At 39.3% G+C, this 113,893-nt stretch overlaps 1 long non-coding RNA gene across 2 annotated transcripts; it reads left to right on the top strand.

Annotated features, from left to right (window-relative positions):
- The first annotated feature begins 5,725 nt into the window (after positions 1 to 5,725).
- Positions 5,726 to 89,290, top strand: LOC113240954 (uncharacterized). 2 transcript variants are annotated; one of them, XR_008958166.1, is made up of 5 exons: positions 5,726 to 6,274; positions 20,752 to 20,836; positions 68,102 to 68,289; positions 69,734 to 69,789; positions 87,992 to 89,290. It is a non-coding gene; the product is annotated as an uncharacterized LOC113240954 (long non-coding RNA). The 2 variants fall into 2 exon arrangements; XR_003311370.3 differs by lacking the exons at positions 68,102 to 68,289; positions 69,734 to 69,789; positions 87,992 to 89,290 and adding exons at positions 29,608 to 29,692; positions 39,296 to 39,412.
- The last annotated feature ends 24,603 nt before the right edge of the window (positions 89,291 to 113,893 follow it).

A 113,893-nucleotide genomic window follows, 5' to 3' on the forward strand; every position in this document is an offset into this window, starting at 1 on the left:
TCATTCTTTTTTATCGTTGGATAATATTCCATTATATATATATAATATGTATAATATTATGTATATTATATGTACATAATATGTATATTATATTATGTATATATATATATATATATATATGCCACATTTTCTTCATCTATTCATCTATCGATGGACACTTGGCTATTTCCATAATTTGGCTATTGTAAATAATCTTGCTATAAACATAGGGGTGCATGTATCCCTTCAAATTAGTGTTTTTGTATTTTTGGGTAAATACCTAGTAGTGCTGTTTTTAAGTTTTTGAGAAATCTCCATATTGTCTTCCATGGTGGCTGCACCAGTTTGCATTCCCACCAATAGTGCAAGAGGGTTGCTTTTTCTCCACATCCTCAGCAACACTTGTTGTTTCTTGTGTTGTTGATATTAGCCTTTCTGACAGATGTGAGGCGATATCTCATTGTACTTTTGATTTACATTTCCCTGATGATGAGTGACGTTGAGCATCTTTTTATGTGTCTGTTGGCCATCTGTATGTCTGGAAAAATGGGTGTTCAGATCTCCTGTCTCTTTTTTAGTCAGACTGTTTCTTTCTTTTTTTCTTTTTCTTTTTTTTTTTTTGCTATTGAATTATATGAGTTCTTTATATATTTTGGATACTAGCTCCTTATCAGATACATGATTTGGAAATATTTTCTCTCACTCAATAGGATGCCTTTTTATTTTGTTGATTTATTTGGGATCTTGAAGCTAGGAAACCAAAGCCAATAAATTCCACCAGATTTTACTTTGAATATGCATAAATTTGGGTAAATTCCTCTTTTTTTTTTTATGTCTCCCAAATAGCCTAAGTCTCTTGGCCTTATTTATGCCTTGTGAAAATTAATCAGAGCAGCATTCCTTTAATTTAAGAGAATTCATTATCCACTTTATTAATACCCTTCAGAGATAGAAAAACATTGTACATTCACAGAGAGAGGTAAAGCCTTTCCAAATTACAGACATATAGACATACAAATTGCTTAAAACTCCAATCCTATAATTTCAGCCACAGTTCAAGAATTGATAGAGAAACACCAAAACATTATGGTCTAGATAGCAAAGAGTTGTTTTCCTTCACAGTGAGCATGAGAACAGAATAAACAAACAAACAAAACAAACAAACAGAAACAACCAAATTCTCTGTCTTCTCTCACTTGATGAAAAAAAATGATCACCAATGTTGGAGATCACCAAATGATCATACATTCAAATGAAATTATCAGTTTTTGCTGACACTAAGAGGAAATAATTTCTCAGCCACAAATGCAATACACACACACATACATGCAGTTAGTAGAACGAAAAAAAGCTAACTAGAGAAATGGAGAGTCAATAAAGTTCAACTTTTATTGTTGCTTGGCATTCACCTCTGGGAGCAAAGAGAATACGTTCCTAGGCTTAAGCCACTTACTGGGTACGCTTCCCAGTAATACAGTTTACTTGGCTCTGTCAGGTAAATTCATTGGGCATCTTGGTGGAAGACCTCCAGAAAGATAATTTTTAAAAAGGTAAAATCATGACTCCAATACAAATGTAAAATGAACATATGTCAAGATTTTATTAAACCCATTTATTAATGAGGGAACCAGTAAGCTATTACAACCAGTTCCTTCTTCCCAGTAATGAACAAAAAACCCCCCAAAATTCAGACTGGGTCTCATTGGTCTGCCTGAAGTCATTTATGCCCGTATTTGAACTGATCAGCATAGCTAGGAAAATGGAATGCTTTGATTGTTCATAAGTTGGCTTTATGTCCACACATGTACGGAGAATGGGGGAGGGGTGGTTCCCCAACAAAAAATGGGGCATTGTTATTGACAGTAAGGAAGGAAGATGGATGCTGGGCACACAGAAACAACAATTGTCTGCTCTGTCAGTATTTGGCTGGGTAAGAGAAGTAGAAAAGCTAGAGATTGGGAACCTAATTTGTCTACTATCATATCCTAGGCCATCTAAAAATGGAGAGTCTGTTAAGAGAGATATTATAGATGTAGACTTGACCAAACTTGGCAAAAGGACTAATATCGAGGAAAAGGTATCAACATCTTCTAGCCTGTGGGTCTGGGACGATTATGGGAGTCATAATAAAAATGCAGAACACAAAGGAAAAGCAGATGTGGGGAATAAGATAAGTGCAGTCTGAACACTTTAAAGTGTGTTGGGACATTGGTGTCTTTCCAGGCTTGGTCAAAGAAGTTAACAGAGCAGAAAAAAGTGAGATAAATAAGAAATTGTTGGAGGGGTGCCTGGGTGGCTCAGTTGGTTAAGTGCCTGGCTCTTGATTTTCACTTGGGTCATGATCTCAGGGTCGTGAGATCGAGCCCCGCATCAGCTCTGTGCTCAGTGCAGAGTCTGTTTGGGATTCCCTCTCTCCCTCTTTCTCCGTTCCTTTCCCAGCCAGTGCTTGCGTTCTTTCACTTTCTCTCTCTCTCTCTCTCAAAAAAAAAAAAAAAAAAAAAAAAAAAGTAAATAAATAAAATCTTAAAAAAATTTGTTGGAGCAAGAGGTCAGCAGAGATGGAATTAAATGGAAGAGTTGGTGTTGCAAATGGCTTGATATGATATTCCTTTAGAAGCAAAAGGGAAAGGTTAGAGGATAGCTAAAGATCTGGAAACATTTTGAAATAGGAGGTGAGAAATTGAAGAAGTTTATGTAGGATGACTCCAAATTCCTTAGAGGAGTGGAAAGAGAGAGAGGTGGATTTACCATGAACCTAATGATGCCTAAAGCTGTGGAACTCTTATTTTCATGGGCCTCTCCCTTTTCTAGCAATGTGTTCATATGTTTTTATAAAATTTGCAGAACTAAGATATTTAAACTGCAGTTGGTTTAGATTGCTGTTTCTCTCCACTTCAGCTTCTTCTTTTTTTTAATAGTAATATTTTTTATTATATTATGTTAGTCACCATACAGTACATCCCTGGTTTCTGATGTAAAGTTTGATGATTCATTAGTTGCGTATAACACCCAGTGCACCATGCAATACGTGCCCTCCTTACTACCCATCACCAGCCTATCCCATTCCCCCACCCCGCTCCCCTCTGAAGCCCTCAGTTTGTTTCTCAGAGTCCATAGTCATCTTCTTCTTTATCATACCTTGCCCTCATCTGGATTGGCGCTGGAGTGGCAAAGGCATTTTTGGGATCTGGCTAATGGGAATTGAGTTGGGGATATGTTTAATTTGGGTTTAGTGGGATATATTTGTTTTGTTCTCAGTTATTTCTGTGTATAGTTAAGCCATTTCCAGCAATCCTGGTATAGGAATGGCTTCTGGAATACTCTATTGGCCATTGAACTGACTTAATCTGGCATCATAACGTAAAGGTACAGGACAAAAGGTCATAGGCCAATATGAATATTTTCTACAGTGCTTGCCATCAGAAGTATGTGGATGGTGGAAGAGAAACAAACTTTGAAAAATATGGAGTCAGAAGCTAATCTGTAGGAATTTCTTCCATATCTTATAGGTTTTATATGAAAGAAAATTAACAGTTTTTTCCTAAATTTGACAATAATCCTAAAAATTTATGTGACATCATCAATAACAGAATTAGGAAACTGAAAGAAACTTTCAAAAATATTAATTAAAACCTCCCAGAAATTTTGATCAACGAAGCTAAGGGAAAGACTGAATTATCTTTCTGTTCTCTCTGGAGAAAATAATATTATAAAGACATTATCATATGAAGAGATGATCAAAGAGTATGCAGGCAAAAAAATTGCAAGAAAAAATATTATAGAGGTGTGTCAGGCAGTTAAATACTAAAAACATTGTGTAATGTTTCTGTATATTATGACATTCTGGTATTTTCTGCTTTGAAACTTTTGTGCTTTGTGTTATTTCTTATGAACACAAAATATTGTGTTCACAGTTTTGTATTATTTTCCTTAAAGAATTCCTCTCTCCAGGTTGTGTGAGCTTTAGGTCATGTGTGCATTTGAAGGTGGGGGTGTGGGAGAATGTGGTGCAAATTTCTATTTGAGGGCTTAAAGAGAGGGGAAAATGTCTGGAGTGAAGACTGTATAGCTGGGCTGGAGAGTCAACAGAGGAAGAGAATGAAGGGGCAGGAGAGCTGCTTAGTTGTGGCTGAATAGAGTTATCTTTATTTGTGATATGGAGAACAATGGATTATAGATTTTGAGTGGGCAGTGTAGATCAATGTCAGATTAAGAATTAAAAAATGGGGGCGCCTGGGTGGCTCAGTCATTAAGCGTCTGCCTTTGGCTCAGGGCGTGGTCCCAGGGTTCTGGGATGGAGCCCCACATCGGGCTCCATGCTCTGCTGGGAGCCTGCTTCTTCCTCTCCCACTCCCCCTGCTTGTGTTCCCTCTCTCACTGGCTGTCTCTCTCTCTCTGTCAAATAAATAAATAAAATCTTAAAAAAAAAAAAGATTTAAAAAATGGATCTGACAGCTGATAGTAGGACTACAGCTTGCTCCTCTGGCAGAATTTCAGGAATCCTTTGATGACTCATTAACATGTCATCCTGAGGTGATCTCACTTTTCACTGGGCTTTTGCCTTGTCCATCACTGCTTTATCTTTTCTTGACACACCTGCACTTACAATGTTGGGATTCACAGTTTATGAGTCATCTGCTGTTGTTCCACTAATGTACATCTATGTGCAGCCTCCTCCATGGGGATAGGTCTCTTTTCTCTCTTGGGGTGATCTGAAGGCAGACATGTTATCTGATCTCAATTAGTGTTCTTAAAGCATTTTTTTTTAATGTTCAGTTAGCCAACACATAGTACATCATTAGTTTTTGATGTAGTAGTGTTCAACAATTCATTAGTTGTGTATAACACCCAGTGCTCATCACAACACATGCCCTCCTTAATACCCATCACCTGGCTACCCCATCCCCCCAACCCCCTCCTTCTGTAACCTTCAGTTTGTTTCCCCCAGAGTCCGGAGCCTCTCAGCTGGGGCGGCTTCTTTCTGCTGGGGCAGTGTCTCGGCAAAGTTTTGGGACCAGCCCTGCTAGTGAGTAGAGAGAAAACACCCTGTTTGCCTCTTGGCAGTCCTTTGCCTCTAGGCAGTCTAGGAAACCAACCCAGTGGGTGGCACAGTGGGTAAGTCTTTGAAATACAAAGGGCAGCTATTGCTTCAACAATACACTGAATGGAGACTGATGACTGAACTCATAGTCCATCTGGATTACTAAACTAGCTCTTGATAAGGTTGCTGGAAAGATTCTACAAATGTTGCTTCATTTGATTGGGCTCCCATTCTGAATCTGTTTATAATATTTTATTGTTTTCTTTACCAGAGAGTTCAGAGCATAAGCTTCACTCCACAGTAACACAGCTCATGAAAAACTGACAGAAGAGGAGAGTGGAGAAAGTGGATTAGATAGATATGGGATGAAGTAGTAAAAATATAGTAAGATTTGTTCAGTGGTTAATGCGTGCCAGACATTGATAGCTTGCATACACAATACCTATCTATCTACTCTTATCTATCCATCTATATCTGGCTATATTTATCTGTCTATCTTCATCTCCACTTAGTTTTCACAGGAGCATATGAGACAGATACTCTTTTTTTGTTTTGTTAAGATTTTATTCATTTGTCAGAGAGAGAGTGTGAGCACAAGCAGGGGTTGCAGCAGGCAGAGGGGGAAGCGGGCTCCCCGCCAAGCAAGTAGCCTGATGCAGGACTCGATCTCAGGACCTTGGGATCATGACCTGAGCCAAAAGCAAACGCTTAACCCACTTAGCCACCTGAGTGTCCAGAGACAGATACTCTTACCATCTCCCTTTTACATATGAGATAACTGTGTGCCAAGGTCACACGGTAAGAAAGTGTCTGAGCCAAGATGCAGAACCAAGTATGTCTCACTCCAGATCCCATGCTCTTTACCCCCATGAGATGCTGAGAGGTTGGTAGATGAAAATGAGCTTGGGTGGGTGTAGATAGGACACCATGGTAGGTATGAAAGAGAATAAGATGGGACAACAACCCTGATATCAACTTCTGGTGACAGTTTGAAACTATATTGCAAATAATTTGTGCTACTAATAATTTGTTATTACTAATAATGCAATGTTTGTGAATGACTTACATGAAAATAAATTGGAGCTGATTTTACTATCATTCTTAATATTACTCTTACCTGGATTCTGCTATGTTCCCTTTAAGTTAGAAAGAAAGGACTGGAGTTACAGATGGGTGTTCCTTTGAAGGACTGGAGTTCCAGATGAAGTGATCCCAGGTGTACATCGGCCATCATGGAATTGAAGTGGAAACCGGGTAAGAACCACCAGAGTGAAAATGCTATATGCAGAAGGATGTTGCAACTCTTGTGCATATGCTCTCAAATCTCCTTTCCTTTGGGTTCCAGACTCTTTTAACAGAGGTGGGATATGTTTATATCTGGGAGCAAAACTCTATGCAGAAGGTAGTTTGGCCCATGTACAGGGCAGGAACCAAAGTAGACACAGAGGTCAGAACCAGGTTGAAGCTGCTACCCATTAAGCTGTATGCTCCGAGTCACTTAGTTTTCCCCAGCTTTAGTTCCCTTATTTTAGTGGGAGTAATGGGTGATATACTTGCTTCACAGGCTTGTTGGGAGAACCAAAGGAGATTTTGATGTCACTTGTGATTGCTCTTTGAAAATCTGGTAGCAAGCAAGACCTTTAGTGGCAGTGGGCTAAGGTCCCTGGAAAATGGCATCCTGACAACATGTTGGAATCCCCTTAACTCACAAGTCCTTTCCTCCTTCCCTCCCACACACTGACACACACACTCTCAGGAACCCCTCCACCCAAACCTCTGCTTCCCAAAATGCTTGAACACATTACTTTCCAAACAAAAACTATCAGGAAAATTTTAGAGGAGTTGAAGTCCCTGATAGGGCTGGGCCCCAGTTTTGGTAACATGTTGATAGGATGTTTGAGAATTAGTTCTGAAAGTCATTACTTTCCCCCTAAATGGAATTTTTCCTGGGAGGCCATAAAAATGGAAGGGATTACAATTTTTTACTAGGGTGATCAGGTTACACACATCCCATCCTCTGGCCTGATACATCACAAACAAGAAAATAATAAAAGGCATTTAAACAGAGGCTTTTTGCCAGGGGTCTTCTCAACACATCGTAAAACATTAGGACATGACAAGTAAGAGATTGGAATCAGCCGTGCGGGTAACCTAGCACTCATTCACAGCCTGTGCATTCAGGGTGGGAGAAAACTTGAAGGGCATGAGGGGTTGCATAATCAGGCCTTGTGAGCCAGCAAGAGTGTACTCCGGGCTGGGCTTCTGCCCTGAGCCTATTTGGCTGTTCTAGTGCCCTCTACGAAGGAAAATTGGAGCCTAGTTTGCTCATGGCTGCTCTGACCAGCTGCTTCAAGCCCCATCTATTCCTGATACTGAGGACATCCAAAATGCTGGGCATGACATGTTACCCAGTGCCTACAGCCCTTAGTTCAGTCTGTGAGAAGACAAGGCTGAAAGAATAATGTCATCAATAAAAGTGGAGATTTTCTTTGGAGGAAGTTGAAAAGTTTGGACTGTGATAATATTTCATACGTCATTCAGGTTACATTTGTTGGCCCTTATTCGCAGTCCATCCCACGTGACTGGATGGGAGCTAGGAAAGAAAGGGATGCTGTCTCTCACCCCCCCCCCCCAACACTGCTTTGCCCATATTTTCCCACAGCATTTACCATTGACTTGTCTTTCCACCTAGACTATAAATCTATTGAGTGCTTGATATGTTGGGCTTCAATAAATGTTTGCCTTTATATTCTCCACCTGACCAGGCTGATTAATTCCTCTGGATTTAAAAACCATCTTCTTATTGATAAAATTTCATCCCAAATTATATGGTCTCTCGTTGGCAGTTATCTACTTGATACATTCATGAATTTCTCATAGAAATTTCAAAGTCAAATGTAAAAACTGCCAATGGAAGTTTATTCCCCACCATCTGCCCTTCGTGACACCCACCCTTAAGTTTTCTCTTATCTCAGTGAGTGACACCACATCTACTCACTTACTCAAACTGGAAATGAGAAGTCACCTGTGGCTCTTTCCTTTCCCTGATTCAGACATTCAGTTCACCATCAAGGCATGTCCCAGATGTGTCTCAAATTCTTTCCACTTTGTTTCATTATTTTAGTCTGAGTCACCACCACCTCTCATCTGGATACAAGAGGCTCCTGAATGGTCTTCTTGTCTGTATTCTAATTCCCAACCCATCATCTCATTTTCTACATGATATTCTTTTTTTTTTCTTCACACCCCTATCTACTTCTCATCTTCCTTTGTTAGTTTTAAGCAAATCTCAGACACCTTAATTTTCATCCATAACCATTATAGATCTGTGTACATATATGCGTATGTGTCTATAGTGTAATATATATATATATGCACACATATTCCTTTTTGGTAAACTTAACCACAATAGTATTATTTACTTAAAATGTAATAATACTTAAAAATACCATCAGTCACTTTTGAGACACTATTCACATTTTCAATTATATCATAAGTTTCATAGTTTTAACAGTTTTTAAAATATCAGAATCCCAATAAGATCTAAGCATTGTGATTCTTTGATATGTCTCACAAATCTATTTTAATCTGTAGGTTCACCAATCCTCTTTTTTCCCCCTGTAATTTATTTGGTAAAGACATCAAGTTGTTTCTCATGACTGTCTCACAGTTTGGATTTTTCTTATTGCATCTTTATGATATATTTAAACCTGTTGCTTTGTCTTTAGTATTTCTTATAGATTGGTAGATAGATCTAGAGGCTTGACCAGATTGAGGTTTGAGTTTTTAGAGATGGCTACTTCATAGTGGCATTGTGATTTTCCACTAGGGGACTTGTGATGTCTAGTTGTCTCTCTTTTTGTCATATTAGCAGACATTAATTCAATACTCAGATTCATTACTTCACTAGGAGTTATAAAATAATGATATTCAAATTTGTTATTTCTTTTTTATTAATTAGATGGGCTACATCTATAAAAAGAAATATCCTCTAATCTGCTTTTTGGAGAGCAGTGTTACCAGAATGAAAAGGAATCTTCTAACTTTGGTAATAATCTTCCCTCTGAAGACAACTAAAAAAGCTGGACAGAAAAAGAATAGTCTTAAAAGTAACAATGAGGAAAAACAGTAATGATAATTATGAGGTTGTAATTAGTTTGAGAAAAACAGTTCAGAGAGATGAACCTCAGCTGCTTCTGCCCTTGAGGTGTTCAATGCTTGGGACAGAGGTACATTTTTGGCAGTTTAGTGTGGGAAGGAGACAAGGGTTAGAGTCTGGAGGTTGAGATCCTGAAGAGTTGCACTGTTCAAAAATGTTTTTGCCCTGGGAGCATGTGCCCATTCCAGGGAAAAGGATGAAAGACAGAGATAAGGATTGGAGTCTAGCACTCTCCAAAGGGGAAAAAACTTGAAACATTCCCTACTCAGGCCTGAGAACTCAACAGGATGTGCCTTGGGAATGGGGTTATGACTTAACCTTGGGAAGTCATCTTGGTGACTCAGAAAACCTTGGTTCCCAAAAGCTAGGGCCCTCGGGTACCTGTTAGAAGGAGAAAAAACAAAAATACCTCTCGGAAGGAGATAAGACCATCTAAGGTCATCTAAGGTCTCAAATTATTTCTGTAGGTAATTGGAAAAAAAAAAAGAAGGTCAGAAAACTATCAGAAACAATGAGCTACACCAATGGATAAACGATGTAAGCCAGAACCAGCAAAAAAAACAGACCCCAGAGACACCAGTTTTGAAATTATCAGATATGGACTACAGAACTACTATGCTTACTAAATTCATGGAGATTAATTTGAAATGTAAACATTCCAGCAGGGAGCTAGATACTATAAAGAGTGAAACTCAATGTTTCCCTCCCAACATCATGAACAAGAAAAGGAAATTTGCTCTTGTCACTTCTATTTATCGTTGTACCAGAGGTTCTAGCAAGTGCCATTAGGATAAATAAGTAAGTAAGTAAATAAATAGCATCTGTATTGGAAAGGAAGAAGTAAAACTATCTCTATTCATAGATGCAGTGATCTTGTGTATAGAAAATCCTAAGGAACCCACTAAAAAACTATTAGGACTAAACAAATTCAGCAAGGCTGCAGAATATAAGATCAATACATAAAAATCAATTGCATTTCATGCACCAACAATGAGCATTCTCTGAAAATAAAATTGAGAAAACAATTCAATTTACAATGGCATCAAAAAGATAAAATAGATACAAATTTAACAAAGGAAGTGCAAAATTCATACACTGAAAACTACAAAAACTTTGGCTAAAGAAATGAAATAAAATCTAAATGAATGGAAAAATATTCCATGTTCATGGGTTGGAATACTTAATGTTGTTAAGATGTCAATATTCCTTAATTTTATCTACAAATTCAACACAATCCGTATCCAAATCCTAGCTGACTTTTTTCCAGAAATGGACAAGTTGATCTTAAAATTCATATGGGAATGATTAAGAGTACGCTTATCTTGATGAGCACTGAATAATATATGGAATTGTTGAACTACTATATTGTACACTTGAAACAAATATCACACTGTATGTTAACTACACTTGAATTTTAAAAAAACATGATAAATCAATTCATCTGGCAAAGCAAGGGACTCATAATAGCCAAAACAATCCTGAATAAGAACAAAGTTATAGGACTTATACTTTCTGATTTAAAACATTACTATAAAGCTGAATAATGAGGATAGACATATAGATCAATGGAACCAAATATAGATATAATACCCTACATTCTGGTAAATTGATTTTTGACAAAAGTGTCAAAATAATCTAATGGTAAAAGGATAATCTTTTCAAAACATGTTACTGGGACAATTGGAAATCCACATGCAAAGGAATGAATTTATACTCTCACCTCACACCATACATAAAAATTAACTCCACGCGGATTATAAAAATTAAATGTTAGAGCTAAAACTACAGAACTCTTAGAAATAATAGAAGTAAATCTTCATGGTCTTGGATTAGGCAATAATTTATAAAATATGACACAAAATGCACAAGTAAAAACACAGATAAATTGGACCTCACCAAATTTTTAAAAAAGATTTTATTTGTTTATTTCACAGAGAGAAAGAGAGCACAAGAAGGGGAAGTAGGAGGGGGAGAAGTAGGCGCCCGATGAGCAGGTAGCGTGGGCTCCATCCCAGGATCCTGGGATCTTGACCTGAGCCAAAGGCAGATGCTTGACCTACTGAGCCACCCAGGTGCCCCTGGACCTCGCCAAAATTTAAAACTCTTGTGCTAAAAACAGTCTCATTACAAAAGTGAAAAGACAAGCTACAGAATAGGAGAACATATTTGTTCTTTATATATTCTGGATACCAGTCCCTTATCAGATTGGCACTTTATATATTCTGGATAGCAAACTGAGAAGGGATTGGTATCCAGAGTATATAAAGAACTCTTACAACTCAATAATAAAGAGAGAAACAATCCAATTTAAGAGTAGGCATTTCTCTAAAGAAGATATATCAATTACTAATAAACACATGAAAACATGCTCCTCATCATTACTCATTAGAGAATGAAAATCAAAAGCACAATGAGATTCCACTTTATACCCACTAGGATGGTTATAATAAAAAAGATGGATATTAAATAGTGTTGGAAAGGACGTAGAGAAATTGGAACCCTCATAAACTGCAGATGGAAATGTACAAGTATTTCCAACAGACCCACAGCTGAAGAAAAATTTAAAGAATATTGTTCAGTAAGAAGGAAAATGATGCCATATGGAAGCTCTGTGATGTAGCAGGAAAGGAAAGCAAAGAAGAAGGTAAATATGTAGGTGAATCTAAATGACCACTAACTATATAAAGCAATAATAATAATATCTTGTGGGGTTTTGAAACTATATGCAATCGAAATACATGACTATGTCACAAATAACTTGGGGAAGAGGAGGTAGTTAAAAGTCTAAGGTCCAAGGTACTCCAGGGTCCTTGCATTTTTCAAGGGGAAGTTAAAGGAAAGATTAACATCAGACTTTGATATGTCAAGCATGCACTAGGATAAACATTAAGAGCGTGGAAAAAGTGTGTGTAACTTGCACACTGATAGATGGAAAACCATGATAAAAAAATAATCAATTCAAAGGAATGGATGAAAGGAGAGCATAAGGAACAAAGAACAGGTGGCTTAAATAGAAGGATAGAAGAAGATGATAGGCTTAAATCCAGCTAGGCTAAGGCTAGGACCTAAAGGGACCAAGTGTTCCAGTTAAAAGATGAAGGTTTTTTAGATAGAATTTAAGAAATATCACTATAGGCTGTTTATAAGAGAAAGATTGAAAACATAAGGTTTTAAAACGGTTGCAAATAAATGAATGAACAAAGATACCATGGGAAAAACTGCAAGAACACTGGTGTAGCTCCTTTCAGGCAAGTAGACTTCAACATAGAGAGCATCAGAGGTGCCTGCGTGGCTCAGTTGGTTTAGCATCAGCTCTCAGCTCAGGTTACGATCCCAGGGTCCCGGGATTGAGCCCCGCATCAGGCTCCTCTGGCTCCTTTCAATTGCTTGAATGCATCAAGTCTTGGGGCCTTTGCATATGGCTGGACTAAGGTCTCCTCATCCTGCAGGTCTCAGCTCAGGTGACACCTACTCAGAGTACCTTCTCTGGCTACTCTGATTCTCCACATAGATTATAAACCCCCATTATTTTTCATCTCAGCCCTTTTTTGAAGGGATAACCTGCCTTCAGTTACAGAATATAAGCCCTATGAGGTCAGTAACCATATCTTGCTTACCATTGTATTTCCAGGATTTATAAAAATGTTGAAGGAATGAATGGGGAGGAGTGAACGAAGAAGAAAGGAGAAAGGGAGGTCGTGGAGCTAGCATGTACCTGCTCAGGGTGGTCTAAGTAGGCGTGATGAAATCTGGGGCCAGAGTAAAAGGCTTAGACTTAGGTAAGAGGTGACTCCAGGCAGGGTACGCAGGAAACCATGGAGGTTCAGGGGAAGAAGACGATCCCATGCCCAGGGCAGATCCTGAGCAGCACAGAGGGAGAAGGAGAAGCAGGGTGAGCCCCACCCAGGGGCCAGATGTGATTCTGCCTAGGCCTGGCGCTGTTCTCCATCCCTGGGTGTTTCCATTCCTGGCCTTTAATGTGATGAGAGAGCCCTGTTCTAAGAACTCTGACTAAAAGCAAAGTCCTCCTGTTTTCTCCAGCACCACATTTTGCCTGGAGTCATCAACTGTAAAACTGACTACTTGGACAAGATAATCTGTAAGGAATTCTCCAGATGTAACAGTTTATTTTTCCCTGTCTTCTCCTCCTCCTCCTCCTCCTCCTCCTCCTCCTCCTCCTCCTCCTCCTCCTCCTCCTCCTCCTTCTTCTTCTTCCTCTTCTTCCTCTTCTTCTTCTTTTTCTTTTTCCCCCTCAGATCTTAATCCTTCCAGTCATGTAAGCTGGAAACCTTTAAATCATTTTTGATATTTCTCTGTTTCACCTCATCCTTACCAAGTTTTAATGACAATTCAGTGTCTTTCCTCTTTCTGGTTTTCTTTGTAGCCTCCCTGGTCTAGACCTCATTATTTCCCACTTTCTGACTAGTCAGTCTGATTCCAGTGCAGTCCGCTCACCTTCCTGGTTCATCTTTCAAAATTACCATCTTGTTCAAATCAACTCAATATTAAAGCATTTTAAGAGAATCTCAGTGTCTCAGGATAGAGTCTGAATTCTCTGATCTTTAAGGGGCCCCAGATTTGACCCCAACCTACCCTTCCAGCCTTATCTCCCACTATTTCCCTTAAAGAAACTTCTGTCCCCTCCATACTTAGTTATCGTTTTCCTCAACACACCATGTTTTTTTCTGATTGCCACACTTTGGCTGATTCCCTTCTTCCTTCATGGGATGCCTTACTCATGCTCTTCCATCAAAATCTGGTTAAGTACTGCCTTCTCAGATAATGCTTGGCCTCTTCCATGCTGACATGACACCAGTTATTTATATGGTCCTCCACACAAGTTATCCTCTTGCATTTCCACCTATCTAACTCTAAGGCCCTTTTCTATGAAATAAGGTGATGACTTATTTCTATGACATAAGGGAAGATGACTTGTAAGTTTCCTTCCCACAGTAATAGTCTGTAGTTGGCTGATTTCTTTGTCTCTGTGTCTTTTTCTTCATATGGATCGCAGTGCCTTTCAGTTTGCCAGATATTCTTGCGACTCTGCCATGTGTCCAGATTTGTGTTAGGCCCTGTGAGGTGGGCAGAGGTGAATAACAGAGAGCCCTGGATTCTTAAGGACCCATAATCATGTGTGGGGTGTGTATGTGGGAGTGACGGGAGATGGACAGAGAGAAACAGAGACAGATCTACTCATGAGAAACTATGACATAAGGCCAAGTAAGAAAGGTGCTATTGAAGAATTATGAAGTGGGACTGGAAAGGGGAGGAGGGAGTAATTTTGACTAGGATCATCTGGAGAGGCCCCAGAGCACAGAGGTCATGTTGCTAGACTTTGGCTGATGAATGACTGTAAGAGCAGACATGGAGTTTTGAGGAGGGAGGGTGAAAAAAAACATAATAATAAGGGCATGAAGATAGGGGTGGGAGACACAGGGAGAATCCCGGAAATTGTATGGACTTCAGTGTGGCCAACACATGGGGGACGTGGAACATTCTTCTCTGAGATAAGGTTGGAGAGGCTCTGCATCAGTGAGAGAGGCTGACTCCTCTCCTCCCACAGCCCTCTCTCTTCCCTGGCTTCACATTGGTTGCAACTCTCCACACTCACCGACCAAGTTCCTGCTTTGTTTATGTTGACAGTTTTGCCCCAGTGCCCTCCCAGGCCTCTTGCTGGCTCCTTCTTCCACCCTGGCTGCCATCGTTCCCAATGACACTCAGGCTTCAGTTCCTCCAGGAGTCCAGGCTGGGTTTGGCAGCTATGTCTGGGCTACCTTAGCATCCCTCTTGTAGCACTCACTGCTTTAATGTGATCTCCTCATGTCGTTTTCTCTACCAGTCTATGAGTGCTTCTTATTTTAGAGAAATGCCCACATTGCCAATGTGTCTTGAAGGCACAGTGTGTTGTAGTAGAAGAAAGCACTGATCTAAGAGTCAGAAACTTTGAGTCCTAATCTCAAGTACCAGTTGGGAAGCATTGTCTCTGGGCAGCATTCTGGATGACTTCTGGGGTTGTTGTGGTAATACATGGAAAATCCTTAATGAGCAAGGTACTAAACAGATAGATAACCACTAGTTACTTCCTAAGTCTCACATTTAATAGCTTTTCTTTATTTCTCATCATATAGAACCTTTCTGCATTTGACAGGCTTATAATCACTGTGGCCTCTGCCTTTTATATGTTCTTATTATGTTCCAGTCCTTGGATCATTTTTCTCAATTCTCTGGTTCTTGTTTTTCCACCCACATCCTAAGTGCTCTTTCATTAGCATTATTTCTTCCTGTTTCCAGGTTTAACTGGAAGCTTCTATGGCTTCTATTTCCAGTTATAGGCTGATGAATCCTTGGTCTTTATCATCCAGGCTGACCTCTCTCCTAAGCTTCACATCCTTCTTTCCAACCGTATGCTCACTATCTCCACCTGTGATTTGTCCCTTAGGCACTTTGGAACTAAGATGTCTCAAAAATAACTTCTCATATTAAATCTGGACTTTCTCTTCCGTGTTTCTATGAATGGCACTCTCCACTCTATGAGTCAAGCTAGAAACTTCAGACACATCTTTAGCTTTTTGTCTTCTTCAACAGCGGCAATGTGATGGAAAAGAAGGGGAAAAATAGAGATGGGAGTTTGGGAGGCAAATCCTTCAGTAGGACAAAGAATACAAAGGGAAACAGGGAGAGGCTGAGTGGTGAAGGAAGGTAGGCAGAGGCTAGATCTCAAAGGGCCACATAAGTCATGGTAAGGAATTTGGACTTGATCCTGAGGCAGCAGGGATCCATCCATTGGACGGCTTTAAGGAGGGGGCATACATGCTGAGCTTGAGGCTGTGGAAGGCTTAATCTGATTGCAGCATGAAGAATGGATTATAGGGCTCCCATGTGAGAAAGGAAGAATGTTAGGACCTGGATGCAGGAGAGGAGATGATGAAATGATGAGAAGATGAGGTCCCAAACAAAGGCAAGGTGTGGGGCAGCAAGATAAAGTTGGATTGTTAGGTGAAAAAGAATCCTTGGAGGATGGCCACTTGGAGAACTACTCCTCCCTCATCTAGGGAGACACTGAATGGAAAGGAAAGGAGAAGGCTGTGTGGGGGTGAGAACACCTGGCAGCAAATGAACTAGCCCATGAGAGGGAGGGCAGGTCTGGGTTCTGACCGCATTTCCCCTCCTCATGGTTGAAGTTTATCTTGCCTGCTGAGCATATGAGAGAAATAACCAGGACATGATGAATAAAAATAATTTTGGAATAAATCACAAAGAACAAACTTATTAAAAATCAGTGCACAATGATTGAAATAGGAACTGAAGGAAAGCGAGGCTTCTTTCCTTACAAACTATAGTTGTTGATTATTCACAAGTCCTTAATGTCTTTTTTGAGAAAGTGATTTCATTTTCCAGCTGTTCATTACACTGGAGAGTGGTTACAAGGGAAAGTAAAGAAAACAGCAGGTTGTTTGATATTGCTCAAAAGCCTGTCTATGAACCATTCACTAAAGATAACCGATTCTTCCAAAGGAGTAATGTTTATAAATTTGCAGTTCTTCTCTGCTTATAAAAAGTGAGAGGAGAAACTAAAAAGTCAGGAAAGAGGAATTACTCAGATATAGTGCCCCTGCTAATAGAGACTTGGAATTGTAACAGCCAGGACACATTTGTGGGTTTTTTTGGGAATAATTGGAATAAGGGAGGAGAGAAAAGTCAGTTTCTTTTTCATTGTAACCTTGGGACTGATAAAGGGAAGTGTGATGTGGCTGAGGGTGCAAAGGATCAGGTCAGTTTCCATTAGGCTCGTTTATGTTCTGGAAGAAGTTACTATGGGTGAAACTTAACTACTGGTGAAATGATTGGAGAATCCACCCCCTTCCCATGAGTAAAGTGGAGGCTTTCCCATTAGGTTGTTTAAGTGATTTAATAAGCCTTTCCTTAAAAATAAATGATTTGATGGGGCACATGTACCCCAATGTTTATAGCAGCAATGTCCACCATAGCCAAACTATGCAAAGAGCCCAGATGTCCATTAACAGCTGAATGGATAAAGGAGATGTGGCATGCATATATATATATATAACTTAGCCATCAAAAAGAACGAAATCTTGCCATTTGCAACAACATGGATGGATCTAGAAGGTATAATGCTAAGTGAAATAAGTCAGAGAAAGACAAATACTATATGACCTCACTCATACGTGGAATTTAAGAAACAAAACAGATGAACGAGAGTGAGAGAAGGAAAAATAAAATGAGATAGAAATTGAGAGGGAGGCAAACCATCAGAGTCGCTGAACAAACTGAGGGTTGCTGGAGGGGAGGTGTTTGGGGGAAAGGATAATTGGGTGATGGGCATTAAGGAGGGCACTTGATGTAATGAGCACTGAGTGTTAAATGCAACTGATGGATCACTAACTTCTACCCCTGAAACTAATAATACACTATATGTTAACTAAATTGAATTTAAATTAAAAATTTTAAAAAGAGGTCAATATAAAACTTAGAAACTTTTCTTCCTTATAAGAAGCATTCGATGAAGATTAAACTTCATTGACAAACTCTTCAAATTGACATATGATCTTTGTTAGTGTGCGTCCGGTCATGTTTGCCTTGTTGCCTGGTTTTGTGCACTGGACTTTAGAGTCCTTCAAACATCACCTCGTTATTGCCTACTGTGCTTTGCAGGTGCACTACGAGAAATGGATCCTGAGTCTTACTTAAGTGGTCTAGTCATTTCAGCAGCTGAGAGTTTGTTCCATTTAAAGGCAGCATCTTCATCTCCATATACTTGATGCAGTTGTTCAGAACTATCTTCTTATTAAGCAACCAGACTTTCTGTTTATTGATACACTTTCCATAAATGCATCTAAACAGACATGGAGAAATAGGTCCCAGAATCAGTAAGTGAGATGCCCTAGAGTAGGAAAAGAACACAAAGATTTCCTAAAAGGCAGAGGACCTAGGTCACGGCTAAGTTTTAAGAGAGGATGAAATATCATTAAAAATGGGATCTTGCTGGCCTCACTGAAGTACACAATGATGCTCATTGTAAGTGAAGATTTATTTTATGGTTTTAATATTAGAGATGTGGACAAAGTGTTCCGAAGAGCTAGTCATCAAAAATGCCAAAGATCTAAATCCTAATGAGTTTGTCTCTGAAATTCAGTTAAAAAAATCAATGATTGTCATTAACTTTGGGAGAGAAAGCCCTCAAATATGACTTCCCTGTAGCTTCTACAGTTTATCACTCAGGAGTCTAAATTTTATTGATGCCTCATCCTGACATCATCAGAAGTGCCCCTCGTACATTTTTGTTCCTTCCCTGCCTCGTATGCTGAAATTAATGAAAAGGGAAAAACTAAAGAAATGACACGAGACAACAGGCCTACTAGATCTTGCTACTTTGTTAAGTGAGAAATCAGCAGCTGGTGCTGTTGCCTTTCATGGGAAGATGAAGGGGCTCAGGTGAAAATTTCCATGTCAAATATACTTTTCTGAAATGAAAGTGTGATAATTTTTTTGTCTTCTATTTAAAAAAATTGTTTACTGAAAAGATGAACAAGTGTGCAACCTGGGATGGCATGTAGATTAGCAAGGGAGCTTGTCTATTTTCTACAAGCTTCTGTTGTGCAGCACAATACAGGCCTATCCTCCAGGGCCCCACTTTGGACAGAACTCGACAACGTCTTCAGAAGTACTGAAGGCTTGTGCTCATTTCAGAATGCAGAACACCTCCCTTAGTCCAATTTTGCATCATCAACTGAAGTTGGGGTCAGGTTGAATGTTATGTTTTGCTCCTCCAAAGCTTGGTCCTCACCAGGGAACAGAAGTTTTCAAGCCTGAGGGGGATTCTTGGGGCCTATAGTCACCGTTGCTGGAGTAAGGAACACTGCAGAGTGTGTCAGAGAGCCACCTGTTCTCTCATCTCAAAACAAGCACACTGATTCAGATCATTGCTAATTTAACACAAATACAGTTCCAAATGAGGGACCTAGAGGTCCTGTTGGCAGGTAGAGGTTGTATTTGCCACTCTAGATGGTCCATAATGTCAAGAACTGGTTTTGGTTTAGTGATTTTAACCTGGCACTGAGATGGCAATCCATACCCTGCCCTGGAAAAAAAAACAACCCATACCATTTCAAATACAAGCTGTTGCTGCCCCATCTCCCACTTTCCCCATTGAATAATATTGTTTTATTCATTTAGCCAATAAATAAAAATCAAATATAGTGTGCATCCTGCATTGCGCTAAGTGTGTAGACATCACAAATATGTACAGTCTGTTCTCTGCCTTTCAGGAAGTTGTCAATCAAATTGGGAAGATGAATCATGTATTCAAATATTCACACCCACGGAAGAGTTGAAGGAGAGGCAGGGAGGAGACAGGTGCACTATGGGGGATGGTTCTAAAGGGTGTGAGGGAGCCTCCAAATGGGAGGCAGGAGCAAGTCAGCATTTGGACAGCTGCGATACAGTAGTGGATACCAAAGACACCCCGGGACATAGAAGATATATTCCCTTTATCTTCTTTTTTTTTTTAATGTTTTTTTATTACATTATGTTAGTCACCATACAGTACATCCCTGGTTTCTGATGCAAGGTTCGATGATCCCATTTCCCCACCCCCACCCCTCTGAAGCCCTCAGTTTGTTTCTCAGAGTCCATAGTCTCCCATGCTTCACTCCCCCTTCTGATTACCCCCTTTCTTTATCCCTTTCTTCCCCTACCGATCTTCCTAGTTCTTATGTTCCATAAATGAGAGAAATCATATGATAATTGTCTTTCTCTGCTTATTTCACTTACTATTATCTCCTCCAGTGCCGTCCATGTTGCAGCAAATGTTGAGAACTCGTTCTTTCTGATAGCTGAGTAATATTCCATTGTATATATGGACCACAACTTCTTAATCCAGTCATCTGTTGAAGGGCATCTCGGTTCCTTCCACGATTTAGCTATTGTGGATAATGCTGCTATGAACATTGGGGTGCATATGGCCCTTCTCTTTACTACGTCTGTATCTTTAGGGTAAATACCCAGTAGTGCAATGGCTGGATCATAGGGTAGCTCAATTTTTAACTTTTTAAGGGACCTCCACACTGTTTTCCAGAGTGGCTGCACCAATATGCATTCCCACCAACAATGTAGGAGGGATCCCCTTTCTCCACATCCTCTCCAGCAATTGCTGTTTCCTGCCTTGTTGATTTTTGCCATTCTAACTGGCGTAAGGTGGTATCTCAATGTGGTTTTGATTTGAATTTCCCTGATGGCTAATGATTTTGAACATTTTTTCATGTGTCTGTTAGCCATTTGTATGTCCTCATTGGAAAAGTGTCTGTTCATATCTTCTGCCCATTTTATGATTTGTTTATTTGTTTCTCGTGTATTGAGTTTGAGAAGTTCTTTGTAGATCTTGGATACCAGTCTTTTATCTGTAGCATCATTTGCAAATATATTCTCCCATTCTGTGGGCTGCCTCTTAGTTTTTTTGATTGTTTCCTTGGCTGTGCAGAAGCTTTTTATCTTGATGTAGTCCCACATGTTCATTTTATCTTTATTCCCTTTATCTTCTATCTCTTTCCAGGCCCTATTTATCAGAGCACTCACTGGGTGCCACGCATTGAACTGAACAAGATGTATCCACCTAAAACTCACAGTTGACCTGAAAGGTAAGTGTTATTTTCTCTATCTACTCAAAGAGCTTAAATAATGTGCCCTCAATCATATGGCTAATAAATATCAGTACTGGAATCTGACCAATGGAGGGGCTTTCTAAAAAAGAATGGCTTCAGCTGTGTCCACATTCCAGGAAAAGGTATTAAGCCAAAGCATGCTCAGAGGAGTGAGTCAGGAGTAGGGCAGTAGCAAAGTGCCTCTTTCTTTTTGGCTGATTACATTTCATAGCACCACACAACAGGGAACAGGAAGTGGGTGAGATCATGGTGATGCCACCTTTTAATGATCTCATTTAGTGGTAATACAGCCTAAGGAAAGTTTTTTTCATTGTCCCATTAAGTCTCCGTTAAGGATAGTATACCTTTTCTAATATGTCCCCATTCTCCAGAATGCTATACTTCCTTTGATTTCATAAAACTATATCCTGACAATGATATTAAAAGTGTGATAATTTTTAAATTAATAAATTGTGTATAGTTTGAATTAAACAAATATTGATAGATGGTCAATACTTGAACTCATACCAGTACTATGAAAAGGCCAGAGACATGATGTGAATTTAAGATAACCAAATTTTAATTTATGACTTATTCCTGTAAGAATGGAAATTACTGCTTGTGCATCTGAAATAAAGGGGAAAAAATGCCCTTGGAAGATGTGGTGACTCCCACCAGTTGTAGGTATTGCAGACTGTCTGGTGGGTGTCAAGTGTGGCACTGGTTTGTGGCAGATGCTTGGAGTGTTGTTGAGACTGTGTCAGAAGGTCAGACACATGGAATCCTTTGATCATTGTATAATTTTTGTTTTGCCACTTAATAAATTCCCACAAACTTGGCGGCTTAAAACAACACACATTTATGGTCTTACATTTCTGGCTTCCAGAACTCTGAAACCAGTTTCACTGGCCCCAAACCAAGGTGTTGGCAGGACTACATTCTCTGCAGAGGGTTATGGAATCAGTTTCCTTGGCCTTTCCAGCTTCTAGAGTGGCATTGCTTGTATTCCTTGGCTCATGGTCCTTTCTTCTATCTTCAAAGCCCACAGTGTTGCATCCTCAAATCTCTATCTGTCTTTCCGTCTCTCTCTGTTTCCTTTCTACTCTGCTGAGTGGAAACACGTTGCCTTCTCTCTTCCATAGGATACATGTGATTACATGTGGGGCCCACCTAGATAATCCAGGATAATCTCATCTCAAGATTCTTTTTTTTTTTAAATAAAGATTTATTTATTTTTTTAATAAAGATTTATTTATTTATTTTATTTATGTATTTATATATTTATTTATCTGGGCTGGGGGGCCCGCAGAGGGAGAGAGAGAGACTCAGACTCTGTGCTGAGCATGGAGCCTGATGTGGGGCTCAATCCCAGGATCCTGAGATCATGACCTGAGCCAAAACCAAGAGCCAGCTCCTTAACCACCTGAGCCACCCAGGTGCCTTTCATATCAAGATTCTTTTTTTGAAAATTTTTATTATGTTATGTTAGTCACCATACAGTACTTCATTAGTTTTTGATAGAGTGTTCCATGATTCATTATTTGCATATAACACCCGGTGCTCATTGCAATATGTGCCCTCCTTAATACCCATCACCGGGCTCGATTCTTAATCACATTTGCTAAGTCTCTCTTACCGTATAAGGTAACATTCATAAATTTAGGGATTAGGATCTGGATATATTTGGGGCCAAAATTCAACCTATTACAACTATGAATCTTCCTTTGTCCTTTTTTTCCTTTAATGCCTATAATGTGCCTATAATATGTTCAATGCTGTGATAATCCCTAAAGACATACAGATCAATGAGAGTGTACCTCTACCCTCAAGAAATTCAGTTTAGATGGGGAGACATATATGCATATAGAAGGACTGTAATGTATGGGCACCACCAGAGAGGTTTACAAATAGGGTTTTCACAAATAGATATTCACAAATATCAAAGAAGAATGATTCTCAGTGAGAAACTGAGAAAGCCTTAGAGATCTGTCTTATGAGAATATTTTAAGTGGAACATTAACACTGCAGTACAAAAAAGGGTGATGAGGATGGAAAGAAATCTGAAAACTGCCATCCAAGAAACAGTTAAATAACCTACAAAGAAGAAAACTTGTAAGAGGGTATTGATGGAAGAAGAATTGTCCTTAGTTTCTGTTGCATAGAAGAGAAGAACTAAGGGTAAAAGGTAGACCTAAGGCCAGGAACAAGAAAGACAAGGATGTCCACTTTCACCACTTTTATTCAGCATAGTACTGGAAGTCCTAGCCACAGCAATCAGACAACACAAAAGAAATAAAAGGCATCCAAATTGGTAAAGAAGAAGTAAAACTTTCACTATTTGCAGATGACATGATACTCTATATAGAAAACCCTAAAGATCCCACCAAAAAACAACTAGAACTAATAAATGAATTAAGTCAAGTCACAGGATACAAAACCAATGTGCAGAAATCTGCTGCGTTTCTATACACTAATAACAAAGCAGCAGAAAGAGAAATTAAGAAAAAAAATCCCATTTATGATTGCACCAAAAATTATAGCATACCTAGGAATAAACCTAGGCGGTGAAAGACCTGTACTCTGGAAACTATAAAACACTTATGAAAGAAACTGAAGATGACACAAAGAAATGGAAAGACATTCCATGCTTATGGTTTGGAAGAACAAATATTGTTAAAAATGTCTATACTACCCGAAGCAATCTACAGATTTAATGCAATTCCTATCAGAATACCAGCAGCATTTTTCAGAGAACTTGAACAAACAATCTTAAAATTTGTATGGAACCACAGAAGACCCCAGATAGTCAAAGCAATCTTGAAAATGAAAAACAAAACTGGAGGTATCACAATTCCAGACTTCAAGTTTATTATAAAGCTATAGTAATCAAAGCAGTATATAGTATATACTGGCAAAAAAATAGACACATAGATCAATAGAGCAGAAAAGAAAGCCCAGAAATAAGCCCACAATTATATGACCATTTAATCTTCTACAAAACAGAAAAGAATATACAATGGGAAAAAGTCTCTTCAACAAATGGTGCCGGGATAACTGGGCAGCTACATGAAAAGAATGAAACTGGACCACTTTCTTACACCATACAAAAAAATAAACTCAAAATGGATTAAGAACCTAAACGTGAGAGCGGAAACCGTAAAAAATCCTAGAAGAGAGCACAGACAGTAATTTCTTTGACATCAGCCATAGCTAATAACATCTTTGTAGATATGTCTCCTGAGGCAAGGGAAACAAAAGCAAAAATAAACTATTGAGACTACATCAAAATAAGCTTCTGCATAGCAAAGGAAGCAACCAAAAAAACTCAACCTACTGAATGAGTGAAGATATTTGCAAATGACATATTGGAGAAAAGGTTAGTATCAAAATTTTTAAAGAAGTTATACAACACAAACCAAATAATCCCATTAAAATTGGGCAGAAGACATGAACAGACATTTCTCCAAAGAAGACACAGAGATGGCCAAAAGACACGTGAAAAGATGCTCTATGTCATTCATCATCAGGGCAATGCAAATCAAAACTACAATGAGATATCACCTCACACCTGTCAGAATGGTTAAAATATAAAAACCCAAGAAACAAGTTTTGGCAAGGATGTGGAGAAAAAGGAACCCATATATACTGTTGGTGGGAATGCAAACTGATACAGCCACTGTGGAAAACAGTGTGGAGGTTCCTCAAAAAAATTAAATAGAGCTACAGTATGACCCAGTAATCACACTACTGGGTATTTACCCAAAGAATAGGAAAACACTAGTTCAAAAGATATATGCACCCCTATGTTTTTTGCGGCATTATTTATAATAGCCAAATTATGGAAGCAGTCCAACTGTCCATCAATAATGAGTGGATAAATATTACAAAGCCATAAAAAAGAATGAAATCTTGCCATTTGCAATGACATGGATGGAGCTAGAAAGTATAAGGCTAATAAGCAAAATAAGTCAGTCAGAGAAGGACAAATACCCAAATGATTTCACTCATATGTGGAATTTAAGAAAGAAAACAAACAAACAGGAAAAAAAAAGACAAACCAAAAAACAGACTCTTAACAATGGAGAACAAACTGATGGTCACCAGAGGGGAGGTGGGTGGGGGATGGGTGAAATAGGTGATGGGGATTAAGAGTGCACTTACTGTGATGAGTACTGAGTAATATATAGAATTGTTGAATCACTATATAGAATTGTTGAATCACTATATTGTGTGTCTGAAACTAATCTAACACTGTACGTTAACTACACTGAAATTAAAATTCTTTGAAAAAGAGTAAGGGGTAGAGATAATAGGGAAGCAGATTGGCTGTACATTAGAAAGCACTTTACCATACTGTCTTTCAAGATAGTGCATGCCCGTCACTGAGGGTGTATAGGCAGGACAGGATGGTTGTCTGCTGGAATTGGGGCACAGAGCATTTCTGTTTTTCATGGGAGATTGGGGGGTAGACATCCTCCAAGGAAGATTTCTGAATGATACAAATTGAGAAGATTTCAAAATAACTTGGAGAACTCACATAAGAATGCTAATTCAGTCATGATATGCTGTATAAGGCGATGATAACAAAAACACCACAAAATGGGTTAATTTTTTGCTTGTGCTACATACCCATTTCAGGTTGACAAGGGCCTCTGTCTTATATTGCCCTCAGTCAGGAACCCAGGCTACAGGAGCTCCATCATTTGGAATGTTGCTAGTTGTTGAAACAGGGAAAGGGGTTCTACAGTGTCTCACACTGGCAAGCAATTGAATATCCCAGCTCCCAAATCAATGCTCTATATTACATGTGCCCCTAAACTATTGCCCAGAACCAGTCACATGGTCAATCCTGTCATATATATTGAAGGAGGAGAGCTAGAAATATAGGTGAATAAACTAATACCCACTATAGCTCACTTTCTGGATGCTGAATACTTGGTTCACACTCCTCCCCATACCCAGAATGCCTCCATGCCCTCCACAAGGGGGATAACCCCAAAACTAAGGATCCCTGGATGAAGACTAGAGTCTCTACATGTAGTGGCTCTTGAGTGTGAGATTTATGAGCTAAAAAGACAAGTGTCTTCCCCCTGTCCTTTGCAACTTAGCCTGTGTCCGGTGGTGGAACAGGGATAGGACCACCAGGATTAACATTTCCATTCTGAAGGGGAAAAAAAGTACAAACAGTAGATATTGATCTGTAGCAATTCTGAAATCCACCTAGGTAGATATTTTCGAGAGCCCTTTACCTAAAGACATGTAGATAAATGAGAGTTTGCACTTACCTTCAAGGAACTCAGTTTAGATGGGGGACATACATGGACATACATGACTATAATAGAGGAGAGGTGTAAAAGTAGTGTTTTCACAACATCAAGGAGGATGGTTAATTCTTAAGGAGAAATTGGGAAGGTCTTAGAGATCTGTCATGTGAGATTATTTTAAGTGGAACATTTCCAGATTGGCCCCAGGTAGGCTCTCTAAGAGGACTGTAGAGTCCAGTTTCTGTAGTCCTTGCCTCTCCCTGAGAAAAAGTTCTCTTGACATCAGTCCCATTGGCCACACGTGAAATGAGCAATGGGACAAGGTGTGACAGCCTTCTTGGACCACTTGCTGTCTGTAGATATTTGGAATCCAAGGGTTGTTTTAAATTCTGAACCAAGACTCTTTTAGTACTAGCCATGGTTTCTTGGGTCATTCAGTTATCTCAAAATCTTAGGAGTCTCTTTATCAGTGTGATTAAAATTAGTTCCATGTGTCAAATAGTCACATCCACAATTTGTTTAAGACACAGTTCTCAGATTTTCTGTATTTGCTTTCTCATCCTGATCTCTGTCTTGACTTAACTGCAATTGCAGATGCCTTGAGTTTATTGGACTTCAGTGGGACAAACACACTTTTAGCACCTTTGCCTGAGTTGGTTTGTCTAATTGAAAGAATTTCCTTGATGGAACACTTTCATAGGATTTTTTTTTGTTTGAGATGACTTAATTCACTCACAGGTGTTAACTCTTGGTATAATGACTCTCGAATCTATTCTTTCTTTAAGCCCGATTTTAATTAACTTTTGTTTCTTAAATATGTCTTTCCTGTTGGAGTTGGGCAGCAGTTGCCTCTTCCAGTCCTTCTAGACCCCATATTCTTTTTGTTATGGTTTGCAAACAAACAAAAGCCAAATGCTTTATGAGCTCATTTCCTTTTTGCAATTCTTTGCCAAATGCAGCAATAAACACACACAACTCTGGTTCTGTTTTCAAATTCTGTATGCAAGTTCACTGAGTACATAATTGCCTCCTCCCAACTTACTGTTAGCTACAGTCTTACCAAATGATTTGCCACTGGATAACTTGAATTGCCATCTCTCCAGCCTCCGGTATCCATTTCCTCTCTTCCCATGGCATGATTTTTCAGCCAAGGCCACAGGTTTTAGATTATTGGTTAGCAATATCCCTTACCCCTTCTGTTATCAATAAATGCGTCAGTCATAATAGGTTAGATTATGTTACTGCAATAAACAATCCCCAATCTCTATGTCTTAAATCAATAAAGATTCATTTCTTGCTCTAGAAAAGTCCACTGTGAGTTGGGAAGCTCTCCAAAATATGTCTTCCATGTGATGGCTCAGAATTTCACCTCCAGGTCAACATTTGCTGCTTCTTCTCCCCCCTCCCCACTTTTTTTTTTTTTTAAAGATTTTATTTATTTATTTGACAGAGATAGAGACAGCCAGCGAGAGAGGGAACACAAGCAGGGGGAGTGGGAGAGGAAGAAGCAGGCTCATAGCGGAGGAGCCTGATGTGGGGCTCGATCCCATAACGCCGGGATCACGTCCTGAGCCAGAAGGCAGATGCTTAACCGCTGTGCCACCCAGGCGCCCCCCTACTTTTTTTTTTTTTTAAATTCTAGTTAGTTGACATACAGTTCAATATTGGTTTTAGGGGTAGAGTTCAATGGTTCATCATTTACATATAACACCAGTACTCATCATAACACGTGCCCTCCTTAATACCCATCACTCACCTATCCCATCCCGCACCTACCTCCCTCCATCAACTCAGTTCGTTCTCTATAGTTAAGAGTCGCTCATTGTTCCCCGACCTCGCTCTTTTTTCCTCCCTCCCGAATGCTCATCCATTTTGTTTCTTAAAAAATGGTGCTGAATTTTCAACAGGTGAATTCGTACATAACGGTAAGAGGTGATTTCTTTAAGGAAATGATGGTGAATTGTTAGAAGATGGGATGGTGCGTTTGTGTGCACTAAGGAACACACTTTCAGTTATGGAGATCAGACCTGGTTAAGTTTGAAGCAGTAATGACCACATCCATTGGAGAAACACAGATATTGGCATATAGTGGCAAAACAGCTACTTTAATTACTAACTGTAGTTGTCTTTATTTTATTTTATTTTATTTTATTTTATTTTATTTTATTTTATTTTATTTTAAAGGTTTTATTTATTTTATGAGAGAAAGAGACAGCCAGCAAGAGAGGGAACACAAGCAGGGGGAGTGAAAGAGGAAGAAGCAAGCTCCCAGTGGGAGAGCCTGATGCGGGGCTCAATCCCAGAACTCCAGGATCACGCCCTGAGCCGAAGGCAGACGCTTAACGACTGAGCCACCCAGGCACCCCTAACTGTAGTTGTCTTTAATAAAGTGCATGTTGAAGGCAAGGCTTTGGGGTCCAAGTGCTGCTTCAATAGAGTATTATCATGGATATGAGGAGCACAAGGACTATGGAGTGGGATAACTGCTTCTGACTGCATTGGAGACATTTAAAAAGAAAAATTTAAAGCTCAAGACTTAAATTTCTTGGCTGAAAGCATCTGTATTTCTTTTTTTTTTTTTTTAAGATTTTATTTATTTATTTGACAGAGAGAGAGACAGCCAGTGAGAGAGGGAACATAAGCAGGGGGAGTGGGAGAGGAAGAAGCAGGCTCGCAGCAGAGCAGGGAGCCTGATACAGGGCTCGATCCCAGGACCCTGGGATCACGCCCTGAGCCAAAGGCAGATGCTTAATGACTGAGCCACCCAGGTGTCCTGAAAGCATCTGTATTTCTGACAGAGAGCTTTTATGACTGCCTTCAAAGAACCTTTTATTTCTATCCATAGCCATCATTAATGTATCAAAAAAATCAGACTCAGAATTTGATGCTCTGGTTGCAGAATTGAAGGAAATTTGGCTTCAGGGCTCACTAGATTTTTTTTTTTTTTTTTTTTTTTTTTTTTTTGTAGAAGTCAGGGCATTGATTGGAAAGAATGGGATCCTAATAAATGAAATAGAGAAATCTAGGTGGATTTTAGTGATCTGAGTTCTTGTAATAACTCCATTGCTTGAAGTCTCTGTCATGACCTCATTTATATTTATTTCACGGAATGCTCATTCATCTCAAAACTTATCCTAATACCTTTTCTTACTTCAGACCCATAACCAGAGTTAGATTATCAAATTTCAGGGGACAGGTAAAAATGTCTGACATTGGAGGAGAATTATAAGATTTTACCAATTTCTATCAGCCTGCAAAGGGAATGCAGCCTTGCTGACACTTGATTAGTCTTGCAAAGCACATTTTCAGGTTTTTGATCTCGAGAAGTGCAATGTAACAAATTTGTGTTAAGCCACTAAGTATGTGGTTATTTGTTGCAGCAGCAATAGAAAACAAATACAGTGACCTGTTAAAGTTTTATTTACTATGTATCATCAAAACAATTATAGTTCTGGTGAACAGAGAAATAATTTAAGTAGTCACAATCTATCATTTAATTCTAAGATCTAAGCCAGCTCTGAGAGAGGAGCCCATTGAATGAAGTGAAGAACATGTCTTTTCAAGGAAGGACCCTGCAACACCCCCACAAGTATGTACCCTAAATCTTTCTCCTAGCTTTCCCCTAAAAGATTTATGAACTGGAAAATGGGAAATACTTAAACTTTTCAGGGGTTATTGTACAGGAGCTCTGAAGCGACACTAATCCCTGATGACCAAAAATGCTACTGTGGTCTGTCAAAGTGGGTTTTATAGGTGTCAGATGATAAATAGAATATTCACCAGAGTCCTTCTCACAGTGGGCATTCGTGTATTAGTTTTCTATGCTGTATATCAAATTACCACAAAGTGAGCAGCTTAAAATGACGCTCATTTATTAGCTCACAGTTCTGTAGATCAGCCATCTGTGTAGGCTTGGCTGGATCTCAGTTTAGGGTTTTCCAAGGTCAAAGGTATCATGTGGGCTAGACTCTTACTTGAAGGCTCTATGGGTAAGCCCACTGCAAAGCTCATGAGGTTGTTGGCAGAATTCCGTTCCTTGTTCTTGTAGGACTGAGATTTCAGTTTCCTTGCTGGCTGTTAGCCAGGGAGGTGCTCCTCTGTTCCCAGAGGTTGCCTGCATTGCTTTGCATGTGACCACCCCTTTCCATATTCAAAGCCAGGAATGGCACATTGAGTTCTTCTCACACATTGAATCTCTCTGACTTTTCCTTATGCTGCCAGCTGGAGAAAGTGCTCTGCCTTTAAGGGCTTATGTGATTAGATTAGATTCAGCCAGATAATATTCTTGTCTTAAAGCCAACTCTGCCATGTAACTATCATAATCACGAAGGTAATAACTCCTCATATCCACAGGTTCCTGGGATTAGAGTGGGACATCTTTGGGGGACCATTTTAGAAATTCTGCCTATAATACTGGGCCAAGTGGATCTATGAACCCACTCAGCAATTATTTTCTGTTTCATAGATGGAATAGATGTTCTTGGCTACTGGGAGAATCCCAACAATGGGTATCTGACTTGTGCAAGGGTTCTATTACCATTGGAAAGGCCAGTTAGAAGTCTTTGTAGGTATGGTAGAGAATAGTGCCAGGATCAGTCTCTGGTACCTCATACATAGCTTTAATTCTGGCATATGCTTTATTCTCTAAATCAACAGAAAAGAACACAAGAAGTAGGTAATTATTTTGCCTTTTTTATGTTGTTGGGACAACAGTATAGCTTTACTGTTTTATGCAAGTGCCATGTCAACTGTCAAAATCGAATCTGCAGAGACCTTGAACTTGTCAATTTTCTGTAGAATATCATGCTCTCCACTACACTGATAACATGGTGTCGATCGACGCAGTAATATACCTAGCGAATATCCTAGGTAACTTTGCTAGACATATACATGCCAGAGGGTGGGAGATAAATTACAACACTAGTGAAATTTCTAGGAATTCTATGGTCTGGGGTTTATGGAGATCATTTCCTTCCAAGTGAAAGACACATTGCTGCATCTTGACTCCTATTACTAAGAAAGAGGCACAGCACTCAATGGGATATTTGGATCCTGGGGGCAACATAGCTCTTATTTGTGTTTGCTGCTCTTCTTTATTAAGTAATCCATAAGCATAAGCTGCTTTGCTACTTGGATCTTATGATCCAGCTGGTCCAATCAGGCCCAAAGAATCTGGTAGGAACCTTAGCATGCACACACATGTGTTGCACACACATATATACATTATATTATATTATAATATATGATGTTAAATATTATATTGCATTATAATATATAATGTATGTTATACTACATTATAATATATACATTATATATGCACATTATAACATGCATTATAATATGTAATATAAATGTATAATATAAATTATCTATCTATCTATCTATCTATCATCTATCTATAAAATCAGGCTTGAACAAGGGCTAAAGTTACAAATAAATTGTGCAAACAAGTAGCTCAGACTCTTGGGGAGTTCCTTTTGACCAATTAATGAAGGAGAAAAAAAGCTGGCTTAAAGAATATTCCACATATTCTGGAAAGACTGGAAGGAACGAATGATCTATTGTTTACTCATTTATGCGTCTACCAGAAGACAACACCTGATGGGTTAGGGTGCTGTCCTGTAAGATATAGTATATGCTCTGAACCAGTAAGTTATATAAGGTGCTGTTTCTTCCATTTTCTACCATAGTCCATAGTCCATCAAAGAGAGGAAGTGGCTTGGCTTCTCTCTCTATTGTACCTAGTAATATACATTTTGCTTCCCATTTCTGCAACATTGGGATCTATTGATTTAGAAGTCTTAAGTTTAGTTTCCAGTGGAAGCTTATTTCCACTACTGGACACAAAATGGCTCAATTAAGCTAGAAGTTGAAAATGCCACTTGGTCTCCTTGGATTCATCATGTCACTGAAATAACAGGCAAAGAAGAGGATTTCTGTACTGTATGGAGTTGTTAATCCTGATTTTTAAGGGGGAATAGGGTTGCTGCTATACAGTGTAAGTAAGAAGGAGTATATCAGGAATCTTAGAGGTTCTTGGGCATCTCAATGCCCAGCAGTAAAAATTAATGGTAGACTATAGCAACCCAGTGCAGACTAGTGCCTCAGACTCTTTGGGAATGAAACTTTGAATTATCCTATTAGATCAAGAAACATTTCTAGCTGTGGGTCTGGCTGAGGGCAACAGGAGCAATGGAATGGATAATGGAAGAAGTTATAGAGATACCTATGATGGACCTTGTAGAAACAAGGATTGTAACAGTTGTACATACTTTCTACTGGAAAACCTCCAAAGTAGCTTCCAGATCAGTTTAATTTTACAGATAAGGAAACCAAGATAAACAGAAGTTAAGTTACTTGCCTACATTCACACAGATGCCAAGTGGCAGGGCCAAGCTCAGACTACATCTGTCACACTTCAAAACCCATGTTTCTTCAATCATACTCTGAAGAAGACAAGACAGGAATGCAATTTATTTTTTATTTCATTTTATTTTATTTTTTAAGATTTATTTATTTATTTGAGAGAGGAGAAGAGTGCAAGCTGGGGGAGGAGCAGAGGGAGAGAAACTCAAGCAGACTCTCTGCTGGACAGGGAGCCTGACGTGGTGCTCAATCCCACAACCCTGAGCTCATGACCTGAGCTGAAATCATGAGTTGTATGCTTAACCAACTGAGCCACCTGGGCGCCCCAGGAATGCAATTTAAAAGAAGTTAGCTAAATGGTTGGCATAATGATGATAATAAGGAAAATGGTCCATGTAGCATTTCAGTTACCTGGGAAAATCAAAATAAAATTCAGTAGGATAATTTTGTCATAATTTCAAATCCTGTAGCAAGGAGCACAGAAGGAACACATGGAAGGAGACTCTAGGTGAGGAGCCTTCTAGCATGAAAGGCAAGTGTACTCCCTCTTTCTCCCTTCCCCAGCAAATCATTTTTGTGTGTGTGGTTCTTAGGGAGGTAATTCCAGCACGGAGCCCACAGAGCAACAAAGCTGTGTCTTTCACGCACTTTGCAATTCTCAAGTGCTGTGTCATTGCTAAGTGAGTGGGAGGCTAAGTGCTTACTTAGAACATTGCGGGATGAGACTTCAAGGGAATCTGTTAGGCACAATTCTGAATTTTCTTCAATCAGGGATGGGGCTTGGAAGGATCCAAGACCACAAAGAGCATTTTTGGGTCTCAGCCTACTATTGTTTGGAATCCAGGGCTGCTGGTGTTCTGGAGGAGCTGGAAGTGCATCTGGAGGGTTGCCTTGCTCCTCAAAATGCTCAAGAAAGCTCTGCCATTTCTTCTTCTCAATGTGCTGCAGAATAATTTCCCAAGCCTGTGAATGGAGTGCCAGTTCCAAACTGGGACAGCATAAATCTTTGAGCCCTCTTTAAAAGCAGAGCATTCAGAGTGGAGGAACAGAAAAACTAAAATCAGGGGTGCCTGGGTGGCTCAGCGGTTAAGCATCTGCCTTTGGCTCAGGGCGTGATCCCAGCGTTATGGGATCGAGCCCCACATCAGGCTCTTTTCGCTATGAGCCTCCTTCTTCCTCTCCCACTCCTCCTGCTTGTGTTCCCTCTCTCACTGGCTGTCTCTATCTCTGTCGAATAAATAAATAAAATCTTAAAAAAAAAAAAAGAAAAACTAAAATCAGGAGAAGTCCTCACAAAAAGCCTCTTTCAGAATGGAAGATGCTGGGTATGAACAGTACTGAGGTGCCCTTGTCAAACTCCTGTTCTCTATACAAGGCCATGTTCTGGTAGGTGCTCGAAGAATAGGACTAACACAAGTGTAAAGGGAATGCTGTCATCTGGAAGAGCAGCACCACCTGTCTCCAGCTCTCCTCCTTTTGGGGTTTGTCCTTACAAGTTGCCTATCGGTTTTCAATTGGGCTGGGGAGTTGCCGCCATTACAGGTAGCCTTGAGGGGAGGGTTCCTAACAGGGTGCTCTCAGACCACCTGCATCTCTGTCACCCAGAGTGGCACTAAAAATGTAGGTTTCCTCATATCAAATCTGAATTCCCTTGACATTTATATTTAGAGGAAGTTCTTACACATTGAATTTGAGACCCACTTCTTTTCTTTTTTTCTTTTTCTTTTTTTTTAGGATTTTATTTATTTATTTGCCAGAGATAGAGAGAGAGAGAGGGAGAGCACAAGCAGAGGGAGTGGCAGGCAGAGGGAGAAACAGGCTCCCTGATGAGCAAGGAGGCTGATGTGGGACTTGATCCCAGGACCCTGGGATCATGACCTGAGCCAAAGGCAGATGCTTAACCGGCCGAGCCACCCAGGGGTCCTGTTGAGACCCACTTCTGCAAGGGCTTCTCCTTTTTACCCAATAGAAAAGTTAACATGTAGGGGTGCCTGGGTGGCACAGTTGTTAAGTGTCTGCCTTCGGCTCAGGGCGTGATCCCAGCATTCTGGGATCGAGCCCCACATCAGGCTCCTCCGCTAGGAGCTGCTTCTTCCTCTCCCACTCCCCCTACTTGTGTTCCCTCTCTCGTTGGCTGTTTCTGTCAAATAAGTAAATAAAATCTTTAAAAAAAAAAAAGAAAAGTTAACATCTAATGAATGCTTATTATATACCAGGCATCATTCTAAGAGCTCATCTGTCTTATTTTATTTAATGTTTATACTATTTCTCAAGATGAGAGCTATTATCATCCCCAAAATTCTTGTAGAAGCCAAACCTGAGGCACAGGGTAAATAAATAACTTGTTCCAGGCACACAGTCATTGACGGAGTCAGGATTTGAACCCAGGTAGTCTAATACAGAAAGCGTGTTCTTAATCACTATGCTATACCCTATGAACTTGTCCTTTTCCTTACTTTGGTCAAGACAAATTGGATTTTTAAAAAATGAACTTTCATAAGAAATGAAGGGAAATCGTGTTTTCAGAGAAGAATTTCTGTATCCCTACATCACAAGACCATTCATTAGATGTTATCTTTTACTGTTGGGTAAAAAGGAGAATCTGGACATGGTTGGTTTGGTTGGCATAGTTCCCTGGCACAGAGTCCCCATCTCCCTCTGGTCCTTCACTCATGAGGAGACATGTTGCCCCCACTCTACTTTCCAACTTTCCTTCTGCTCTCCTGCAGGAACCCTGGCTCCAGGTGGGCAGGTCTGTGTACTTCCTCATGCCTATATCTTGGCCTAGGGTGGTTGCTTCGGTCTTCCCACCTAGTGAAGGACAATATCCTCATACAACCTCTAAAGACCGGCCAGCTCACAACCTCCTTTCTCAAAGAAGCTACCAGGAAACCCACAAAGGCCCTTCCTCCCTCAAGCTTTCGGCCCACTTTTCAGCCCTATCATTCTGGGTTCTTCTTTTCTCTCCCATAGTAGGTGGCAAAAACTTGGCTACTTCTCCTCCTAGAGCTTTTCTAACTGGAAGGGTTCTGTTCTCTTCACGACAAGTGGAGCATTGAACACAATTTCCTCATTATCCTAAAGGCAGACACACAGCCCTGTGAACGGTTTCAGTGCCATTTATAACATAAGCACGGCAAATTGTGCAGTTTAAGGAGCCTTACTCTATTTGTGTTGTTGTGCCTGGTGCACAGCTCTCAATTTTCTTTCTGAGATGGGCTTTCTGCTCCCTGTGTTTCCTCTGAGGGGTAAGTTGCACCAACTTCTCTTGTCAACACCAAGAGGTTGCATAAGCGTCTCTCTTCCTCTTGTCAACACCAAGACTCCTAGTTAGTGCAGCGCTATGTCCCGAGTAGGGCATTTACATTTCAACTGCTTTAACCCATGTCACCAAGCTTATGTCCTGCTCAGGAAGGGCTGCTTTGGGGGATTTCCTCTCAGAAGTCTTCCCTGCCCATTTCTTCCTCAGATGAACTTAATTCTTAGGTCATGTATGGGAGGACAGCTATACTCTACAATCACTGTTACTGGGTGAGTACTTCACTTTCATATTGTGATACATAACCACTAAGATTCTTCAAAATTAAAAATTAAATTGAACCAAAATCAATTAATTAAATTAATTAAAATGAAATAAAATGAAATAAATTAAATTCTGTAAAATTAAAATTCTGACTATTCCCCTGAAAGGCAGCCAAGGACAGTAGAGAAAAGAGAGGATTGATAAGGCCACATCAAGGATCATGTTCTAGCCATTATCTCCTTCGGCCACAAGAAAGGAACTTAACACCATTTGTTGAAGAGACCATCTTTTTTTTCCTGTTGGTTATTCTTTGTTGCTTTGTTGAAGATTAATAACCATATAGTTGTGGGTTCATTTCTGGGTTTTCTATTCTGTTCCATTGATCTATGTGTCTATTTTTGAACCATTACCATACCATTTTGATTACTACAGCTTTGTAATATAACTTGAAATCTGTAATTGTGATGCCTCCAGCTTTGCTTCTCTTTTTTAGGGTTTCTTTGGCTATTTGGGGTCTTTTGTGGTTTCATACCAATTTTAGTATTGTTTTAACACTGTGAAAGATGTTGGTAGTATTTTGATAGGGATTATATTAAATATGTAGATTGCTTTGGGTAGTATAGACATTTTAATAATATTTGTTCTTACAGCCCATGAGCATAGAATATCTTTCCATTTCTTTGTGTCACCTTCAATTGCTTTCATCAGTGATTTATTGTTTTCAGAGTACAGGTCTTTCATTTCTTTGGTTAGGTTTGTTCCTAGATATCTTATTGCTTTTGGTGCAGTTGTAAGTGGAATTGAGTCCTTAATTTCTCTTTCTGCTCCTTCATTATTGGTGTATAGAAATGCAACAGATTTCTGTATGTTGATTTTATATCTTGCAATTACTGCATTCACATATCAGTCCATCAACTGAGGAATGGATAAAGATGTGATACACACACACACACACACACACACACACACACACAGGAATATTACTGAGCCACAAAAAGACTGAAATCATGCTGTTTGCGATGATATGGATGGAGCTAGAAAGTATTATGCTAAGCAAAATAAGTTAGAGACAAATACTTGATTTCACTCATATGTGGAATTTAAGAAACAAAACAAATGAGCAAAGTGTGAAAAAGAGAGAGAGACAGAGGCAAACCAAGAAACAGACTCTTAGCTATAGAGAACAAACTGCTGGTTACCAGTAGAGAGGTGGGTGGGAGGATGGGTTAAACAGGTGGTGGGGATGAAGGAGGGCACTTGTTGTGAGGAGCACCAGGTGTTGTATGGCAGTGTTGAATCACTATATTGTACACCTGAAACTTATGTATTACACTGTATGTTAGCTAACTGGAATTTAAATAAAAACTTAAGGAAAAAAGAAGAGAGGAACTTAGTAGATATTTCTCAAGTCAGGAAAAGTGGGAAATGTGCTACTGTTCTAGCTGTGGAGATTAGTCAGTGATGTGAGGCAGAGGCTCCAGGGAAGATGGAGTGGGGCTTGGGGGCAGTAGAGTGTATGGGCTGAAGAGTGGACTCTGGAGTCAAACAAGGTAGTTTGAATCGCGCTGTCTGACTTACCAGCTCTGAAAACTTAATATGGACAAGTTAATTAATTGCTGTGTCTCAGTGTGCTTATCTGTTGAAGGATAATAAACTACTTTATAGGGTTGTTGTTAAGACTAATGAGTTAATATAAGTGAATGGCAAAGGGCAGTGCTTGGCATGTAGAAAGTGCTATATGGGTGTTAACTACCTGAAGGCCATAAGATGGGGTGGGGGAGGGGAGAGAGAGAGTATGGATGTGCCTGGGGAAGAAGACAGGACTGTAAAGGTGGAGGCACTTTCCGGAGGATCAGAGGAAGCATCTGCTCAGCTTCTAGTGCAGAAAGTTAGGAAAGGGTGCTTGGAACAGGGGGGAAATGTCTGTCTGGGGGAAGCAGGGCCTGGGACTCTCATGAAAGGAACAAAGGGACAGAGAAACCAAGTGGTACACCTGCCTGACCTGGAGATGTCTGGGGAGACCCAATGAAGAGAAAAAGGAGGTGTTGAGGATCTCACCAGACCTCGCAAGTGGAGCCTGGCCAGAGGCCCTTCAGCTTGGGCATCCAGACACTTGGCCTAGGGTGCAAATGGGATATGGGTGACGGGGCCCTTGGTGCCCAGGATGTTGTGCCAGCCTCGCCAAGTTTCAACCAGGTTTTTGTTACTTTAGGATGAAGAAAATGTATTTGATAACTTTTTTAGTGTTTAGGAAGATATTTAAAATTTCCCCTTTTCCTTGATAAATTAAAAAAAAATCTACAGTCTCATCTCAGCCAAAGTTAAAATCATGAGCAGAAGCCATTGGGGTAGTTGTTTCTTTTTTTTTAAATGAATTAAAAAAAAAGTTTTAATTTAAATTCCAGCTAGTTAACATACAGTGTGATATTAATTTCAGATGTAGTGCTTCTTAAATTTTGTTGTGCATCAGAATCACCCCCTCGTCTGGGGTGGAACCTGGCAGCTGCATGTTTAAGAAGGCCCTGCGTGATTTCGGTGTTTACCAAAATGTTTGGGCAACACTTCTATCTCAATGCTTCCTACTCTTCTGTGGAGATTATATATATATATACGTATATATATATATATACGTATATATATATATATATACGTATATATATATATATATATACGTATATATCTCACCTGGGGATCTTGTTAAAGTGCAAATTCTGAAGGTCTGTGGTGGAGCGTGAGATTCTGCCTTTTTACGGCAGCTGCTGCTGGCATGAGGACCACAGTCTGAACAGCAAGACCGAGAGCACGTACCAGAGTCTGAGGGAGAATGCAGGGAGAGCCTGGAATGGCTGCAAGAGGAAATGAGGCATGAGAGAGCAGGAAAGAGCTATATCTGCTGTTTTCCTCTGTCGTATCCGCAGGTAAATTAGCTTCTTGCAGAATCACCTGAGCAAAACAGGCAGGTTGTTACAGAGTCTTGGGTCCCACCCTGGACTTACTGAATCAGACTCTCCAGAGGAAGGTTTTGGGATTTGGCATTTTTTATAAACACCCAAAAGGATCTGTATCATTAGACAAGTTTAGGAAACACCGACAAGAGTGTCAAGGAGAAAGACAAATAAAAACTACAAAGCTACCTGAAAACTTTGCTCTTACAATGGAACACTGAAAGTTATGTGTGGTATCAGGGTTTCCCAGTCATCTGTAATTGTTTCCCTTGTTGCTTGAAGAAATTTTCCATTTTACCGAATGTTAGTTTAATGATTTACAAGCAAAATTCACAATATTTTATTTTATGGTTTCAAGTTCAGAGGACAACAGGAAAACTTTGGAGATGAGAGAAAGTGGCAACAAAAAATTGGAACAAGATACCTGAAAAAAATGTGAGTTCCCAGAACAGTGCCATGAGCAAATGAAACATTAAATGCCTACCACATGTTGTATTATGAAATTATTGAAACTCGGGTAAACATTGATTTTTAATTGTAGACTTCGAAAATCAGCATTAAACATTAAACACCAGTGTTAAACACCAGAAAAATGTCTCCAGGCACGTTTTGCAAAGTTGAAAATCTTGATTAACGGGGTGGCCAATTTCATCATGTTAGGAGCCACAGAGAGGTTTTTATTTATTTACTTATTTTTTTTTTAAGTTTTAAGTTTTTACTTAAATTCCAGTTAACATACAGTGCAATTATTAGTTTCAGGTGCAGAATTTAGTGATTCATCACTTACATACAACACCTGGTGCTCATCACAACCAGTGCCCTCCTTAATCCCCATCATCCAATTAGCCCATCCCCCTCCCGCCTCCCCTTCAGCAATGCTCAGTTTGTTTTCTATAGTTAAGAGAATTATATGGTCTGCCTCTCTCTCCCCCCACCATGTTCCTTTGTTTTGTTTCTTAAATTCCCATATGAGTGAAATCATATGTATTTGTCTTTCTCTGACTAACTTATTTCGATTAGCATAATACTCTCTAGCTCCATCCATGTCATTGCAAATGGCAAGATTTTGTTCTTTTTTATGGCTGAGTAATATTCCATTGTATACGCACGTACCACATCTTCTTTATATATTCATCAGTTGGACATTTGGGCTCGTTCCATAATTTGGCTATTGTTGATAATGCTGCTATAAACCATCAATATATATCTCTTCGTATTAGTATTTTTATATCCTTGGGGGAAATACCTAGTAGTGCAATTGCTGACTTGTAGGGTAGTTCTATTTTTAACTTTTTGAGGAAACTCCACAGTGTTTTTCAGAGTGGTTGCCCCAGTTTGTATTCCCACCAACATTGTAAAAGCGTTCCCCTTTCCGTACATCCTTGCCAACATCTGTTTCCTGTGTTGTTGATTTTAGCCATTCTGACAGGTGTGAGGTGGTATCTCATTATAGTTTTGATTTGTATTTCCTGATGTTGAGTGATGTTGGGAATCTTTTCATGTGTCTGTTAGCCATCTGGGTGTCTTCTTTGGAAAAATGTCTATTCATGTCTTCTCGTTTTTTAACTGGTTTATTTGGTTTTTGGGTGTTGAGTTTGATAAGTTCTTTATATATTTTGGTTACTAACCTTTTATCAGATATGTGATTTGCATATATCTTCTCCCATTCTGAAGGTTGCCTTTTAGTTTTGGTGATTTTTTGCTTCACTGTGGAGGAGTTTTTTATTTTGATGAAGTAGTAATAGTTAAAAAAAAAAAAGCAATAGTGCTTTTGTTTCCCTTGCCTCAGGAGATGAGTCTATAAGAAGTTGTTATGGCCGATGTCAAAGAGGTTACTGCCTGTGTTCTGCTCTAGGATTTTGATGGTTTCCTATCTCTCATTTAGGTCTTTCATCCATTTTGAATTTATTTTTGTGTAGGGTGTAAGAAAGTGGTCCAGTTTCATTCTTTTGCATGTTGCTGTTCCATTTTTCCATCACCATTTGTTAAAGAGACGGTCTTTTTTCTGTTGGATATTCTTTCCTACTTTGTTGAAAGTGAGTTGACTATATAACTGTGGGTCCATTTCTGGGTTTTCTGTTCCATTGATCTATGTGTCTGTTTTTGTGTCAGTACCATACTCTCTTGATCACTACAGCTTTGTAATATAACTTGAAGTCTGGAATTTTGATGCCTCCAGCTTTGTTTTTACTTTTTCAAGATCGCTTTGGCTATTTGGGGTCTTTCATGGTCCATACAAATTTTAGGATTCTTTGTTCTAGTTCTGTGAAAAATGCTGGTGGTATTTTGATAGGGATTGCATTAAATGTGTAGATTGCTTTGGGTAGTATAGACATTTTAACAATATTTGTTCTTTCAGCCCATAAGCGTGGAATATTTTTCCATTTCTTTGTGTCATCTTCAATTTCTTTCATTAAGTGTTCTATAGTTTTCAGAGTACAGATCTTTTACCTCTTCGGTTAGGTTTATTCTTAGGTGTCTTATGATTTTTGGTACAATTGTAAATGGGATTGATCCCTTGACTTTTCTTTCTGCTGCTTCATTATTAGTGTATAGAAATGCAACAGATTTCTATACACTGATTTTTTTATCCTGTCACTTCACTGATTTTGTGTATCGGCTCCAGCAATTTTTTGGTGGAGACTTTTGTGTTTTCTGCATAGAGTATCATGTTGTCTGCAAATAGTAAAAGTCTGACTTCTTCCTTGTGGATTTGGATGCCTTTTATTTCTTTTTTGTTGTCTGATTGCTGAGGCTTGGACTTCCAGCATTATGTTAAATACTAGTGGTAAAAGTGGATATCCTTGTCTTGATCCTGACTGTTGAGGAAAAACTGTTTTTCTCCATTAAGGATGATTTTAGCTGTGGGTCTTTAATATGTGGCCTTTAAGATATTGAAATATTGTCCCTCTATCCCTACTTCATTGAGGGTTTTTATCAAGAATGGATGCTGTACTTTTTCAAATGCTTTTTCTGCATCCATTGAGAGGATCATATGGTTCTTATCCTTTATTTTATTAATGTGGTGTATCATGCTGATTGATTTGCAAATATTGAACCACCCTTGCAATCCACCAATAAGTCACACTTGATCATGGTGAATAATTCCTTTAATGTACTGTTGGATTTGATTTGCTAGTATTTTGTTGAGAATTTTTGCATCCATGTTCATCTGGGATATTGGCTTATAGTTCTCTTTTTAGTGGTGTCTTTGTCCAAGTTTTGGAATCAAATGTAATGACGGCCTTGTAGAATGAGTGTGGAAGTTTTCCTTCCATTTCTATTTTTTGGAACAGTTTGAGAAGAATAGGTATTAACTCTTTAAATGTTTGTTAGAATTTCCCTGTGAAGCCAGATCTGGCCCTGGACTTTGGTTTGTTGGGAGATTTTTGATTACTGATTCAATTTCTTTGCTTGTTTTCAGTCTGTCCAGGTTTTCTCTTTCTTCCTGCTTCAGTTTTGGTAGTTTATATGTTTCTATCCATTTCTTCCAGATTGCCCAATTTGTTGGCATCTAATTTGTCATAATATTCTCTTATAATTGTTTGTATTTCTGTGGTGTTGGTTGTGATCTCTTTTCTCTTATTTGTGATTTTATTTATTTGAGTCCTTTCCCTTTTCTTTTTCATAACTCTGACTAGGGGTTTATCAATTTTATTAATTTTTCAAAGAACCAGGTCCTGGTTTCATTGATCTATTCTACTGGGGTTTTTGTTTTTGTTCTATATCACTTATTTCTGCTCTAATCTTTATTATTTCCCTTCCTCTGCTGTCTTTCAGCTCCATTTGCTGTTCTTTTTCTAACTCCTTTAAGTGTAAAGTTAATTTGCATATTTGAGGGTTTTTTTTTTTTTTAAAGCAGGCAAGAGAGAGAGAGATTGGTGAGGCGAGGAGAGGAGAGGCAGAGGGAAAGAGAGAATCCCAAGCAGGCTCTATGCCCAGTGTGGAGCCCGACATGGGGCTCAGTCTCACAATCCCGAGATCATGACCTGAGCTGAAATCAAGAGTTGGGTGCTTAACCAACTGAGCTATCCAGGTGCCCCTATTTGAGAGTTCTTGCATTTTGAGGTAGGTCTGCTTTGCTATATACTTGCCTCTTAGGACCATTTTTGCTGCATCCCAAAGGTTTTGAACCATTGTGTTTTAATTTTCATTTGTTTTCATGCATTTTTTTTTATTGTTTCTTTAATTTCCTGGTTGAGCCATTTATTCCATAGTAGGATGTTCTTTAACCTCCATGTATTTATGGTCTTTCTGAAATTTTTCTTGTGGTTGGAAAATATACATGGCATGATCTTAGTCTTTTTGTACTTTTGAGGCCTGATTTTTGACCTAGTATATGAACTATTCTGGAGAATGTTCCACATGTGCACTTGAAAAGAATGTGTATTTTGCTGCCTTAGAATGAAATGTTCTGAATTTATCTGTTAAGTCCATCTGGTCAAATCCATTGTTGATATTCTGCTTAGATGATCTGTCCATTGCTGTAAGTGGGGTGTTAAAAGTCCTGTACTCTTATTGTCTATTATCAATGAGGTACTTTTATATTTGTTATTGTTTTGTATATTTGAGTGCTCCCAGATTCGGGGTGTGAATATTTACAATTGTTAGATCTTCTTGTTGGATAGACCCCTTTATTATGATGTAGTGCCCTTCTTTATCTCTGTTACAGTCTTTGGTTTAAAATCTAGTTTGTCTGATATAAGTATTGCTACTCTGGCTTTCTTTTGACATCCATTTGCATGATAAGTATTTCTCCATCCCTTCAATTTCAATCTACAGATGTCTTTAGGTCTAAAATGTGTCTCATGTAGGCAGTATACTTATATCTTTTGATTGGAGCATTTAATCCATTTATGTTCAGAGTAATTACTGATAGATATGAATTTAGTGTGATTTTATTACTTGTTCTGTCATTGTTTCTGGAGTTTGTCTGTTACTTTCTTGTCTTTGTTAGTTTTGGTCTTTCTTTCCCAAAGAATCCCCTTTAATATTTCTTGCAGGGCTGGTCATGAACCCCTTTAGTTTTTGTTTGGGAAACTCTTTATCTCTTTTTGTATTCTAAATGATAGCCTTGCTGGATAGAGTATTCTCGGCTGCATTATTAGTCCCATTCAGCACGTTTAATATATCATGCTGCTCTCTTCTGGCCTGCTAAGTTTCTGTGGAGAAATCTGCTACTGACCTCATTTGTCTTCCCTTGTAAGTTAGGGACTTCTTTTGTTTTGCTGCTTTTAGGATTTTTTCTTTATATTTTGCAAATTTAACTTGGTGTTAACGTGCTTTTGTTGATTTTAATGGAAGTTCTCTGTGCCTCCTAGATTTGAATGTCTGTTTTCTTCCCCAGATTAGGGAAGTTTTCAGCGATAATTTCCTCAAATAAGCCTTCTGCCCCCTTTTCCCTCTGTTCTTCTTCTGGGACTCCTATGATATAAATGTTACTGCGCTTTATGGAATCACTGAGTTCCTAAAGTCTACATTTGTAATCTAATATTTTTCTTTCCCTCTTCTTCAGCTTCATTATTTTCCTTAATTTTATCTTCTCTATTACTTATTCCTTCCTATGCTTCTTCTATCCTTGTGGTCATTATATCCACTTGGTTTCAAAGCTCAGTTATTGCATTTTTCATTTCAGCCTGACTAGTTTTTAAGTCTTTTATCTCTGTGGTAAGGGACTCCCTGGTGTCTCTACGCTTTTCTCAAGCCCAGCTAATAATCTTATGATTGTTCCTTTAAATTCTGGATCACACATATTACTTATATCTGTTTTGATTAGATCCCAGGCCATGACTTTTCCTTGTTCTTTTTTTGGGGGGATCTATTCCTCCATCTTGGCATTTTGTCTAGGTCTCTGTCTTCTTTTCTGTGTTAGGAAAGCCTGTTATAATTCCTGCTCCTGAGAGTAATGGCTTTATGAAGGAGAGGTCATATACTGTCCAGCTACTGGCACTTCAGGAAGTGTCTCTGGTGTATGCTGGGTACACTCTGCTGCTGTGTTTTGGCTGCTCTTTCCCTCAGGTCGGTTCTCTGCAGTTTTTCCTTGTTTGTAGTGGGGAGTGTTTGGATCTTGGCCAGAATGTGGTGAGTTTTAACTAGGTGTGCTCTGGTCTGCTTTTTGAAAGAAACCTGATACCATTTCCACTAGAGCTGAAGCTTTGCAGAACTTTATGCTCAGTGGATATGGTGCCTGCTGGGGTTTGTGCTAGTCTTCTGAGAGAGGAGCCCACTGCTCCAGTTCTCAGGCATACTTGCCCAGGAGGAGCAGCACCTGCAGAATGCAGGGATGTGGGGCTTGGTGTAAGTGGTTTAGGCTGCCACCATTGGCACTGTGCTGCTTACTGAAGTTAGTTTATGCTGGGGGGGGGGAGGGAAATGGTGCTAGCCAACTCTTTTGTTCCTGAAGAGGCAATGCCACCCCTCCCAGATGTGCTCCAAGAAGTGGGAACCATCTCTCCCAGTGCATCCCAGGGGATCCTCAGATTGTGCCGTATGCTCCCAGGCTCTCTGCTGTCCTTCATAGGAGCATGCAGCACCCTCAGGGCTCCACACTGGCCATGCCACAGACCTCTAAAACGCCAGTCTTTGAACCCCACTGGTTGTAAAAAAAACAAAAACAAAAACAACCATGAAAATCAGCCCTTCTCATTTCCCCAGTCAGTGGCTTTGGGGAAGTGTTTCCCTTATGCAGTCCCCTGTGTGCTCCTCTCTCTCTTTCTCTCTCCCTATCCTCTCTCCATGACCAGGGCTTCCTCCCCTCTGCAGTACCTGTGATCCATTTCTCACCCAAACCACATCTCTGCATCTCCTACCTTCCACAACATTTACTATCTGAACCATTTTCAAGTGTGTAGTTCAGTGCTATTGAATACATTTGCATTGTTGTACAACCATCACCACCTTCCATCCTTAGAACTCTTCATCTTGCAAAACTCAAACTCTGGGCCCATTAAAAAAAAAAAAAAATCCTCATTTCCCCTCCTCCCAGTCCCTGGCAGTCACCATGCTACTTTCTGTCTCTATGATTTTGACTGCTCTAAGTACCTCATATAAATGGAATTGTGTAGTATTTGTCTCTGTATGTTATCTTCCACTTTTAAAGTAGGGAAAATTTGTTTTATACACTAGCTTTTCTCTATTGTCTCCCTCCACCTCTCTCTCTCTCTCTCTCTCTCTCTCCATATATACAAATATATATCCTACATATATTCCTCTAATATATTCCTCTATATCCATATGTACATTCTCTATTATATTCCTCTCTCTATATATGAATATAAAGCAATATATATATGCAATATATATATATATATATATGTATGTTAGCTTATATGATATATATGGTAGTTTATATTAGATATATATGATATGTATAATATAAGCTATCATATATATATATATATACACACACACACATATATATATATATATATATATATATATATATACACATATATATATATATATATGCATGCTATTTTTTTGGTGGTTATTTCTCTAATACATAGATTTATTTCTTTTTCCCCACATATGAAACTTTTCAGAATGGTCATGCAAAAGACAGATGAAACTCATTTTTGTTCTCACTAAACTGTCCAAGAGGGATGCCCGATGGCTCAGTCAGTTAAGCATCTGCCTTTGGCTCAGGTCATGATCCCCTGGTCCTGGGATGAGTACTACATCAGCCTCCTTGCTCAGTGGGGAGCCTGCTTTTCCCTTTGCCTGCCCCTCCCCCTGCTTGTGCTCTCTCTCTCTGACAAATAAATACTTAAAATCTAAAAAAAACCAAAAAAAAAAACCCCAAAAAACCCTCTTTTTAAGAATTACAAATCTTAATGCCTATTTTCTTTTTTAAAAAGATTTTATTTATTTTAGAGAAAGAGAATGCGAGTGGGGGAGGGAGGGAGAGGGAGAGGAAGATAGAGAATCCCAATCAGACTACACTGAGCACAAAGCTGGATGTGGGGCTTGATCTCATGACCCGGAGATCACGACCCGAGCCAAACCGAAGAGCTGGAGGCTCAACCCACTGAGCCACCCAGGTGCCCCTTAATGCATATTTTCTTAATGAGGTGTTACTATTTTAACAAAAGCAAATTCTTAGCAAAGAAGTAAATCTCAGACATCAGTGAGTAGATAAATGATATTTATATTGGGTGGGGAAGTGTGGGTAGAGATAAAAATTCCAAAGCCCAGGCCACAACCCAGACCAATTAAATGAGAATCTTGGCAGGGTGGGCTCCAGACATCAGTTTTTTTACATCTCCATCGGTGACTTAAATGTGTAGCCGAAGTTGAGAGTCGCTGTCCAAAGTAGGGACTAAGGCAGTGACTCACAGTCATGCTTACATGTTAGAATCAACTGGGGAGCTTTCAAAAAAGAAAAAAAAAGTCTATTGCCTGAGTTCTGTCTCAGACCAATTAAATCAGAACCTTTGAGGAATAGAGTCTGGGAAATAGTGTCTTTTAAAGAAACTTCCAGGAGATTCTAATATAAAGGAACTGAACTCCTCTCCAAACGAGGGGAACCACTGAACTAAAAGATGGACATTCTGAGAAAATAGCAATAAATTTATCATTGTGTTCTAAAGTAAGACCCATAATTCAGTTTATGGGTGAATTTTTTCAAACTTAAAAAATAATTGTGATACTTCATATATAGTTTCTGCTTATGGAAAAAAGTAGAATGCTACTATAAAGCAAAATGGTGAACATGGTGTGATACTGGAATATAGTGGAAATATGGAGAAATAGCAGAGACTAGAGAACTCAGAAATAGGCCATAGTCTATATTAGAATTTTGGAAGTTCTTAGTGTAAAAGTAATTTGCATTTAATGCAGATCATTTAAAAAATAGAAACAAGCAAATGATAATAAAAAACGATCAGATATAACCATTCTTTTTAATGTGTATCATTTATTTTTTTCCATTTTTAATTTCCATATTTAAATGCATTCTACATAGTTTAAAAAGAACTTTATTGTGGAGAATTTTCAGCATATGCAAAAACAGTCTGAATAGTATAATGATCTCCATTTCCCAATTACTTCACTTCTGTAAATATCAACCCATTGCCCATCTTATTTTATCTAAACCCTCCTCCACATCTCCCTCTCATAAATCATTGTTAAAGAAAATCCAAGATATTATATCATTTTATCCATAGTTATTTTTTTCAGTTATTATGTTGTGAATATTTTTCCATGTCACTAAATATTTTCCTATTACTTAATATTTAAAGGCTATATAGTATTTCATCACATGAATGTATCATTATTTATTTGGACAAGCCTCTATTGTTGAACATTAAAGTTGTTTCTGTATTTTATTATTAAACACAGACCTTTAGTGACTATCTGTTTAAAAAAATACATTCTTGATTGTTTAACAAAATCAATTATTAGAAGAGGAGCTGTTGCTCAGAATGTTGCATGTTTTAGACACTTTTTGACACATTCTATCAAATTGCCCCCTAGTAAGCTTGTATCCTATTGGCCCTCTATGAAAATGTCCCCTCTTGCACATCTTTGCCAATATTGAGTATTATTTCAAGAAGCCTTTGCCAATTTGGTAAGTAAAAAATAGTCTTTTACTATTGCTTTAATTTATATTCTTATTTCTAGTGAGAATAGACTTTTTACAGAAAACAACTTAAATGTAATTAGATTTTATGTACTGATGGTCACAAATGACTGTCCCCATGCTTAAACACTTTCCCATCTACAGGGCTGCAGAGGCAACTAATTCTTTTAGCTCTTTCTTCTGGTGGTTACTTCTGTATCTCTAAATGATTCAACCTCTATTTGTTATTTGTTAATGATAGGTCTTTTCCATTAGTTTTCTGTTATGAGAGTTGAGAATTCATATTTCATTTCCCATCTTAAGTATTTATATCACTCTTTTTTTAAGTTTCTCTATCAATTACGTATTAACCTTTTGGTTTCTGGTTCCACTAACTAGCAATTGCTCACTTCGTATTTGCTTGCTTACAGAATTCAAGATTAGAAATCTTTTTCCCTCAGAGCTTTATATACATTGCTCCGTTGTCTGTTGGCATTTAACGTTGCTGATGTGATAACCTGATATCATTTAATTTTTTGTTCCCTTTTGATGACCTGTTTTATTTTCTTTTTCCTCTCACTCTGGAAACATTGAGGATAATTCCTTTATCATTAATATTATTATTATTTTTGATACCTTGAAGTTGTTTTTTTTTTTTTTCCTTCACATTGCCATGCACTTAGCAGCTCTATGAGTTTGGTGGAGTGCCATTCCCTCTATAACTTTACTTGAGTTTTCTCACTTTTTTCTGTCTAGGACATCTTTTCCTAATACTTTATTTACCTGTTACCTTTAGTGTCTCTGAGAAAAGCACAAGATCAAGCAATCTATCACTGTTTATAAGCTGCTACTGTCAGGAGATTAAAAAAAAAAAACAGGCTACATAATCTCTCTAAGAGACTTTCATATTGTAACTATATTATTTGGAGAGATGCTCTAATATCAGTAAGTGGCCATGATAAAGTAGAAAATGTGTTTTCCTTAGGATCAGGGACTATGTATCATATGAAGGTGACATTTGAGATGGAGCAGTAGTATTAGGATGTACTACTACTAGTTGTATAGTAAGTAGTATTTGGAACATGCGTTTGTGCCAGTGGGTGAATCCTGTGTTAATCCTCAATAAAGGAGAGGCCACAGGTTAATCATAACTAAGTAAGATAAATTCTTGGAGGGACTGAGGAAATGTGATTTTTGTATTTTTTCCTGGTGGTTTGATGTAGTCTGGGACAGAACTAAATGAGAGAGTGGTTGACAGTGACAATGAACTTTCCCCACATGTTTGATGTCTTAAATGAGTTTTGGAAGTGGCTGTTTCCTACTGTATTTGAAATTAGCCAAAGCTTCTGGCTGCCCACAGTAAGCTCTGCTGTTAAAATTAATGGACATAATCAGCAGTCCCTTGGGCATCATAAAATATAATTTGTCAAGCTTCTACAGAGAAAGAAGAGATAAGATCTGAATGCAAATAAAACAACACAAGATAAGCTGAATCTTTATCAATTTCTTTTTAAACATTTAAAATAATCTATAATGTTTATTTTTATATAAACTGTTGGATACATAGAAAAATCTTTGTAACATGTATGTAAGTTATGAAGCATATTAATAAAGTTAACAGCCATGAACCCATCACTAAGTTTAAGACCTAGAACATTACCAATACATTGCAGTTTCCCATGTCCTTTTCCCTCTTGTCCACGTCCCTGCCTCTCCCCTCAAAAGTGAATGTGATTCTAGATTTTAATTTATCATGTTAATTTTGAAAAACTTTTTTGGGGTCAAGAGGTAAAATATTGGAAGAACCTCAGAAGCTTTCCTGAGCCGTTTCTTGGTCATAAACTCCTCTCTTTCCCCTAAAGATAATTATTAACTTTAATAGTCGTCACTCCCTTGCTTTTCCTGTTAGTTTGACTACTGAGGTATGCATCTTTTTTTTTATTTTATTATTTATTTATTTATTAATAATATTTTTTATTATATTGTGTTTTTCACCATACAGTACATCCCTAGTTTTTGATGTAAATTTCCATGATTCATTACTTGCGTATAACACCCAGTGCACCATGACATACGTGCCCTCCTTACTACCCATCACCAGCCTATCCCATTCCACCCACTCCCCTCTGAAGCCCTCAGTTTGTTTCCCAGAGTCCATAGGCTCTCATGGTTCATTCCTCCTTCTGTTTACCCCCCTTTCTTCTTCCCTTTCTTCTCCTACCGATCTTCCTACTTCTTATGTTCCATAAATGAGTGAAACCATATGATAATTGTCTTTCTTGGCTTCACTTATTTCGCTTAGAATTATCTCCTCCAGTCCCATCCATGTTGTAGCAAATGTTGAGAAATCGTTCTTTTTGATGGCTGAGTAATATTCCATTGTATATATGGACCATTGTTTTTCCTTTTCAACAGTTCCTTGGAGATTCGGGGCCTTTTCTGGTTCCATACAAATTTAAGGACTATTTGTTCCAGTTCTTTGAAAAATGTCCTCGGTATTTTGATCGGGATAGCATTGAAAGTGTAGATTGCTCTGGGTAGCATGGACATTTTAATGTTAATTCTTCCGATCCATGAGCATGGAATATCTTTCCATCTTTTTATGTCTTCCTCAATGTCTTTCAAGAGTGATTTATAGTTTCTAGAATATAGGTCCTTTACGTCTCTGGTTAAGTTAATTCCAAGGTAACATATGGTTTTTGGTGCTATTATAAATGGGATGGATTCCCTAATTTCTTTCTTCGGTCTCGTTATTTGTGTATAGAAATGCAACTGATTTCTGAGCATTGATTTTGTATCCCGCCACATTACTGAATTGTTCTATAACTTCTAATAGTTTGGGAGTGGATTCTTTTGGGTTTTCCATATAGAGTATCATGTCATCTGCGAAGAGAGACATTTTGACTTCTTTGCCGATTTGAATACATTTGATCCCTTTTTGTCGTCTGATTGCTGTTGCAAGGACTTCTAGTACTATGTTGAATAATAGTGGTGAGAGTGGGCATCCTTGTTGAGTTCCTGATCTTAAGGGAACGGCTTCCAGCTTTTCCCCATTGAGAATAATATTTGCAGTAGGCTTTTCATAGATGGCTTTTATGAGATTGAGAAATCTACCTTCTATTCCTACACTCTGAAGGGTTTTAATCAGGAAAGGATGCTGTATTTTGTCAAATGCTTTTTCGGCATCAATTGAGAGGATCATATGGTTCCTGAGTCTTTTCTTGTTGATATGATGTATCACGCTGATTGATTTGCGAATATTGAACCACGCTTACATCCCAGGTATGAATCCCACTTGATCATGATGGATAATCCTTTTAATGTACTGTTGGATTCTATTAGCAAGTGTCTTGTTGAGGATTTTGGCATCCATATTCATTAGGGAAATTGGTCTGTAATTCTTCTTTTTGAGGGGGTCTTTGCCTGGTTTGGGATCAAGGTAATATTGGCCTCATAGAATGAGTTTGGTAGCTTTCCTTCTGTTTCTATTTTTTGAAATAGCTTTAGGAGAATAGGTATTATTTCTTCTTTGAATGTTTGGTAGAATTCCCCAGGAAAACCATCCGGGCCTGGAGTTTTGTTATTTGGAAGGTTGTTTATCACTGACTCAATTTCTTCATAATTAATTGGCCTGTTTAAGGAATCAATTTCTTCCGGTTTCAATCTTGGTAGTTTATAGGTTTCCAGGAAGGATTCCATCTCTTCCAGATTGCTTAGTTTATTGGCATATAGCTGTTGATAAAAATTTCTAATAATCCTTCCAATTTCAATGGTGTTTGTTGTGACCTCTCCTTTTTCATTCATAATTTTAATAATCTGGGTCCTTTCTCTTTTCTTTTGGATAAGTCTTGCCAGTGGTCTGTCTATTTTATTGATTCTCTCAAAGAACCAGCTTCTAGTCCTGTTGATCTGCTCTACTGTACTTCTGGTTTCTGCTTGATTGATTTCAGCTCTAATTTTGGTCAACTGCTTCCTCGTGCGTGGATTAGGCCTGTCCCTCTGTTGCTGTTCCAGCTTCTTGAGGTGAGAATATAAAAACTGCATTTTAGATTTTTCTATTCTTTTGAGTGAGGCTTGGATGGCTATGTATTTCCCCCTTAGGACTGCCTTTGCAGTATCCCATAGGTTTTGGACTGTTGTATTTTCATTCTCATTGGTCTCCATAAATTGTTTAATTTGATTTTTGATTTCCTTGTTTATCGAGTCATTCCTGAGCAGGATGGTTCTTAGTCTCCAAGTGTTTGAGTTTCTTCCAAATTATTCCTTGTGGTTGAGTTCCAATTTCAGAGCGTTGTGGTCTGAGAATATGCAGGGGATAACTTCAGTCTTTTGGTATCAGTTGAGACCTGTTTTGTGTCCCAGAACATGGTCTATTCTTGAGAATGTTCCATGGGCATTAGAATAGAATGAGTATTCTTTGGTTCTGGAGTGTAGTGTTCTATATATATCTATGAGGTCCAACTCGTCGAGTATGGCATTCAAAGCCTTTGATTCTTTGCTTAGTTTTTGCCAGGGTGTTCTGTCTATTTCTGATAGTGGAGTGTTGAGGTCCCCTACTATTAATGTATTTTTATTTATATGTCTCTTTATTCTGGTTAAGAGTTGGCTTGTATATCTTGCTGCTCCCCTGTTGGGGGCATATATATTTATAATTGTCATATCCACTTGTTGAATACTTCCCTTAAGAATAATATAGTGCCCTTCTGCGTCTCTAACTATAGTCTGTAGTTTAAAATCCAATTTATCTGATATGAGAATTGCTACCCCAGCTTTCTTTTGAGGTCCATTTGCGTGAAAGATGGTACTCCATCCCCTTACTCTCAGTCTGAATGCATCTTTGGGTTCGAAATGAGTCTCTTGTAGACAGCAAATGGATGGGTCATTTCTTTTTATCCAATCTGCAACCCTGTGGCATTATGGGAGCATTTAAGCCATTCACATTAAGACTGAGTACTGAGAGATATGATTTTAATGATGCCATGTTCCCAGTAAAGTCTTTGTATTGGCTGTGACTTTCTGTTCTGTATCACTCTTGGGGCCTTTTTACTTTTATACAACCCCCCATAATATCTCCTGTAGGGCTGGTTTTGTGGTTACGAAATTGGTTAGTGACTGGCAATTCTGAAATGTCTTTATTTCTCCATCAATTCTGAATGACAGCCTTGCTGGATAAAGGATCCTTGGCTGCATGTTTTTCTCTGAAAGAGCTTTAAATATGCTCCCCCAACCCTTTCTCTCATTCCAGGTCTGTGTAGACAGGTCTGACATAATTCTGATGCCTTTGCCTTGGTACGTGAGAAATTTCTTTGCCCTGGCCGCTTTCAATACTGTATCCTTGGATCTAATATTTGCGAAATGCACTGTGACGTGACGTGGCGTAGGTTTGTCGTGGTTGAGCTTGGCAGGGGTCCTCTCTGCCTCTTGGACACGAATGTTTGTTTCCCTCGCTAGATTAGGGAAGTTTTCAGCTACAATTTGTTCAAATATCTCTTCTAGACCTCTGTTTTTCTCCACCCCCTTGGGGATGCCGATGATTCTAACATTGGATCGTTTCGTTGAGTCAGTAATCTCCCGTAACCTACATTTGCGGGCTTGGATATTTTTAAGAGCAGCTTCTATTTTGGTTTTTTCTTCTATTAACCCATCCTCCAATTCACTAACCCGTTCCTCTGTTTCGGTGACCCTGGCCGTCAGAGCCTCTAGTTTTGCCTGCATTTGGCTCATAGAATTTTTAATTTCTGTCAGATTCGCTCTCATTTCTGTCCTTAGGGATTCTATATTCTCAGTAACCTTTTCGTTAATAGTTTTTTCAATTCTACTCATCATTTTGACCATCGTTACTCTGAATTCCATTTCTGATAATTTGGTTACATCCATATCCATTATTTCTGTGGCAGAGGCCACAGACTCACTGTCTTTTTTTTTGCTGGGGGGGGGGGCTTCTCCTTCTTGTCATTCTGATGAGGAGAGGTTGTGGGGTTGTCCAGAGCCCCAATTATTGACTGGGTCCCAGGCCGTGACCCTTGTTTTTTAGGGATCTTAGGGATGTGGGTTTCTTCTTTAAAGATTTTATTTATTTATTTATTTATTTATTTATTTATTTATTTATTTATTTATGTGGCAGCCAACCAGCGAGAGAGGGAACAGAAGCAGGGGAGTGGGAGAGGAAGAAGCAGGCTCCCAGCAGAGGAGCCCGATGAGGGACTCCTTTCCGGAACACCTGGATCACGCCCTAAGCTGAAGACAGGCGCTCAATGACTGCGCCACCCAGGTGCCCGGGTTGTGGGTTTCTTGATTTTTCAGCCTGCCTTCTGGGGGAGGGGCCTGCCGCGCCAATACTCAGGCAACCCTGTTTGGGTAGAGCCTCTGTGTCCCCTGCGAGGGGGGATGGGGATGGGCACTCTCTGAGCCAGTATTTCCAGGCTTTTGTTCTCTGGCGGCTTTCCCTGGCGGTTTGCTGTGCCTCTTCTGAGAGTCAGAGCAGCAGCGGCCAAATTTCAGCCTCTGTCTCAGAACAGAGGGATTGCAGCCCGTTCTCTACTAATGTTCTGGCCACTTGAACTCTGTTACTGTTGGTGCTGCTCAACCCTGCAGCGTCCCGGGATGTGCGCCCCACCCCCGGCATCCCAGCCCTCACTTCCAGGGCCGGCGCGTCTCTGTCCTTTGTGTTTCTAACGCCGCCAGCCGCCAGCCGCCCCGCGCGCGCTCCGGAAGCTCCCGGTCTCAGTCTGGATCCAGTGAGCGCACCGGGATTCCGGTGTCCCGCGAGATGCCTGGTGGCGCGCGCTCTCCGGCTCATGGTCTCAGTTCGCTCTCTCGCGGGTGCCGTCCGCGAGCCCCGCCCGCTCTCCCGTGCAAGTGGCTACCGCTTCCCGGAGCCCGAACACGGCGGCTCCCTCCCCCTTCCGTTTATCTTCCGATATCTGTGCGCGGTTTCATGGCTCCCCGCTTCGTACCTCAATACTCAGCACTGGAGATGTTCATTTGTAGAGATCCAGATGCGTCTTCCTGCGTCTCAGGCTGGTTCCGTGGTTGTTTAGGCTGGTCTGGTACCTATCCAGCTCGACTCGGGGGACCGGCTGAAAACGGTGTCTCCTACTCCTCCGCCATCTTAACTCCTCCCCGAGGATTATCTTCTGTTTATCTTCTGATATCTGTGCGCGGATTCACGGATTCATGGCTCCCCGCCTCGTACCTCAATACTCAGCCCTGGAGATGTTCATTTGTAGAAATCCAGATGTATCTTCCTGCATCTCAGGCTGATTCCTTGGGTGTTCAGGCTGGTCTGGTACCTATCCAGCTCGACTCAGGGGACCAGCTGAAAAAGGGGACCCCTACTCCTCCGCCATCTTAACTCTGCCTTCTGAGGTATGCATCTTTAAATACCATACTGTAATTTTGTCTGGTTATGAACTTTATGAAAAGGAATCTAAAAGTATGCACTTTTGGTCTGGCTTCTTTTGCCAGAGAGTGTTTATTTTCATTGTTATTTAGTATAACATTGTATATACAATTTTTGATGGACTTTTGGTTTGTGTTTCATTTTTGGAATGCACATTGCTCACATGTGTGAGTACTTCTGTAGGGTATATCATGAAGAGTAAAACTGCTCAGTCATAGGTTATACATATTTTCAATTTGAATAAATAATGATAAACATTTTCCAGGACAGTAGAACAAATTTAATCTTTCACCAGGAGTCTATGAAACCCCATTTGTCCACACGTTACCAACATTTGATATTGTTACACTTTTAAATTTTAGCCTTTATGAAATAACAGAAAATATATATGTTGGTCTGTGTCCCCCCCCCCCCATTCCAGAGTTTAGACACAGAGCTCCTAAAAACTTGTACATAATTTCCTAAGTGATAGCAACACTAGTTCAATTTTTTGTTAATATTTGATCATTGGGTTATTTTCAAGTTTTGCTATTATGGATGATGCCACAATTATTTTTATAACATTTAAAGAAAATATTTCTTAAACAATCTAAATAAATGGAGACAAATGTCATATTCATGCATAAGGAGATTCCATATTGCAAACATGTCATTTTTCCCTGAGTTGATTCATAGATTCAATTCACTTCTCAAACAAAAAGCCTCAATAAGCTTGTTAATCATGTTGTATTTGAGTGAATTAGTTTTTGCATTCCAGTGAGATAGTTGATTCACTCAAAGATTCTCAATGATTATAATAGGTGAAAGTTGTTTGAGAAAGGATATTTATACAATGCCAAGGTATTAGGCCACAGATTATTTGCTAATTCCAAAGGGAAGTACACTTTTACAATGGAGAGGTCTGACAGTCACTCTCTTACCAGGGAACAAACTCAGCATCAATAATGGTGGGACAGTCAATCATGACATGACTCATGATGTGATGCAGTATGAAGTACCCAACAATAACTATGATGTGTTTGTGCCAACAGTTTTGAATATGAACTTAACTGCACTCTCAAGACTAATTTCCCACTTACAGGAAATACAAGATATAGAGGAAAAATTAAATAACACTCTCTACAAATTATCAGACAAATCCAGAATGTAGGACAGTTTATAGGACAACTAACCTGCTAGCTAAAAAAAGTCAATGTTATGGGAAAAAAAATGGTGAGGGGACTGTTCTAGAAGAGAAGAGACGTAGGAGACATAATAATCAAATATGATGTATGTGCCTTGATTGGATAATGGTACAAAAACCCACTAATTTTTAAAGACATTGTTGGGTAATTGTGGAAATTTAAATATGGGTGGAATATGAGATGATTATATAGAATTGCTAATTTTCTCAGGTGTGATAATGGCATTCTAGTTATGGAGGAGGGGATCATATTTTTAACAAATTAACACTGAAACTTTCAAGAGTGAAATGTCATAATGCTTATTATTTTCAAATGTATAGAAATGAAAATAATCTCTACAAATATATTAATATATAAGTAAAGCAGATTTGGCATATATTAAGAATTATTGAGTCTAGGTGGTGATTATCCAGGTGGTCATTGCACTATTCTGTATGTTTGAAATTTTCACAAAAATCACAGAAAAACACATCAAATTAGATTATGGAAATTTCAGTGGGACTTTTCATACAACTTAGCAAGTTGATTCTAAAATTTATATGGAAGAAAGGGCCAGAAAAAGCCTTTTTCTTGGAAAAGGGTGATAAATAGCCAAGACATCGTTGAAGTAGAAGGGGGCATTTATTTTAAGATATGGTAATTAGGACAGTTTGGTATTGGTGAGTGATAGATGAACAAGCCAAGAAGTTTAGGGATCCCAGGAAGAGTTGCTTACGTTGATGGAAACTTCATCTATGACAGAAATGGTGTTGCAGATCAACAGGCAAAGGATAAAGCATGCAGTAAATGGCTGAGACAATTAGCTATCCATATGGAAGAAAATGAAGTTGGATCCTCATATCACATCATACATAAAAATCAGTTCTAGATAGATTGTAGTTTAAATACAAAGGACAAACTTAGAGCAGAAGAGTATCTTAGAGAGTTACTTGTGAAAGACTTTCTTAAAAAAACATACCAAATCCTTAACAACAATAAAGCACTGAAATATATTAATTTTAGGAATCTCTGTACATAATCATAAAATTAAGAAACAAAACGTAAACTGGGAAAAGCTTATTTCCATGTATATAACAAAATTAAAGAATAACATGTGAAATGCAAACAAAACAAAACAAAACAAAACACCAAAAACCTTCTTAAAAGCAGTAAGAAAAAGTTAACCCAGCAGAAAAGCAGGCAAAAGATGTATTTGATAGAGAGGCTAAAAGAAGTTAAATGTTCAATTTTGAATGTCTCTGTTCTGAGCCCAGCATAGGGCGATAGTAGTAAACAAAAGAGATAAATAGTCTTGCCCTTGAGTGACTAATAGTTTAGTGGGTAACATTGGTAAAGAGAAATAAGAACTCAAGACTGAAAAAGAAACTGAGTCAATAGTGTGGTGGAAAGAGTGTAGTCTCTGTGGTCAAACTCCTGAATACAGTCCCAGCTCCTCCTCTGACTAACTCGGGCATCTTCTGAGCAATACTCCCAATTCTTCAAGCTTCCATTTCCTCTTCTGGGAATAACCTCATCCACCCAATACGGTTGTTGAGAAAGTTAAATGAGATGATGATACATGCAAAGCACTTAGCATGATGCCTGTTATATAATAATCACTCAATAAGTAGTAGATATTCTTAATCTTCTATTATTAGTAGTAATTCCACTGAATGGCTATAACTCAGTCAAATCCTGAAACAACCACTTCAGAACATTTTGCGACACCTTTGCACCACCAGTGCTGGCAAGTGAACTCCAGATCCTGTGGCTGCCCTGGCTGGTCCCGGAAACTCAACTGGTGCAAAGCAATTTCAGTCACTTAGGGAATAAAGCAAGCATCCAGTGATAGAGAAAGACATTGATGAGCTCACTGGTGAGAATTTTAAGAATGAGAAGAAAATCCAGAGAAAAGAGTGTCTCCAGGAACATCAACCCTTAAGGGATGAACAGAAGCGGTGAATCCCATAGAAGACATTGAAAAGCAGCAACAAAGGGTCAGACGGACAACTGATAGTGCAGTGATTTGGAGCTAAGGGAAGAAAGGGCTTCTGGGAGGGGGTGGTTGACGGTGCCTCATGCTGCTGAGAGATGCAGTAAGGACCTGAGTTCAGCAAGGAGGAGGCTGTTTGTGACCTTGCTGAAAACAGTTTTGCAGGGTCTGGACAAGGGGAGGAAGGGGGAACAGAAGCCAGGTTACCTTGGGCTGCGGAACTGGTGGGAGGTAAGGGAGGTAAGAGGCAATGAGTGTCTCTCAGTATCGTTGGTCAGGAGGGGACAGAGAGAACCAGAGGGACGTGGACTTAAGATACACAGGAGGTTTGTTTTATTTTGCTTAAAGATGGGAGAGATTTGAGGATATCTAAATGCAGACGTGAAAGAACCCGAACAAATGAAAAGTTTGAGAAGTGGGAGCAAGAGAAGATTCTGATGTAATAATAAGCTCCTGAGGAAGAGGAGCAAATGTGTATGGAGAGTCTACTGCCCAAGAGACACACTGAAAAATACAAGACAGTCCCTTCCACAAACTATGGAGTTAAGGCAAATTATTTTACCTCTCTTTCTCTTTCACTCTCTCCTCTTCGTCCAAAGTAGTAACGTCTTTTAGTTGGAAAAAAGAGAACTGAACTTAGTAAATATTTTCAACTTTAAGTAGATTTTATGCTATGAAACATAAAGTATTAAGAATGTTCTAAATGTTCTAAATCCTGAACACTTTCGCCTGGGACATGTTCTAAGAATTACATCTCCAATGGTAGCAAATCGTGAACAGAGTTAGGGAGAGGCACACAAGGGACCTCAAAGGTCTTTTTCTGACAGCGGTGATGGGCACAGAGATGTTAGTTGCATCATTTTTCTTTATACTTACTCTTTATGGTTTTCTTTCCGTATGTGCTTGATATTTAATAAGAACAGTTATGAAATTGCTTTATAATAGAGCAGAAGGTGTGTCCTGCTTTTAATGTTGCAGTTTTTAGGTTGGATAGTGGGCTCATAAGTATGTGTTTTATATGCATACACATACATCTACCCTTTTGTATGTATCAAATCTTACAAAACACAATCAATTTCGAAGTTAAAACCAGAGAGAGGCAGGTCCTCCATGAACTTGGTAAAGGTTATCAGTCTGGAAATCTTAATTAGGAAATTCCTGTTTCTGCGTGGGGATAGGTTTGGGGAGATCAGGAGGAATGAGTGGGAGGAGGAATTTGCTTCTGAGTCAGAGTTATGCAGTCTTTGCGTTGGCCTCTGTGCTCCACAGTTGGTTGCCATAGGTGAGGCCGTGTAAGCCTTGGGTCAAGTGCCTGGGGCCACTGGGTCTAGTTGACAGACTGGGTCAAGTCTGATGTAACGGATGTGCCCTTACTTGGTCTCTATTTCCCTGTTGTGCCCGTTCAACACCACGGCCCTTTTAGGCCCCAGGGCTGCTTTTTGGATCCTAGCTGCTGCTCAGAGGTCCCTGCTCTTCCTTCCTGTGGGCCTTAGAGTCCAGTCTGCTTCCTTGTCTTACACAGAACCACCTCCTCTAGTCCTTGATGTTCCCTGCACTGAAGGCTGGCTATGAAATGGGATGGGTTTCTTCAACTTCTTCCAAGGTAACTGCCAAGTTCCCTTTTCTTTTCAGCTTTTTCATTTCTAATCACTACAAGCACGCAGGAGAGAACCCAAATTCCAAAAGTGGGGAAACAGTGGATCTTGAAATCCTTCAGCCTTCTTCTGGAGCTGGCTCCTGGTCTGCTGCCCCTGACTTCTGTCTGAAATGCTCTGCTTTCTAACTTAAGTTGAGATGTGGATAGGTAGGGTTGATCTCCCAGTTCCCAGTGCTCCGTGGAGGCCCAGATGGATCGCTGCTATACAAATGGCATGCTCACATCTCTTGCCTGAACATAATCAACTGAAGGGTGCTACCGTTGCCCTGTAGGCCCCCCACTGCTGCTGCAGCTCATGTTTCCTACAGGCTCCTCCTTGTCAGTGGTGGGTTTCCTAAGGCTGGCCCGTTCAGGTGAGATGTAGCTCTCTGCTGCTGGTGACTCTGGGACAAGGATTCCCCACTGACTTCTCTGCAGTCTGAAGCTCTTCCGAGCTAGCCTTCCTCTCTTGCCTTTCTCTCTCCCTAAGTGACAGACCTACATTCTCACCTTCTCATGCTCCCTCCTTCCGTATCGCTCTTCCATTTCTAATCCCATCTTGCTGTTTGCTTCTTGGTGAACCTTGATTAATCAAGTAATTAATTAACACAACCCCTCTTTGGTAGTACAGAGGCCCGTGGGGCAACACAAATAGGATCAAGACGTCCCTTCTGATATTCAGGTTTCTGAGATGCTTCAGTGTGGGGCACACACCCCCATGACTTAGATGGAGATGTGCTATCCTGGGGGCTTTGTTATGCCTCCCTGTGTATCTGGAACTGAGAGCTGTCCCTTCTCAGAGACCTGGAGACTGGAGGCTGTTGCTGGACGAGGAGCCAGCAGCAGGAGTGGCAAGAAGCCTGGGCAGGTCTAGCTCCATCTCTAGCGGGGGAGGGGGACAGGGAAGGGAGATTTGCCCAGAGCGAAGCTGGTCATCCATGTGGACAGGCAGAGGAGTACAGCAACCAGGCAGTATGCGGGTGTCTGGGCAGGTGGAAGATGGCTGAGGTGAGGGGTGTGACAAACCTGCACCCTCACTGTCAGGGACGAGCCTAAGACTTGAATCCCCAAAGACAGAAAGAGAGTGGACCCCTGGTCCCAGGGGAACTGGACTCTATCTGGGAGAAATTGGACACACGTGAGAGCAGGTACAGGCCAGGTTGGCTCAGGGTGCATCACTGGCCTTGCAGCATTAAGGCAGGGCTCCTTGGCAGTTCTCCTGACTAGGAGAAGAACTGGAGTCAGAGGCTAGGGTGAATGAGAATGGGGTTAAGTGGAGAGAGGGGAAGAGGTGCCCCGAAGCAGAGGGGTCGCTACAGGAGTGCACTGGGAGTGTGGCTGCTGGTGATGTAGCAGGCTGAGCTGTGAGCCATGTGGGAGGCTGAGGCAGGACCCTGTGCTGTAGTCACGGGTGGCTCACTGGGGTCACTGGGCAGGCTTCATGGGGGTATGTGCTACTCTGTGACAGTCATCAGCTTGAGGGCTGGGTTTTGATGGGCACAACAGGCATGTGAACATTTTCCAAAGTGCAACGACTGTACTGGGAGCTGAAGAAGCTTCAAGGGCCCCTGACAGATGTGGAAAGTCCCTGACAATGGTACTAATGGAAAATGAGGACACTGATGAACGGATTGCTTTCTTAAGCTGTTAATTCCAAACTCCTTTTCAAATCCGTCTTCAACCCAAACTGCTGCAAATGGGAAAACCCATGTGCTAAGCCTCCTCCTGAACTCAGGCTTCACAAAGCTCCACACAGCCAAACATCTCTAGATGGGGAGGAAGGAGTAGCCACATCCTTTGTAATGTAGATGCTGCAGTGGCGGTCCCCAAATATACAGAGCTGGCTGAGAAGCAGAACTGAGGTGGGAACTGGACAAATTCCAGACAGCACATGGACGCTAGTGGCAGGCAGTGGGGTGGGGGGTTATCCCAAGGAGGCAGATCTGGGAAACAGCACTCTCTATGGTTCCTCCTGAAATCACAAGTCGTATTTCTGCCTTCTCTGGACCAGCTGAAGCTGCTGGCTTCAGGGCATACGGGGAGGGGGGACATGGAGGGTGTCGATGCTAGTTAAGTATTTGGATTCCCAGGTCTCTCTCCAGACATGCTGCTTTCTAATCTCTAGATGATGACCCTAGAATCTTTTTAACGGTCCTGTTTAGGAAACAGACACAGAGGAAAGTGCATCCTAAACCTGGGGAGTTGGCCTGTTAACCTACTCTTCCGTTGGCCCTCCGCTGCGAACGTGTGCTTTGATTTGTGCCTGGTGATTTCCACCCCCAGTATGATTGCAGACTCTGTAGTAACACGTGGGCACCTTACTGTGATAGAAATATAGAATGTCGTAACTCAAAGGACCCTTTCAAAAGTCAGGGAAGGGGACTAGTACCAACTAATTTCTAGAGAGTGTGCCAGACATTATTACACACATTGTCTTGTTTATTTTGGATAGCCACCTCAGGTAGGTAACATTATTTACTTTTACACAGGAGGAAAACGAGGCTCACACAGGTTAAGTAACTCACCCCAATATTAGCTTTGCTAAGACTTATTTGAACACTCTTTGGTTGACATTGAAGCCCTTAACCTTTCTTTGAGAAAAGAAAGTTCACATTGCTTTTGAGATCAGCAAGACACTTCATCTTGGGGAGAAGGAAACAAAAGCGCAGAGATGTGAAGTGACTTCCTGAAAGTCACATGGGGAATTATAGTAGATCCAAGGTGGGTCCCAGGACTCCAGGTTCTGTTCTGGGGCTCTTTCTGTGAAGTCATGCAGGTGCCTGTGAGAGGAAACCAGGATCCTGTGAGCCCCGAGGTCTCTTGCATCGAGTTCTTCCTGGTGGAAATGCCTTCCATGCAGGTTTGCACTCTGGACCATGCTCTGCCTTTCTCGGCCAGCTTCACCGATCAAACTCAAGCACATGTCTCTCTGCCAACATCTCAGAGCTTTATAGCATCTGTCTCTCATTTGCTATTTCCCGCACGTGAGAATAAGAATAAGAAAAGTACGGTTGACCCTTGAACAACACAGGTTGAACTACAAGGGTCCACTTATATGTGGATTTTTTTTTTTTTTGGATAAGTACTGTACTGTAAATGTATTTTCCTTATGATTTTCTTCATAATACTTTCTTTTCTCTAGCTTACTTTATTGTGAATATGTAATACGTATAACAAACAAAATAGGTGTTAATTGACTTAATGTTCTTGGCAAGGCTTCGGGTCAGCAGTAGGCTTTTAGTAATTAAGTTTTTGAAGAGTCAAAAGTCATATGCGGGTTTTTGACTGTACGGGGGTCAGTGCCTTTAACCCCTGAGATGTTTGAGAATCAACTGTACATCACAGCAAATGTTTCTAAGAGTCAGCTCTTTTAGGTGAGGTTTTTACAAAAGTTTCTCTTGAAATAGAAGTTAGACTTTTTGTTTTAATGGTTGCCTATGAAAACTTGCCTTGTTCTCATTAATGAAGTAAAGGAGGAAGATTGCCAGGCGGGGGCAAAGAATGCGGAGAGGTAAATGACTCAGTGGGCAGCAGGCTGTGTTCTTTGACTTGGTGAACTTCCTCGAGGACACGGTTTGTGCCCAGCGGCCTCAGGACACCGCGGGGAGTGTGGACCTGCACATTCTTCCTCCTCCTCCTCACCCCATTCCAGAACCTCACAGTGTTCTGAGAATATGCCCCGAGCTTTCTTCTTTTCACACCTTCTCTCATGAAGTCCCCTCTGCCAGGCATGCCCTTCCTGCTTTTCTCTCAATGCCTATTCCTGCTCTAAAACCAAGTTGAAGTTCTGCCTCCTTCATGAACATTTTTTAATCCCTCACATGGAGATAACTGCACTCCCATGTCAGACTTCCCAGCACTTGGCGTCTCTTACCCTGTTCCACTAAATGTTCTGCTGTTTTGTGCTGACTTCTGTTTCTGTCTTAGCTGGAGGATCAGATGCTCCTCAAGGGCAGGCAATCCTGTGTTTCTCATCTTATCTTCCTGCACTGCCTAACACAGTACTTTCTAGGGCAACATCAGTGATTAAGGGACACCGCACCGAAGCTCACAACTGGATCTTTGACATGGTGCCCAGCAGTGGAAACACTGGGATAGCCTTCCAACACCTACTTTCTGAGTGCCTTCTCTCTGAAGTTAGTTACTCTCTCACAGTCCTCAACTTCTTCCCATCTCTCTGCAGCTCTGCCTGTGGGGAGAACACTTTTATCCAGTGGTCATTTTAGAGCATAGGGTGGAGTACAGGGTCATAAAGGAATCCTGTTTCTTTCTTGACAAGATCCATTTGGAATCCTGGAAGAGTAACTCCTGTTCTCTGTTGACTGAAGGACAAACGGAGTCACTTATGTCAAGGGACTTGGTTTTCACTGGGGTTGGAGGCTAATTGTGTACTTCTGTGCCTGAAGCTGTGGAACTGACCAACTTGAAGAGGAAGCAAAGACAATAGAACAAATAGGGTCTCTGGGAGGAGGGCTGAAGCTCCCACAGCTTTCCTCCCCTGAGGAGCCAGAAGTCCTAACAGAGTCCTCAGAGAGATGGTTGCAATGGTCAGTGAAGAAACCGAACGTGAAGAGAAATCTGAGGGCAGACAAAGATGAAGAAGCTGACAGCAGAAGGGGTTTTCAGAGAAGAGGTAGTTCAGGCCAACTGAAGCCTGCTGCTGCATGGCCAGCGATTTGCTAATTCTTAGAGTGGAGAGTGGTGCCACCACTGAGCTTCATTCTAGTGGCTTCAGAGAGTCACAGCGACTCAGGCAGAAAAGGCTTGACTTCCTCTGAGGCTGAGAGGACTAAGAGAACATTCACAGCTTTGTCCTGGAGGGGAATCTGGAAAAGGAAAATACCAACAAGGTTTTTGCCCTTGTTAAAAATGCCCCAAGTGAAGTCACTAATGTTACATCAGTAAACAAAGACTTAATACCTAACCTAATTGCAGTTTCAACCCTCACCGTCACCCCCCTGGGAGTATAAACGTTAACCAGTCAAACCGTTTCCTTGTCAAAGTTTCCTTGTCAATACTGGGAGGTAATCCACTGAAGGGCTCATTCCCTTCCCCCTAGGAGGGCGACCTGGCCTAAAATAATGCATTCTTGCTAACAATCCCTGCCCCCCCCCCCCCCACTTCAAAAACCTTTCTTTTGCTGCAACTTCACAGAGTTCCTTTCTGTTTGCTAGATAGGATGCTGCCAGGTTCATGAATCCTTTACGAAAGCCAATTAATCTTCAAATTTACTTGACTGAATTTTGTTTTTTAACACCCTAAACTCTGAATTTCCTAATTTCAAAGTAGTTTCTATACCCAGTAATGTCCTAACAAAACCGTAGGGTAACTTGTGGACTGAACAGTTCATTGCTAGAAAGGGCACAGTGAAGAGAGAACCAAGGGAAAGACGAGCCTGCAGTTTTGACTGATGCAGACAGACCCAAACAGTAGACGAAGTGACTGTAGAGTCTTCTGCATCTGTCCCTGGGCAGGCAGCGTCACTGCTGGATCCAGCGTGTGCCCAAATGACATGGGTCCACCTAACGTCGGCCTCATGCACAATCTTTCTTGAGGATTGCCCAGATTTGGAAGATTTGATCTGTACATCTAGTTGTACTGTAGCCCACCCCTGTCCTGTGTCCCACCTCTGTCCCTTAGCATCACCTGAAATTGTCAACCTAGTTTTGAAGATCAGGATGGAGGTCTCTATTAGAGATTTCTTCATGGTCAGATAGAAAAAATGCTTTTCAAGTGATTGGCCTCGCTTGTGTATCTTTCCCTAGCAGTGTCTGACGGAGCCCAGTACTTGTCTCAGACCTCAGGGTGCTGTGAGGGCCCCCTCAGCTCAGGTTAGTCCTTTCACAGGCTTCTGGGAAAAGGGAAGAGGGAAGTGGTTGTGTATAGGATTGATATTCTTTCTTTTTTTTCTCCCACAATACCATTGATTATATTCCCTATGCTATACCTTTCATCTATGATTTATTCATTCCATAACTGGAAGCCTGTACCTCCCATTCCCCTTCACCCAATTTGCCCATTCCCCAACCCCCTCCCCTCTGGCAACCACCAGCTTATTCTCTGTATTTATTGGTCTGTTTCTGTTTGTTTGTTTGTTTTGTTTTTTAGAGTCCATATGTAAGTAAAATCATATGGTATTTGTCTTTCTCTCCCTGACTTATTTCACTTATCAGAATATCATCTAGGTCCATCGGTGTTTTCACAAGGGGCAAGATCTCATTCCTTTTTTATGGTTGAGTAATATTTTATATCTATATTTTATAAATATTATTAATTATGTAAATATATCTATATTATAAATTATAAATAGTATAAATATAAGTATATTTATAAAATATATATGTATATCTCCGATATCTTCTGTATCCATTCATCTATTGATGGACACTGAGGTTGCTTCCATATCTTGGCTATTGTAAATAATGTTGCAATAAACATAGGGACATTAATAGGTTATATTTTTAATTTTTTGAGGAAATTCCATACTGTTTTTCACATTGGCTGTACCAGTTTACACTCCTACTAACCATGTAGGAGGATTCTGTATTCTCCACATCCTCACCAACACTTGTTTTTTCTTGTTGTTTTGGTTTTAGCCATTCTCACAGGTGTAAGGTGATAACGTGTGGTTTTGATTTGCGTCTCCCTGATGATGAGTGATACTGAGCATCTTTTCATGGGTCTGTTAGCCATCTGTTTGTCTTCTTTGGAAAAATCTCTTTTCAGGTCCTCTGCCCATTTTTTAATGGATTATTTGTTTTTGGTGTTGAGTTGTATAGGTTCATTATATTTTGCATATTAACCACTTCTCAGATATATCATTTGCGAATATGTTTTCCCATTCAGTAGGCTGACTTTTTGTTTTGTTGATGGTTTCCTTCACGGTACAAAAGCTTTTTATTTTGGTGTAGTACCAATGATTTGTTTTTGTTTTTATTTCCCTTGCTTGAGGAGACATATGTAGAAAAACGTTGCTAATGCTGATGTCCAAGAGATTACTGCATATGTTTTCTTTAAGGAGTTTTATAGCTTCAGATCTAACATTTAGGTCTTTCTTCCATTTTGAATTTATTTTTGTGTACGGTTTAAGAAAGTGGTCCAGTTTCATTCTTTTGCATGTGGCTGTCCAGTTTTCCCATGACCATTTATTGAAGAGTCTGTCCTTTCCCCATTATGTGTCCTTGTCTCCTTTGTCGTAGATGAACTCACCATATAATTTTGGATTTACTTCTGGGCTCTCTATCCTGTTCCATTGATCTATGTGTCTATTGTTACCACTTCTTATATATTTAGAAGAATTTACCAGTGAAGCTTTCTTGTTCCCAGAGATTTCTTTATGGGAGGTTTAGAATTAATGGTTCAATTTCTTTAATAGATCTTCTTCTTCTTCTTCTTCTTTTTTATGCGACAGAGAGACAGCCAGTGAGAGAGGGAACACAGCAGGGGAGTGGGAGAGGAAGAAGCAGGCTCCCAGTGGAGGAGCCCAATGTGGGACTCAATCCCGGAACGCCGGGATCACGCCCTGAGCCGAAGGCAGACGCTTAACGACTGCGCTACCTAGGCGCCCCTGGATTTTGTTTTTCTTCTTATTGCAATTCGGTAAGTTTTGCTTTTCTGGGAATTATTCATGCCATCTAGAAATTTAAGTTTATTGATATAAGCTCATCTGTAATGTCCTTTTATGATTATTTTGATATTTGTAACAACTCCAGAGGTATCTCCTTTTATATTCATGAATTTGGTAATATGTACGTTCTAATTTTTTTAATAAGTTGTCACTAGAAGTCTATCAATTTTACAAAATTTTTTTAAAAATTAATTTTTGGCTTTGTTGTTTTCCTTTGTAAGATTGTTTTCTATTTCATTAATGTCTACTCTTAAATTTTTTCTTAATCTTTTGGGTTTAATTTGCTCTATTTTTCTAATCTATTGATTTCTGATACTTTAATAATTGATTTTCAGTTTTTCTTGTTTAATATATACATTTAATGTTGAGTCTTCTTTAAGTATTGTTTTAGCTGTGTTTGCAAGTTTTGATGTCATGTTTTTATTTGTTCATTCTTTCCTCAAAATACTTTTTCAAAAATTTTTAAACATTTTTATTTATTTGAGAGAGAGAATGAGCTCACAGGCAGGGGGAGATGCAGAGGGAGAGGGAGAAGCAGGCTTCCCGCTGAGCAGGAAGCCTGACATGGGGCTTGATCCCAGGTTCCTGACCTGAGCAGAATGCAGTCACTTAACCTACTGAGCCACCCAGGCACCCCTCCTCAAAATACTTTCTAATTTTATTTGGAATTTCTGCTTTGACCCATGGGTTATTAGAAACTTTACTACTTAATTTCCAAGCAGTTGGAGATTATCTAGTTATTATTTTCATGTTGATTTGTAGTTTAATTTCACTATGGTTAGTGTGCTGAGTAATTTCTGTCCTTTCAAATTTGTTGAGGCTTCTGTTATGGGTTCAACTGTGCCTCCTGAAAGATGTTGAAGTCCCCATCCTCAGTACCTGTGAGTGTGACCTTATGTGGAAATAGAGTCTTTGCAGATTACCAAATTAAGATGAGGTCTGTGGGTGACTCTAATCCAGTATGACTGTGTCCTTATAAAAAGGGGAAATTTAGACACAGAGACCAAAACATGCCAGGAGAACACCACGTAGAGAGGAAGGCAGAGATCAGGGTGATGCGTCTACAAGTCAAAGAACACCAAAGATTACCAGCAACCCCCAGAAATGAGGAGAGAGGCATGGAACAAAGTCTTCCTCACAGACCACAGAAGGAATCACTCCTCCTGATACCTTAATCTCAGATTCCTAGCCTCCATTACTGTGAGATGATACATTTCTGCTGTTTAAGCCAGCCAGTTGGTGGTACTTTGTTATGGCAGCTCTAGGAAGCTAATGCACTTGCTTCACGATTCAGCAAAGTTCAGTTTTGCCAAATGTCCCATGTATACCTGAAAAGACTGTGTTTTGTGCCATTGTTGGGTGCAGTATTTATATATGTATATTAATGAGGTTAAATTTGTTAATTGTGTTCTACAGGTCTTCTATAGCCTTACTGATTTCCTGGATACTTGTGCTGTCAGCTCTCAGGAAAGGTATGTTAAAAACTCTCTTTATGATTTTGGATCTGCCTGCTTCTGTTTTTAAGTCTTTAAATTTTTGCTTCATGCTATGTTCTTGGATACATATATATTTAAGATTGTCATATCTTCTTGGTAAATTGATCTATCATTGTGAAATTAATCCTTTTTTTCTCCAGAAATATATTTTTGTCCTCCAGCATTTGTCTGATATTACTATAGTTACACTAACATTTTTGGGGTGAGTGTTTGCATGGTATAGCTTTTTCTAACATTTCACTTGCAGTCTTTCTGTGACCCTATACTGAAGATGTATCTCTTATAAGTAGCATCTAGCTTTAGAAAAATCCAATTTGATCTTTTTTTAAACTAGAGATTTAGCCAACTTATGAGTAGTGGAATTATGGATGTATTTGAGTCATCTACCACCTTACTATTTATTTTCTATTTAACCTACCTGTTTTCTGTTTTTCTTTCTTTCCTTTCTTGTCTTCTTTGGGATTAATCAAATAACTTTTTATTATCTTACTCCTATCTTCTGTATTAGTTTGTTACTTATGTATTCTTTTAAATTCTTTTACTGGTTATCATAGAGATTACAGCACACAGCCCTAACTTATTACACTTTAGTATAAATAATTTTACCGTACTCTTGACAAAAATAGAGCCTTAGAACAATCAAACTATATATAAACCCTTTCTGTTTTTGCATTGTTGTTGTCATGTACTTTATTTCTTTCTGTATTTTAAACCTCAAAAATTTAAATCTTAGTTGGTAAGGAAATGTTAGCTTCATGACACTTGATATACACCTCTCCCCAGCTTTACCTAGACTGGCATTGGCAAACTCAATGGTAAGTTGGTACTTTTGAGTTCACATCTGAAAACTTATCCTATCCACATACATTTTATAGACTCTAACTGTCCACTTTAGCTCCAGAAATTCTAATTTGAGAATTAAAATTTAGGAAAGGATTTCTAAATATCCTTGGTTTGGTGTACCTTCATTGTCCTGAAAACTGGAATAAGGATTTTAAAATAAAGTGATTTTCAGAGTCAGTGGTTGCTGGGACAGAAATCCAATGTAAGCAGTGCAATGCTTTGAGTGCTTCTTTGGTCACCAAAAGTGTTAGGGATTGGTGGACCTGGGCCCCCATTTTGTTCTTGGACCACTCGAATACCTAGCCCCAAATTCCCAAGGTAATTTTTTGTTGGCTTTCGAAAGTAACACTAGCTCCTTGACCTTTTCTTTCACTATCAGAAGCTAATCTCCCACTCCATAGAGGCAAGAGGTATAATCTCTGGAAAAATAGAATCAGAGAGTCTCTGGACATGAGGCAAAGTGGAGATTCCAAGTTGAAAGGATAAGGAGTGTCTTTAAGCAGTGAGACCAACATTCGCCTTTCTTCACCTGGTTCTCAGAAAGCATTTCCAAGGCAAGAGTTTTGAAGATACTTCTCTGGAAATACTAATATCTCAGAGAAAATATCTTCCAATACTGACATATGAGTGAATCTCCAGGGAAAAGTGGATTAACTACATGATCGTTCTATAGAGAAGCCTTCCAGCAGGCATATTCTGTTCACGCACATAGAACTCTTACAATTTTTAGTGTGCCCCTCTTACATAAAAATGGAAGCCAAAGGATCACCAGACATTTTTAAAGAGATTTTTAAAAAAAGATTTTATTTATTTGAGAGAGAGAGCATGAACTGTGGGAGGAGGAGGGGCAGAGGGAGAGGGAGTAGCAGACTTCCTGCTGAGCAGGCAGCCTGACATGGAACTCCATCCCAGGACCCTGGAATATGACCTGAGCTGAAAGCAGACGCTTAACTGACTAAACCACCCAGGTGCCCCTTTAAAGAGATTTTTAAGAAATTTTTTGAGATCTCAAAAGATCTACTTACCACATACATATCAGGAATTTACCAGAGAATGTGCTCCACCAAAATAAGTAAATAAACCAAGAAAGAAGATATAGGATGTATGAGCCAGAGGATCCGATGTAGATGGGCAATCCTCAAATATAGCTGTGCAGCCATCCTGCAGATGCAACCTGTGCAGAAAGAAGCCAGAGGCTGGGGGCTCTGGGAAAGTAGAGTGCACTTGACAAAGAGGGAGTGAGTGATATACTTACAAGACAGCTAAAGAAGATTCACCCTTATATAATTGAAGACCGTGAAAAAAACAAAAACAAAACAACGAAGTAAAACTAATACATAAAAGGGGCGCCTGGGTAGCGCAGTCATTAAGCGTCTGCCTTTGGCTCAGGGCGTGATCCCGGTGTTCTGGGATCGAGCCCCACATCGGGCTCCTCCGCTGGGAGCCTGCCTCTTCCTCTCCCACTATCCCTGCTTGTATTCCCTCTCTCGCTGGCTGTCTCTCTCTATCAAATAAATAAATAAAATCTTTTAAAAAAACCACTAATACATAAACATTATATTTAAAGAAAAAATCTGCTGAAATAAAACCTGCATTTACATGTTGAAAAGTACACACCATGACTGTGGGAAAATCTCCTGTGACAGTGAACTCTAGACATGTTCTAATAAAATGATTAGATCTTGTAGATAAAGGAAAAAAATTTTCTGGGCCTCCAGGTGAAAAACCAAAATCACTTACAGAAGGAAGACTATTAGGGCTTCATCAGACTTCTCAACAACCACATTCAATGCAGAAAATTGTTGAGGAACTTGTATAGGGTACATAAGAAAATAAGTATGAGCCAATGATGTCATATCCAACCAATCTGTTCTTCAAGTATCAAGGATACATAAAAGCTGTTTTGAACATGCAAGTACTTGTTGGCTTCTCCTGTGTAATCTACTAGAAGATTGGCTTCAGCCAACCAAGTGATGATTAGAGAAATGAAGGCCAAAGAATTGATGGTGAGCACTGGATACAGTCAACTGTAGACCTAAGATTAAATCAAAGGAGGAAGTAAAAGTGGAAGAATAGTATCTAAATGCTCTGAGTATGGTAAGGCATAAAACATCAAAACTATAAAAATATGAGAGAAGGAAGAAAGGAGAAGGGAAATGAAACAAGCTAAGTGATTGCCACACAGGTGGGAATGAAAGGATATAATGTACACTTGTCAAATCTAGTACTGGAAGCCAAGATAAGATTACACATGCTAAGATATGTACTAAAGATACTATTCAATGACACCCTGGTAGCAGAGTATGCCCAGTGGCCAGATTTTGGTTTATCAATACCATTTTCCACAAAAAGAAGCAGGTGGCTGGTTTTGGGTCTGGGACAGAGACTGTGTAAGATGAGCCTGGAATAACTTATTTTGCAGAAAGTAAGTAAGCACTCAAGTATAACAGAATCATGTCAAAAGGACACAGGAGGCAGCCTGGAGGGCTCCCACTGGCCGAAGTTGTGGCAATTTGAGGATCTAAGAAAAGAACCAAAACCAAAACCAAAAAAAAACCCAAAAACAAACAAACAAACACCCCAAACCCCGATGACTATAGATGATTAAAACATATTGAACATATGAAAAATCAGTAAATCACTAATCATACTGAGAAAAATCCCAAACAAAGCAAAACCTTGCTTACTAATCATTGGGGGTGACTACAGCAACTCCTTACTTTGGATATAGTAATTAAAGGGAAAGAATCAAGCACCGAGTAGGGATTTATATCAGGACAACTGCATTGTTTCAGTTTTTAATGGAAAGCTCTTTCTCACTGAAGAATGTCTACTAAAAACTAAAAAGAGTTGAGGAGCTAGACAGTTACAAAATATTGCTGTCCAGAGCCAGAGCTAGTCCCAAGGGCAAAAACAGGAATTTATGGTGAAGGGGTCTGGTAATCCCCATCTCACCCCAGTGATCAATCAGTACCTGACAGTGGGATAACCAGATGCCACTGCTGTTTCCTGCTGGGATGCATGGTGACACACATAGTATCACCTGTGATCATCTGTGTCAAAAGTGTTTAAACAAAATTTCATTAAGCCTTTCGATCTAACTCCAATTTATAAGACATGCAGAGGATACAGGAAAAAAAATTAAAACCACAAGGAAACCAACAGACAAAGCCAGGATGTGGCTGTTCTACAAGACAGTCACTTTGGTCTCTTCAGTAACAGAAGAAGAAAGGAAAGGGTGGTTGTTCTCATGGAAAAGAGACCTCAGGGCTGTATCCACCAAATGTAGCATGTGGTACTTGACTGGACATTGGTTTAAATAAACCAGTTATAAAAGATATTTTTTGGGGGGATGCAGGTAACTGGGAAATTTGAATATAGATTAGGTATTAGTTGATATTAGGAGAGTATTATGAATTTTGTTATGTGTGAAAAATGCTAGTGTAATTATATAAATAAGTCCTTATTTTTCAGAGATGCATACTTTGATATATAGGGATGAGAGATTATAATATCTGTTATTTGAAAATACTTTAGCAGAAGAAAACAAAAAGAAGCAAATATTGCAAAATATTTACAATTTTAAAACCTAGGTGATGGGTATATGAGTGTTCGTTAGCTCATATTCTCTGCTCTTCTATATGTTTGAAAGTTAAAATAATAAAAAATTTAAAAAGCGTTTTGTAGCTGAACATGTCTGACAACTGAAATGTCTGGCTGCCTGAATGTTCCTGGTTTGTCTTTGAGATTAGTGGAGAGGGAACTGGAAGTTATTGGCTATGGTGATAGCATTGTTCCTTCACTGGCTGTGAGCTTCGAGGCCCTCAATCACAAGGTTGGATAGTTGCCAGCAGGACAACTGGCCAGGACACAGATCACAGGGTGTGACTGTCTGTCTGAGGATTGCTTTCTCAGTTCCTGCCCTGAGGCTTTGAGTACTGTCTTACTGGGGTCAAACTGTCCTGGATGAAGTCCCTTAAGCAGTGAGCCATCATTTAGATGGACTTTCACAGCTTGTGGCCTTCCCTGTACCCCTTTAGGGAGGCTCAATTGGGGTCAATTATTTGTTACCTTTAGCCCTGAGTGTCATTTATCCTCACATACTTGTATCTCTGGCAGAACAGAAATGTAGAAGCTTAGGAGAAAGCATGAAGCTTCTTTATAAAATGAAATAACTGTATCTTTCATTGAAAACACCAGATTTGGGGGAAATAGAGACTTTGGTAATTAGATAGCTGATGTTCTAGTTTTTAACCTCGCAGATTATATACAGATCCACAGTAGTAGATACCCGAAAATTCTAGGTGATCCTTCCCTTTACAGATGAAGATATTGAGATGCAGGGAAAGTAAGGAATTCGTTAGTGGTAGAGCTGGGGCTAGAACCCAGCTCTCTTCATTTCGAGTTCAAACTCTTTTCAACCTACCGTACTTCCTACGGAGGTACTCCAAATTCTTTGCCTCTATTCAGACCCTTTCCTGATGATACAAGAAGTTTTTTTTAGATGCTTCTGTTCTCATGCACCTTGCAGCATACTTGGACAAATATTTACAGGACCAGATGGTGCTTTACTTGGAAAACTGGGGGTGTCATGGCACCTGTAACATGGGGCACCCTATGGAGGGGGCAAATGAGTAATGTATGCTGATGTCAGAGGTTGCTGCTGGAATAAGCTACAGAGGGAGGCTGGTTGAGCCTTCAGGTGGTATCTCAGTGAGATCCTTAAATTGTAGTCGGTCTTGTAGGGCAAGAAACTTGGTTTTGTCTGTGTTCACAGGGAGCACAAGACTGTCGAAGCCCAATCCACCCAAGTGAAATTTGCGAGAGATTTCTGTATAAACCAGAATGCCAATTTTTTAGTTTTCAGGGGAGGACATGCCTGTCCAGAGGCCCCAAATATTTGTGCTTGTATTCAGAGCATCCTGTCTTCAAGAGACAAAGAATCAAAACCATTACCAGCATTTTGCCTGGTGCATTTTGCATCAGAGCTAAGGATGTTGGGTAGACTCAGAGGGTAGAGTAACTTAATGTGGTCAGACCATCAGCTCATCCAGGTTAGTGTCTTCACTGTACCTCCTTTGGACCCAGTGGGATTAACATTTGCTAAGACTTGGTCTTTGGTTTCATTTGTTCACATCCATTAATATGATTGATGAGGTAATTTTTCCCCCTCAAGTTTATTCATACCTTGATTTGATTCCTAGGTCATTCTTCCTGCTTTGACCAAACAATCATCATGTCCCTTTAGGAAAAGATATCATGAGACTTTTGCTAGATCAACTTCTGGATGATAAGTTAGTTCAAAGTCCCAGGGGCATTGCTCTGTAGCTACCAGTCAGGCACTGAGCAAATGGAGAATGCTCCTGGCCAGTGGTTCCCAGACAGGAAACCCCACTGGGGCTATGACTGAGAGAAAGTTTTCTCTGGTCAGAAGTCATTTAAGAAGCTCTACTTAAGGCTGTGGTGGCTCTGTCAGTCATTTCTTCATGGCTGTTGCCAGTGCCTCCAACTCTGAAGGACCATTTTGAAAAAGACTCTCATGTCACCCATCACCATGGCAGAGTCGTCTTCTCTCTAGGTGCCCATGTGGAATAAAATTATCCATAAAAAGCATGTAGAATGGCATGCACATTTAGAGCAATGGTTATACCACAAGTGGGCTTCTAGGGTTATTACCCTGACCTCACAGATCTCAAGCTTGAGGCACATGGGTATGAGGTGAGGTGAGATAGTGTGAGGTGATAATACCCACATATAATACCACAGATAAATGGAGGAATTGACACTTGAACTTAGAAATATATGCCAGCATGTGTTTCAGTTCCAAATGTATTTCCAGAAGCTAGAAATAGGTCAGGGTTTCTCATGGTTAGTTTACAGGCAGGAAAACAAAAGTTAAGAGCCAAAGCAGACCTATGTGATCTCGACTAAATAACACCTGGGGAAGAGGGGAAACCCTTGACTGTGGTTCAACAGTGGCTTCTTCACATCATCCCTTCCTGATGTCCAGCATCTGAGCCCACCCAGCCTCTCAGAGGCTGTGCCAAAACCTCTGCTGGCCTGACTGTCTCTCAAACAGATACAATGAGATGCCAGAGGGTGTTTGAAGCACGCCTTCAGCTGGCTGCCCAAGCGCGCGCTCTCTCTAACTTGTGCCTCCTACTGGTTTATTGTCTACCATTAGAAACCTTGCTTTCCCAGACTATGGACTATGGGAAACAAACTGAGCATTTCAGAGGGGGGATTGGCTAGCCTGGTGATGGGTATTAAGGAGGGCATGTATTGCATGGAGCAGTGGGTGTTACATGCAAACAATGAATCATGGAACACTATATCAAAAACTAATGAGGTACTGTATGGTGACTAACATAATATAATAAAATTAAAAAAAAAATTAAAAAAAAGAAACCCTGCTTCCCTAAAGAATGAGTCACATGAGGAAATAATAGCCACCTTTGTGCTTTGAACATTCGTTTCCCCCTGGATTCAAGCCAGGCCCTCTCTTTCAGGATAGGAGGGGAGTGTGAGTTACTTTCTAGGTAAGAACCATCTGATATCAAGCCCTTTCTGGGCCACGTTCTGCTCAAGGTCTGAACTCACCACAAATACTGATTAACATCAAAGGTAGAAGTTTAAGGGAAGACTTACTGGAGAAAGCACAATGAGGCCCAATGTCGAGGTCCAAAATGGCCATAGGCTTCTGTTCCAAGAAGCCATAGGGACTCCTCCTAACCATAAAGCTAGTCTGGATTCCTGATGTTAAACATGGCCCTGGGACAGTGAGCCCAGCGTGTGAGCTTTGTTCTGGAACAGAGTTTCTAGCTGCTCACTTCCAAGACTGTGCCAGTCTACAGTGACATTTCCATGGGGATGCCATTAAATGTCAGTGTCAGCTGTTATTTATAGAATAGGAAAGTCTCCCCTTTATTCTTTAATTGTATTTTTGTACTTTTTTGATGTCAAAATATTATTTTCTTTTTTTTTCTTTTTTTTTTTAAATTTTATTTATTTATGTGACAGAGAGACAGCCAGCGAGAGAGGGAACACAGAAGGAGTGGGAGAGGAAGAAGCAGGCTCCCAGCGGGGAAGCCCGATGTGGGACTTGATCCTGGAACGCCGGGATCACGCCCTGAGCCGAAGGCAGATGCTTAACGACTGCACTACCCAGGCGCCCCTCAAAATATTATTTTCTTATATGAAATTATTATAATGACAAATGTTAGGTTTTTTAAAAATATATTCAATTAGCAAAGAAACAAGTTAGCAATTCGTGTATCCCGATTTAAAAAAATTAAGCGTAGTCTGTGAAATTTCAAAGTGTAGGAACCACTGTTTTTTGATGTTCCAAGGAAAAATTGGTTTTCCAGAAGCTTGGGATTTGAAGTGAGTGTTTTTTAGAAGAGGTGGGTTTAAAGTTCCTTGCTTCTAGATTCATTCAGTTCCTACTCCCCACATGCACAATTCCTTTGTTAGACCTCATCTGCCCTTACTCTTGACCCAGTTTCTTCCTTATGTGGACCTGCTTCTCCAAGAACACAGTGAACTTGGCCTAGCAGAGCTCTGGTGTGTGTCCACTCCCATAGCTTATATCCTTTGATGTTTGTACTTCTGCCTGACTAATGGCCTGTCCATTCCCCTTCAGGACACAGAAGGGGATATCTCCTGTTCTTCTTAATGATATTTTTGGCTTACTACTAAGGGAAAGGATCACATTAATACATAAAGTGTCCCATGGAACAGATTCTAATTTGGTGATATGATTTGAAAGCTCTGTGTAACCCTCAAATATCTTCCAGAAAGATCTGCTACCAAGTCTAAAAATCCTCACAGTCATTCCTCAGAGGTTTTGCAGAAAAAAAATTAAATCTCACTGAAGCTTGATATCACTTGGGAGTGGTAGCACATTAGCACAGTTTAATAGAGCTGAGTCGTCCACTATCATAAAATAGTTTATTTGCTTGTCAGTTTCTTATCTAGCATCTCATAGGGCCCTGAGAGAATGAGAAGGGCAGGTAGGTTTTGATGTAGGGATGAGATGTAATGTCAGTCTTCTTTTCTAACTAGATTAGGTTTGTTTCCATTCTGGGTAGAGTAAGTTTCTGAAGAAAGTTGTGATGTATAGGTGAGTGTGTGTGTGTGTGTGTGTGTGTGTGTGTGTGTGTGTGTGTGTTTGTGTGTATGTGTGTCTCCAAGCATGGGGAGGTAATGGTGGTTTATGAATAGGAGGACAGGAGTTAAAAGAAGGTATTACATGCCCCAAAATGTATAGATGAAAGGCATTAGCCACAAATTCTGCCTGCTTTACAATTCTGACCAGGGCTGGCCTTTAGGGTGAAGAGCAGACCTTCTCCTAACATCTGGGCCAGGGTCAGGTTGAAGTCCCAATTCCATACGTCTAAATATTTAAAAGTTATAAATCAAGCCAATGAAGTATCAAATAAAATATGTTCTGCCTTCTAACTTGGCAAATACGTAGTTGATTCTCGTTATTTGTGGATTCTGTATTTTCAAATTCGCCTCCCTCTTAAAATTTATTTGTAACCCCCAAATCAATACTTGTAACACTTTTGTGGTCATTCACAAGCATGCACAGAATGGTGAAAAATTTATACGCATGTTCCTAATTGAGGTCAAACAAGGCAACACTCTGCCTTCTTCTTCTTTTTTAAAATAAAAATATACTACATCTGTATCTTTGGGGAAAATACCCAGTAGTGCAATTGCTGGGTCATAGGGTAGCTCTATTTTTAACTTTTTGAGAAACCTCCACACTGTTTTCCAAAGTGGCTGCACCAGCTTGCATTCCCACCAATAGTGTAAGAGGTTCCCCCTTCCCTTTCTTCTACCGATCTTCCTACTTCTTATGTTCCATAAATGAGTGAAACCATATGATAATTGTCTTTCTCTGCTTGACTTATTTCACTTAGTATAATCTCCTCCAGTCCTGACCATGTTGCTGCAAATGTTGGGTAATCGTTCTTTCTGATGGCTGAATAATATTCCATTGTATATATGGACCACATCTTCTTAATCCAGTCATCTGTTGAAGGGCATCTTGGCTCCTTCCACAATTTTGCTATTGTGGACAATGCTGCTATGAACATTGGGGTGCATATGGCCCTTCTCTTCACTACATCTGTGTCTTTGGGGTAAATACCCAGTAGTGCAATGGCTGGATCATAGGGTAGCTCAATTTTTAACTTTTTAAGGGACCTGCACACTGTTTTCCAGAGTGGCTGTACCAACTTGCATTCCCACCAACAGTGTAAGAGGGGTCCCCTTTCTCCACATCCTCTTCAACATTTGTTGTTTCTTGCCTTGTCAATTTTTGCCATTCTAACTGGTGTAAGGTGGTATCTCAGTGTGGTTTTGATTTGAATTTCCCTGATGGCTAATGATGTTGAACATTTTTCATGTGTCACATTCATATGTATTCTTTGGAAAAGTGTCTGCTCATATCTTTTGCCCATCTTTTGACTTGATTATTTTTTGGGTGGTGAGTTTGAGAAGTTCTTTATAGATCTTGGATACCAGGCCTTTATCTGTTGCGTCATTTGCAAATATCTTCTCCCATTCCGTGGATTGCCTCTTTGTTTTGTTGACTGTTTCCTTTGCTGTGCAGAAGCTTTTTATCTTGATGGAGTCCCAAAAGTTCATTTTCACTTTTGTTTCCCTTGTCTTCGGAGATGTATCTTGAAAGAAGTTGCTGTGGCTGGTGTGGAAAAAGTTACTGCCTATGTTCTCCTCTATGATTTTAATGGATTCCTATCTCACATCGAGGTCTTTCACCCATTTAGAGTTTATCTTTGTGTATGGTAGAAGAGAATGGTCAAGTTTCATTCTTCTGTGTATAGCTGTCCAATGTTCATAGCAGCAATGTCCACAATAGCCAAACTGTGAAAGGAGCCAAGATGTCCTTCAACAGATGAGTGGATAAAGAAGATATGGTCCATATATACAATGGAATATTACTCAGCCATCAGAAAGGATGATTACCCAGCATTCACATCAGCATGGATGGAACTGGAGGAGATTACGTTAAGTGAAATAAGTCAAGCAGGGAAAGACAATTATCATATGGTTTCACTTATTTGTGGAACATAAGGAATAGCATGAAGGACATTAGGAAAAGGAAGGGAAAAATGAAGGGAGGGAAATCAGAGGGGGGGGGATGAACCATGAGAGACTATGTACTCTGGGAGACAAACTGAGGGTTTTAGAGGGGAAGGGGATGGGGTATGGGTTAGCTCGGTGATGGGTATTGAGGAGGGCACATATTGCATGGAGCACTGGGTGTTGTACACAAACAAAGAATCATGGAACACTACATCAAAAACTAATGTGTACTGTATGGTGACTAACATAACATAATAAAAATTAAAAAAAGAAATACAATAAAATATAATAAAGATATAATTGACATATAACATTAGGTTAGTTATATTATATATAACATAATGATTTGAAAGTTGTATCTATTGTGAAATAATCACCACCATAAATTTAGTTAATTTCAATCACCACACATAGTAACAAAATGTTTTTTCTTGTGATAAGAACTTTTAAGATATATCTTGTTAATAACTTCCAAAAATGCAATATAGTCGTATTAACTATATTCACCATCCTGTACTTTACATCCTTGGTATTATATATTTCACAACTGGAAGTTAGTTGTCTTTTGCCCATCCCTACCTCCTTCCTGAACTGTTTTCTGTATCCATGAGTTTATTTTTTAAAAAAAGATTCCACATATAAGTAAGATCATACAGTTTTGTCTCTCTCTGTCTGGCTTATTTCACTTAGCATAATGCCCTCAAGGTCCATCACCCATCCATGTTGTCACAAATGGCTGGTTTTTCTTCTTTTTATGGGTGAATAATATTCCTTATAATATATACATATATATAACTAAAATTCATTTTCTTAGGTTGCTTCCATATTTTGGCCATTGTAAATAATGCTGCAATGAACATGGGGGTACATATGTCTTTCAAGTAAGTGTTTTTGTTTCCTTCAGATAAGTAATCAGAAGTGGGATTGCTGGATTATACAGTAGTTCTATTTTTCATTTTTTGAGGAACCACTACATGGTTTTCCACAGTGGCTGCACCAATTTACATTCTCAACAACAAAATACAAGGGTTGCTTTTTCTCAATATCCTTGTCAACATTTGTTATTTCTTTATAACAGTCTTTTTTTAAAAAAAGATTTTATTTATTTATTTGACTGAGAGAGAGACAGCCAGCGAGAGAGGGAACACAAGCAGGGGAGTGGGAGAGGAAGAAGCAGGCTCCCAGCGGAGCAAGGAGCCCAATGTGGGGCTCAGTCCCAGGACCCTGGGATAACACCCTGAGCCGAAGGCAGACACTTAACAACTGAGCCACCCAGGCGCCCCTGTAACAGCCTTTCTAACAGATGTGAATTGATATCTCACTGTGGTTTTGATTTGTGTTTCCCTGATGATTAGTGATGTTGACCCTCTTTTTGTGTACTTGTTGGCCAGCTATATCTCTTCTTTGGAAAAAGGTCTATTTAGATCCTCTGCCCATTTTTAATTGGATGATGATGATTTTACTATTGAGTTGCATGATTTCTTTCTATATTTTGGATATTAGTCCCTTATCATTGATATGATTTACAAATACTTTCTCCCACTGAGTAGGTTAACTTTTCATTGTGTTGATGAGTTCCTTTGCTGTGCAGAAGCTTTTTTAGTTTGATGTAGTCTTACTTGTATATTTTTGCTATTATTGTCTTCATTTTTGTTTCAAATCTTTTTGTTTCAAATCATAACAAGACCGATGTTAAGGAACTTGCTGCCTATGTTTTCTTCTAGGGATTTTATGGTTTCAGGTCATATGTTCAAGTCTTTAATCCATTTTGAGTTAATTTTTGTGTAAGAGATGTAAGAAAATGGTCCAGTTTCATTCTTTGCATGTGGCTGTCCAGTTTCTTCAACACTGTTTATTAAAGAGACTGTCCTTTCCCCATAGTGTATGTTTGGCTTCTTTGTCATAAATTAATTGATTCCACGTGTGTGGGTTTATTTTTGGATTCTCTATTCTGTTTCACTGATCTATATGTCTGTTTTTATGCCAGTGCTATACGGTTTGATTACTATGTTTTGTAATATAGTTTGAAATCAGGAAGTATGATATCTCTAGATTTAGTCTTCTTTCTCAAAATTTCTTTGACGGTTGGGGGTCTTTCGTGGTTCCATATAAATTTTAGGATTGTTTGTTCTAGTTCTGTGAAAAATGCCATTGGAACTTTTTCTTTTCTTTTCTTTTTTTCCCATGTTTTTATTTAAATTCCAGTTAGGTAAGTTAGCATATTAGTTTCAGGTGTAGAACTTAGTGATTCAACACTTACACACAATACCCAGTGCTCATTACAGGTGCCCTCCTTAATCCCCGTCCATCATCTACATAACCCATCCCTCCACCCACTTCCCCTGTGGTAACCATCAGTTTGTACTCTATAATTAAGAGTCTGTTTCTTGGTTTTCTTCTCTTTTTTCGCCCCAAGTTCATTTGTTTTGTTTCTTAAATTCCACATATGAGTGAAATCATATGGTATTGATCTTTCTCTGACTTATTTCACTTAGCATAATAATCTCTAGCTCCATCCACATCATTGCAAATGGCAAGATTTCATTTTTTTTGTGGCTATATATATATATATACACACACATATATATGTATATGCATATATATATACACATATATATACACACACATATGTATATGTATATACACAAACATATGTATATATGTATATGTGTGTGTATATATATATACACAGACACATAGATAACACCTCACACCAATCAGAATGGCTAAAATTTACAACACAGGAAACAACAGGTGCTGGCGAGGATGCAAAGGCCCTCTTACACCGTTGGTGGGAATGCAAACTGGTACAGCCACTCTGGAAAACATGGAGTTTCCTCAAAAGTTAGAAATAGAACTACCCTGTGATCCAGCAATTGCACTGCTAGGTATTTATCCAAAGGACAAAAAAAAAAAAAAAAATGATTCAAAGGGATACATGCACCCCAAAGTTTATAGCAGCCATTGGAGTTTTGATAGGGATTACATTGAATCTGTAGCTTGCTTTGTGTAGTATGCACATTTTAATAATATTAATTTTCTTCTAATGCATGAGTATGGAATATCTTTCCATTTATTTGTGTCTTCTTCAATTTCTTTCATCATGTCTTATAGTTTTCAGTTTATAAATCTTTCACTTCTTTGGTTAAATTTATTTCTAGGTATTTTATTTTTGATGCAATTGTAAATGGCATTGTTTTCTTAGTTTCTCTTTCTGATTGTTAATAATGCATAGAAATACAGCAGATTTTTATATATAGATTTTATGTACTGCAACTCTACTGAATTTGTTACTAATAGTTTTTTGGTGGAGTCTTTAGGGTTTTCTATATGTAATGTCATCTGTAAATAGTGACAGTTTTACTTCTTCCTTTCTGATATGGATGCCTTTTATTTATTTTTCTTGCCTAATCACTCTAGCTAGTGCTTCCAATGCTACGTTTAGTAAAAGTGGAAAGAATGGCATCTTTGTCTTGTTCCTGATCTTAGAGGAAAAGCTTTCAGCTTTTCACCATTGAGTATAATATTAGCTGTGGGCTTTTCATATATGGCCTTTATTATGTTGAGGTATTTTCCCTCTCTACCCAATTTGTTTAGAGTTTTAATCATGAAAGGATGTTGAATTTTGTCAAATGCTTTTTCTGCATCTATTGAGATGCTCATTTGATTGTTGTCCTTCATTTTGATAATGTGATGTATCATATGGATTGATTTGCAAATGTTGAACCATCCTTGTATCCCTAGAATAAATCCCATTTCATCATGGTTCTAATGTGATGTTGAATTTAGTTTCTTAATAGTCTGTTGAGGAATTTTGCATCTATACACATCAGAGATATTGGCCTGTAATTTTCTTTTCTTGTAGCATTCTTGTTTTGGTATCAGGTTAATGCTGGCCTTGTAAAATGAATTTGGAAGTGTTCCCTACTTTTCTATTTTTTGGAAGTGTTTGAGAGAAGCTAGTATTAGTTCTTCTTTCTCTACATGTTTGGTAGACTTCACCAGTAAATCCATCTAGTCTTAGGCTTTTGTTTGTTGGGAGGATTACTGATTCATTCTTACTAGTAATCAGTCTATTTAGATTTTCTGTTCATGATTCAGTCTTTGTAGGTTTTATGTTTCTTGGAATATATCCATTTCATGTAGATTGTTCAATTCATCAGTGTGTAATTTTTCATAGTAGCTCTTATGATCCCTTGTATTTCTGTGGTATCAGTTGTAATGTGTCTGCTTTCATTTCTGATTTTATTTATTTGAATGCTCTCTTTTTTTCTTGGAAAGTCTAGCAAAAGTTTAGCACATTTTATTTATCTTTTCAAAAAAGTCATCTCTTAGTTTCATTGATATTTTCTATCTTTTAAATTTCTGTTTCATCTGTTTCTATTCTGATCTTTGTTATTTCCTTCCTTCTTCTAAATTTGGGTTTGTTCCTCTCTTTCTGCTTCCCTCAGGTGTAAAATTAGGTTGTTTAGTTAAGATTTTTTTCTTGTTTCTTGATGCAGGCATTTGTCACTATGAATTTTCCTCTTAAAATTGCTCTTGCTGCATCCCAGAAGTTTTGGTATGTCATATGTTTATTTTCTTTTGTCTCAAGGTATTTTTTTTATTTTTATTTTTTTAAATTTTTACTATGTTATGTTAGTCACCATACAGTACATCCTTAGTTTTTGATGTAGTGTTCCATGATTCATTGTTTGCATATAACACCCAATGCTCCATGCAGTATGTGCCCTCCTTAATACCCATCACCAGCCTAGCCCAATCCCCTACCCTCTCCCCTCTGAAGCCCTCAGTTTGTTTCCCAGGGTCCATAGTCTCTCATAGTTCATTCCCCCTTCTGTTTCCCCCCCTTCATTCTTCCCTTCCTTCTCCTACTGATCTGCCTGCTATTTCTTATGTATTTTTTATTTTTCTTTTAATTTCTTCTTTGATCCATTTGTTGTTCAGTAACATGTTTTATCTCCACATATTTGTGAATTTTTCTTCACATATTTGTAAATTTATCTTTGAGATTATGAGATTTGAGATTTGGAGATTCATTATCTCATATTTGTGAATTTATCTGCACATATTTGTGAGTTTTTTTCTTGTAATTTATTTCTAGTTTGATACCATCATGGTTGGAAAAGATGGTTGATATGATTTCAATCTTAAATTTATTAATATTTGTTTTGTGACCTCACATATGATCTGTCATCAGGAATGTTTGCTTGAGAAGAATCTGTATTCTGTTGCTTTTGGGTACAACATTCCATATATGTCTGTTAAGTTCATCTGGCCTAACATGTCATTTAAAGCCACTGGACAGCTATATACAAAAGAATGAAACTTGACCACTCTCTCACACCATACACAAAGATAAACTCCAAATGGATGAAAGACCTCGACATGAGACAGGGATCCATCAAAATCATAGAGGAGAACATAGGCTGTAACCTCTTTGACATCGGCCACAGCCACTTCTTTCATGACATGTCTCCAAAGGCAAGGGAAACAAAAGAAAAAATGAACTTTTGGGACTTCATCAAGATAAAAAGTTTCTGCACAGCAAAGGAAACAGTCATCAAAACAAAGAGGCAACCCACAGAATGGGAGAGGATATTTGCAAATGAAACTACAGATAAAAGGCTGGTATCCGAGATATATAAAGAAATTCTCAAACTCAATACATGAGAAACAAATAATCAAGTCAAAAAATGGGCAGAAGATATGAACAGACATTTTTCCAATGAAGGCATACAAAAAGCTAACAGACACATGAAAAAATATTCAAAATCATTAGCCATCAGGGAAATTAAAATCAAAACCACACTGAGATACCACCTTATGCCAGTTAGAATGGCAAAAATGGACAAGGCAAGGAGCAACAAATGTTGGAGAGGATGTGGAGAAAGGGGAACCCTCCTACATTGTTGGTGGGAATGCAAGTTGGTACAGCCACTTTGGAAAACAGTGTGGAGGTTCCTCAAAAAGTTAAAAATAGAGCTACCTTATCACCCAGCAATTGCACTACTGGGTTTTTACTCCAAAGATACAGACGTAGTGAAGAGAAGGGCCACATGCACCCCGATGTTCATAGCAGCATTATCCACAATAGCTAAACTCTGGAAGGAGCCGAGATGCCCCTCAAGAGATGAATGGTTTAAGAAGATGTGGTCCATATATACAATGGAATATTATTCAGCCATCAGAAAGAACGATTACCCAACATTTGCAGCAACATGGATGGGACTGGAGGAGATTGTGCTAAGTGAAATAAGTCAAGTAGAGAAAGACAATTATCATATGGTTTCACTCATTTGTGGAACATAAGGAATAGCAGGGAGATCAGTAGGAGAAGGAAGGGAAGAATGAAGGGGGGGGTAAGCAGAAGGGGAATGAACCATGAGAGACTATGGACTCTGGGAAACAAACTGAGGGTTTTAGTTGGAGGGGTGGGGGATTGGGCTAGGCTGGTGATGGGTATTAAGGAGGGCACATATTGCATGGAGCACTGGATGGTATACGCAGACAGTGAATCATGGAACACTACATCAAAAACTAAGGATGTACTGTATGGTGACTAACATAACATAATAAAAGATTAAAGAAATAAATAAATAAAAATAAATCCGCTGTTTCCTTATTGATATTCTGTCTAGATGATTTATCTATTGATGACAATGGGGTATTAAAGTCCCCTACTGTTATTGTTAACAATCTATGTCTCTCTCTTCCTTTCAGTCTGTTAATATTTGCTTTGTATGTTTAACTGCTCCTGTGTTGGATGCATAAGTATTTACAAATGGATATCCTCTTGCTGGATTTGCTCCTTTCCTTCTTTGTCTCTTATTACAGATTTTGTCTTAAAGTCTATTTTGTCTGATATAAGTATAGCTACCCCAGCTTTGTTTTGGTTTCCATTTGCATCAAATATAATTGTCTATCCCTTCACTTTCAGTCTGTGTGTGTCCTTACACCTGAAATGAGTCTCTTGGAGGCAGCATATAAATGGGTCTTACTTAAAAAAAAAAAAAATTATTCGGTCATTCTATGACTTTTGATTGGAGAATTTAGTCCATTTGCATTTAAAGTAATTATTGATAGGTATGTTCTTATTGCCATTTTGTTAATTGTTTTTTGGCTATTTTATTATACCTGTGTTTCAATCTCCTATCTCTGCACTATGCACTGGAGGTAAAGGATAGCTGGTTAAGGACTGTTTCTCCATTTGTTACAGTCTGATGGAACCCATGAATGTGAGCCCCACTGGCCACCAAAGTCAATCAATCAAGGTATATTCCCAGTGACAAAAATCAGTGCATCAGTGGTATGTGCAAGCTTCTTTTTAGGAGGTAAGTGACCTGGGGCAAGGCAGAGGGAAAGTGTGAAGATAGCACCCACTCTCCAAGTCTTTGGAGAGGATGATAGTTGGCTCTTAGATGTGTGTTTAACTAGGACTCTGCTTTTCAGGCTACAGCTATGGAGTTGGTCCTCTTTCACAGGAAGATTGGATATTTCAGTCTATTGCCTCTGTGCTGTGCCATGGAGTATATAGCCAGTTAAGAACACTTTATCCATTTTTTATAGTCTTGTGGTAACCACTAGCATAAATTCCACAGTGCACCAGAGCCAGGTGATTAGGAGGTTTTCTTTGGGTGGAAGCTGCAAATATTGGGGTGCCAAATGAGTGCACCAACTCCTTTCTGGGAGATCCTGGTGACCTGGAGTAAGGCAGAGGGACAGAAAAAGATGGCATCCTGTTGCCTCCACCTTTGGAGAGTATTTAAGTAGGCTTCCAGATGTGTGTTAAATTGGATGCTTGCCCTTCATGACAAAGATTAAAGATAAGCAAATAGAACTCTTTCACAGAAAGACTGGGTACTTTTCAATAGGCTGTCTCTGTGCTGGGTCTTGGGGTGGGTAAGTACACATGACCTTTAAGAACTGTTTCTCAGACTGCTATAGCCTTGTGGACCTTGTGGACACAAACCCTCCTGGCTTTCACAGCTATATGTTTTGGGAACTTGTCTTGCAATTGCAGACCTTAAACATTGGGGTGCCAGATATGGTGTTCAACCCCTTTTCTCCTCAGGTAGAAGCTTGGGATTGTGAGTTTTCTCCTGATTGTGCATTGCTGCACAAGGGGTGGGATTTAAGGTGAGATTATGACTCAGCCTCTCCTACCCATTTCAATATGGGTCTTTTTCTTGGTAGCCTGATGCGTAGGATTCACTCAGCTAGCTCTGGGGTTTGTTTCAGAGGAAATTGTTCCATATGTAGCTGTAGATTTAGTGTGTCCATGAAAGAAGATAAGCTCAGGATCTCCTACGTCACCATCTTGAACCCTTGCTCTAGTCTTTACTGTTCTTTCTTCACTTTAGAGACCCATCCTATAATTCTCCTAGGTTTCTTCTACCTTTTCCCAATTTTGCCCCCCCCCCACTGCTTTTTTGTTTATTTGTTTGAGCGGCCATATGTGCCCTACTAAAGCAAGGTTTTTCTCCCTACAATTATACCTCGGAAAAGAGTTTATCATATTTAGGACATCCTCTTAATTGCTTCATTTTGAATAACAAACTACTCTTCAGGGCTCACATGAGCTGAAATAACCTCAATCCAGGACTAGTCTTGAGTGCTGATAGTGTATTTGATTAAAAATGATTTAAAAAAGACAGAAATTTTACACAGTTTCAGTCATTATAACAATACAATGAAATGTTATTTTGGGCTTTAGAAATTTATACTTCTCGGGTGAATGGGGAAAAAGCCTCCTGTTCTACATTATGTGATAATTCTTATAGATTGGGATAAAACTTCCAGAGATAGTATCATGTACAGATCCAAAAAAATTCTAAATCTGAAAAACCTAGAAGTGATGACATACTCTGGGAAACAGTGTTGAGTGACTGAGTGATAGTAAGAAGAAGCATCAGAAGAATTTAGTTAAAGTGATTTAAAGAAATACATAGAATGTCTTTAAAAATATTTAGTGTGATAATTTATATTATTTTTATATAATTTAAAATATATATGTAATAAAAATAACAAGTCAAGTATTATACATAGAAATTTGACCACTTTATCTTAATTTCTAAAAGCAAATATATTCATATGGGCTAAAATATATTTTTTAATTTTTAATGTTCTTATTGGGAAAACAGAAGCCTACAGTTGAATATACAAGGGAATGGGAATTGGGTATCAATTGCTTTCAACAGGAATCGTCCTGTCTAATATGTCAGGAGTCAGTGGGTGACATATCTCTACAATGTAGGTAATCAATAAGGTATTGAGTCAACTGATTGTCATTCTTTCTCTTCCATGAAATATGGCTGAGTAAAAAAAAGTCATCCTTGTCTTTAAGTATTAAGATCAAGTCCAAGGGAAATAGAATAGCCAAGAGCTGCTTAAACTGTGAGAGAGATAAAAGCATTGACCAACAATCCACTCCAAATTAGAAATGTTATGTACTAGAAAATGTGTTAGGTTCTAGAAATAAGTACACAGTCCATCTGTGGAATTGAGGCACCTGTTTATTTAGAGGGCTGTGAATTTCAGTTGCTGGCTGAAGTGGGAAACCCAAGAAAGAAAAGCATATATAAGAGGACCTCCAAGGGTATTGTGTTTTCTGCTAGTCTTTCCTAAGAATGTAGGTGCCATGAGAACTGACACATGTAAAACTGTATAGGAAAAATTGCAAATAAATATTCCATAATGCTACCGAGAAGGTGAAGCATATTTTCATATTGTGAATTGGAAGTTTCAAATAGAATTAAAGCTCAGAAATTTTATATGTCTGAAGGAAAGGAGTGCATATTTCTAACGATGTTTAGGTTCAAGTGCATAGATGTTCAAACCAGAAATGGCCATGAAGTATCCAGTAGCTAAGCTGCCCTCTTTTGAGAAAAGTGAACTTTTTAAGAAATGTGACTCTGATCTAACTGTTGGTCCAACAACTAATGTATGTGTTAAAGGGAACTCACATATGGGCTGAAAAGTAATGGAGTCTGACTGCCTTTGATGTGGCCTGGCATGAAATTGGGTCCATAATAAGCAACAGAAATCAACTCTGGCTAACTCAAGCTTCAGACTGTGGATGTTATTGCTATGTTGGTTTCTGGTTGACTTACTAGGGTCACTTGTTTACTTAGGGAATCACCCACATACACATGGTTGGATTAGACCTTTACTGGTTTAGCTGCTGAAACATAATCATGTCTCCTTGTACATGTAATTCAAATAGAAAACAGAACTAAATCACAAAATTGGTAAAGTTTTTTTTCCCATGATGACTATTTAAATTCTTCTTTTGCAAATTCAAATAACAGATTTCTAAAACTTTTTTTTTTTGGTCATTTTTAAATGCTTTTACTATGCTGGTGCATTTGGCACATGCTGAATTTACATATTGGGCAATTCAGCCCTCTTCACATAGCAGTTTCACAGTGAATAATCCTCATATGTTGCTGAGGATGGGATGTAAATTGTTAAAAACCTGTAAGGAGGGCAATTTGGTACTGTTAGCAAAATAAAACAGGCATGCACCCTTTGGCCCAATTCTACTTCTAGGAATTCATCCTACAGACACACTCATACTTGTGCAGGGTAATATATACACATGAATACACAAGGTTATTTGTAATAGCAAAATAGCAGAAACGGTCTTCATGTACCTAAAAAAATCAGGCACATCCATAGAATAAACCCTTATGCATTTGTTAGAAAGAGTGAAATAATTCTGGAGTGACATTAGCAGGATGGCCAAGTAAGACATCCCTTACTCATATTCTCCCTCAACAATAATAATTTAGCATCCATCCATGGACAGGAGTGCTTTTGTGGGAGCTATGGGTTCCAGGTAGGAGATTACAAACCCTTGGGCCATCTAAGACTAAGGAGAGCCATTTTGAGAAGCCAGGCCCACACCCAGGTTGTGGACTTTTCAACCATAGTGCTGGCTACAGATTCAGAACAGCTCCATACCCCCGAAAACTGAGCTACAACTGTATTTGGCTTTGGTTCTGTCACCAGCACCATGTACCTAGGGACCTGGGTGGAGTCATGCCCACCTGTGCATCAGGTAATACACATATAGGCCTTGGCCCCAGCTTGAACCCTGAAATGGCCTATGAACCAGCCTTAGTCCCACTTAGCCATAGTGTGGGAAACCTTGGAGGTAAGCCTACAAAACTTGGTCAGACTGTAGATTCTAGAAGGGCCCTATCCTTGGCTCTAGCCCCTCCCAGCCACAGTCCATGAGAAGTCCTGCTGGCACAGAGCCTTGGTGGTAGACACTTGTGTCTATACCTCACAAGATCCTAAAATATCTCTACACATGGCTCCAACCACTTCAACCATAATCAGGGAGCAGGCCAGTCTTCCCAGGGACCTGGTGGGAGACACACCATCCATGCCACCAGAGCCAGGTCTGCAGACCTCAGTCTTGGCTATGGAATCTGGAACATCCCTGAGGCTTGATTCCAGCCCCTTTCAGCCATGGTTCAGGGCCAGTCCTTCCCTCCAGGGACCCATCAATTGACCAGGCAGTAGCTCTTCTAGGGACCTGGTTGTAACCACACTTGTCTGAGGATCCAACTGTGGACCTTTGTCCCAGTACCACCCTACTAAAAAAGTACTAGAGGCAGTCTCATCCACCCAGCTACAGATGGGATCCATGCCTCCCCAAACCCTGGTGATGATCCCATCACCTATGGACCTCATTGCAGACTCAGCGACAGCCCCAAAACTGGCTCCACCCTAACATAACTGTGGTTCTGGAGGTAATCCCATTGACCTAGGAAATAGAAAGGAGACAGTCAATACCAGTCAAAATCAGTCTGTAAAGACTGGTATTTGCTCCTTCAAATGCAGACACCAATGCGAATCTACATGGAGCATGAAGAATCAGACAAATATGACACCACCAAAAGAAATTAATAAAACTCCAATAACTGACTCCAAAGAAATGGAGATATGATTTGCCTGACAGTTAAAAATCTTAAGGAAACTCAGTGAAATGCAAGAGAACAGATAGACGACTAAATGAGATCAGGAAAACAATGCATGAACAAAATTAGAGATTTAATGAAGTGTAAACCATAAAAAAGAACCAAATGGAAATCCTGGAGCTGAAGAATACAATGATAGAACTGAAGAATTTAATAGATTGCCTCAGCGACAGGCTTGATCATGCAGAAGAAAGACTCAGTAAGCTCCAAGGCAGATCATTTGAAAGTAGCTACTTAGAGGAACACAAAGAAAAAGGAATGAAAAAGAGTGAAGAAGGCCTACGTCAATTATGGGACATCATCAAGCAAATGAATATTTGCATCATGAGAAGCCCAGTAGAAGAGAAATCATAAATCTTAGAAGAGCTATCTAGGTACAGGAAGCTCAAAGGACCCTGAGCAAGATCACCCCAAAGATGATTAGTCTGAGACACATTATAATAAAAAATGTTAAAAGTCAAAGACAGAGGGGTGCCTGTCCAGCCAACTCAGTTGGTTGAGAGCCTGATTCTTGATTTTGGCTCAGGTCCTGATATCATGGTTGTGGGATTGAGCCCCACATTGGGCTCTGAGCTTAGTGTGGAGTCTCCTTGAGAGTCTCTCTCTTCCTCTGCCCCTCCCCCCACTCACACACATTCTCTCTCTCTCTCTCTGTCTCTCTAAAATAAAATCTTTTTTAAAAAAGTCAAAGAGAATTTTGAAAAAGCAGGAGAAAAATGACTCATCACATACAAGGGAACCCCTATAAGGGTGTCTGTGGATTTCTGTAGAAACCTTGCATGCCATGAGGGAATGGGATGATATATTCAAAGTGCTGAAAGTAAAAAACTTGCCAGACAAAAATACTGTACTTGATAAAACTGTCCTTCACAAATGATGGAGGAATAAAGATATTCCCAAACAAACAAAAGCTAAGGGAGTCCATTGTCACTAGACCTGCCTCACAAGGAATGCTTAAAGGAGTTCTTCAAGTTGGAGCAAAAAGACACTAAGTGACAACATGAAAACATATAAAAGTGTAAAACTCAGTGGTAAAGGTATATATATATATATATAGTCAAATTCAGAATGCCTTAATACTGTAATGGTGTTGTGTAAATCATTTTTATCTCTAGATATTTATTTTTCTAGTATTATTTATCTCTAGTATATATATTTTATAGTATAAAAAGTATAACTACAATAACTTGTGAATGGATGCACAATATAATCATAAGGTGTGACATCAGTAGCATAAAGTATGGAAGGAGAAGTAACAGTGTAGAATTTTTGTATGTGATGAAAGAAAAATTATTATCTTAAATAGACTGTTCAAACTATGTTTATGTAAAGCCTATCTCCAAGCTCAGTAATTTTTTTCTTGGAATTCAATCTACTAATAAGCCTATGAAAACAATTCTTCATTTCTATTTTCTTATGTTTTATTGGTAGCATTCCATTTAACTTCTTCTTGTAGTTTCCATCACTCTTCTGAAAATTTCCTGTTCATTCATACTGTTCACCTTTTCCATGATCAACTAGCATTAATTGCAGTTATGTTAACTTGTCTGCCTGATACATTCAACATATGAGTTATCTCAGTGTCTGTCTCTGTTGATTGTACTCTCTCTTTTCATGGGTTGTTTATTTCTTGCTTTTTTTGTGTGTCTCAGATTTCTTGGTTGAATGTTGGACATTGTATGCAGAACACTAGAATCTGAGGTAAATAATATGTATGTCTGGAAAGGAGAACATATCTTATTCTGCTTGGCTGTTCATGTCTGTGAGTTGAATCAGTCTGTTCAGAAAATGAGGTTTGGCTATTGTTGCTGCTATGGCTACCTTTAGTGCATCACTGTTTTCAAATCCCTCTGTATGTTGGGTGAAGGCTAGGATGTGAGTAAGTTTATGCTGATGTTTTTGGTCCCGTCTCAACTTCTAGCCTTTCCTACATGCCTACACCACAGAGCATACCACTTTATACACTGTTGCCCTTTCCCCATTGGTAGACTGCTATTGTTTATAATTCAGTGCTTGTTAGATTGGTGTTGGGGCAGTGTTTTCTGTTGTCCTGCCCCCAGACCAGTCTAGTGTAAATAAGTTTCACAAGTAAGGCTTTTATTTTTTACTTTTATTTATTTTTTAAAGGTTTTGTTTATTTATTTGAGAGAGAGAGAGCACAAGTGTGGGGAGGGGCAGAGGGAGAGGGACAAGCAGACTCCCCACTGAGCAGGAAGCCAATACAGGGCTAGATCCCAGGACCCTGGGATCATGACCTGAGCTACAGGCAGATGCTTAACCAACTGAGCCACCCAGGCACATCACAGTAAGACTTTTTTTTTTTTTTTAAAGATTTTATTTATTTATTTGACAGAGATAGAGACAGCCAGTGAGAGAGGGAACACAAGCAGGGGGAGTGGGAGAGGAAGAAGCAGGCTCATAGCGGAGGAGCCTGATGTGGGGCTCGATCCCGTAACACCGGGATCATGCCCTGAGCTGAAGGCAGACGCTTAACCGCTGTGCCACCCAGGCGCCCCCACAGTAAGACTTTTAATTTGATTTGAAATTGGGCAAGGGGGGTGCCTGGGTGGCTCAGTCATTAAGTGTCTGCCTTCGGCTCAGGTCTTGGTCCCAGGGTCCTGGGATCGAGGCCCGCATCAGGCTCCCTCCTTGGTGGGAAGCCTGCTTCTCCTTCTCCCACTCCCCCTGCTTGTGTTCCCTCACTTGCTGTCTCTCTCTGTGTCAAATAAATAAATAAAATCTAAAAAAAAAGAAATTGGGCAAGGAACATCACACAATTAAGAAATGTATGAGTTTAAAATATGAATAAAGTATAATTTGAGACTAATATTATCTAATAGCATTAAATCCTTGCTATGTGTCAAACCCAGTTCCAAGTACTTTACACACATTAATTTTTTTAATTCTTAAAGTGATTCTATAAGCCTAAGATCATTTTCTTTTTTTTTCTTTTAAAGATTTTATTTATTTATTTGACAGAGATAGAGACAGCTAGTGAGAGAGGGAACACAAGCAGGGGGAGTGGGAGAGGAAGAAGCAGGCTCACAGCAGAGGAGCCTGATGTGGGGCTCGATCCCAGAACGCCGGGATCACGCCCTGAGCCGAAGGCAGACGCTTAACGACTGAGCCACCCAGGCGCCCCCTAAGATCATTTTCTAACTGCAAGTGAATTTACTGAAAGTATGTGCTTTGGATTTTTCAAGGATGGACTTAGGTTACACAACTGTTCAATTAAGGACCTTGGGACATACTGTTGAAAAGACTGCTTTTTGGATAATTTTTTCTATACATTTTCACCATGAAGCACATTAAATAAATGCTAAGAAGTAATATTTCAACACTGTGATTTTAGGCAAAGATTCATCAATGTACTTGACAACAGTTTCTAATCAGGAACTGACATTCGGAACAGATTTGAATTGTACAACATGTTTGTATGAGCCCCAGACACTTTGCTTTTTTCGTATATGCTAAGCAAGAAGGGTGAAGACGTAGCATGGTTTTTCAAGTCTCATGTATGTGTACATGACTCCATGCATTCCAAAATGTTCTTATGTTTATTTCATTCTATTTGTTTTTCTTTACATTAAGTGCATTTTGAATATAAGATAATCACAAGCCACCCAAAGGTTGAAACATTTATGAACAAAATGGTGCAGAGAGAAAAATGTGCCTTCCAAAGAATTACTCTGTTGTGGCCCCCTTCTACATCAATTATCCCCTCATATCAGGTTTTCTTTACTTTCTTTAGTGAGTACATTAAACCTTCTTTAAATTTCATTTTATGTCCAAACTTCACTTATTCATTTAAAAATTGCTATGTGTTATGTATATGAAGTTACTTCAGTGTTCAGTTGACTTTTTTGGTCAACTTTTCTTTGTCCAATCTTAGTTTAGAATTCATCTTGATTTTTCTTGTTAAAATTAATGGAATTTTTACCCATTTAACATATCTTTACTTAGCACATTTTTCAGGAATGAATTCAAGTTGTTAGGAAATAGAAGTTCTGATATTTTCATTTATAGTAATTTTTAGCTACTATATAACAATAATCATGGGAACAAAGATGTGAAGTCTTTCCCCAAACTGAAAATACAGTAAGAATTTAGAATTACATATGGAAAAAAATTAGCAATTATAGTTCGTATGTTTCAGTTGCTCAAGTGTTAAACTGTGAAGTGTGCATTAAAATAGATATTGAAGGGGCGCCTGGGTGGCTCAGTCATTAAGCATCTGCCTTCGGCTCAGGGCATGATCCTGGAGTTCTGGGATTGAGCCCCACATCAGGCTCGAGCTCCACATCAGGCTCCTCCACTGGGAGCTTGCTTCTTCCTCTCCCACCCCCCCCCCCGCTTGTGTTCCCTCTCTTGCTGGCTGTCTCTCTCTGTCAAATAAATAAATAAAATCTTAAAATAAAATAAAATAGATATTGAAAACCAGTTATCTGTTACTTTTGGTTGCCAGCGCTAAGTGTTATTTATTGGTAGTCAGTTTCCATGTCTCTCCCTCCTGTGATCTCCTTGTATTACAAGGAGTAGTCTAACACTCCCTTGCAATTAGGGTTCTAGACATGATTTAGTTCCTGCTACTGAGATGTACTCTCATGAGGCTTAGAATGTGAAAGGGAGATGAAATTCAGGCTGTTTGTCCTGGTGGTGGCTTTTGGAGTGCTCTGCAGAAGTGAGTCTCTGCAGCTGCCAGAACCCACTTTCCAGTGTATGTTCACCACCTTCGTGGGCCACACTAAGGTGCTGACCTCTGCATGTCAATTGTAATGGTGTGACTTGAAGTCAATGGTGAGGTGAATTTGAAGCCCAGTAGTAGTGTCTTGACTTTAACTATTGGAGCCCCTTCTAACAACTTTGTAATTCCCTGCAAGACAGACCTTTCTGCTTGAAGTAGTTTGAATACTATTAGTTTTTGCATTAAATTGTGGCTAATTCCCACCTCTGTGTGTGTGTGTATGCACATGTGTGCATACAAGTGTACACACATGTATACACACACATACACAACCATGTGAATTCTAGGTTTCATGGGATTATCAATAGAGGCCTCCTGGCCGTAGGATGGGCACAAAATGTACCCCATTAAAAGTAGCTTGTACCCAGGGGAATTCTATCAAACATTTAAAGAAGAATTAATACCTATTCTTCTGAAGCTGGTTCAAAAAATAGAAATGGAAGGAAAACTTCCAAACTCATTCTATGAGGCCAGCATTACCTTGACCCCAAAACCAGACAAAGACCCCACCAAAAAGGAGAATTACAGACCAATATCCCTGATAAACATGGATGCAAAAATTCTCACCAAAATACTAGCCGATAGGATCCAACAGTACATTAAGAGGAGTATGCACCATAACCAGTGGGATTTATTCCTAGGTTGCAAGGGTAGTTCAACATCTGCAAATCAATCAATGTGATACACCACATTAATAAAAGAAAGGACATATGATCCTCTCAATAGATGCAGAAAAATCATTTGACAAAGTATAGCATCTTTTCTTTTTTTTTTTTTTAAAGATTTTATTTATTTATTTGACAGATATAGAGACAGCCAGCGAGACAGGGAACACAAGCAGGGGGAGTGGGAGAGGAAGAAGCAGGCTCATAGCAGAGGAGCCTGATGTGGGGCTCGATCCCACAACGCCGGGATCACGCCCTGAGCCGAAGGCAGATGCCCAACCGCTGTGCCACCCAGGCGCCCCTAGCATCTTTTCTTGATTAAAACTATTCACAATGTAGGGTAGAGGGAACATACCTCAGTATCATAAAAACTATATATAAAAGCCCACAGCGAATATCATTCTCAATGGGTAAAAATTGAGAGCTTTTCCCCTAAGGTGAGGAAACCAGCAGGGATGTCCACTCTCACCACTGTTGTTCAACATGGTACTAGAAGTCCTAGCCTCAGCAATCAGACAACAAAAGGAAATATAAGGCATCCGAATCGGCAAAGAAGTCAAACTCTCACTTTTCACAGAGGACATGATACTTTATGGGAAAACCCAAAAGACTCCACCCCAAAATTGCTAGAACTCAAAATTGCTAGAACTCAAAATTGGTAGAACTCAGCAAAGTGGCAGGATATAAAATCAATGCACAGAAATCAGTTGCATTTCTACACACTAACAATGAGACAGAAGAAAGAGAGATTAAGGAGTTGATCCTATTTACAATTGAACTCTAAACGATAAGATACCTAGGAATAAATCTTACCAAAGAGGCAAAGGATCTGTACTCAGAAAACTATAGAATATTCATGAAAGAAATTGAGGAAGATACAAAGAAATGGAAAAACATTCCATGCTCCTGGACTGGAAGAACAAATATTGTGAAAATGTCTATGCTACCTAGAGCAGTCAATACATTCAGTGCAATCCCTATCAAAATACCATCAACTTTTCTCACAGAGATGGAACAAATAATCCTAAAATTTGTATGGAATGAGAAAAGACCCCAAATAGCCAAAGGAATGTTGAAAAAGAAAACCAAAACTGGTGGCATCACAATTCCAGACTTCAAGCCCTATGACAAAGCTGTTATCATCAGGACAGTATGGTACTGGCACAAAAACAGACACAAGATCAATGGAACAGAGTATAAAACCCAGAAATGGACCCTCAACTCTATGGTCAACTAATCTTCGACAAAGCAGGAAAGAATACCCATTGGAAAAAAGACAATTGCTTCAACAAATGGTGTTGGAAAAATTGGACAGCCACATGCAGAGGAACAAGACTGGATCATTCCTTTATACCATACACAAAAATAGACTCAAAATGGATGAAAGATCTAAATGTGAGACAGGAATCCATCAAAACCCTAGAGGAGAACACAGGCAACAACCCCTTCGTCCTCAGCCGCAGCAACTTCTTGCTGGACACATCTCCAAAAGCAAGGGAAACAAAGGCAAAAATGTACTATTGGGACTTCATGAAGATAAAAAGCTTTTTTCACAGCAAAGGAAATAGCAGACAAAACCAAAAGACAACTGACAGAATGGGAGAAGATATTTGCAAATGACATATCAGATAAAGGGCTAGTATCCAAAATCTATAAAGAACTTACCAAACTCAACACCCAAAGAACAAATAATCCAATCAAAAAATGGGCAGAAGACATGAACAGACATTTCTCCAAAGAAGACATCCAAATGGCCAACAGACACATGAAAAAATGCTAAACATCACTGGGCATCGGGAAAGTACAAATCAAAACCACAATGAGATACCACCTCACACCAGTCAGAAGGGCTAAAATTAACAAGTCAGGAAACAACAGATGTTGGAGAGGGTGGGAGAAAGGGCAGCCCTCCTACACTGTTGGTGGAAATGTAAGCTGGTGCAGCCACTCTGGAAAACAGTATGGAGGTTCCTCAAAAAGTAAAAGTAGAGCTACCCTATGACCCAGCAATTGCACTACAGGTATTTACCCCAAAGATACAAATGTAGTGATCTGAAGGGGCACCTGCACCGCAATGTTCATAGCAGCAATGTTCACAATAGCCAAACTATGGAAAGAACCCAGATGTCCATTGACAGATGAATGGATAAAGATGATGTGTTATATGTATATATATGTGTGTGTGTGTATGTGTGTATATATGTATATATATACACACATATGTGTGATGTGTGTATATATGTATGTATATATATATACACACATACACACACACAATGGAATATTACTCAGCCACCAAAAAATTTGAAATCTTGCCATTTGCAAGGACGTGGATGGAACTAGAGGGTATTATGCTAAGTGAAATAAGTCAATCAAAGAAAGACAATTATCATATGATCTCACTGATACATGGGATTTAAGAAAAGAAACAAAATAGAGGATCATAGGGGAAGAGAGGAAAAAATAAAACAAGATGAACCCAGAGAGGAAGACAAACTATAAGAGACTCTTTAAAAATTTTTAATTTATTTATTTGAGAGCAAGAGAGAGAGAGAGAGCATGAGTGGGGGGAAGGGGCAGAGGGAGAAGCAGGCTCCCTGCTGAGCAGGGAGCCCGATGTGGTGCTCGATCCCAGAACCCTGGGATCATGACCTGAGCCAAAGGCAGATGCTTAACCACTTAACCAACTGAGCCACCCAGGCGCCCCATGAGGCTCTTTTTTTTTTTTTTTTAAAGATTTTATTTATTTATTTGACAGAGATAGAGACTGCCAGCGAGAGAGGGAACACAAGCAGGGGGAGTGGGAGAGGAAGAAGCAGGCTCATAGAGGGAGGAGCCTGACGTGGGGCTCGATCCCGTAACGCCGGGATCACGCCCTGAGCCGAAGGCAGACGCTTAAACGCTGTGCCACCCAGGCGCCCCGCCCCATGAGGCTCTTAATCACAGGAAACAAACTGAGGGTTGCAGGAGGGGAAAAGGGTGGAGGGATGGGGTAACTGGGTGATGGACATTAAGGAGGGCATGTGATGTAATGAGCACTGGGTATTTTATAAGACTGATGAATCCTAGACCTGTACCTCTGAAACCAATAATACATTGTATGTTAATTAAAAAAAATAAAATTTGTTAAAGTTAAAAAAAAAAAAAAAAACAACCAGAAAGAAAGAAAAAGAGTAGCCTTTATCCCTTCCAGGAATATGACCTAAGCAGGGGTAGAATTCTCTTAGGGGAATGATTTCTTCATAGAGGAATCTACTAAGATTGCAAGAACCAAGGCCTGGCTGAATCTGGAGCTGCTAGAATGCCCTTCCTGAAAATGAAGCAGAAGAAATTAGAATTAATAGATGGTGATAGGAGAGTCTAGTGACAAGTATGGATCCCTGGATCCATTCTTGCCTGGTAGCCACTTCTTGAACTTCCTACTTATGAATACACACACACACACACACACACACACACACACACAGAGTTTCATTTTTGTTTTTTGGTTAAGAAATTTTGAGTTAGGTTTCTGTCACTTTTTATCTTAAAAACTACTGTTCATTGTAGTATTATTATACCCCCATTTTACTGATGTAGAAAATCATTATCGGAATTTAAGTCTGATGCTCAGGATTATACAGCTCTTTATGGTAGAAAAAAGAATCCACATTTGACTTCAAGCCGATTTTCTTAACAGTTATGCAATATTGCCCTCAAGGGGCTCACATTCTTCAGGGGAAACAGCCATGTAAACAGAAACTTGTGAAAACTCTTTTGCATGTTGCTGTACAGTTTTCCCAACACCATTTGTTGAAGAGACTTTTTAAAAAGATTTCTTTATATATTTGGGAGAGAAAGAGAGAGAAAGTGGGAGGAGGGGCAGAGGGAGAGAATCTCCAAGCAGACTCTCCTCTGAGCTGGGAGCCTGACGCCAGCCTCCATCCCATGCCCGTGAGATCACGACTTGAGCCGAAACCAAGAGTTGGACGCTCAACTGACTGAGCCACCCAGGCGCCCCGAGACTGTCTTTTTTCCATTCAATATTCTTTCCTGCTTTGTCAAAGATTAGTTGACCATATGGTTGTAGGTTCATTTCTGGGTTTTCTATTCTGTTCAATTGTTCTTTGTGTCTGTTTTTGTGCCAGTACCGTGCTATCTTGATCACTACAGCTTTGTAATATAACTTAAAGTCCAGAATTGTGATGCCTCCAGCTTTGCTTTTCTTTTTCAAGATTGCTTTGGCTATTCAGGACCTTCTGTGGTTCCATAAAAATTTTAGGATTGTTTGTTCTAGCTCTGTAAAATATGCTGGTGGTATTTTCACAGGGCTTGCATGAAATGTGTAGATTGCTTTGCAAAAGAATGAAACTGGACCACTTCCTTACACCATACACAAAAATAAATTCAAAATGGATGAAGGACCTAAATGTGAGATAGGAAACCATAAAAATCCTAGAGAAGAACATAGGCAGCAACCTCCTTAACATCAGCTGTAGCAACTTCTTACTAGATATGTCTCCTGAGGCAAGGGAAACAAAAGCAAAAATAAACTATTGGGACTACATAAAAAATAAAAACCTTCTGCACAGTGAAAGAAACAGTCAACAAAATTAAACGACAAACTTTGGAATGAGAGAAGATATATGTAAATCACATATCTGATAAAGAGTTAGTAACCAAAATATATAAAGAACTTATCAAACTTATTACCCAAAAACAAATAATCCAGTTAAAAAATGGGCAGAAGACATGAGTAGACATTTTTCCTAAGAAGATATCCAGATGGCTACCAGACACATGAAAAGATGCTCAATAACCTTCATCATTGGGGAAATACAAATCAAAAATATGATGAGATATCACCTCACTCCTATCAGAATGGCTCAAATTAACAACACAGGAAACAACAGGTGTTGGTGAGGATGCAGAGAAAGGGGAACCCTCTTACACTGTTGGTGGGAATGCAAACCGGTGCAGCCACTCTGGAGAACAGTATGGAGGTTCATCAAAAAGTTAAAAATAGAGCTACCCTATGACCCAGCAACTGCACTCTAGGTATTTATCCAAAGGATACAAAAGTACTGATTTGAAGGGCTACATGCACTTTGATATTTGTAGCAGCCTTATCAACAATAGCCAAATTATGGAAGGAGCCCAAAGGTCCATCAACTGATGAATGTATAAAGAAGATGTGGTACATGCATATACAATAGAATATTAGCCATAAAAAAGAATGAAATCTTGCTGTTTGCAATGACATGGCTGGAGCTAGAGACTATTATGCTAAGTGAAATAAGTCAGTCAGAAAAAGACAAATCCCATATGATTCCCTCATAATATGGAATTTAAGAAACAGAACGGATGAACAAATCCTTTGGTTGGGGGCGGGGGTAGGCAAACCAGGAAATAGACTCTTAATTATGGAGACAAACCAAGGGTTGCTGGAGGGGAGGCGGGAGGGGCATGGGCTAAATGGGTGTTGGGTATTAAGGAGGGCACTTGTGATGAACACTGAGTGTTAGATATAAGTGACGAATCAGTAAATTCTACGTCTGAAACCAATATTACAGTGTATGTTAACTAACTAGAATTTAAATAAAAATTTGGAGAAAGAAAAAAAAATAAAACTTCTTTCAAGTAAAAAAAAAAAAAAAGAAACATGTAAACTGTGGCAAGTGATATAATAAGACCTGCAGAAAGTACCATGAAAACATAGAACAGGAAGTAATTAATTCTTCCTGGAAAAACTTCATAGAAGTAAGTTTGAGCTGGGTTTTGAAGAATGAATAGGAGTTTTCCAAGTAGATAAGATGAGTTTTGGTGTTATATAAATAAGAGTCCTGAAATCTAAAAAATTTAGATATTTATACCATTCATCTATTAGTGGAATATTTGTTTGTAATCAACCTTTAAAAATTTGTTCTTGCATACAAAACAAACCCAACAATAACAACAACATCAAAATATCAGTTTTATTGGTAAAGTTGCTTTGGAGAACAAAGCTCTGACCTGTAGCTCCAATTTTACTTCCTAGTATTTTTCTCTTGAATTGAATTTGTTTACCCAAACTAAGGTGGAGGAACTTAGACAACTCAGGGCTTCTCTCCCAACCCCCGGGCCTGAGCCCATTTCTATAAGCAACACTTGGAAGACTGCTTGCATCACAAGGAGGGCTACTCAGAAAACAAGAGAAAGGGGAGCCTGGGCTGCATATACAGTTACGTTTCTCCACATCTCCCCATCAGATATACAAGCCGGGCCCACCCCTTTTATGCACCTCCTCTTTAGGGAGAATAAAGTGAAGGGAGAAGAATGGAGCCCTCTTCTCTCTTCTCTATACTTCCTAAAAGTTTCTATTTTATGGGGTGAAATAGAAATTTAGGAAGAGAAAAAAAATAAACTGTCCCTCCTAGTCCAGAGTGTTCAAAAATAGAGCTGAGTTAGTGAGTAGCATGGGTGATGTTTCCAAAGATTCACGAGAAAGGAAGTAGCCGGGAAGACCGAGAGAGAACAAAGTCAAATCCATGCTAGATACACTTCTCTGCCTGGGAAACACCTGCAGAGCATGTACCAGAAATTATTATAAATGTGGGGGTTTGAAAGGTGAACAAGAATGGTTCTGAGGCAAACTCACGAACAGTTATTTTCAATATGATACACTGTTCTTCAGGGTTGTTGGATGCAAGCAGCAGAAACTGACCCTAAAACTCTTATTGATGAAGCAACTAACAAATGAATAGTTCCAGATGAATGCTTCTTTAGGAATTTCTGATTAAGGCTAAAGAAAGAAGGTGGTCATTATTGTAAGGATTTGGGCATCAAAAACCCCAAGCCCCCAAATCCAAAAATAAAATAAAACAAAACAAAAAAACCCCAATACTGATATCCTGATAAAATTCAGAAGGAAATTTTGAAAAACTCAGAATATTTATAATGATTCTCCTTTGAGAAACCTAATGTTGCTTAATAATCTTTTGTATCTTTAATCAGAATTCTTAATAGATACTGCTTCTTTATTTCTCTTTTATATGCTACTTTTTTATTCCAACTTGTTCTTGTGGTCTGTAAAAGAGTTGATAAAATATTCTCTTCCTCCCTCCCTCCCTCCCCCCTCCCTCCTTCTCTTTCTTTCTTCTTTCTTTCTTTTCTTTTCTTTTCTTTTCTTTTCTTTCTTTCTCTTCCATCTGAAAATATATTGGTATAAATTATCTCTCACCAAAGGGAATTAAATAGATGTCTTGTTAATGAAGACTTCTTAATTAAACGGAACAAGCTTTTAGAACAGTCTTAGGTATTTATATATATGTTAAGTACAAGAAACTGAAATATGTCTAAACCAGTGATCTTCAGCTGGGGAAATTGTGCCTACCCAGGGGATATTTGACACTCTCTGGGCATATTTTTGGTGGTTACAACAAGGAGTGTGTATGCTATTGATATGTATCACCTAATATTTTGTGTTTGACTTCACAGCATAATGTTTGAGATTCATCCATGTTATTGCATATGTATTCTGTTTCTTTATATTGCTGAGTAGTGGTCCATGATATGATTATATTATATATATTTTTTTACCCGTTCACTGTTGAGTGAACATTTGGATTGTGTCCAGCTTTTGACTATTATGAATAATGTTGCTTCGAGCATTGACATACATTTTTATGTGGACATACGTTTCCTTTCTTCTTAAATAAATACTGAAATGAGTGGAGTTATTAGTCACATGGTAAATGTATGTTTATAAGTTACCGCATACTGTTTTTCAAAGTGGCTGTACCATTTTGCATCCCTATCAGCAATATATGAGATTTTAAGTTGTTAATTTTAATCACTCTTGTGGGTATGTAGTAGTATTTCATTGTGCTTTAATTTGCATTTTTCTGATGATTAATTATGTTGAACATATTTTCATGTGCCTTTTGGCTATTGTAGATCTTCTTTGTGAAATGGCTGTTAAAATATTTTGCCCATTTTAGATGTACTGTATGGTGACTAACATAACATAATAAAAAATCATTAAAATAAAAAAATATTTTGCCCATTTTAAGTGGGTTGCTTGTCCTCTAATTATTGAATGGCAAGAGTTATTTGTATATTCTGGATATAATTCCTTTGGTGAGTATATGTGTGGCAAAAATTTTCTCCAAATGTATGGCTTGCCATTTAGTTTTCTTTTTTTTTATTATGTTATATTAGTCACCTTACAGTACATCATTAGTTTTTGATGCAGTGTTCCATGATTCATTGTTTGCATACAACACCCAGTGCTCCTTGCAGTACATGCCCTCCTTAATACCCATCACAGGGCTAACTTATCCCCCCACACTCCTCCCCTCTAAAACCCTCAGTTTGTTTCCCGGAGTCCTTACTGTCTCATGGTTAGCCTCCCCCTCTGATTTCCCCCCCTTCCTTTTCCCCTTCCTTCTCCTAATGTTCTCCGTGCTATTCCTTATGTTTCACATTTAGTTTTCTTAACTGTGTCTTTGGAAAAAGCAAAAGTTTTTAATCTTGATGAAGTTGATATTTATCAGTATTTTTATACTTTGTTCTTTGGAGTGTCTTAAGAAATCTTGACCTACTCCAATATCACAAAGATTTTATGCTATGTTTCCTTCTAGAATTTTAATAATTTTCATTCATACAATTAGATCTGTAATGTATTTTCAGTTAATTTTGTACATGATGTGGAAGAAGAGTTGAAGTTCATCTTTTACAAAGAGAGATCCAATTGTTCTAGCACCATTTTTTCTCTATCGGATAGCTTTGGTAACTTTTGTGTAAAATCAAACTGCGCTACAAATCTGTAGCAATTAAAACAGGATGGTACTGACATTAAAATGGACAAATTGATCAATATAACAGAACAGAGAGACAAGAAATAAACCCCTGCATACAGAGTCATCTAATATTTGACAAGGGAGCCAGAGCACTCAATGGGAAAAGATAGTCTCTTCAATAAATGGTGCTGGGAAAACTGCATAGCCACCTGTAGAAAAATAAAATTGGAACCTTATCATATCACTCACAAAAATTAACTTGCAATTGATTAAAAACTTAAACATAAGACCTGATGCCATCAAATTCCTGGAAGAAAACATACTGCATAGGGAAGAAGTTTCTTGACATCAGTCTTGGCCTTGATTTTTTTTTTTTATATGACACCAAAGCACAAGCAAGAAAAGAAAAATAAATGAGTGGGAGTACCCCAAACTTAAAAGTTACTACACAGCAAAAGGAGCAATCAACAAAATGAAGACAACCTGTGGAGTGGAAGGAAATATTTGCAATCCATGTATCAGATAAGGGGTTAATGTCCAAAATATCTAAAGAACGCATACAACTTAATAACAAAAAATCTGATTAAAAAATGGGCAGAAGAACTGAATAGACATTTTTCCAAGGAAGAGATACAAATGGCTGATATTACATGAAAAGATGCTCAATATCACTAATCGGGGAAATTCAAATCAAAACCACAATAAGATATTGTCTCATTAGAATGGCTATCATCAAGAAGACGGAGATAACAAGTGTCAGTGAGTATGTGGAGAAAAAAGTAAATCCCATGTACTGTTGGTGGGAATATGAATTAGTTCAGCCACTATGGAAAACAGTATGGAGTTTCCTCAAAAAATTAAAAATGGAACTACCATACAATCCAGCAATCCTACTTCTGGGTATATAGTCAAAGGAAATGAAAACAGGATATCAAGAAGATTATCTGCACTCCCATGTTTATTGCAGCATTGTTTACAACAGCCAAGATATGGAAACAACCTAAGTGTTCATCAGTGGATGAATGGATAGCAAAGATGTGATAATGGAATATTATTCTGCTATGAGAAAGAAGGAAATCCTGACATTCATGACAACATGGTTGGATCTTAAAGATATTATGTGAAGTGAGATAAGCCAGACAAAGACAAATATCAAATGACATTACTAATATGTGGAATGTAAAAAGGCAGGAACAAAGAATAGAATTGTGGTTACCACGAGCTGGGAGGTGGTGGAATTGGGGAGATGGTGTTAAAAGGTACAAAGTTGCAACTAGTAGAAAAGTCAGTTCTGGAGAGCTAATGAACAGCATAGTGACTTATCTTTTCACTTTCTTGATGGTATTACTTGCAGAAAAGCTTTTAGTCTTAATGAAGCCAAATTGATCTTTGTTCCCTTTTGTTACTTGTGCTTTGTGTTATAGCTAAGAAACCATTGCCTAATTTAAGGTCATATTTATATCTCCGTTTTTGTCTAAGAGTTTTATAGTTTTAACTCACATTTATGTGTTTGCCTATTTTGAATTGATTTTTGTATACAGTGTGAATTAGGGGTACAATTTCATTCTTTGGCATGGGGCAATTTATTTATACCAACATCATTTTTTGAAAAGGCTATTCTTTCTCCATTGAATGATCTTGTCTCTCTTGTTGAAAATCAGTTTACCATAGATGTATGAATTTATATCTAGACCCTAAATTCTATTCCATTGATCTATATGCCTATTCTTATGCTGGTACCACACTGTCTTGATTACAGTTTCTTTGTAGTAAGTTTGGAAATCAGGATGTAGAAGTCCTTCAATTCTTTCTTCTTTTAAAAGATTGTTTTGCTATTCTTGGCCCCTTGCATTTGCGTATGAATTTTAGGATCAGCTTTTCCATTTCTGAAAAGTCAGCTGGGATTTTGATAGGAATTGAATTGAATATATAGACCAGTTTGGAGTATCTTATTCTGCTCAGACTGCCATAACAAAATACCATAGACTGGGTGACAATAAACTTAAATTTATTGTGATAATTCTGGAGACTAGGAGTCCAAGACCAGAGTACTAGCAAGGTTGGTTTCTGGTGAGAGATCTCTCCTTGGGCCACAGATGGCTGCCTCTCACTGTTTCTTCACATGGGAGCGAGAGAGACAGACAGAAAGAGAGAGAGACAGAGAGAGAGTTCTTTTTCTTATCATAAGGCCACAGTCTTTCATCTGATTAGAGCCCCATCTTTATGACCTCATTTGATCTTAATTACCTCCTAAAGACCCTATTTTCAGATACAGATACAGTCACATCAGGGGTTAGGACTTCATTATACAAATTTTAGGGGAACACAATTCAGTCTATAGCAGGGAGTATGACATCTTAACAATAGTAAGGCTTCCAATCCATGAACATAGGCTATCTTTCCATTTATTTAAGTGTTCTTTAATTTCTTTCAACAATGTTTTGTAGTTTTTAGTGTTTAAGTCTCATTCTTTTTTTGTCTCATTCCTTTGTTATCCCTAAGTATTTTGGGGGTTTTGGTGCTATTGTAAATGGATTGTAAATGGATTGTTTTTGTAATTTCATTTCAGATTCTTATTGCTAGTTTCTATTGATATTTTTATATTGATCCTATATCTTGTAACCTTGGTGCACTCACTTATTTGTGCTAAAAGCTTTTTAGTAGATTCCTTAGTGTTTTACATATAAGATCATGTCATTTGTGAAGATATAGTTTCACTTCTTCCTTCCAAGCTGTTACAACCATTTAGCTCTTCTGTGTTTTATTCTTGTTATTCTCTTCCTGTCCCCTCCTTCTGATTTTTTGATTATCTTTTTAGATTTTTATTTTAAGTTTACTGTTGAATTTGTAGTTATTCTTTTTTTAAATTGAGGTATAATTACATATAACATTATATTAGTTTAGGATGTACAACATAATGATTCAATGTTTGTATGTATTGTGAAATCATCACCACAGTAAATCTCATTAACATTCAACCTTATACATAGTAGTTAGTCCTCATTAAAAAAAAGTAGTTATTCTTCGTTAAATTTTTTATAGGGTTGCCCTATTGATTTCAACATTCATTCATAACTGTCACAGTATAGTTATAGTTACAATGTACTACTTCACTTAAAAAAATTGAAATCTTACAGACTTACAACTCATATCTCACCATCCTTTATGTTTTCCCTTCAGCCACAAGAACTTTACCATTTATTATACTGAAGTTATGAATGCTCATAGTTTTTGTTTATTTGAAAATATCCATATTTCACCTTCATTATTCAATAATACTTTTTCTGGATATAGGTAGAATTCTGGGCAGAGATTTTTTTCTTTCAACATTTTAAAGATGTTCCACTCTTTTCTGATTCACATGTTTCTGATAAGAAGTTAGCTGTTAATCAGATTGCTGTCCTCCTGTATATAATATGTTGTTTTTCTGTTGCTACTTTTAAGATTCATTCTTTATCTTTGACCTTTAATAACTTAAATATGATTTGCTTTGCCTCAGCATGGGTTTTTTTTGTTTTTCTGCTTATTTCTCATCAAATAATTTGAATTTGTAAATTTCTGCCTTTTATCAAATAATCTATCTTCAAGTTCACTTGTTATTCCTTCCATCTCCTTTTCAGTTGTATGTCTATCCCATAATTTTTTTATTTCATAAATAGTATTTTTTGGTTCTAGAATTTCCATTTTTACTTTATTTTATTTAAAATCAATTAACATACAGTGTACTATTAGTTAGAATTTCCATCTTTTAAAAAAACCATTTCAATATCTCATCATTGCCCATTTCTATACTGTGATTTCATGCATTGAAAGCATGTTTTGTTTTATAGTTTACTGAGATTAATTATTGCTGTTGGTTAAATTTTGTCTCCCTCAAAATTTCTTTTTTTTTTTCTTTTTTTTTTTAGTGAGAGAGAGCATGCACGAGTTGGGGGAGACAGAGGGAGAGGGGGAGAGAGACTCTAAAAAGCCTCCACACTCAGCACAGAGCCTGATGTGGGGCTTAATCCCACAACCCAGAGATTATGACCTGAGTCAAAACCAAGAGTACGATGCTTAACTGAGCCACCCAGGTGACCCTCTCCCTCAAAACTTCTACGTTGAAGTTCTAACTCCAAGCACATAAGGATGTGATCCTATTTGGAAATAGGATCATGGAAGGTATAATTAGTTAAAATGAGATTATACTGGAGTAGGGTGGGCCCTTAATCTAATACGACGGGTGTCCTTATAAAAAGGAGAAATTTGGACACAGATACATATACACAGGGTGAAGACTTTGTGAAAATGCAGGCAGAAATTGGAATGAAGCTTCTACATGCCAAGGAATGGCAAAGATTTCCAACAAATTACCAGACGCTAGAGGAGAGGCATGGAACAGATTATCCCCCACTGCCCTTAGAAGAGCTAACCTTGCCGACACCTTGATCTTGGACTTCTAGCCTCTGGAACTGTGTGGCAATAAACTTCTGTTGTTTAAGCCATCAAGTTTGTGACACTTGTTATAGCAGCCCTAGCAAATTAGCGCCATTGTAATAGCTACTTTAAAATCCTTGTCTGCTAATTCTAAGATTTGGTTCATCTTAGTATTGGACTTGATTGATTTTTGTTTCTCTTGAGAATGTGTTTCATTGAATTGATTTTTCCTGTGTCAGGTAATTTGGGACATTATGCATGCTAAGTAGTAGAGGTTATGGGTTCTTTTTCTCTTATGAATATTATTTCATTTGTTTTAGCTGGTAATTTCCTTGGCTGGGTTTGAGCTTCAAACTTTGTTTCTTGTGTCTGTTCAGAACTTTTGTCTGAGCTGAGTTGCTTTGAGTCTCCGATAATGTGCTGTTCAAAAATCATCCAGAGATATGGGTGGACAGAGTCTAGGGATTCTCTCTCTGGCTCTTTCCTTTTCAGGACTATGGTAAGTTTTCCTTCACATGTGTCTCTGCTGCTGCTGTGTGCATTATTCAGATTGCACTTAGCCCATGCTGAAAGTCTCAAAGAAGGAGAGCTTATGCCTACAGTTTTCCATGTCCCCCTGCCATGTGCAGGTGATTTCCCCATCAGTATCTGTTTGCTGCTCTTCATTCTCTAGTAACTTCAGGTAGATTTTTTTCCTCCCAGGCTTTGTCATCACTTTCTGCTTGCGTGTGCACGCGCACGTGTGTGTGAGTGTGTGTGTGTGTGTCTGTCTGCCTGCCTGTCAGAATCTTAGTCCATCATGTCTGGAAACCAATCTCCTCACCTTAATTTTTGAAGGATATTTTCATTAGATGTGAAATTCTTTTTTTTTTTTTTTTAAGATTTCATTTATTTGAGACAGAGCGAGAGCAAGAGAGAGAGAGAGAGAGAAGAGAAGCCAGGGGAAGGGCAGCGAAGCAGACTACCCACTGAGCAGGGAGCCTGAGGTGGGACTCCATTCTAGGACTCTGGGATCATGACCTGAGCCGAGGGCAGCCGCTTAACCAACTGAGCCACCCAGGTGCCTTAAATGTGAAATTCTTGGTTGAAAATTTTTTTTCTTTCAGCACTTCAAAATGTATCATTCCATTTTCTTCTGGTTTGCATAGTGTCTGAGAAATCTGTTGTATTTATTACCTTTGTCCCTCTAGGTCTTTTTCTTTTTTTTTCTGGCTGCTTTGAAGATTTTGCTCCTCATCACTTGTTCTCGGTAAATTGGTTGCTGAGTGTTAGGGGTGTGTGTTCATCTTGCTTAGGGTTTACCAAGGTTCTTAGATCTATAAGATGGGGTTCTCATCAAATTTGGAAAGTGTCCCTGGTATAAGGAAACACCGTCAAACTGGGCAGATGGGACAGTGTGCCTTTCATTGGAACAGCCAGGAGGACAGGGCAGGAGTGGATGGGGGAGTACTGAGTGGGGCTCCTGTGTCAATGAGTTGAAGTTAAGAGAGAGGATGAAGAAAGCCAAGGAAAGGTGCGGGGGCGGGGGGGGGGGGGGGGGAAGCCCGGGATGGAGCCTGAAGTAGGGACCAGAGGAGAAAATTAATAGGGATAAAGTAATCCCTATCAGAGGTGGGACATGAAGATGGAAGACTGATGGAGGCAGCACTCGGGAAAAGAAGGTCAACCTGGAGGAGGAAGCCAGGTCAAAGAAAGACGGGAGAGGTTAAAAGGGGCACACGACTTCGGAAGAGGGCAGCTAAGGAGGTCTGGATACTGAATCAGAGAAGGGAAGAAGAAATAGATAATGAACGAGAGGGTGAAGGATGAGAGGAGGGTGGAATATGGAAGAAAGAACCACGCCTGGAAGTTCAGAGCACAGGTAGCTTCCCCAGTGGCACCACCATATTGAACTCGACACATCGCTCGAGGATGGGGAGAGGGCGTCCCACTGCAGAACCCGTAGACGTTAGCCGGTGACCAGGGGTCCCCTGGTGCAGGGGAGGAGAGCGCGGACCGACAGGATCACTCTTCCTGGCCCCAACCCTTGCTTGTGCGCCCGCGCGTTGGGGATGCGCCTTTTTGACCAAGGCCCGAGGCCCAGGGGCGCACCCAGCAAAGCAGAGAGAAACGGCGGAGGAATGAGGGCCCTGGGAGTGTGGTGGGGTAGAGGGGCCACTGGCTGAGAGGGAGAAGGCGCACCGAGCCCCGAGTCAGAAGGGTGGGCGGGCGCGGAAAGTGCCTGGATGCCCGTCCCAGGGTTATAAGAAGGATGCAGGGCTGGGTGGGAACGGACGGGGAGTGAAGGAGCGTAGGGAAGGGGAGGAATTGGGGAGATTCTGGCTTGGGGTGGTCTGAGGATGGAGGCTGCGTGGCGGCGGCCCAGGGGTGTGTTGGGGGCGAGAGAAAGACCCCGGCTAAAACGTCCCTGTGGTTATCTCTTCTGATTTCCTTGTCCTAGAAGCTGCAGCATCAGAGGGCGTTGGTGAGGAACAGGTCTCGAAGCGCAAAGGGGAGACCAGTGGCAGGCGATGGAGAGGGTGGGCGCGCGGACGGAGGCGTGGATGT

This window comes from Ursus arctos, unplaced genomic scaffold (assembly GCF_023065955.2).
Source record: "Ursus arctos isolate Adak ecotype North America unplaced genomic scaffold, UrsArc2.0 scaffold_8, whole genome shotgun sequence".
NCBI lineage: Eukaryota > Metazoa > Chordata > Mammalia > Carnivora > Ursidae > Ursus > Ursus arctos.